The sequence below is a fragment of the Archocentrus centrarchus genome, chromosome 2 (genome assembly GCF_007364275.1).
Source record: "Archocentrus centrarchus isolate MPI-CPG fArcCen1 chromosome 2, fArcCen1, whole genome shotgun sequence".
NCBI lineage: Eukaryota > Metazoa > Chordata > Actinopteri > Cichliformes > Cichlidae > Archocentrus > Archocentrus centrarchus.
In genome coordinates, this window is record NC_044347.1 from 5,502,570 (window position 1) to 5,618,765 (window position 116,196).

The 116,196-nt window shown below is 43.4% G+C and overlaps 2 protein-coding genes across 2 annotated transcripts; one reads left to right on the forward strand and one right to left on the reverse strand.

Annotated features, from left to right (window-relative positions):
* Positions 1-5,622: 5,622 nt before the first annotated feature.
* Positions 5,623-96,985, reverse strand: LOC115798365 (NLR family CARD domain-containing protein 3-like). Its single transcript, XM_030755203.1, has 8 exons — positions 96,948-96,985; positions 95,734-96,012; positions 94,973-94,975; positions 92,475-94,245; positions 35,657-35,830; positions 7,726-7,899; positions 6,328-6,374; positions 5,623-6,152 (listed from the first exon to the last, which is right to left on the reverse strand). Exons 1-8 carry the CDS (start codon positions 96,979-96,981, stop codon positions 5,623-5,625), a joined length of 3,012 nt encoding a protein of 1,003 aa, XP_030611063.1. The 5' UTR covers positions 96,982-96,985.
* A 4,710-nt stretch (positions 96,986-101,695) lies between these two features.
* On the forward strand, positions 101,696-113,352 carry fbxo3 (F-box protein 3). Its single transcript, XM_030752987.1, has 12 exons — positions 101,696-101,828; positions 103,149-103,238; positions 103,355-103,518; positions 105,021-105,135; positions 105,221-105,425; positions 105,534-105,579; positions 108,067-108,151; positions 108,230-108,352; positions 108,426-108,541; positions 108,634-108,741; positions 108,822-108,904; positions 111,779-113,352. Exons 1-12 carry the CDS (start codon positions 101,734-101,736, stop codon positions 111,923-111,925), a joined length of 1,377 nt encoding a protein of 458 aa, XP_030608847.1. The 5' UTR covers positions 101,696-101,733; the 3' UTR covers positions 111,926-113,352.
* Positions 113,353-116,196: the final 2,844 nt, after the last annotated feature.

Sequence of the window (116,196 nt, forward strand, 5' to 3'; positions counted from 1 at the left end):
CCCGGCCAAGGCCAGGGGCGTGTCGTCCTCCCAGCCCCCCCTGAAGCTCCACCCCTGGCAACAACTGAAAAGAATAATAAAGTTCAAAATTTTATAAAATGTGGGATTTTTTTAGCCATTTTTCAGAGAATATTAATAACACAAACTTTTCTTTCATTAAAGGTTCGTGGTTGAGTGATGCCATTTATTATCAAACAATTGTGTTTGACCTTTTTAGGTTATTATGACAACAGGAAGTACCCAAATGAACCTGATCCACAGTTTACAAACCCTGGAGGTTTTGGGATGATAATGTCACACTTTAATGATCACACTGATGTGACCTGAGCTGCAGTGAGTTCAGCACAGAAACATCTGGTAGAAACGTCCTTCAAACAGCTGCTTTGAGAACATTTCAAAGTCTCTATGTTAGCACTTCAAAGGTGCGTCAGGATTGGTTCAATGTTTTTTTTTCTTTCAATAAAGTATTTGTACTTCTACTTAAGTGAAGTATGTGTACCTTTGCCACCTGTGGGTGCTTTTTGATGGCTGTCATGTTGGATTTTTTTTGCATACCAGCATACCAAGATCAGTGTTTCTGAATTTGCTCCCTGCTGTAAGTGCATCCACAGTAATAATGAGGCTGGGTTCAACTGCTGACCATCAACTAACTCTGAGCGCATGCGCGCGCACGCGCGCACACACACACACACACACACACACACAAAGTTCGAGCTGTGAGTTTAAAGTGAACAATGGAGCAGCTGATTTTAATCTATATCCTGATCATGTGATTTGTTTCAAAGAATGATCCAAAGTTTTTCCTGAAATCAGAGCTGAACATCCAAACCTCACAGAGCAGAAACAAACAGTAAAGTTCCTGAAGACAAACTGTTAAAGGAAACAAAGCAAACTTACAGTTTCTGCAAACAGAGCAGAAGAAGAAGAAGCTCCACACCACACCTGGCCACCAAACACTGACACGCAGGTGAGCTGATTCCTGGAAGGAGGCGGGACTCCACCTGAAGCAGCACAGGTGGGAGGGGCTCAGCAGGAGCAGCAGTCTAGCATCAGTGTTTGTATTGAGCTCATCATGACTGATTAAACCGGTTGAACCACACTGTAGAGGGGGGGTTGAGCAGTGATTTAAACATCACCTGCTGATCCACCTTGTTTGACCTACTACCCTCTAGATGGCATTTCAGGTCAATTAAATCACACATCAACACTTATCAGCAGTTTCTTTCCCTGGGCCATGCGGACTGTAAAGAAACAAAACCCTGCTAACGAAACCTGCTGATCTCCAGTGATAGTTTAAGGAGTTTGATTCTACTGCAGAGAAGCACATTTGCTCCATTGGGATTATTTTTCACCTGCTAAAATGGACCCAATGCAGACTTAAACTAAAACTGCTTTATATGGCTATTACTCAAAAATACAAAAACACAAAACAACTCAAAATCTCATCCTAGGCAAAACAAACAGGAAGCCTGGGAGAAAAGAGAAAAACAAAACTCTAAACTAGAAAACACACAGCAAAGAGGGGAAACACTGAGGGTAACAATGACGACACTGCAACAATGAACAGAGGAAAACTGAGGGCTTAAATACACACAAGGAAATCAGGGAGAGTGGAAACAATAGGTGAAACAAATGAACCTAACAACACAGGACATGCAAAACTAAACACAAAGCACAGGGAACATGAGACGGTCAAAATAACACAGTTCAATTCAATTCAATTCAGTTTTATTTATATAGCGCCAAATCAAAACAGTCGCCTCAAGGCGCTTTGTATCATGGGTAAAGACCCTACAATAATACAGAGAAAACCCAACAGTCAACAACAGTGGGAAGGAAAAACTCGTTTTTAACAGGAAGAAACTTCAGACCGGTTGGGCTAAGGGGAGAGAAAGACATGCTGTGGAAGAGAGCCAGAGATTAATAACAATTAATGATTAAATGTAGAGTGGAGTATAAACAAAGTAAATAAGGTGAATGAGAAGAAACAGTGCATTATGGGAACCCCCCAGCAGCCTAGGCCTATAGCAGCATAACTAAGGGAGGGTTAAGGGTCACTTGATCCAGCCCTAACTATAAGCTTGATCATAAAGGAAAGTTTCAAGCCTAATCTTAAACATAGAGAGGGTGTCTGTCTCCTGAATCCAAGCTGGAAGCTGGTTCCACAGAAGATGGGCCTGAAAGCTGAAGGCTCTGCCTCCCATTCTACTCTTAAGTATCCGAGGAACCACAAATAGAAGTCAAAGATTTTAAAGGCTGAGGTACAGATAGAGATAGCCAAAGTAATGCCATCCAGAGTAAGTATCTGGTTAGACACCATGTTTCTAAGATTTGTGGGGCCGAGTACAAGAATTTCAGTTTGATCTGAATTTAGAAGCAGGAAATTAGAGGTCATCCAGGCCTTAATATCTTTAAGACATTCCTGCAGTTTAACTAATTGATGTGTGTCATCTGGCTTCATTGATAGGTAAAGCTGAGTATCATCTGCATAACAATGAAAATTGATGCAGTGCTTTCTAATAATACTGCCTAAGGGAAGCATGTATAATGTAAATAAAATTGGTCCTAGCACAGAACTCTGTGGAACTCCATAATTAACCTTAGTGTGAAGAAGACTCCCCATTTACATGAACAAATTGGAGTCTATGAGATAAATATGATTCAAACCACTGCAGTGCAGTACCTTTAATACCTATAGCATGCTCTAATCAGAGGCTCTAAGAAGATCATTTGTAACCTTCACTAATGCTGTTTCTGTACTGTGATGAATTCTGAAACCTGACTGAAACTCTTCAAATAAACCGTTCCTCTGCAGATGATCAGTTAGCTGTTTTACAACTACTCTTTCAAGAATCTTTGAGAGAAAAGGAAGGTTGGAGATTGGCCTATAATTAGCTAAGACAGCTGGGTCAGTAATGGCTTTTTAAGTAGAGGTTTAATTACAGCCACCTTGAAGGTCTGTGGTACATAGCCAACTAATAAAGACTGATTGATCATTTTTAAGATTGAAGCATCAATAATTGGAAAGACTTCTTTGAACAGTCTAGTAGGAATGGGATCTAACAAACATGTTGCTGGTTTGGAGGAAGTAACTATTGAAGTTAACTCTGAAAGATCAACTGGAGCGAAAGAGTCTAAACAAATACCAGCAGTGCTGAAAGCAGCCGAACATGAAGAATAATCTTTGAGATGGTGACTAAAACAGGAAGTGACTCAAGGGAACAGACATGCAGACCTGACACTGAACACTGGGAAACACAAGAAACTAGAAAATCAAACATAACCAAACCCCAGATCAGACAAATAAAGACAAAACAAAAAACACACAGGGTCATATGAACCCCAGGCCATGACAATATTAACCCAATGCAGTAGTTTTGAAGTTCACCATGCTTGTCAAAATTCACTCAGCAGACTAGACCAGGATCTGCCTTCTAGAAGAACTTTTATATTTTGTGAATCAGGGGTCTCAAACTCGCGGCCCGCATCCGCCCCCACCCCCTACTTCTGGTCCAATTTGATGTCAAAAATAAAAGACAATTTGGGCCTTTAAGTTACTTTTTTGACATTTTGCTTTCCCCTCTAATTAAGAGGAGTTAGCAAAATGCCAGATGTGGCTCGGGGGCCGCGAGTTTGAGACCCCTGTTGTAAATGATACCCAAAGAAGGGTTTCAAGGGAAGGATGATGGGAAATTTTTTTACCCCAATGCTGATATTTACAGTTATTTTTTCTACTTCTGTTCATTTGCAACTAAACTGCTTTTTATACTTAAATAAAATGCATTCTGTGTGTCTAAAAGTGGTGGGAGAATTTGAGGTCTGCTGGAATTACTCTTATTCATTTTCAGGGCCCCAGAACCATCTGCCACCTCTAATGAAAATCTGTAGAGGCTGACAGGTGACCAAGCAAAAGCCCGAAACAATGGATGGAGGAAGAGTATAAATTCCACGCTTAGAAGAGAGTAGTTAGAGCGTGTGGTGTGGGTGCCATTGCTGTGCGTTTTTTCCCTTGCTCACTGCTGAGGCAAAAACTCCCGGGAGGCTTCGGCTTGCTTGCACTCCGTATGACTTTGTCTGTTAATAAACCCTGGTAACAAAACCTGCTGATCGCCAGTGATATTTTAAGAAGTTTGGTGCTACTGCTGAGAAGCACTTTTGCTCCATTGGGATTATTTTTCACCTGCTAAAAAGATAATGGGAGTGTCGAGCCACGAAAACAACAAACCGAACCAGAGTCAGACTGAAACGGACTAAAGAGCGCAGGTGTGAAAAGAGCCTTAAATGAGGAGAGTCTCACACAGGAGGATGAACTGCTGCTTGGCTCAGTGTGTGTTTGATTCCCGCTGGAAGAAAGATGTTTAACAGAGACACAGACACAGAGATAAACAGGCTCTGACTCAGTGACACATTCAGACAAACACTGAGAGAAGAAATGATGTGAATCATAACGAGTGGATATTAATACTAACAGTCATTTCTATAATATTGTGTAGCGGGGAATTCTTAGTGGAAACTGCTCCTCTCCTGAGTGCTGCTTGTGAATGCAGCATGAACCCTGAGTCCTCCTCTAGCTCTCTAATCAGAGCTGATTATAGGGCTCACCTGGAGTCCATGGTTCAGGCTCTCCTGGCTTTTTGCTCTGATCTTGGTTGCAGATGGCAGTGATGCTCACAGGTATGTGGGAAATGGATTCAGTGTGTTTAGATGAGCTGTTAGAGCACATTTAGTGCTTTCTTTTCTCTTCTAGTCTGATCCTGCTGTTTGTGGAGCGCATTCATTTCCTTTGGTGCTTGTTTGGCTGCCCAGTGCCTGATGGTGGTGAGCAGGATCACAGCATTAAGTGTGTAGTGTGGGATTATAGTAGGTTGGAGCTGGACTGTTCCAGAGAAACTATCAGGATCACTGCCCTCCAGTGGTCACTGTCAGTAACTACAACTCTGCACATCCAATAATCCTGACATTATGACACATTTCCTGCAGTGTTTCAACACTAATGTGCATCAGTGTGATAATGATAAAAAACAGAAGCTCTTCTCTCAGCTTTATAGAACAAAGCAGATATTTAATCATTTGGATCAATAAATGAATGATTTACAGTCTTTTGTCTTTTCATTGGAGTCTGAACCACAGAAAAATCAATGTTGTCAAATAATGAAATTTCTATCTAGTTTCTAAAGGATCATTTAATTGTCCAAATGCCACCACAGACAAGTTAAAGTCTAGTTGTGATTTCATCATTCTAACAGCAGTAAAATAAATGTCAGGATGAACTCTGGCTGCTCACCAAACTTGTGTTCATTGGACAATAATGTGTGAACGTCTCTGAGCAGTTTGTAAATTGATGTTTTGGGTCAGTGCAGCTCAGTGATTCCTCTCTGATATCACAGTTTGTCTCATCTGCAGCAAACGAACTGCAGCTGACATGAACTGAATCATCTGAGCTGAACTGAGCTTCAGAGAAACACAACATCCTGATATTCACTGTGAAGCTTTGAGTGGAAAAAGACAGAAAAACAACATGTGGATCCTGGAATAATGGCAGCTTCCATCTTTAAAGGACTGAAGAGGAAGAAACACTTTTTTGATGGTTCATCTAACAGGAGGAGACTTTGTCTACTAAACTCAGCACAGAGAAACAGAGGAAGCAGGGTTGGACCTTAACCTCAACCCAGGATAAAGAGGTTCAGTGAATGTGGTGTTGAAGGTGTGGAGGTGGATCAGAGTGTCAGAGGAGACTCTGTAGAAGGACAGAGTGTCAGCAGGACAGTCCACATACACTGCTACTCTGTTAGAGACAGAGGAGGAGGAAATGGACATTTGTCTGTTATTGTGCCAGACAGAGAAACCATTGATATAAGAACACCTCAGACTCCAGGACTGATCATTTGAGCCAAACCCACATTCTGTTACATGGCCTTTCCTGCTGATCCTTCTGTAACTCACTGATATTTCAATGTCTCCGCTCCACTCGACCTCCCAGTAACAGCGACCAGTCAGACCATCTCTACACAGCAGCTGAGGACACTGATCAAATCTGTCTGGATGATCAGGATATGACTGATCCTTCATCACATGTGTCACCTTCCTGTTGTTGTCAGACAGTTTGAGGTTTGTGTTCACTGTGTTTGTGTTGATTGTGAGTTGACAGGAATCTGATGGAGAGAACAAACACAATCCAGCTGCAGTTATTGATCCATCATCTGTTCATTGATTGACACTTTGATGATGACTCCTGACATCAGAGATGTGAATGAGTGATGTGACAGTTTGAAGATGGTTGAATGTGTGCTGCTTTGTTTTCATCAATCACATTAAAAACACACTTACACTTCCTCAGACCTGGGATCAGCCATCGGACTCCAGCAGGCTCCGCCCTGAAAGGAGGAGGGGGGTCAGAGCAGCACAGTCTCTATCAGCATGCACACATGGATGTTACATTATATTTCTTTTCAATAACAAAATTCACATGTAGGAGATGTTTGATCTCTATTTGTAAGTGAAGAATAGTCACAACAAATATCCATAATATTTATTTTCTTTACTGCTTATTGAATTTATGCCTGTCAGAGAGTGAGAGGGTGTGACATACTCTGGTCAGATCACCAATCATGCACAGGACTAATGCAGAGAGTCAAAAAAAAAAAAAAAAACCCCACACAATCACATCCACACCTACAGCCAATTTAGAAAGGCTGACAGCATTCCTTCCTCCTTTAGACTCTCTCTGTTTCTGCAGCAGGCCTCTCCATACCTGAGAGTTTCCAGTCTAAGGTGCCTCAGCAGCTTCATCTCTGCCCCTCCTGGATGGTTATAACTCAGGTCCAGCTCTCTCAGATAAGAGGTATTGGATCTCAGAGCTGAGGCCAGAGAAGTACAGCCTTCCTCTGTGATCAGACAACCTGACAGTCTGTAGATGCACAAAACAACACATCACAGACACTGTTAGGGTACTAATCTTCATGCTGTTTCCACATTCTCATTGTTAACTGATTGTGTCATGTTTTTGCCATCATGTCTTCATCAACATGTTTTTATCTGTATTGTGTACATATGTAATGTAAAAGATGCAACACATTCCACTTAAGAGTTCACAATAATGTGACAAAAACATCCTACATTGCATCCAATGTCATTTGGGATCCATGTAAGCCTACTTCCTGGAAGTACTGTCTATAGCTAAAATACAAGACATGCTTTATTTTTGTCTGAATGTGGCTTGTAGCATAAATATGTAACTATACAAATGTAGTCCATTTAAAACCATAAAGAGACATAATAGTGCAAAACTTACACATTTAAATTTCATATCAATACCATTACAGCATGGATAGAACTGATTATTGTATACATGTATTGTTATTGTGCATAGGTCATTTTATCCTAATTCCTTTTGCTGCAACCTTGGTTATGTTAAGCTATTTGAAGGCAACGATATAGCAGTCATAAAAATAAAATTCAAATCAGTAGGTAGGCTGCCTTGCAATTTTTTAATCAGCTCAGCAAGTACAAGGCTTGAGTGTTCTTTTTTTTGGGGTTAATAGCATTGAAAGGTTTCTGGTTGCAGTGGCAAAAAAAGTAAAACATGCATCACTTTGAAGCTTACGGTAATTAGTACTGGCATACTGGGCTCTTCCATGGTGCAACAGTACTATTGTTAGAGGATGACTAAAAGTTTATTTAAGTAAAAAAAAGATGGATAATTTAAACAAGCTCATGAGTTCTTACCTTAGAGTGTTGAGTTTACAGTGTTGACTCTTCAGTCCAGAAGACAGGAGCTTCACACCTGAATCCTGCAGGTCATTGTTACTCAGGTCCAGCTCCCTCAGATTAGAGGACCGGGAGCTGAGAACTGACGACAGGACTTCGCAGCTTCTCTTTGAGAGGTTACAGACACTCAGTCTGAAGAGAAAGCAATCACAAGCTCTTAAATGGTTTGCAACATACTTATCTGACAGACACTTCATTCAGTCTGCTTGCAGATACTATCAAATCATTTCCTAGGAGACTTGGTATTATTTTTGACCTGCATCTGAATTTTTAATCTTACATTCAAAAGCTCATACAGTCTTCTTTCAATAATTTAAGAAACACTGCAAAAATCAAATCTTTACTGACAATCGATGTGAAACTTTTAGTACACACTTCAATTTTCTCCCATCTCAAGTATTCTAATTCACTTTTCATGTGTATTTCTCAGTCCCCCTTAGCCTTGTCTTCAGTTAGCCCAGAACACAGCAGCTATGCTGTTTACAAAACCTAGCCAGTGCTCACACATCACTCTTATTCTTGTTTTCCTTCAATGACTAACAATACAATATTAACAATACTAGGGCCCATATACGGGCCCAAAAAAAATTGCCAAAAAAATCCAGGATTGTTTAAAGGAATAAATCATATTAAATTACATATAAAGCCCTACATGACCAGGTTCCTGCCTATATAGCAGACCTGCTTGGACCTTATATCAGCAGTCGTCTTGTCCAATCATCTGACCAGGTCTTCTAACTGTTGCACATTTTTATTTTAAAACCAGAGACAATCATGCTTTAGCGGATGTAGCTCTGAAACTTTGTCACTGCCTTCCTCAGCCCAGTCTGTGGTTTGTTTTAAACAACTGCAGAAAACTCATTTTTAGTGTGTCCTTAATATTTTCCCCATTATTCTTGGCTGTTGGACTTCTTATGCATCTATGAAGAGTGTGTACAGGAATGAATGTTAGGTGGTATATTTGTGTGTTGGAACATCTTTAATGTGTGGTTTTATACAAACTGTGAAACCTTTTGTGTGTTTTAAAAATGCTATGCAAATAAAGCTAAGTGTGAACATAATCATTTAAATATAAAGACAAAAGATGGCAGTGAATTTAAACAGTAACTCACAGAGCTTTGTTGGAGGCTTTGACCACTGGCAGCAGCCTCAGCAGAGACTCCTCTGAAGCAGAGTATTTCTGCAGGTCAAACACATCCAGATCTTTTTCTGATGACAGTAAGATGAAGACCAGAGCTGACCACTGAGCAGGAGACAGTTTATCTGTGGAGAGACTTCCTGATCTCAAGGACTTTTGGATCTCCTTCACTAGAGAACGATCATTCAGTTCATTCAGACAGTAAAACAGATTGAAGCTTCTCTCAGATCGAGGATTCTCCTCAATCTTCCTTTTGATGTACTGGACTGTTTCCTGATTGGTCCGTGAGCTACATTTTCTGTGTGTCACTAGGCCTCGTAGGAGAGTCTGATTGGTCTGCAGTGAAAGACCCAGGAGGAAGCGGAGGAACAAGTCCAGGTGTCCATTTGGACTCTGTAAGGCCTTGTTCACAGCAGACTTGTAGAAGTGTGTCCTTGTTTGTTGTTCTTCCAGCAGATTGACTCCAGAGTTGATGAGGGTCAGATGGACATGAAGAGCAGCCAGAAACTCCTGAACACTCAGATGGATGAAGCAGAACACCTTGTCCTGGTACAGCCCTCTCTCCTCTTTAAAGATCTGTGTGAACACTCCTGAGTACACTGAGGCTGCTCTGATATCGATGCCACACTCTGTCAGGTCTGATTCATAGAAGATCAGGTTTCCTTTCTGCAGCTGATCCAAAGCCAGTTTTCCCAGACACTCAATCATCTTCCTGCTCTCTGGACTCCAGTGTGAATCTGTCTCAGCTCCTCCATCATACTTGACCATCTTCACTTTGGACTGAACCACCAGGAAGTGGATGTACATCTCAGTCAGGGTCTTGGGCAGCTCTTTCATCTTTCTTGTTTTAAGCATATCATCCAGAACTGTAGCAGTGATCCAGCAGAAGACTGGGATGTGGCACATGATGTGGAGGCTTCGTGATGTCTTGATGTGGGAGATGATCTTGGTGGCCTTTTTCTTATCCTTGAATCTCTTCCTGAAGTACTCCTCCTTCTGTGAGTTAGTGAATCCTCTGACCTCTGTCACCATGTCAGCAAACTCAGGAGGAATCTGATTGGCTGCTGCAGGTCGTGTGGTTATCCAGAGGCGAGCAGAGGGAAGCAGTTTTCCTCTGATAAGATTTGCCAGCAGCAAATCCAATGAGGTGGACTTTCTAGGGTCATTTAGGATTTTAGTGTTGTGGAAGTCCAGAGGAAGTCGACACTCATCCAGACCATCAAAGATGAACACAACCTGGAAGTCTTCAAAGCTGCAGATTCCTGCTTCTTTGGTTTCAGTAAAGAAGTGATGAACAAGTTCCACCAAGCTGAACTTTTGCTCTTTCAGCACATTCAGCTCTCTGAAAGTGAATGGAAACATGAACTGGATGTCCTGGTTGGCTTTGTCTTCAGCCCAGTCCAGAGTGAATTTCTGTGTTAAGACTGTTTTCCCAATGCCAGCCACTCCCATTGTCAGCATTGTTCTGATTGGTTCATCTCTTCCAGGTGAGCCTTTAAAGATGTCTTCTGGTCTGATTGTTGTTTCTGGTCTGTGTCTTTTCCTGGATGCTGTTTCAATCTGTCTGACCTCATGTTCATCATTGACCTCTGCAGCCCCTCCCTCTGTGATGTAGAGCTCTGTGTAGATCTGATTCAGAAGGGTTGGGTTTCCTGCTTTAGCGATCCCCTCAAAAGCATAGTGGTACTTCCTTTTCAGCTTAGATTTGAATTTGGGCTGACACTTGTCAAGTGTTGCTAACAGAAAAAAAAAAAAGTACAGGTTTTTCTGCATGTTGTGGCTGGTTTATTCAGTGTCAGGTAAGTATTTTTGTTGTCAGTCCATCCAATCCAATCCAATCCATCCATTTATGCCATTTATCTGAGTTCAGATCATGGGAGAAATCCAAGCAAAGACATCCCATCCCCACCGCCCCCAGCTCTTACAGGAGGACAGAGGTTTTCCCAAGCAGCCAATAAATGTAATCTCTCCAATGTGATTTATAATCCCGCATGAATCTATGTGTATTGTCTGGCAAATGTGACAAGTGGTTTACCGTTAAAATGTATCAACCATATAGATTTAACACAGAGGCATAAATCCCACTTTAGGCCAGGACGCTGTACTTATATCCAAAATCTTATTCTTTTAGTCACTATCCAAATCTCATAATCTAGAGCACAATGAGCTGGTTAAGTGTTCCACAACCACAACAAAAACTTCATTGGTCCTCTTAAATCCAAGGTACAACTATTTGATGGACTCCCCTTTCCAGTATTCTGGCATACCCGGCCAGGTTGAGGAGTGTGATTCCCTGAAGTTAGAGCACACCCACCAATCCACCAACTTAAAAAGAGAAATCACCACCCCAGTCCGTCAATCCAAAGGCACTCTCCCAACTGCTCCCTGCTCTCCCAATGCTGCTTGGATTAACAAGGTCTGCATCAGGTGTTGAGGAACCAGGGCAAAAAGATAAGTGGGCTACTGGAACTAGATGGATGGGCAACTGGGCAATTGAGATGAGAATTGGGAACTTTTGGAATGCTACTACACATGTAATCCCTTTCACTGGCAACTGCTATCGCAACTAGAGATTGACAAGGTACAACACAAATGCTACAACAAGAGGAAACCAGGACAGCAGGTCGGGGAGGGGGGGGGGGATACCATCGTCCCCACGCTCCACACACCCCAATAATAATAGTATGCTGAATACCATAGCAGCTGACCTGAAAGATGGAAACCTGGACCCTTCAAAGCTGACTACCAAGACTATGTGAAGTACCCTTTGAAAGTCCACTACTCACAATCCCCACTTTGACCATCACTGAAACAAATCAGATGATCTATACCACGGCCGTAGTGATCCTTGAGATGCTTGCCCATAAGATGAGTAGACACAAGGAGCAGCACCCTCCTAAGGGAAGATAGCCAGATATCAGACTTGCCCAAGAAGTACAACAGTTTGTCCATACCTGAGGCCTTAGAGACTGCCAAGCAAAGGCTCACAGCCTTGGCTAACTGCCTGAGGAGGTACACCAGAGGGATAGAAGCCAGAACAATAAGCCAGATGTTCTCCACTGAACCATCCATGGTGCACTCTCAGAGGCCAGGGAACAATATAGGAACAAGCTATGATTCACTTATGATATAATTCATACTTACTGGACGAAGAAGCTATCTGCACTCATTGAGCGCCTGGCAGCACAAATGAACGAGATGTTAGAGGCTAAGATGCACCCAGAATGGCTGACTGAAGGCTGGACAGTCCTGATCCCCAAGGACCCCCAAAATGGACTGGTCCATCCAACTACCGGCCCATAACCTGCCTCAGTACAACATGGAAACTCCTGTCAGGCATCATAGCAGCTAAGATGAGCAGGCACATGGCACAATACATGAGCAAGGCCCAGAAAGGAATTAGCAGAGATACCAGAAGAGCAAAATGCCAGCTACTGGTAGGTAGAGCAGTCACTCAAGATTGTAAGGCCAGACTGACCAACCTGTGCACTCCCTTAATTAATTACAAGAAAGTCAATGACCCGATGCGGCACACACAGCTCCTGGAATGCTCAGAATTATACAAAATCAACAGAGCCCTAAGAGCCTTCATCAGGAACTCAATGGGGATGTAGAGAACAATGCTGGAGGCCAACTTTAAGCCAACTGGACAAATAATTGCAGGATTTACAAAGATGCTCTGTCTATGGAGCTAAATTGGGGCCATAAAGTTTGTTTGAAAAAATAAAATTTTGAAACTGAAATTATTTTAAACCGGAAAAAAAAAATGTAAACAGGAAAAAAACAGTTTTGCAACAGGAAAAAAAAAAAAAAACGATTTGAAATTTTTTTTTTTGTTTCACAACTGCTTTTCAGATTCAAGGTTGTTTTTTGCACTTTCAGATTTTTTTTTCGCAGTTTCAAAGTTTTTTTTCCGAGTTCAAACTTTTGGCCCTCTTATGGCGTGGGGGGCGGAGCCTCAGATAACGGGGGTGTGGAATCATGACTGACAGCTCCACACAGCAGCTGAACAACATATTCCCAGCTGTTGCATTAAGGGACCGTGGGAACTGGAAATGTCTCTAACGCATCATCGATATTCTATATGTATGTGATTGGTTTTGAAAGATAACATGCTTCACCGATACAAGCAGCTTATATGAATACATGACTCAAATCTCAGAGGAAAAAATATGATCTTGACAGATTTGCACAGCATTTTAAGCCCGCGCTGGAGATTTCCCATGTTCTCAAAGTAAAGCAGAAGCCTCATCTTCATAGACATATTCTCGTCCTCATCTGAGCTGTCAGTCATGATTCCACACCCCCGTTATCTGAGGCTCCGCCCCCACGCCAAAACAGGGCCAAAAGTTTGAACTCGGAAAAAAACTTTGAAACTGCGAAAAAAAAATCTGAAAGTGCAAATAAAAAAAAAAAAAACCTTGAGTCTGAAACAGGGTTATTATAGTTAACGAAAACGAACGAAATAACGAAAACTGAAATTGAAAAAACATTGTCGTTAACTGAAATAAATAAAAACTATAATTAAAAGGAAAAAAACGATAACTAATTAAAACTGAATTGTGAGTTTACAAAACTAACTAAAACTAACTGAAATAATCGATAAACTTACTTTCATTTACTTGTTTTTTTGGGGGGTTTTTTAAGCCTTGTGGATTGATATGAAATCATTGTTTCCGCTCTCCGAGTTTAAGCTGGGAGCGCCACAGGACAACTGTGTGAGTGCGCATGTGCGTGCGCTCACCGCGCTGGTCCGCAAAGTAATGGCTGCGGTCTGCCGAGTCCCGTATGGAGGTTCTTTGAGTACAAACACCTGCACACGTCCACAAGGTAATTAACACACACAATCCAGCTACACAAGCATAAATGCGGACATGAGGTCGGCAACTTCTGTAGGTTGTGTACAGAGGCCGCAAAGACCCTGCAGGTTTAATTAGCGAGCATCTAACCAAGCTAGCTCCAAAACAGAAGCAGCTTCAGGTGGTGAGAACATCAGGATGCAGATGGATTTGACCTTTGACTCCTTCAAAGAGTTTGTTTTTGTTTAACACCACATGTAGGCGTTATTAATCTGCTGCACTGATGCTGAAGTTTATTGTGGAGTTTATTGTAGAATTTATTGAGTTTGGGAGTTCATGTTTTTCTTTGTTTCTCCCTGGTTATGCTCATGTGTGTCCTTAATATTACACAAATTTAGCATGTCTTGTGAACAGTTGGTTGTTGACTATATTTCTTTAAACTGTATCTTTTGTCAAGTTTTCATTACACAATAGTCACTTTTGCGCCTTGAATCTTGCACCTGATTAGGTATGAAAATACTAAAACTAATACTGAAACTAACTGAAACTAACTAAAACTAAGCATGAAACCAAAAATAAAAACTAATAAAAACGAGCAAAACCACTCTGAAAACTAATTAAAACTAACTGAATTAGAGAAAAAAAAGTAAAAACTAACTAAAACTAAACTATAATGTAAAATCCAAAACTATTATAACCCTGGTCTGAAATGTAGTTTTGAAATATTTTTTTTTAGTTTCACATTTTTTTTTTTCAGTTGCAAAACTTTTTTTTTTCCTGTTCAGATTTTTTTTTCGGGTTCAAAATAATTTTTCAGTTTCAAAATAATTTTTCAGTTTCAATTTTTTTTTTTTTTTCGAACAAACTTTATGGCCCCAATTTAGCTCCATATCTGTCCCCACTGCTGTTCTGCATTAGGCCTGAATCCCCCTCAGCCACATCATCAACAAGCCACCTCCTGGGCATGGATGACCTCAAGCTGTATGCCAGAAGTGAACAAGATATTGATTCACTGATCCACACCACTAGGATCTGCAGCAATGTCACTGAAATGCCAATTGGACTGGAGAAGTGTAGTTGGATGGTAACAAAGAGATGGGACTGCACTAACAGCAGTATTCTCTCACAGCTCAAACAAACTGTGCAATGATATCATAATTAAAGAAATATTAGTTCTCACCTAGCTGAGCAGATGGCCCAGAGGACAAACCAAGCTCACAGGAAAGTGTAGGATCTATGGTACCAAGATGACTGATCATTATCCTGCAGGCTTCCTCTCCTTTTTTCTTCACCGTGTCAATGATGCAGCGTGCCTTATTTGCTCTGGTTTGGTTCTTCTCCAGTATCCATTCTTTCTCCAGTTCATTCAAGACATTCTCAGTTTCAAGGGCCTCAAGGAGCTGTACAAGATTTTCTGCTGTCACCCTCTTCACAAACTCTAGCCTGATTTTGGCAACCCACTTTTCTGAGGAAATAATAAAAAAAAAATTCAAATGAAGAGTTCAACGTTTTCTAAAAATAAACATATAAAAAGAGAAAAACTAGCACAACTAGTTATCAGTCACTGTCAAATATAATGTGATTCGCTGGGTGTTGGAAAATTATCTTTTAGTAATACTTAATCAAACATTCCAGAAAAACGTATGAGATCCAATAACAGTGACTGGGTGTATGAAATCACCTGCTGAATGAGTTGCTTTGATTGGTGAATCCATCAGCCGTTGATTTACAGCCTTCTCCAGCTTTGACCTAAAAAAAAAAAAAGAAATTGTTAATATCTTATCTGTGTATCTTATTAATTTAAATACAGAATATACGAAGGCCCTCCAAGAGGCAGGACGGCAGTTGGGCCTACTGGGATGGATTAAATAGTAATGAACGGAAGAGACAAGGACCATAAGAAATTCCTCTGAACATCAACTCCTCTCCATGTTCACAACCAGCAAACCTGCCCAAGAAGCTGGAAAGCTGCAGTAAGATCATGTAACCAAAGGCAAGGGACCAGCAGAAACAGCCCACACTTAAAGAACACCTGAACATACTCCAGGAGCATTCCCTGTGAGGGTCAGTTGAGTGCAGACTACACACAATCAGTAACATCATCTACGAGGAGTGTAGAGAGTGATAGAGAAAGGATGATGGGAGGAACACATCAAGGAACTCCTGCACAACAGATGCCAGTTGCACCATAGGTGGAGAAAAGCAGCCCCAGAGGAAAAAGCAGAGCTAAACCTACTGTGGGACAAGCTAAAACAGAGGCTAAATAGTGCCAGGTTGACCAGATAAGGAGACAGAATAAAAAAGGATGGAGAAGAGGAGAGACTTTTTCAAGGATCTCTTCATGTATGCCCACCAGCTACTGGAGGAGAAGCAAAGTGGAAGGCTGATTATCTCCATAGATGATTTGGAGCAGCATATTAATTCCCAGTATGTAGACGCAACCAAAGAGAGATCACTGGAGTCACCTGGGTACGTGATGTGGCCGGAACCACCAAGCATCCCCTTTGACACCACCCCACCAAAGTCATCAGAAAGGCCAGATAATCCTCAGCACCAGGACCAAATGGACTTCCCTAAAAGCTGTAAAAGAACTAACAAAAATCATTTGGAACCTCATAAGAGTTGCATGGAAAAAACTAATCCGTCCCACCCATATGGCAAAAGGTACTCAGAGTTTTTTATCCTTAAAGAGGAGAATGCCACACCAGCAACCAGTTCAGAAGCATTACCCTGTTAAATGTGACGGAGAAGATGTTTTTTTTGCAGTTCTGGCAAGGATCACAATCTTTCTGAAAAGCAGCAATTCTATTGATACAAGTTGCCAGAAACCCATCTCCCAGGCTTCCCAGGATGCATTGAATGTTCATCCATGATCTGGGAGTAAATACAGCATGTAATAAAGGGAGAAGGGAAACCTACACGTGGTGTGGCTTGACTTGGCGAATGCGTATAGCTCAGTACCACACAAGCTGATTGATTTTGCATTGGAATTCTTTCGCATACACACTTGCATCATCAGCATCATAGCCAAGTATTTCAGCAACTTCTAAATGTACCCAAATGTACAACAGGATGGCAACAACATTGGCATAGGTTGCTCAACAGCACCGATCTTCTCTGTGGCCACCTTCAATATCATCCTCATTGGCACCAAGCTAATGGCCAGAGGTGTAAGATTGCCATCTGGAGTAAGACTCCCAGCCCTGAGAGGTTATATAGATTATGTCACGAGAATCCTTCAGACACCCCCATACAAAGCTCATGAAGCCCTCAAAGTCCTGAAGCCTGTCAACCAGGATGGGGATGACCGCTGCTGGCAGAGCCACATATTCAAACTCTCAGGAGACAGTCCACATCAGAGCTAACAGATGGAGAGGGTGGTACAGAAACACCTGATTGATGGACTGGCGAAGATTGGTAAGAGCCAGCTTCCAGGGAAATTGAAAGTGTGGTGCTACCTGTTCACGCTGCACCAGCAGTTACTGTGGCCACTGAAAGTCAACAAAGTTCACTCAAAGATCACTGCAACACTTACTTTTCCTGCATTGCCAATGACACATTGATCAAAAACACCAGTCAGCACTTTTTACAGTGACATTTCAGCTAGCCTGGCCCCCAAAAATGGCCAAACAGAAAGTGGACTTTGGAAACAGGTGGGAGGCAAAGGACCTGTTTACTGACATCAGAGGGAAATCCCTGCGTCTCCTTTCCCTGCCTGGGATGTTTGGGGAAAGAACAGATTGGTGAGACAGATGCAGGAGAAGATGCAGAGGGAGACCTGCGCAGGTGAGCTAACAGTGCATCACTGCATCACACACCAGGAAACGCTGCACAGCAGAGTCCTGAAGACAGAACGTGTCATAAGCACCGTAACACAGACAGTGAACTTTATGAGAGGCAGTTTCAGTCTTTTCTGGATGAAACACCTTCTGAATGTGATGATGTGCTGTATCACAAACAGTTGTGATGAGCTGACTGAGGAAATTTGTCAGTTCATGGAAAGTAAGAAAGAAATGGAATATGAGAGAAAACTAAATAGCCCGGCACTGACGCTGCCCCCCCTCAGCAGACAATAGCAAAGTAGATGGCACTCGTTATCACAGGCTGGTAGTCTCTTACCTGTCTGAAAAGGTAGTTTTACCCTTTAAAATACTGTAGAGATATACCGGAGGTGTGTGGTAATATGTATATGTTTTTAATCCAAAGGTGCACACATTTTTTTAAATTTTTTTTTTGCGGTGCACATTTTATATTTAAAAGAAAAACACAAAGTGGTGAGTGGTATTTTACTGCATTTTAAAAATATGCAGTCCATAAATTACTTGTAAAACAGTTGATAGGACATCTATGTAACCCTTAATAAATCATGTTATTAATGTGCTTATTTATTTATGGTCAGTCTTAAGAAAGCCAGGAAAAGCGTCACCAGGTTCCTGCATTTTAATACACTCTCACACACTGTAGCAGACAGAAGGTGTTTATTTGTTCATATTTAATGTCATTTTCTTTGTAAATAATGAGTATGTAATTTACCCTGTGTTGTATTACTGACATCTGTTGGTGGAATTGTGTATTGCATCGAGACGTGACGCGACCGCATGACTGACTGACTGACTGACCCACGCTACCGGAGGCTGCAGACGACAGATAAGTTAGTTTGGATTTAAGCTTGAAGGAGACAATGACACGGACAAAAACATCTGCATGTTTGGGCAAACACGGCATGTTTATGTATTTCTAAATGTTAATAAATGCTTATATTGTGCAAAAATAAGACTGAACACTAATGCAGTGTTCCTTCTCTACCTGCCAGCATATGCAGTATGCTGCAGTATTCTGCTGGTGACTTTTATTGCGGAACATGTTGTATTTGATGGCTTTCACGGTGGAGCGGAGCATTCCAACAGAGGAGATAACAGGACATCTCAGTGCATCGAGTAATGCTCAAAGTAAGCAGCGTCGTTCCCGCTGTGACTGATCGTTTATTTGGAAAGTCGGTGTATCAGCAGCACGGGATTATTCCGGTAGATTAATCTTTGGGTCCCTCCGGTAAAGTAGCTTTTCACTGAGTCTTCACCCTAAATGTTTAGAACAGAGCTCCACATGTTTCTGCCATAGTCCTTTAGAGCAGAGTACACACGCACTCACAGTACTGTTACCTGCTCTCTCTCTAACTGCACCGCTCACTGACAGAACCCAGCAACAACAATTCATGTTTACATTTCTTTGTTTGTACATTTTGTGTTTATAAACATTTGCAGTGGGTCAAATAATCGCTTTATGCTTTCATGTTCATTAGTCTGCAATAACCACCGAGGGAAAGCAGCTTGTTTGGTGTGCGCATCCTCTACTTTACTGGCTGCAAGCAAATATTTACAATATTTAAATATTTACTGTGCAGTGTTTTACAGAAAGCGGCAACATTTTGATTCTGTTATAGAACCTCTGAGCAAATTTAAAATGTATGAATATAAACAGCGTAACAGGCTGTAAATTGAATGTGTTTCCATTATCACTGCTCCTCCTGGCGGATACACAAGACATTACCACCAGTTTTGATGAACGCTGCTTAGTGGCGTTACCACTCACGGTTGCATTGCCCACGTCACAAGCGGTGGATCACATAATGGTCAGGGATCCAGGAATCCGCCAGTGGCGGCTCCAGAAATATTTTTCTGCAGGTGTTGAGCTATAGGCCTAGGCTGCTGGGGGGTTCTCATGATGCACTGAGTGTTTCTTTTTCACTCATCTGTTTTTACTCTGTTTGTACTTCACTCTGTAATTAATCAATTATTATTAATCTCTGGCTCTCCTCCACAGCGTGTCTTTTGTCTGGTCTCTCTCCCCTCAGCCCCCTCACAGCAGATGACCCCCCCTCCCTGAGCCTGGTTCTGGTTTCTGCCTGTTAAAGGGAGTTTTTCCTTCCCACTGTCACCAGGTGCTGCTCATAGGGGGTCGTTTTGACTGTTGGGTTTCCTCTGTATTATTGTAGGGTCTTTACCTTACCATAGAAAGTGCCTTGAAGCAGCTTTATAAACAACATGTAAATGAATTAACACATATGTTCAGATTGAGTCACAGAGTCATCTGCTTACTTACTGTATTTACTGCTGCCCTAATTTATTATGACTCTCAGTCAACACGTCATCCTGGAACTGATCTCTGTGAGCCCCTTGTGTCAGCTACCCAGCATTTTTAAAAGATGATGATTAAACTCAAAAGCTGTCAGATTTGTTATGAAACCTTTCCGGTGGACCACTTTATTTGCTTACAGTGTGTCTGACCGAGAACTCAGACACACTGTAAGCAAATAAGGTGGTAAATATAGATGTACTCAAAGCATGAAAGCAAAAAGCTGCTCTTTAAACATATTTATGTTCATTTTTGTGCAAAGCTAACTGAACCACATGCTATGTTAATATAATAATAAGATAATAGTACATGGTAATACAAACTTAAAAAAAAAATAAATAAATTTACCTCTGCACCTAAACAGAAAGAAGAGCACAGGGGGTTAAAGTGTGATAAGGTGGGGAGGGGGGGGGGGGGGGGGGGGGGGGGCATGAGGAAAAGAATCACAACTCACAGTTTCCGTTCTTTGTTTACTTGCTTTGATCAGCTGCTGCTGCTGCTCTGTGGTTTATTGCCCACAGATTAATAAGATGTAACAAAACGTTTCACTTGCTATCTTGGCTGATTTCCATCCACTGCACTCACAGTGTACTGTTTATACTGTCTTTATACAGACAGTGTGCAGTTGGTATAAAGGCTGAATTCAGTGAATGAATGTGAGCATCTTCATCTTGATGTAGCCTGTATCTCTGACCATGAACACCACAGCTGCTGTGCACCAGCACAGAGCTTCATTCTAAGTACATCCACAGTACAGCAAGCTTAACTGTTTATCCTGCTCTAAACTGCAGAGTATTTGAATGACACAAAGTTTGTCTTTATTTCACATTAACTTCACACCCAATCAGATGAAGTTAGAGTTTATCAGATGTCACTGATCAATCCTTACCTTTCAATCTAACCTCTCCTGCTTCCTCTTTCTTACATCTCTCTCCCTCTCATACAGCAGCTGGACCTTTAGCTAGCAGACATGCTGCGTGACAAACTGCAGACAAACAGTGTGTGTCTGTTTGCTGACATTTGTTAGACGAGTTGCATTTGAAATTATCTGCCATCTAAGAAATGTTACTGCCTTTATGCTGTATTCTATAGTGCTAGCTAGATGCTGAAGTACCACGACCAGAACTTATGGACATCTGCACCAGAAATGCCATTCTGGTACCCTGGCCCACTTTAATCACTGAGTATAGCAGTGTAAATGAAGCATAAATTACATGTTTTTTCTTTTTTTTTTCTTCCTCTCTTTGTATGTTATAAACTCCAGTGACTGATACACTAATAGAATTGTGGTGATGGCCTGTGACCCCCCCTCCCTGAGCCTGGTTCTGCTGGAGGTTTCTTCCTGTTAAAGGGTGTTTTCCTTCTCACTCTCACCAAGTACTTCCTCATAAGGCATCATTTGATTATTGGGGTTGTATTGTTGTGGGGTCATTACCTTGCATTATAAGGTGCTTGAATTGAGTTTTGTGATTTGGTGCTATAGCAATAAAAAATTGAATTGAATTTAAACAGTCTCTTCTGTGTTATTGTTGCCTCCATTTTGGCTCAAATTGGTTTGATGTTTGAAGGTGTGCAGTCAGGTGAAATAACTTCCCTCAAATGCCTAAAACCTAAAAGCAAATATAAGCAGTAGAAAGTACAGACATTAAAAAAAACATGTACTGAGTAAAAGTAAGAGCTTATCAGGAAAATAAATACTCAAGTAATGAGCAGATACCTGAGTACTTTATTCTGCAATGTATTCATCACATACTGGGACAGTGGACTGAGCGCAGAACATCGACACATTTCATTTTTGCAATTTTTGTGTAGGGTCATGCTTTAAAATGTTCTCTATACACAAAATTTGTGGGACACCTACACATTACAATGAACTGCTCAGCCTCCACGGTTATTGTCCTGATGTTAAAGCCAGAGGAGGTTTGGAAGGCTGCAAATTACAGAATCAGCAGAACATTGGCAACTTTTATGCACTATGCACCTCAGCACTCTGCAACTTTACTCTGTCATTGTAAGTGGTCTGGCTCAGTTGCTGTCGTTCCTGAAACTGTCACTTTGCAATAATACCACTCACAGCTGATGGTGGAATATTTAGGAGGAAAGAAATTTAATGGACTGACTTGTTGCAGACTCCATGGAGAGGTGCTTCAAATACACACCTGAGGCAATGTGACTGAAAACATTTGGATTCAAAAATTAAGGAGGTGTGGCGCCCATTAATGTAGCTGCAAAAGCTAATGAATGACCTATTTGTAGTGCCAGAGACATGAGGGGTACACCCCCTAAAGTCTGAGCCTAAAGTCTCCTCCTCAGGTATGATGTTACAGGATTACTGCAAAAGCACTAAACTGCTGTTTACATTTACACTTCCATTTATATTTACAGTACTGTTTATATTAGCATCAGCCTTAATACACTGCACGTCACTGTACTGCATATCATTATCAGGGTGTCCTACGTCGCTTTACTCAGATGTCAATATAAGGACCTCTATACTTATACTTTCTAAATTGTAAAAAATATAGCAGTATAAATATATATAGTATCATATTTTTCTTATTTACTATGCTAATGTTTAGTGAAAGGTTTACTGTTTGTTATTGTTGCACCGTGGGTCTGAGAGAAACAGAATTTCAATCCTGTGAATGTCCTCTACATATTGCAGATTTGACAATAAATCTGACATTGACTTAACTGAATAATTTACTTGAGCTGCAATAACTTATTGGCAGTGTGTGTTTGGGTGTGTTTCATAACTTAAACACAGCTGTAGAAGTGTATCAGTAGAATCCAGCTGAGGGGGCACAGTGACCTCTTTGGACGGACCCTCACAGCCATAATGCTGATGCTGCTCCCAGCAAAAACCTTTTGACACTGAATAACTGTCAGCTGACAGTCTTTTCCCAAACAGGTGGATTTTGCGGTTGCGGTGCAGCTAGCTAACAATGAAGAACCACTCACTGCTTGAGTGGACAGTTTGTTTTTTAACATTAAAGTCAATGCTGCAGCCAGGGTCAACACAAAAGTGACCCGCCCCCTTTTCCACTGAGTTATCAGTTCTGTTACTAGTTAGCCAACATAAACTAATGTGTATTAGAGTATTAGCACCAACCAACCAACCTAGTGACGTCATGTACAAAATCAACCATCCCAGTGATGCACTGGCACAAGCTGACGCTACACATGCTCTAAAACCTTTAACTTTAAAAACGTATTTCTTCAATTTAATTCAGTTTTATTTATACATGCCAAAACAAAACAAACTGTCACCTCAGCTTCCCAGACTGACCGTTTATTAGAGCAGGGTAAATTATACATGTAGTGTTTCACTTCCACTTTAAGAATGTTAGAGCATCGCTGTGAAAAGACAAACCATAATAGATGTCATTGGTTAAAACAACAGCAACAAAGAAGTAAACTAAAGCAAATACAAATGCACTGAATTCCTTCTTTGCAGTAATTTTGTCTGTAAGTCTCACTTTGGAAGAGATGGTATGATGCATCTTGGCATCACCAAGTAGTGTGCCAGGACCTGGCAGGTACACGATGTAGAAAGACATTTACAAGAAGATAAAGGGCTTCGGTTAAAGGGTGTGTGTATACATGTAACACGCCTTTCTAAATGAATCAGTTTATTTGCACAAGAAAGGAAAGAACAGAGAAACCACATTAATAACCGATAACGGTTGCCCGTCTTCAGGGCGCGCCCACTCTCTGATCTGTCTTTCATTATTACCTCTGCCATGGAGGTTATGTTTTTGGTCGTGTTTGCATGTCGTTCTATCCGTAAACACAACAGCTCAAAAGGTTTTGAATGAATTCTGATAAAAGTTTGTAGTGGTGCAGTGTGGGGTCATGTTAACAGTCCATTAGAATTTGGCATACATCCACCGAGGTCTTCAAGGTCAACTTTATGATTTATTGGTCAAAACAGGCAAAAAGACTTCACTGTAAACCCGGATAAGTTGAATCTACTTAAAATAAAATAAATTTAAAAACAAAAAAAAAAAAAACAAGGTAACTCGTTGCCTTAAATTTTTTAAGTAATGAAACAGTTGAATAAGTGCAGTGGACTATGTTCAGTGTACTCGAGGCTCTTTTGGAATGGAAGATCTAAGCTGAATGTACTAATAGAGTTTCAATAACTGAAGATACTTAGTTTAAGCAATCATTCACCACCCATTTATTTAACTCAGCTTGTTAAGTAAGCACTGCTCCATTACCAATTGAACTAAATTGTATGTTCTAACTGACCAAACTTATCTTTTATAGTTAACCTAACCCCAGTAACTGCATGTCTTCGGATTGTGGGAGGAAACCCACACAGACACGGGGAGAACTCCACACAGCAAGAGGCCCGGGCCAAGGCGGAATCAAACCCAGATTGCAGTGCTAACCACCACACCACCGTGCTGCTCAGGAACAAAAATATTTCTTACAGTATTGAACTGTGTGGGTTTAAATTTGGTAAATAAACATGATAAAACTCAGCCCTGCTGATCACTGGTACATTAGCATTTACAAATAACATTTGTCCATGGAACAATAAAAAAAAAATAAAAAACCTGTACAAGTAGAGAACCAGAGGGTGAACAGAAAACAAACAAAAATACCAAGTATGTACCCTTTCAAACTCCACACAGCGAGAGGCGTGGGCCAAGGTGGAAATGAACCCAGACCTTCTACATGTCATTCTAGCTGTGGGCAGCAGTGCTAACCACTACACCACCGTGCTGCTGCATATTAATCCAGCCTGTTAAAACCGGTATAAACCAGATTTTTAGCAGGTGCAAAACTTGATGTTATTGTTTGAACTCAAACACATAATTACAATAAGAGACCATCAAAAAGTACAGTGTACTCAGCATTAACAAGTAATGTTCACATTCTAGGTCATTTTAAGTAATATGTATTTTTAAGTGGAATCAAAATCTGGGTTTACAGTGTTAGAAATTATGAGCATGGTGTTCTGACAACATATAGAAAGTTCCATATAAAGTATGACCTCTGACCTCTTCTTCAAGACCAATAAAATGATCTGGAGGTCAAAGTGATAATAATGCCATTTAATTTTAGCTTTATATACATTACAGTAACAGAATATAATGTATAAATACATAACAATATAAATACTTGTGCAATGTTCCTGAATAAGGTTTTTGTTTGTTTTTGGAAAACAAAATTAACTTCTGATGAAAAAAACTTTTTACTTAATATTTATGACTAAACATTTAAATCAGTTTTACTAACCAATGAAATGAATGCTACGCATGTGCTATATCTGCATGAATAAAAAATAATATATGCAAAATTATGTTGAAATATGTTGAAATGTTTGACGATCCACTACAGAAAGGTTCTGGTACCTAACCCCGACCATCAACGGGCACCAACTTCCCAGATTTGAACCACGTGTTGAAGAGAAATCCACCAATGAAAATCAGCCTGACGTGTAATCTGCCAATCAGAATGATCCACACATTTGAATTCACCAACTGAAAATAAGTGCCCAGCTGTTAAATTTGCTCTAATGCACCTGTCAAAAAAGTGCTTCTGAATCCAAGATTGTAGCTCCTATTAAAATACTTTTGGAACCATTAGGGTCACAAGAACATGTTCTACACAACAGTGTGATTTTTTTATAGTCAAAAATGTGGCCACAGGAGCGATTTAAAAAAGGGCTCAGTCCCACTTTTGACACGAACTCCTCTCTAAAAAAATATGTGACTCTGTGCTTTAGTTAGAAAAGACTCCCTCTGTTTGGATCCACACAGATCCAAAAAAAAATAAAATTTCAGATGAATATTTGATTTCTCTCATTCTCTCAGTTGATGGTCTCATTCTAACGGCCAAGATTCAATCCGGTACACACCCATAATAAACTGAAGTGGGTGAAAAAAAGTGTGAAACTTAAATTAAAACTATAAAAATATTGAAAAATGATGAATATTAAAAAGATAAACTCCCCATTGAAATGTACAATAATATAGATCTAACTTTAAATGTAATGCACTCACATTCATACACAGCTTCTCTAGTTTAACAGTGTTTTAGACTAAAAGAGAAGTGATCCAAACTTAACAGCTAAAAACTGAACATCTACAAACATTACTGGATTTTCTATTAAAGTAATTTTGTGCCTTTGTTTTATTAAATGCATTAAATAATTAAAGTTAAAAAAAAGAAGGTAAACTTACAGTTTATTCAAACCCTGAAGCAGAAGACTGCACTCCACATGGCAAAATGAAAGACTGAAGCATATGTGAGCTGCTCCTGTGAATGAGAGGCTCCTCCTCTGGAGACAGGACAGGGGGATTTTCACAATATGACGACATCTTGCAGGATGCCCCCCCCCCAATTAATTTAATGTCAGACTGGTGGTTTCCAAAAGTCTAACATTGTGCTGTGGTCAGATTTCAAGCATTTGTTACTAAACCACCATATGTGACTTGAGATTTAGGCAAGTCCTGGATTTGCTCCCCCAACTTTTTGGATAGATTCCACCAGATTATTTTTTTTTTTAATAAAAATGTTTTATTTTTTGTATTCTGGACGATGTGGACCTTTAGATTTCCCAGGAAGAGACATGCCATATCTGCTGGGGGAATTTGTGATTTCTGAAACACACATGTACTGTAGCTGCAGTAACCTTTTGTAAAATAAAATGTTTACAGGGGCCAGCTTGTTATATACTTAAAAGGAATCGTTATAGTTCAAAAGAACCATGCACGGCAAATACTGAGTTTGAATTTAAGGAAGAAAACAGAAATCTTTGGGGGGGGGGGGGCTGCCATAAAGATGTTCCAGCAGCTATGAGTGCTCATGTTCAGGTGCGACTTGTGATTTATGTATAAAACTGACTTTGAGATGTGGAATTGTACAGACTGATTTAACTTCATGTTATGACCGATCCTTTACCCGTGTTGGGAATAATGAACTCTCAGTTGTTGCGACACATCTGAAAATGGGCCCAACTTTCTCACATTTGAGAGGAAAGACTCCAATGAACAGCTAGAATCAACAAACAGCTTCAGCTCCTGTAAATCATTTTTGTCAAACCTGCATTAAATTCTCATTAATAACCTCTAACACACTACTCTGAATTTGCAAAGTAGAAGATGTACAAGGAAGTGGTCCTCCCAGCTGTCCTCTGTGGCTGTGTCATGTACTGCAGGCACATCAGGAAGCTGGAAAATGTTCATGTGTGCGCTCTTCACTCTCAAACTACGAATCCAGTGGTAGGATCATCACCCTTGGGGGCCTGAACCATGCCGAGTCAACTCGCATGAAACTGCTGCACATCAGAGCCCATCCTCAGTGAGTGGGACATGCCATTAATGGAGTATCATGGCATTCCAAGATGCCTCCTTTACCAAGAGCTCATGCTTGGCAAAAGACACCAGCGCCGACTAAAGAACTGCTACAAAGGTGTGGTGCCTCTTGTTTTAGTGTGTTGGTCATTTTTTAATTGCATCATATTTATTGTATTTCTTTGTTTTTATGTTCTATGTTTTATTGTATTTTAACGACTTATGCTTATTTTTGTAGTTTAATCTTGTAAAGCACTTTGGTCAACAATCTGGTTTTAAATGTGCTATAGAAATAAAACTGACATTGACTCAATCAAGGCCAAACACCAACAGCGCAAGGCCCATCCAGAGCAGCTGGAGAAGGCTTCCTGGACCAGTGCCGAAGACTCACCATTTTCTTCCACTTATCCTTTTCATAGCTTGGAAAAAAAAATGTCACAGTGCAGCAGCACCATATCCATCAACTTCCAGTAGTCCTTATGACTGGGGGGTGGAGAGTCGCCTCAGAGCGCACAGATGAACCATCTTTATCAGACCAGAAACCACATCATACATCCAAAAAATAAAAGCCCAAACATAAGCAAACCGAAAATATGATCACAACATGACTAAATTAGCAGGCGCAGAGTTTCAGCACATGCATTATTTTTAGATGTGCAGATTTCAAAACTGATCTGGCAAAGAGGGCAGCAGAAATTTCAACAAATCTAACCCAGCAGATGTAAAAAGATATTTTAACTGGCCAAAAAGGACTGGAATTATTATAATGTAGAATATTTTTCATGTTTACATCGCTACAACAAAGATTTGCCATTCTGAAATTAATGTGACATTCAACTGAGGTGACACCACATCTGGGCACACATCTGGGCAGCTACAATAATGGAGAATCATAAGGATACTTGCAAAAGACGTGATTTATTTATTTTAGATAAAAACCTTTGGTTGAGTTGTTGCTGCATGAAGAACAGATTTATATAAACCCTATAAATCAAATTATGAGCTATATTAAGAAATCAAAGTGTGTTTAAGGTATATAATTAGTGGGCATTGGTGATGGTTTGCTGGATTGCAGCCTTCAGGATGATCAATAAATATTTTTTTTAACTTCCGGTCAGCTGCAGTCACAGAAATCCAAGAGGGGCGGAGGAAAGGAGCGCCACTGTGAAATATAAGAAAATAAGATGGATTTCATTGCTAAGCGACAGATTTAATAAGTAGGGCAAATTACTGTGATGGCGCAGTCGCAGGGTGGTCTACGAACAGTTTGCTATAATTTAGTTATAAAGATGCAGCTCACTTCAGTAATAAGCAGCATTCTGCGAGAGCAGCAAAAATTAATGGCTCAAAAAGCAGACCCGAGGAGGAAGCGTGAGGAAGAGAGTGATGCAGACTGTTCACCACCATAATCCAGTGTGAGCTCCGGTTTTACGCACGTGTTTCTCTCTGAAAACAGCGAGGCAGCTCAGACCAACGAACTGCGTTACAGAGTCAGTAGAGAGGTCGCTCGTTCTGCTACGATAAAGACGGCGGAGCTCAGTTCTTCTGCTTCAAATTCAGCATTACTGAGGCGCATTAATGGGGACTTGCCACTAAACACTCAGCATGAGGGCTGAGTGAAGAGTTTTAGGACAGGTGCTCACAGCTTTGAGGCATCCGAGCATGATGACATTTGATGACATTTCCCCTGCCAAAAATAAACACTCCCAGTAGCAACTTTCACAACAGGCACAGGATATATTTTTGTATTAAATTTCGTGCAAATGGCAGTAGATTGGGTGCAGCAGACTTTGCAAATCACATTTGCGTGACTTATTTAAATATTCTCCTCCTGAAACGGAAACGCAAATGTATCTGTCACGTGGCCAGCCCACAACCTTCAATCACTGTTCCTCTTTAGTGAATCCAGGTGCTTTTTAATGACAGAAGAAGGCTTTGCGCTGCTGCAGCTGCGTTAGTAAGATTGTTCCTTTTTAAGAATTCCAACCTTTGTAATGAAGAGAGATTTTCACAGGTTCTATTTTAAGAGCTGCATAAAACAACGGGGTTACAGCAAGTTGTGGTTAATTATACGGATTTTGTAGCCCATACTGAACACACTAATAAGGTCAAGTATGTAATTTTACTGAAGCAAACAGCGTGAGTTGTCATTGAAAGGTGTGAGCAGTGGCGGTCCTAGCCTGTTTGGCGCCCTAGACGAGCATCCCTGCCGGCGCCCTCCCACCCCTACCCCAACCCCCCATAGCAATCGCGCAGCAGCGCCTACCGCACTTGGGGGGTAATGAGCACCTGCTGTGCGGTGCATGTAGCTTTCTGCCATGGTCTGACAGACAGCTTTTAACAGAAGGTCTCCCCACCATCACAGGCACACTCAGAATTTCTTTTAAATTTTATTTGAAAAAACATGGAAGAAACTGAAATATTACACAGCTTCTGCTTACCTTCATCTTTGCTTATTTCTCCTGTTGTTCTTTTCTCTTTTTCCTAAACTGCACACCTGATGGCTTTGACCTTTTCCTTTCCATCTGCCGTAATTTGCACTGAAGCTGAATAGGTTATAACCACCGCCCATCCACAGGGTTGTAAGATCTGACTGACAGTTGCCAGCCCAACACAACAAAACCTCCATTGAAACTCATGTTAATAGCACCAGGTGTGATATATATTTAACTAGAAGCACTCAGAGAGCGCAAACCTCCGCCAAGGCCATAGGGTCACTGACGCTGTAATACGTGTATCTAAATACTTTGAAATAATCTTTCATCTTTCCCAGACAACAATAACCCCCTATCCCGCAATAGTGTGTTACCTCGACCAGATCGCGGCTCCTAACCGTAGTAGGGAGACCTCTGGTCTCTACTTCGCTTGGCTCGTGGCTGGTAACTAACTTGCTCATCCATGTGGGTCACCTTTAGCAAGGCGGAGAAATGCAGCAAGTCGAAGGATTTTAGCAACAGAACTTTTATTCCTTTTTCCACCGCCACCGAACACACTTTTTCCCTCGCGCTCGTCTCCCACGCTAGCCCGCATACACACACACGGGGCAGAGAAAAGTGGGTGGTGTCTCTTAAAGGGGAAGGCTCTGCCTGTATCCCGCAATACTGAAGAATCCTTAAAAAAATTCCTGGATCCAGATCGTGATTTGGATCGCCGCCAAAATTTAATCACTGCTTCCTCTTGTCATTTCCAACCGCTCCACAAAATTTCAGTGACATCCGTTCATAACTTTTGGAGTAATTCTGCTGAAAAACAGCCAGACAAACAGACAACGCGACCGAAAACATAACCTCCTTGGCGGAGGTAAATATACAGAGCTTTGGGTGAGTTGCCTTTATTTATAATTCAGCAGTTACTGTTGGCTGTAACCAGGCCAAAACTGTACAGGCATGAATGAATGAACCCGGCTGACTGTCTCACTCTCACGCCATCACTGCTTCACTTGACTCGCAGGAGAAGGGGGCGGGGCAGCGCTGTGTGTGTGTGACGATCGAGTGAAGCAGTGACAGCGAGACAGAGAATCCCCGCCTGCCCCTTTCCTTCTGTTACAACCTGTCTGACCATTGCAGAAAGCTACATGCAATACACAGCAGGCAGAGGGCGCCCATTACCCCACAAGTGGAGTAGTGCGGTAGGCGCTGCTGCGGCGATCGCAATGCATTGGGGGAAGGGGGGCGTCATGCCGCCCTAGATGAAATGCCGCCCTGGGCGGCTGCCCATGTCGCCCATATCAGAAACCGCCACTGGGTGTGAGCGGTTACCGAGGCTGTTGGATTAAAGGAGAAATCTGTCCTCAGTTCATTTCTTCAGTTTGCTCCGCGCTTCTTTAGATTACAGATATCGATTACACACATTCTTAGTTACTTACTGTCACCGTCTGAGCGTCTGTTTCTCCACACAACGGCGGCAGCAGGAAAGCTCCGCCCTGCGTAAAGTTACCAAAGTCACCTTAAGACCCGAGCGGCAATTCACTGAGCTCCCGAGAGCGACCCATCCTTTCACAAAAGTTTGTGAGGCAGTCTGCGTGGGTAGATGCTTGGTGTGATACACCTGTAGCCGTGGAAGTGATTACGACACCTGAATTCAATCATTTGGATGGGAGCGTGAATCATTTTGGCAACACAGTGTTCAGTGCCTGAATAGAGCATGTCCGAATATGCTAAATATTCACCCGTCTCAAAAGGCCAGTTTGCCTAACAGAGTCAAATATCCAGCAAAGGCATTACTGTGAAGTTACTGCTCGATGATTTTGTTAATCTGCTCGTAATTAGACAAAGTGTTACCTTCATATGGTGCACAGATACAAACGTCCAGCGGTGGCTTTCACTCACAAGTTTAGCTGATAATGAAATTTGACCATGATGTTTGGCATTATTTGAAGAAAAAAATATTATCATGATTTCATAAATGACGAAAATCGTTTTAAGATTTTTAAAAAATACTTTTATCTATTTTTGACTTGTTGTGCAGTGTGGCAGGCAGAGTTTGGACCCAAATGCAGGACTGAGACGGAAGATAGCTCAAGGGCAGATTTATTAAAGGCCTTCTACATCAAAATAGCTCCAGCTGAACTGGAGCTAAAAATCAAAGTCACAAGAAAATATGAACCAGGGAGACACACGATGGACAATGTGGCAAAGAACAGAGGAGCACAACGACAACAAATACAAACAGGATAATGAGGGGAAACACACTAACCACAGAGTACGAGACCAGGGAAGTAAAACACAGAGAAAGAGGAAGTAAATATGTAAATGTAACAAGAGCAGAACTCGGATAACTAAACTAAGAAGGCCTGCGGTCAAATAAAGAAACCAACCAGGAAGTACTATAAAAGGCTCAAAACTGCAGTAAATTAAGAATCAAACAGAGACATAAAATAATAGACAGCCTAAAACAGAAAACGCTGAAACATACACCCACAGGACGATGTCAATTTTTTGCCATTGGCAGGAGGTGCTGTGGTGTCTGATTTTGGCGACAGGGGGCGCTGCACCACTGCTTCCCACAGCACTGTTGGTGCACCCTGCAGCCACTGCGGTTTCATGTCTGTTTTTACATGACTGCAATTGTTGGAAATTAACAAATTTAATCACATTTGAATTTATACATACAGTACCAGACTGTTATAGGTGACAGCCTCAACTCTAACCCTAAACCTGGGCAATCAGAATAACTGATTAAAAAAAAAAAAAAGATCTTCCAAATCTTTGCCATCAGGGAACAAAGAAAATAATCTTCCTAAATCACACACATCAAAAACTATTTACAGTTTCTCAAAAAGAAAATGGGTTCAGTGTTCAGGTTACCACCCATGGTGCCTTATACAGCAGAGCGTTAAAGAGGCACGACTAAACACAAAAGCACTATACAAGTTCTGATGTCATTCCTCAGAGACAAAGTAGTAAACAGCAAACTAACTGCAGCTGACATGAACTGAATCCTCTGAGCTGAACTGAGCTTCAGAGAAACACAACATCCTGATATTGACTGTGAAGCTTTGAGTGGAAAAAGACAGAAAAACAACATGTGGATCCTGGAATAATGGCAGCTTCCATCTTTAAAGGACTGAAGAGGAAGAAACACTTTTTTGATGGTTCATCTAACAGGAGGAGACTTTGTCTACTAAACTCAGCACAGAGAAACAGAGGAAGCAGGGTTGGACCTTAACCTCAATCCAGGATAAAGAGTTTCAGTGAATGTGGTGTTGAAGGTGTGGAGGTGGATCAGAGTGTCAGAGGAGACTCTGTAGAAGGACAGAGTGCCAGCAGGACAGTCCACATACACTGCTACTCTGTTAGAGACAGAGGAGGAGGAGGAGGAGGAGGAGGAGGAGGAGGAGGAGATGGACGTTCGTCTCTTATTGTGCCAGACAGAGAATCCATTAATATAAGAACACCTCAGACTCCAGGACTGATCATTTGAGCCAAACCCACATTCTGTTACATGGCCTTTCCTGCTGATTCTTCTGTAACTCACTGATATTTCAATGTCTCCGCTCCACTCGACCTCCCAGTAACAGCGACCAGTCAGACCATCTCTACACAGCAGCTGAGGACACTGATCAAATCTGTCTGGATGATCATGATATGACTGATCCTTCATCATATGTGTCACCTTCCTGTTGTTGTCAGACAGTTTGAGGTTTGTGTTCACTGTGTTTGTGTCGATTGTGAGTTGACAGGAATCTGATGGAGAGAACAAACACAATCCAGCTGCAGTTATTGATCCATCATCTGTTCATTGATTGACACTTTGATGATGACTCCTGACATCAGAGATGTGAATGAGTGATGTGACAGTTTGAAGATGGTTGAATGTGTGCTGCTTTGTTTTCATCAATCACATTAAAAACACACTTACACTTCCTCAGACCTGGGATCAGCCATCGGACTCCAGCAGGCTCCGCCCTGAAAGGAGGAGGGGGGTCAGAGCAGCACAGTCTCTATCAGCATGCACACATGGATGTTACATTATATTTCTTTTTAATAACAAAATTCACATGTAGGAGATGTTTGTTCTCCTAAGTGAAGAATAGCAACAACAAATATCCGTAATATTTATTTTCTTTACTGCTTATTGAATTTAGGGCTGTCAGAGAGTGAGAGGGTGTGACATACTCTGGTCAGATCACCAATCATGCACAGGACTAATGCAGAGAGTCAAAAAAAAAAAAAAAACCCCACACAATCACATCCACACCTACAGCCAATTTAGAAAGACTGACAGCATTCCTTCCTCCTTTAGACTCTCTCTGTTTCTGCAGCAGGCCTCTCCATACCTGAGAGTTTCCAGTCTAAGGTGCCTCAGCAGCTTCATCCCTGCCCCTCCTGGATGGTTATAACTCAGGTCCAGCTCTCTCAGATGAGAGGTATTGGATCTCAGAGCTGAGGCCAGAGAAGTACAGCCTTCCTCTGTGATCAGACAACCTGACAGTCTGTAGATGCACAAAACAACACATCACAGACACTGTTAGGGTACTAATCTAACATTAGTGTTGGGGATTTTTTCAGATTCAGATTCAGATTCAGATTCACCTTTATTTTCATTGTGCAAAGTAAAAATACAGAGCCAACGAAATGCAGTAGCATCTAACCAGAAATGCAAGATAGGGATTATATACATCTGATGCTCAATTAAAGTGCAGGAGTAACCAGACAGGTAGAATAAAAGACATATAAAAATTGAGACTATTAAACGGGTAACATTAATTGTACAGTGAATACACTAACCTATAGTTATAGAGAGAAAAGTTGAATAAATAAATAAAAATGGCTACATGAATAAATAATGAATGAGAGTAAACAAAATTAAGTATATGGCAAATATATACAGTATATACATTATTGTTGGGCTGGTGTAGATAGTGCAATAATACCATGTGCAAATTTACAGATTATACTAGTCCTGATAAAACATTTATAATCACCTTTATATTGATATTTACTGTCACTATTTTATATTATGTATTAAAAACATATTAGTCTCGTACACTGAATTAATGAACACTGAGTATGTTAAGGTTACTGGGGTAAAGGTAAGGCCTGTTATATCTGTCACTCATACACAGGAACGTCTTTGGTTCACATGACTTTCATAAACTTGTATTTTAGGAAGTCTTATGACAGGTAGGCTCCAAAAGTGGAGTTCTGCAGACCCACCTGTGTTTTTGTAACATAGATTAGCAGAGGATTTAATAGAAAGAAGATCCTTCATTATCACACCTGCCAGAGCCTCAACAGGTGAATATTTGGGGTTTAAGTTTCAGGGAGGGAGACTTTATGTAAATTAGGAGGGGTCAAAGGCAAGTGGGCAGTTACCATCTTTAAGATATAAATGATGGCCTTTTGTCTCAGGCTCTTACTTTTATACTCTTCCCTTTCCTGTCCTCTTCCTGTTTCTGCATCTTTGTCACTTTGTTCCTCTCTGTCTGTGTATTCTAATTATTTTACTGTCTGTGTTTTGGTTTTTGTTTGTATTTTGTGTAACTAAGATGTCTAATAAACAGCCTGCACTGGAACCTGCTCATCCCAGTGATTTTTTTTGGGAAACTTCGGGTTTAAATGGGGTTGAATTTTTGGTAAAAAGGAACATGAGGACCCAAAAAAACAAATTACCAAAATTAGTGCTGTCTCCAGATTCTGGTTAACTGATTGTGTCATGTTTGCCATCATGTCTTCATTGTGGGTCACGTTTTTGTCTATTGTGTGTGCATGAAATATTTCCCCGGGAGGATGCAGAACATAATTGTGTTAAAAATTCTACACTAGCTCACAATGATGTGACCAAAAACAAAACAAACAAACAAAAAAACCTTACAATGTGGCTGACTTCCAATTTTTTATAAGGTTATCTAATACAAGGCTCCATTGCTGAAGCTAACTAACTTTGGAGCTTGCAATGTGTCTTGGGTAGATGAAAATGGAAAACTAGAAACTCACCCTTGAAGGATGAAAAAGGCTTTGTGTAAGTAAAACTAAACATATAATTTAAACAAGCTAATGAATTCTTACCGTAGAGTACTGAGTTTACATTGCAGACTCTTCAATCCAGAAGACAGAAGCTTCACTCCTGAATCCTGCAGGTCATTGTTACTCAGGTCCAGCTCTCTCAGACTAGAGGATCGGGAGCTGAGAACTGAGGACAGAGCTTTACAGCTTCTCTCTGAGAGGTTACAGACACTCAATCTGAAGACAGAATGATAGGACCGTTAATGCTTTGCATTATATTTATCTTTTTTTAAGATTTAAAAAACATTGCAAAAACATATAAAGCTCTATGGCTACGTTCACACTGCAGCCTGATGTGACCCAATTCTGATTTTTTGTGAAATCCAATTTTTTTTTTTGTTTTGCATGGTCATTCACATGCAACTTGGATGTGATCTGTGTGTGAACAGCAGACGAACCTGAAAGTGTCCCACATGCGTAGTAGAGGACGCGGTAACATCATACGTAGCGAGCGCGCTCAGAGTTTACGGAAGTACGTTAGTTTTCCTTCCCGCTTCCGCGTAACAGGATTCAGAATAGTGACATTTGTGGAGTGTCAAGGTCTGAATGAATATTACCTCACTGTACAGACACAGGTCACATTTGAAATGATCAGATACATATCAGATTTAGGACCACATATCCAAGTGGCCTGGGTTGCATTTGAAAACAATCTGATCTGTGTTGTTCAGACTGTCATGAAAAGATTGGATACAGGTCGCATGAGGGCAAAAAAAACAGATTTGGGTCACTTCAGGCTGCAGTGTAAATGTAGCCTAAGTGAAAAGGCTCCATCTTATACCGTATTCTAGAAGTCATTCTTTCCGATCATCTGATCAGGGTCTTCTAACTGCTCCATAATCTTATTTTAAAATCATTGGCAATCATACTTTTGTGAATGTATCTCCTAAACTTTGTCACGCCTTTCTCAGCCTATCAGGTCACCTGTATGTGGAGACTCAATCATCTTCCTGCTCTCTGGACTCCAGTGTGGATCTGTCTCAGCTCCTCCATCATACTTGACCTTCTTCACTTTGGCCTGAACCACCAGGAAGTGGATGTACATCTCAGTCAGGGTCTTGGGCAGCTGTCCTCTCTTTCTGGTTTTCAGCACATCCTCCAGAACTGTAGCAGTGATCCAGCAGAAGACTGGGATGTGGCACATGATGTGGAGGCTTCGTGATGTCTTGATGTAGGAGATTGTCATGGTGGCTCTTTTCTTATCTCTGAATCTCTTCCTGAAGTACTCCTCCTTCTGTGGGTCAGTGAAACCTCTGATCTCTGTCACCATGTCAATACAGTTAGAAGGGATTTGATTGGCTGCTGCAGGTCGTGTGGTTATCCAGAGGTGAGCAGAGGGAAGCAGGTTCCCCCTGATGAGGTTTGTCAGCAGCACATCCACTGAGGTGGACTCTGTAACATCAGCCAGGATCTCAGTGTTGTGGAAGTCCAGAGGAAGTCGACACTCATCCAGACCATCAAAGATGAACACAACCTGGAAGTCTTCAAAGCTGCAGATTCCTGCTTCTTTGGTTTCAGTAAAGAAGTGATGAACAAGTTCCACCAAGCTGAACTTTTTCTCTTTCAGCACATTCAGCTCTCTGAAAGTGAATGGAAACATGAACTGGATGTCCTGGTTGGCTTTGTCTTCAGTCCAGTCCAGAGTGAACTTCTGTGTTAAGACTGTTTTCCCAATGCCAGCCACTCCCATTGTCAGCACTGTTCTGATTGGTTCATCTCTTCCAGGTGAGCCTTTAAAGATGTCTTCTTGTCTGATTGTAGTTCCTGGTTTCCTGGATGCTGTTTCAATCTGTCTGACCTCATGTTCATCATTGACCTCTGCAGTCCCTCCCTCTGTGATGTAGAGCTCTGTGTAGATCTGATTCAGAAGGGTTGGGTTTCCTGCTTTAGCGATCCCCTCAAACACACACTGGAACTTCTTCTTCAGAGCAGATTTGAGTTTGTGTTGCCATTTTTTAAATGCTGCTAAGAAAAAGAAAACACACAGGATTTTCTGACTGTTGTGGTTAGTTTATTCATTGTCAGATTTTCAGATTTTTCTCAATCCATCCATCTTTTTTCTGCCACTTACGGCTTTGGTCATGGGGGAAGTCTACGCAAACACATCTTTGGGACATCTTGGGACACAAAGATGTTCCCAAGCTGGCTGAGATATCTAATCTCTCCAGCACACCCCATGATAAATCATGTTTTATATTTATATCTTTAAACCTCCATGACAGCCTATTTAAGTGACAAGTGGTTTGCAGTTATAATGTCCTGACAATATAGATTTAACACAGAAGCATAAATCCCACATTAGGCCAAGCTGAGGAGGGAGGAATCTACATTTGTATTGAAGTCTTTTTATTTTAATCACTATCCAAATCTTATGATCAAGACTCAGTAGTTCCTCCTAAATCCAAGGTATAGCTGTCTGATGGACTCCTCCAGTACCCTGGCATAGAGCACACCCTTTAAAATAAGTAATCACCCCCCCGCCACCCCCAGTCTGCCCCCCAGCTTCCACAATACAGTCATAATGGTAACATAATTTTAGAAATATCTCATGTTCTAGTCAGATGCCCAAACCACCTCAACGAGCTTCTTTCAGTGTGGAGGAGTAGTCGCTGTACTTTGGTGCAACCTTTTTGTCAACTAGGAAAAACCCCAGCATGCCTCTCACAGGACAACTCAATAGCGGACCAAAAACAAGAAACATATTACACTTACAATAGAAAAAATGTGTTAAGCTCTGTCAGCTCAAGTGAACTGTGCAATGATGTCATCATTAAAGAAATATTTCTTCTCACCTAGCTGAGCAGATGGCCCAGAGGACAAACCAAGCTCACAGGAAAGTGTAGGATCTATGGTACCAAGATGACTGATCATTATCCTGCAGGCTTCCTCTCCTTTTTTCTTCACAGAGTCAATGACGCAGCGGGCCTTATCTGCTCTGGTTTGGTTCTTCTCCAGTATCTCTTCTTTCTCCAGTTCATTCAAGACATTCTCAGTTACAAGGGCTTCAAGCAGCTGCACAAGATTTCCTGCTGTCACCCTCTTCACAAACTCTGTCCGCATTTTGGCAACCAGCATTTCTGAGGAAAGAAGTAAAAAGAAATTCAAGATGCCATGTTTTTCTAAAAAAAAAAAGAAATTTGTTGACTTCTTGAAATAATAAGTTTAATAATGTATCGATCTCATTACTGTAGTTCAGAAGGCTGAGTAGCTTCCATAGTAGTGCCCCATAGAAAGAAGGGGGAAGATTATCCACCTCCCACAGAGCCATCAAAACTCTGGTTTGGGATCACCAGTGATCGGTGTTACAGGAGTTTATCAAAGTCAGGCTTGCAGCAGGTCAGACCCTAGGTCTAACCTTGGTAGAACCAATTTTTAATTAACATAGTTCTAGCTAAACCATGGGTTTATATTGCATGGGTGTTCTACATTTCTCTGAGCACAGAAAATTAGCACATAATTTAAAAAATGAGCATGTAAAGAATAATTTGGCAGCCTTCACTTTCTTAATTAGCAGTGAAACAGTGACCTGTGGTGGAGTATGTAGTTCTTGTTATGCTTTTCCATCTTTTTTTTGTGACTGCAGACGAAAATGAGTGTGTATGGCTAGATTTGGAGCATTTATACATAATGGGCCTAAGTGCTCGTGTTAATTTGCATTGTCCTCTTTAAGTAAAACATACATAAATATGACTTAACTGCCAATTGATTCATACAGAGTGGGCAGTAATAGCATTACTAACCTGTACACAAAGGTCTGATTTTACTAAATTTTCCTATCAAGAAAAAAAACAGCAGAACTAGTTATCAGTCACTGGATGATCTTTGATTAGCAAAGCTAATCAAACTTTCCTGAAAATCTTATTAGATACAATAACAGTGATAGGGTTATGAAATCACCTGCTGAATGAGCTGCTTCGATTGGTGAATCCATCAGCTGCTGACTTACAGCCTTCTCTGGATTTGCTCTAGAGAAGAAGAAAAAAAACACCAGAGGACATTTTCAGCTGGAACTCTTCAAAGCTGTAGATTTCATTTCATATATTATCTTTGCATCTTATTAAATACTTAATATACATATCAAAAACAATCAATTTCCAATCCAATTTCAAAGGGCTATTTTTTTGATTGTTTGTTCGTTTAAGTAATGAGCGTAGATGATTGTGGTAAATTTGCTGAATATAAAGTTTTTCATACCGCACAGCTGTCACAGACTCACACTTTTTGAAGATTTCTTTTCCACAGTCACCAAATATTGGATTTGAACACAGGATCTTTGTATGGTGAAATAACAGTGCAAACAACTGTGCTGCTCTCCTAATAAAAGAGGGAAATAAATAATAGATTTTCAAGTAAATTTAGCTTTTTAATTTTTCTAATGGGACCAACATTCAGTGATAAAGTAGCACATCACTGTTTGATTTTAACAACAAACTGCACAGGCCTGCAGGGGAATTCAACATTTATTTCCAGTTTTTCCACTTCATGTGACATTTTTTATTTATGATGGATCTATAAACTTGCACCATCTTCTTCAACTAGGCTACCACAAGCACAAAAAGATTCAGCCTGCTAAAGTAACATGAATGTAACAGTGATGTCAGTAAGCATGGAACACAAGGGGAAGCCCATTAACCACAGCTCCTCACAGGCTGACTGGACGGTTCACCTTATAAAACGCACACTCATCCAACAGTCATTTCCAGTGGATCAGCTTCTACATACACCACACACATATTACAATATGAGCACCATTTTTTTACTTTCATACTTGATTAACATAATTTAAGTTGTGATGACGAACGCTTCTATAGAGCACTTGTTAAGATGTATTAGAAAGTAATATTTTTTACCAGCAATGCAAATGTTTAATCTTCCCGGTGCAGTTGAGCAGCCACTGATTATTGATCAGCTTATCAAAATAAGTCAAAAACAAATTTGTGAAATAATAGTGCTTGAAGTTAAAATAAAACATACATTGTGGGAAGGTGCCCTTTTTGGCCTGGGAAGAGAGGTATACTCACACTAAATATATGACCTGTAAAATTTACATTTAATTTAATATACAGAAGTCAGTACTATGATTAATAAACATATACACCTTAACAAGATACACAACAAATATAAACAACCAACTTTAAATCACATCATAAACTGATACAACACATAAAGTAATTATAACTTACCTGGATACACTCATGGAGCAATGTAACCAGTTATAAAGTCATAAAAACAAAAAAAAGTGTTTGACTAAAGAGAGAAAGTAGGAGGCAAACAAGAGACATTTCCTCTTAGTGCAGAATCAATGAATCAGAGGTGGTAAAAGTAAAGGCTTTCTGTACTTAAGTATAAGTATAGTTAGTTGTGTTAAAACATACACTGAAGTACTGATTCAACTTCTTTACTCAAGTAAAGGTAAAAAAAGTACAGGCTCTGAAATGCAGAAACAAAAGTACCTCTTTGGAGGATGTTTCTACCAGCTATTTTTGTGCTAAGCTAACTGAACCTCTTACTATATTATTATTATAAGATCAAAGTAATATTAGTACATGGGAATACAAACTTTTTTCTGGCTTTGCCTCCACACCTTGATGTGACCTGTAACACTGACCATGAACACCACAGCTGCTGGGCACCAGTCCAGCACAAAGCTTTGCTGTAAATGCACCACAGTACAGCAAACTGTCCTGCACTAAACTGCAGTATGTTTATGCTTGTTAGTCTACCTCAGGTTGTTTTGCAGGTTGTTTCACAATATGATAAAATCATAACTTCACATCATACACAGATTCAAGATCTGATTTAAAAATGAAGACATTACTCCTAAGCTTCAAATGTCCAGGTTATCAGATGTCACTAAGCAGTTCTTACTTTTAAATCTAACCTCTCTCATTCCTCTCCTGTCCTCTTTCTCCCATCTTCTTCCATCTCTGAGTGAATGTTGCTCTCATTCTGGGAATTGCAGCAACTGTAACTTTAGCTAGTAGACATGCTGTGTGACAAACTGCATACAGTTTGTGTTTTCTGATATTTGTCCACCTGTAAGAAACACGTTTGAAATGATCTGCCACACCTCACGCCCTTTGTGCTCGCTCCTCCTCTGTAGTGCTACAAGATGCTGCAGTACCACGACCACAGCTTATGGACACTTGCACTCATTCTGGCCCATTGTAACTCATGAGTATAGTGCTATAGCACAATCATAATTGCACACTACAGCATATGCACTTCAACACACTCACAACTGGCTGTTGACTATATTACTGTTTTCATATCTTATATTTCTGTTTTAGTTAGATTCTTTTTAAATTTATTTGCACTGCTTCATCCCAGGCAAAACATTATTTTGTTGACAATAAATAATCTTGAATAAATGATGCATAAATTATATTTTAGCCTCTTTCATCTCCTTGTGTGTGATGAGCTCTGGTGATTGATACACAATAGGATTGCCTTTTGTTTGTTATTATTTCTCCATTTGAGTTTGATGTTTGATGAAATAAAAGCTTCCCCAAAGTCTCAAACCTAAAGTAATGAGCCTGTTTTTAAAATGTAAGGAGTAGAAAATCCAGATATTTGTGTGAACATGTAGGGAGTAAAAAGTTATTAGAAAATAAATACGCAAGTACAGATACCTGAAAATTCTGCTTAAGTACAGTAATGAAGTATTTGTACTTTGGTTCCTCTGTCCTCTCCATTGAATTCATACTAGGAAAGTGGTCTCTAAACGCAGAACATCTTCAACACATTTCCATTTGTTTAGCAATTTTCAAGTGAAGCCATGTTTTAAAACTGCACTATGTGGAAATACTGTGGCACCTACACTTTACACCCACAGGAAATCTCCCAGTGAACAGTTATAGTGCTGATGTTAATGTCAGAGGAAGTTTTGAATACTGCAAATTACCGAGTCAGCAGAATGTTTTACGCACTGTGCACCTCAGCACTCAGCAAACGGGCTCTGTAACTGTACGCGATCTCACTGCACTGCTGTGGTTCCTAAAGCTTCCATTTTGCAATAATACCCAATTTTATATGCCTGAGGCAATGGGACTGGAAACACCTGAATTCAAAATTTAAGACTTGGGGCCTCATACTTGTGCCCATTAATGTAGCTGCACAAGCTAATAAATGACCTCTTTTAATGCCAGAAACATGAGGGGTACTTCCCAAAGTCTGAGCTGGATAATCCGGCTCCAAACTCTTACATGATTACTGCAAAAGCACTAAACTACTGTTAACTGAAAAATTAACTTGAGCTTGAGCTGCAATAACTTCTTGGCAGTGTGTGTTTGGGTGTCTTTCACAACTTAATTACACACAGCTGTAGTAGTATATGAGTAGAATTCAGCTGAGGGGGCACAGGGACCTTTTTGGATGGACCTGGACCCCTACGGCCATAATGCCAATGCTGCTCCCAGCAAAACCTTTTGACGCTGAATAACTGTCAGCTCACAGAGTTTTCACAAAGTCTAGTTATGGATAAGAAATTATTCCAAAATGTCACAGATGTAATACTGACATTAGTTCAAGTTACATTTTCAAGGTCTCTAGACATCCTTGACAAGAATTAAATGCATTTAATTCCTTCTTTGCAGGAATTTTGATACATTACTTTTGATACATTACATTTGATACGTTGTAAACAGGGCCAGCTCTGGGCATAGGCAATATAGGTGACTGCTAGTGTTGTAGTCAAGACCACCTAACCCGAGACCGAGACAAGACCAAGACCAGAGGGTATCGAGACCGAGACAAGACCAAGACTTTTAGGGTCCGAGACCAGTCGAGACCAAGACCGAGGGGGGGGCCGAGACAAGACCAAGACCAGTGCCTGACACTACATGACACAATAAAATGGGAAACATGATCAAAATCACTTCTCAAATTGATCTGAAAGATCCGCATTCCCATAAAATTACCCTGATATTAAAAACTCACAGCTCAAATAAATATAACCATCTTTATTTAATACTCCTGGGTGACTTCCATCATTTATCACAGAATGTAAAACAATTATTCATAGTTCATCACAATAGTCTTAACTTTTCTCTGCCTTTCATAAACTATGCATAAAGTTGTGTTGTTTTTAAACCAGCAACCTTTGTAAAAATGGGTGCTTTTTCAAAACCACATAGCTAAATGTGTAAAACTGAAAAAATGGCAAACACTCATCAACAGTAAGAACTAAAGCCTTTAATCTTATACAGATTAAAGCTGCAGGATGTAACTTTTATAAAAAATCTGGTTTTTACATATTTGTTAAAACTGTCACCATGTCAGACAGTATGAGACCGATAATCTGCGAAAAAAATGGAGCTCCTCCACCTCCTCCCTGAACTGCTCCCAGTCAAAAACAACCAGTCAGAGCCAGGAGGAGGGTCTTAGCACTGTCAATCACTCCTGGTGTATGCTGCTCAATGTAGTTGTGTGCGACACTTCAAGATTTGGTATCGATCCTATGCCAAGTAAACACAGGGCCACTATCACCGATACTGATACCAATACTTTTTAATAATTATGAAGAATTTCCATGAAGTTTAACTGGTTTGAGATTTTTTTCCTTTGGATCATTAATTAGTTAAAACCCAGGATAGAATTGGGCAAAGTTTATATGTAAGTAGAAAATACTTTATCAAAATAAAAGTTATTGTTCTGAAACAATAGAATAAAACAATTTTCCCCATACATTGATGTCTGGAATTTTTTTTTCATAAATTAAGTGTACAAAATCATCACTCAAGAACAAATGCAAACTTTTTTCCAGGTAGATTTTTCAGAAAGTATAATAAAAAAATTTAATAAAAAATGTCCCTTCATTCACTAATTTTCTACAAATTTAAATTTGATTTAAATGTTTCATAGCAAAATCCTTTTTTTTCCCAAATAAAATATGTTATGCATCACATGACAGTATAACAAAACACTGTGGGGAGGGGAGGAGCAAAGTGCTCTGTGCTGTGACAGGAGCGACACTTAGACAGTCAGCCTGCATCTTTGATGAAACCGCAGCACTGCATACAGGAGAGAAACTGAAGCCAAAGTATCGATCTCATTACACTGATATTGATCAATACCAATACCAACGTTGGCATCCATATTATCGATATCAGGATCAATCTGCCCACCACTAGCTCAATGTACTAATGGCGGAGAAACAACTTACTTACTTCTCTGCTGTTACCATTGGTGGTGGCCATGGTAACTTCCGGGTTCTAGCAAGAAATATTTCTCACCCCAGCACTAACGCTAATGCTAATTAGTAAGCTAATACTAACCACTAAATGCCGCTCCCACTTGTTAATTGAGTGATGGGGCCTAAGACATAACCAGAAAGCAGTAATCAGTTTTTTTGGACGTGTAGTTACATTTCTCGAGGTGCATGTCAGGTTTGCTTCAGAGAGGATTTTCAGTTATACACAAAGGATCAATGCAGAACTCTAAATCAGGCCTTATTAGATCGATAGAATGATCATTTTTGCATATAATCCAGAAAAGTTACATTTATACATCACGCATTTAATGTGTCCCAGAGTGCCGTTTCCTTCCATTGTGTTTGCAGAAATCACATAAAAAAATACACAACAAAAACATAATCCAGATTCCTCAGCTGCTAAAAGCATTTCCTACATTTGAATATCAGCCACCATATTGTGAGCATAAACTATCACGTTTTTAATGCAACAATAGGAAGTGACATCATCTTGCTGGGAACTGTAGTATTTTATTCTTGAAGGCCTCTCATAGCTCTACTGGTGCTGAAAACTAATGTTTGACTATGGCTTTCTGAATACAAGTAGGGCTGCAACTATCAATTATTTTAGTAATCAAGTATTCAATTGATTACTCCGTCAATTCATCAAGTAATTGGATAAGAAATGATTTTTCATTTTAACAATTCATCAGCATATTTTAACTTCCGTACTGCAGATGTTTCTCTGGGTGAAACAAACAGGGTGGATGGAGCAGCTACAAAGTTCTCTGTTCTTCATGTTGCTGATCAGGTGGTTGATAAAAAACATTTTGATGGAGCCCCTCTGTACCGAACGATTGCTAGTGCTAATGGCAGCCCCCCTTTCCCCAGTACACTGTGGTTATTGATCTGTTCTGGTGGCTACAGCTGACGTAAAGAAAAAAATAACAGCTGACATCCTCTGCACAACACGCGCGCACATTCAAACATGCGCACTCACAGCACAGAGAAGTAGGGGCATGAAAAAACATCTCAGCGATCCACTCGTGTTAAAGGGTCGTTTTTGTTTTTTTTGGAAATGCTCCGCTTACACGGAGACACCTGAGCTGCAGAGCTGAAACCAAACATCAATGCAACAAATTTGTGTCGAGGATTTTTAATAATCGAATTGCGTTATTCCAAGAATCGTTGCAGCCCTAAAACTTGCATTAAATTTTTAGTTTGTGTATCAAATACATGAAGGTTGGTATTTACCTTTTGTTCTGGCTTTTGTAAGTTATAAGTTACACCGTGTGCAGTTTTTGTAAAATTGCCCTAGAACTCCCTCCAGTGGTTGTTTTGTAGCATTGTTTGTGGTTACAAAAATACAGGACGTAGACAGATTCAAGATGGCGGAATGTAATGCCGAATGTTCGTGAATTAGGCTAATATCAATCGTGAAATGTTGTTGTTTTGGACAAGATTTGTTCTTTTAGGATGGTCGAAAGTGGACAATGGTCAGAGGCCATTCTTCAATAAAGCAGCAAAAAACGGAAAGAGAAGTTTCTTTATTGGAGCATCGTTATCTGGCTGTCTAGCTGGTGAAAAACAGGAAACTCAAAGGCGAGGACAGCACAGTAAAAGAACATCAGCGCAGCAGGCAACAACCACAAGGAGATATATAGCGCAGCAACCATGAGTCTGCAGTCAGGTAAATCAGATGACATGGAGAACAAGGACAATGCAAGCAACACAGACACACGCTGTAAGTCTGCACGCTCACATTCATCCAAACGTTCATCGACAAGTTCTGCAGCATTAAAAGCACGAGCAAAAGTGGAGGCTGCACGTGCACAACTGGCTTATTCGGAAAAGGAGGCAGCCATAATGAAGCAGAAAACTGAACTTGAGGCTAATTTGCATATTTTGAGTTCTCAGAAGGCTGTTGCGGCTGCAGAAGCAGAAGTTGCAGTTTATGAAGAGGAGGAGGGACTCTCAAAAATTGAACAGGACTATCCATTAGTGGGACCATCCACCAGCCCGGAACAGCGTACTGCAGAGTATGTACAAAAACACTCAGATATTTGTGTTGAAGGATTCACATTGCAAGTAGATCCTCTCGCCTGTCACAAGGCTGCACGTGAACAATGTGAAAAGGCCATGAATGCAGAAATAGATTATCACAGCTCACACAGTGCAGAAGAGAATAAGGTTAAAGTGGAGCACCTAGCACAACACAGAGAAAGACTGAGTCCACCCAAACTGTATCCATTTGGCACTCCTCAAGCAGCTATAGAGACACAGGGTGTACAGGAGATTGCGAAGTACCTCACACGGAGGGAAATGTTAAGTACAGGACTTTTGCAGTTTGACGACCAGCCAGAGAACTACTGGGCTTGGAAGGCATCATTTCAAAATGCTATTAAAGACTTGCATGTTACAGCCCAAGAAGAGCTAGATTTAATAGTCAAATGGCTTGGAGCTGAGTCTGGTCAGCAGGCACAGAGAATCCGCTCAGTCCACGTCTTTAATCCAACTGCAGCACTGGAGCTTGTGTGGCAAAGACTCGAGGAGTGTTATGGTTCTCCTGAAGTAGTGGAAAATGCACTGTTAAAAAAGACTGAACAGTTTCCCAAACTCAACAACAGAGATCACGCAAAGTTAAGAGAGCTGGGTGACATTCTGCAGGAAATTGAATGTGCAAAAGATGGAGGATACCTACCAGGCCTCTCATATTTGGACACGGCTCGTGGAGTCAATCCCATCGTGGAGAAGTTGCCCTATGGACTACAGGAAAAATGGATTGCAACAGGGGCAAAGTACAAAGAAGAACACAAAGTTACCTTTCCCCCTTTCAGTGTCTTTTCGGGGTTTGTAAGACAACAAGCCAAAATAAAAAATGACCCAAGTTTTGTCATCACACCTCCTGCCAACGCAAGCATCAAAAAAGAGAAGAGCTTCAAAGGCAACAACAGGCAAGTGATTAGTGTACACAAAACAGATACCAGTCCAGCTCAAACTAGTTACAGTAAACCTATAGAAAGCCCTGATAAGCTTTGTCCTATACATAAGAAACCTCATCCACTTAAGAAGTGCAAAAGTTTCAGAGCGAAACCCATAGATGAGCGCAAGTCTTTTTTAAAAGAGAACAGAATCTGTTTTAAATGCTGTGGCTCTACTCAGCATCTAGCAAGGGACTGCAGTGTGCAAATAAAGTGTATGGACTGTGGCAGCGACAGACATTTAGCAGCGCTACATCCAGGTCCACCTCTTGCACCAGCTGAAAGCTCTGAAGCTGAGAAAGAGAATGGCGGGGAGACGCAAACTAGTGAAAGCGTCTCAGTCGTTTCTAAATGCACAGAAGTGTGTGGCGATGTAGACATCCCATATTCATGTTCAAAAATAAGTCCTGTATTAGTCTATCCAGATGGGAAAAGAGAACAGGCAAGGAAGATGTACGCAGTGCTTGACGAACAAAGTAACAAGTCACTAGCTAAGTCTCAGTTTTTTGAGCTTTTTAAGATTAAGACACACTCAGACACTTACAAGCTCAGGACATGCTCAGGACTGTCAGATAACGTTGGCAGAACAGCATTAAACTTTATGATTGAGTCAATAGATGGTAGAGTAAAGCTCCCACTCCCAAACCTGATTGAGTGTGACATGATTCCGGATGACAGAAGAGAGATTCCATCTCCACAAGTTGCTATGAAGTTCCCACACTTACAGAAGATAGCTGAGAAGGTGCCACCTGTGGAAAAACGAGTACCTATTCTTTTGCTCTTGGGGAGAGACATTATACAAGTCCATAAAGTCAGAGCGAGAATCAATGGGCCATATGGTGCACCCTATGCACAGCGATTAGACTTAGGCTGGGTTATAGTTGGGGAAGCTTGCATGGGGAAGACGCATAAACCGCTTAATGTGAATGTGCTCAAAACACATGTTCTTCAGAATGGACGTGCTTCTTACCTGTGCCCATGCCCTAACATGTTTCAAATCAAAGAGTCAAGTGGTTGCAACTACCAGCTTAACACCATACCTGCCCCCCAAAAGGACAGTGAAAACATGAATAACATTCAGCTGGGAGAAACAGTGTTTAATAGGACAAAAGATGATGACAAACCAGCACTGTCAGCAGAGGATAAAAACTTTATTGACATTATGGAAAAGGAAGTGTATCAAAATGAGAGGAATAGCTGGGTGGCACCTTTGCCATTCCGCTCTCCTAGACCAGAGCTTCCAAGTAACAGAGAGCAAGCGCTCAAACGCCTCCAGTCCCTCAGAAAAACACTGGACAGGAACCCCAGGATGAAAAGACAATACACAGAGTTTATCCAAAACATGCTGGACAATGACCACGCAGAGGTCGCTCCACCTTTGGACTCAGACAAAGAACACTGGTACTTACCATCCTTTGGTGTGTACCACCCACAAAAACCTGACCAACTGAGAGTAGTTTTTGACTCAAGTGCAGAGTTCGAAGGACTGTCCCTTAACAAAGTCTTATTAAGTGGACCCGACCTAAACAACACTTTACTAGGTGTCCTTATGCGTTTTAGAAAAGAGCCTGTAGCATTTTCAGCTGATGTGCAACAAATGTTTTATTGTTTTGAAGTGAGAGAAGATCATAGGGATTATTTGAGATTCCTTTGGTATGAGAATAACGATACTAGCAAAGGCATTTGTGACTACAGAATGAAGGTTCATGTCTTTGGGAACAGTCCGTCCCCAGCTGTGGCTATTTACTGTATGAGGCGTGCTGCAGTCGAGGGAGAAGAAGAGTATGGACATGAGGCAAAGCAATTCATAATGAGACATTTTTATGTTGATGACGGCCTTGCATCCACAGCAACAGGAGAAGAAGCTGTTGAGATACTCACGAATGCACAAAACATGCTGGCTCAGTCAAATTTAAAGCTACACAAAATAGCTTGTAATGACCACAAGGTAGTGGAAGCATTCCCTGCTGTTGAAAGAGCCAAGGATCTAAAAGACCTGGATTTGAAGCTGGACAACATACCCCTGCAAAGGAGCTTGGGGGTGCTGTGGGATCTTAAAAGTGACTGTTTTACTTTTCATGTAACCACTGAGCAAAAGCCATTCACCAGGAGAGGTGTCTTGGCCATCGTTAACAGTTTATATGACCCACTAGGTTTTGTTTCACCCATCACAATGCAGGGAAAAGCTCTTCTTCGTGACCTATCCACAGAGCAGAAGGATTGGGATGAACCACTTCCCGCAGAAAGAGAAGATGGATGGAATAAATGGAGAAATTCACTGAAAGATCTTGAGCAGCTACAAATACCAAGGGCTTACCTACCGTTCTCTCAGGCCGCTGCTGTGAAGAAAGAATTGTGCATATTTTCAGATGCCTCAACCATGGCCATAGGAGCAGTAGCCTATCTAAGAGCTCTAGATAGCAAAGGTCAGTGGCACACGGGGTTCATCATGGGCAAGTCCAAAGTAGCCCCCCAACCAGCTCATACTGTTCCTAGATTGGAGTTATGTGCAGCAGTTTTAGCTGTGGAGATGTGCGAACTCATTAAAGATGAGATGGACATTGAAGTAAACACTATCAGATTTTTCACAGATAGCAAAATCGTTCTTGGTTACATACATAACAACACAAAGAGATTCTACACTTACGTGGCTAACCGAGTGATTAGAATCAGGAAGACCACACATCCAACACAGTGGTTTCACATATCCACTAGTGACAATCCGGCAGACATAGCCACTAGACCAATTGCAGCTTCCACATTAGCTTCCACAAACTGGTTTAGTGGTCCTTCTTTTTTGGCACATGACATAGAGCCATCACATTGTGATAGTTTTACTCTCATCAACCCTGACGCAGATGCAGAGATCAGACCTGATGTAAAAACCCTCGTTACCAAAACCTCAGTAGCACAGCTAGAGCCATGTCGTTTTGAAAGATTTTCTCATTGGATGAGATTGTGTTGCACTGTCGCATCACTAAAACGTGTGGCAGCATCATTCAAGAAAACAGACACAGAAAGTAAAGGCTGGATGTGTTTTCGTGATAGTAACACTGCAGAGGAAGTGTCCAAAGCAGCCAAGTTTATCATTCGCGCAGTACAGAGTGAAACATTCAAAGAGGAGTACAGGTGCATGAAAGCAAATCAGCCACTTCCAAAACAAAGTTGTCTCCAAAAGTTGAACCCTGTCATTGATGAAGATGAACTCCTCAGAATAGGAGGACGCTTGGCACCTGCTGACCTAACAAAAGAGGAGAAACACCCACTCATTATTCCAAAGGCTCATCATATAGCTGTCCTTCTTATTAGATACTATCATGAAAAAGTAGCGCATCAAGGGCGCCTCATAACAGAAGGAGCACTCAGAGGAGCTGGCTTTTGGATTATTGGCAGTAAACGGCTCATTTCTTCTGTCATTCACAAATGTATTCTTTGTCGAAAACTCAGAGGACAAATGCAGACTCAAAAGATGGCAGATTTACCCATTGATAGGCTGACACCCATGCCACCATTCACTAGTGTTGGACTGGACGTCTTTGGGCCCTGGACAGTCACCACACGTCGCACCAGAGGAGGGAGTGCAGACAGTAAACGCTGGGCTGTACTTTTCTCCTGCATGTCCACAAGAGCAGTGCACATTGAGCTCATTGAATCAATGTCGACGTCAAGTTTCATCAATGCTCTAAGAAGATTCTTTTGCATCCGTGGTCCTGCTCAAATGCTTCGCTCTGATAGAGGGACTAATTTTATTGGAGCATGTAATGAGCTGCAAATTGATCACAAGGACACAGAACTGAATGCTTACCTGCTGGAGAAAGTATGCACATGGCTGTTCAACTCCCCACACTCTTCACACATGGGAGGATCATGGGAGCGACTCATTGGAGTTGCGAGGCGCATCCTGGATGGGATTCTTTTGAAGGCCGCACATATCCAACTCACACATGAAGTGTTGAGTACATTCATGGCAGAAGTAATGGCAATAATGAACGCAAGACCACTTGTACCAATCTCAACAGATCCAGACAAACCAAACCTTCTCACACCGGCAATGCTTCTCACCCAGAAGACCAATGCATTATCTGCACCAACAGGAAGCTTTGCACCACCAGACCTCTACTCAAAGCAATGGAAACAAGTACAGTGTCTGGCAGACTGTTTTTGGAAACAATGGAAAAGTGAATACCTATCGACTCTACAGCAACGGAGAAAATGGACTGATGATAAACCGAACATTAAAGTTGGTGACATTGTGTTATTGAAAGATGCTCTCACACACAGAAACAACTGGTCCATGGGAAAGGTTGTAAGAACATTTGAGAGTAAGGATAATAAGGTTCGAAAAGCAGAAGTAAAAACTGTGAAAGATGGAAATGAAAAAGTGTTTTTAAGACCCATTGCTGACATAGTTTTGCTTTTGTCAGAGGAAAATTAAGAGTGCTATAACTGTAAACAGTGTAAAATGTTTATTAGAAAATGTTAATTGTAGTGGCACAATTGTATTGTACCAGGCGGGGAATGTTCTGGCTTTTGTAAGTTATAAGTTACACCGTGTGCAGGTTTTGTAAAATTGCCCTAGAACTCCCTCCAGTGGTTGTTTTGTAGCATTGTTTGTGGTTACAAAAATACAGGAAGTAGACAGATTCAAGATGGCGGAATGTAATGCCGAATGTTCGTGAATTAGGCTAATATCAATCGTGAAATGTTGTTGTTTTGGACAAGATTTGTTCTTTTAGGATGGTCGAAAGTGGACAATGGTCAGAGGCCATTCTTCAATAAAGCAGCAAAAAAACGGAAAGAGAAGTTTCTTTATTGGAGCATCGTTATCTGGCTGTCTAGCTGGTGAAAAACAGGAAACTCAAAGGCGAGGACAGCACACCTTTCATGCTGGGATTTTTTGGTTGAATCGGAAGCCTGAAATTTTCCTTTGATCTTCATTTTCCTTCTTACTTCTCTTCGTGTTCATGCGGTTATTTCGATTTATGCAGCACACGCGTGACCATAGTGAGATCAAACGTACACACTGTGAATGAAACTGTCCGTGCTCTGTGGTAGACTGCAAACTGCGGTGAAATGATACAGGCGTAAGCAGCGATAATAGCAGCGACCTAGCCGGGGCGGAGTCTGTGAGGTGCGCTCCTTTGAGAGGCAGAGGAGCACAATCTTTGTTGGATTTGAATCAGTACGTTTTGCATCCAATAAAAGCAAAGATGTTAACAAATAAATTGGACAGTATTCTGGCAATTTAGTGATATTTCCACAGCTGTGGTCTTGACTGGTCTTGAAATAAAATCCCGAGTCCGCAAGGTCCGAGTCCATGACAAGACCGAGACCATCAAAAAGCGGTCTCGAGACCGGTCTCGAGACCAAGACCGATCTCGAGTACTACAACACTAGTGACTGCCTAGGTGCCATCTGCTGGAGGGGATGCTGCTGCAGCAATAAAGAAAGGAGTCTGTCTGCTGCAGCTACATGTTTTGCTTACACTGTGCAGACAGTAGATCTCCTTTATTTGTCCTGTCCTAGATATTCAAAATATTTGCAGAGTCCTGTAGAAGCTGATGCGAAGAACCTTCACTCACATCTTCACCACTCGCTGAAGAATCTAAGCTTAGCAAATTACTTGGGTTTTCGATCCCTGCTGTCTTTGTTGCCATTATTATATTATATTGTTGTTACTGAATGTTACAGGTTCACTTTGTTACTAATTACAGTAAATGTAATTCAGTCAAAAATGACTTTTTCTTGTCTACTCTATATGAAGTAGGATGAGCCAACAGACTTAATGCAGTGGTTTAACAGTGAACGTGTACTGTATGTTTGAATACAACTACAACTCAGGCAAAGACAGCAGCACAGCAACTTTGGTACAGCTTAAAGCAGGTGAGTTCTGCAGGTGTGTTACATCATGTTTTTCAGCTCACCCGGGCCACTAAAATAGTTTCCACCAACACAAAGCGCTTCCGTTATCTCTGGGATGTGTATTTGCATGTGCAGTTCTTTTATTTGCATTTACACATTAACTGCTTTGCCCATCTTAATAGCCCAGCCTCTTTATATGATATCATTATTACCATCACGTGTTTATAAACATGATACCTGGAAAAGTTTTGAATAAATATTGATCAAACTTCGTAGAGTGTTGAGTGAAGTTGTGGTAACAGTCCATTACAATTTATCTGATATCCACCAATGTGTTCAAGGTCAAATTAATGGTCTTAAAAAAAAAAAGCCTGATAACTTAGGTACCATCATTCTCACAATTGTGGTGAACATCACTGACATATAGAAAGTGCAGTATAAACTAGGGATGGCACGATACCACTTTTTTATGTCCGATACCGATACCGATATTTTACATTTGGATATCGGCCGATACCGATATAAATCCGATACTTAAAATTGATCCAGGCATTTAAAAACATTACAATAAATTAAAAAAAGAAGTCAACAGTCTCTCACACAACAAAATCAAAGTCTTTTAGTTGTCCCACATACAAAACTAAGGAACAGGGCGGACAGAGCTTTTTTAGGCAGTGGCACCAAAGCTCTGGAACTGTTTACCACTCCAGCTCCATTTAGCTGACTCTGTGGCATCATTTAAAAAATAGTTGAAAACTTTTCTGTTTAACCAGGCTTTCTGGTTTCTGACTTTATTTTTATTCTTTTTCATTTTAATATGTAATGTTATTATGTTTTTAACATAGTGTTTTTCTGGGGGTGGGGGGGGGGGGGGGGGGTGATATTGTGTTTTAATTATTGTACAGCACTTTTCTGTCTGTGAAAAACGCTTTATAAATAAACTTTACTTACAACAATAACTATCACCTGAATCCTGTTGCTTCTGTGTGAGAAGGTGATCCTTATGGCATGTTGCAAATTTCATTAGGGCTGCAACTATCGATTATTTTAGCAATTGCATATTCTATTTATATTGATTACGCAAGTAACTGGATAAGAAATACTATTTTCATATTAACAGTTCATCTGCATATTTTAACTTCTGTACTGCAGTTTTTCCCTGTGTGAAACAAACAGGGTGGATGGAGCAGCTACAAAGTTCTCTTTTCTTCACTTACTGATCAGGTGGTTGATGAAGGATCTCCAGCTGTTTCCTGGTACAGGTTTAATGGAGGTTACAGGGACGAAAAGGCTTCTTTTGGACACTAGAAAAACATTTCCTTCTGCTCCATCTGAGCTCGCCGGCTCCGCCTCTTTGCTTGTGCAGACAGACTGCACGTAAATCAGCTGATTGCTGCTATTGCGTCATCAGTGTTTATGTTGAAAAACTGGGGGCTGCGTGAGCACAATCTTGTAATGCTTTATATTACAAGCATTCTCCTAAATACGTTTCTACTGCAGGTCTATATTTAGTCACTAATCAGGGATTAAAGTAGCAAAAATATTTTGACGGGGAAGGGGTCCTTCTGTACCAGACGGTCACCAGTGCTAATAGCTGCGCTCGCTAGCAGTATGTCCGGGAGCTGAAATAGAGAAAAAAATAACCGCTGATTCTCAGCACAGCGAGCACAACACACAAACAAGGCAGAGAGCGGTGGAGGCGGAAAAACATGTCAGCGATGATCGCTCAGTGTCAAAGGGAATCCGTTGCAGCGACAGAGCATCTGAGGGGGTTGTTTGCTGATCCACTCCATTCCAGTAGGTGGTGGTAATGTAGCTCTAACCTGGTTTGGTCAACCGCAAATCACCAAGAAGAAGAAGACGACGGAGCCCTGCAATACAGCTAATGTATCGGATTACATTTTTTTATTTCTTTCCGATATCCGATCCAGTAATTTAGGCCAGTATCGGACCGATACCGATACTGAATATCGGATCGGCGCATCCCTAGTATAAATATTTAAAATATGTCACATTTGACCTCTGACCTATTCAAGTTTGATTAATCTGAAGGTCAACGTGATAACAACACTCTGTGGAGCTGTTTCATTTTATTATGACTTTGTGTACCGAGTATTTTTTATTTTAGTTTTTTGTTAGAAAACAAAATAAGCTCAAAAAGTTTTAACTTGATATTTTTTACTAAACATTTAAATTAATTTTAATAAACAGTTAAATACATGTGCAACACATGTATTATATCAACATAAATTAAAATAAGTATGTCAAGTATGTGAAAAATTGGTTCTAAAGCAGTAAATAAATGCCTCCACTTTGCACTGTTTTTACTAGACTACAAACTTCTTAAAGTATATTAGAACAAAATACTGTACTATTCTCTTAAATACTGCCCAGAGACTGTTGGAAGTTTGTGCTCTTGCAAACAGAGAAAGCTCTCTTTTCCTACTCTTTTAAGGCTTAAAGCCAAAGAGACGGATAATGCCATCCCACCAAGCCCTGAAGCTAAACTGCCAGCCTGTTTGAGTTTAAGGAGTGGTTTCATTCCCTGACATAAAAACAGGAATTTTTATTTCTGAAGATTCCAGTCAAACAATAACACTGTTAGTTGTTGCTGTGTTATACTGTGTATAAAGTGTTATATCCTGATTTTTGTGCCTCAAAGACAGAGAAATGTTTTTCTTTTCAAACATTTCTTCAGACCTTTGTGCTTTTGTGTAATGTATGTGTGAGTAGATAATGCACTTCCTGAAGAAAATGCAGTTTGAATGCTGAAAGTAGAATAATTTGAGTTGAATTGTTAACTTTTGAAATTGTTTAAATATTTAGGAAATGTGTTGAAGCTGCTGAATTACACTGAATCATTCTCCTGCAAATAAGTACAGAAAGTTCACACACAAAGATGCAGAAGTCTGCTAATATTTAATCTGCATCCGATGATAAACTTAAACAGAGCATTGCTAAAGAGAAAAAGTTGCAGTGACAGGTGATTCCATGCAAGTACATCTTAAAAATTAAATGGTAGTGCAGAAAGTTGTAGGAAGAATGAATATAATACAGTGGATGATCCACTCCACACAGCTGCTGGCGCCTAACCCTCACCTTCATCAACTGACACCAGCTGCCCTGATATGAACCAACTGTCTGCTGAAGAGAGATCCACCAATGAAAATCCACCAGACGTGCAATCTTCCAATCAGAATAATCCCGCAAAATTTAAATGCTCCAATTGGAAACACCTGTCCAAATTTGAATGGTGTCTGTAAATGAATGTATGTGGAAGCAGAGCTGCAGGAGGGGGAGGCTGAATGAGGATTTGACCATTCTCTCCATTGAAATACACTGTATTTGATAAACGTTAGAAATGAGAAATGTTCAAGCAGACACGTCCAAAAGAAGGTGAATCTAATGGTGATTGAACAATTTTTCTGAATTGAACTGCTGTGCTGAAGAAATACATGAAATATAAATAAAGATTCAGATCTCTGTGCTGTGACTCGGCATTCACATTAATTACATTTACAAATGTCACTGTGCTGCTCACAAAAGCAAAATCTGAAAAGAAAAAATTATTTTTTTTCACAGAGGACCAAACAGTGTGTTGAATAGTATAATGTACAATAATTTAGATCTAACTTTAAATGTAATGCACTCACATTTATATGGAGCTTATCTAGTCTTACTCACAGTGCTTTTCACTAAGAAATGTGATCCAAGCTTTCCATTTAAATAAAAGCTGAACAGCTACAAACATTACTGACTTTTGTGTTTGCAGCATTGTTTTGTCTATGTTTTATTATAAAAGCATGAAATAATTAGAATAAGAAACAAAACTTACCGTTTATCCAAACAATGAAGAAGAAGAGGCCTCTGCCCTCTGCACTGGGAAATGAAAAACTGAAACGCGTGAGCTCCTCCTGTGAATGAAAGACTCCTCCTCTAGGGAGCAGGATTTTCACAATAAGATGTCTTGTTGTTAATGTCGACAATATCCGCCAACCTCCAGTACTCCAACTGTTCTATGTGGCTTATTAACCATACCAGTGAACCACTACATCATACATCAAAAAAAACTGAAGCCCAAACACAAGCTAATTAATATAATGATCACAATATGAATAAATTAGGGATTTCAAGGTGAATGTTAACAGTTTGGTGAGTCTTTGCAGTTACAGTTGGATCAATTAATACAGTTAATAAAGCAGGAGCAAAGTTTCAACACATGTTATTAGACGTGCAGATTTCAAGAGTGATCTGGCAAAGGAGGCAGAAACTGCAACAAATCTAACACAACAGTTACATGAAGATATTTTATTTTATTAAAATGCAGAATTTTTATTTCTGAAGATTCCAGTCAAACAATAACACTGTAAGTTGTTCCTGTGTTACAGTGTGTTTATAGTGTTATTAGTGTTATATCCTGATTCTTTATGCCTCAAAGACAAAGAAAACACGTTATTCTTTTCAGGCATTCCCTCAGACCTTTGTGCTTTTGTATACATATAACACATATACATATCCAGCTGCTGGATGTGAATAAAATACACTTCATTCTGGTGAGATCCATTAATAAGTAAACATTAATGCATCATTTCATGGTTAAATAATATCTCTCACACTGGCCATCACTAGTTGTTCTGTCCTCATCAGGTGCCCATTTACTTGACTAGACAGACAGCTAACGATGGAATGGATTTCTGAGGCCGAAGTAGGTTTTGAAAGTTTATTCCAATCTTCAGATACACGAAATCCTTCCTTGGGATTCGTAAAACTAAATAAACAAACAGAAATGTACATAAAAGTGTGTTTGCTTCATCCTTCTACATACATTCATTGTAGCATACAAATTACATGCGGAAATGAACATGCTAGTTAGCTTGCTAGCTCTACATGACTTGCAGAAAATCTTCAGACATATTATCTACCCACAAACAATATATTGCCATTAATTTCACTACAAATTAACTTAAGATGCATGAAAGCATACATTGGTCCTTAATACACAAAATTACAAACAATATTAACTTACAAGCAAAGCCTTTCCAAGGGCAAGAACGACCTACAATAATGAACGCCTCTTCACCTTAGCATGCTCTGACCCAACTGACGTAATGAACTTCTTAGTCTAGCTAGATATGACGTCACAGGAAGTTACATCAACTGAAGGTAAGTGTCAAAATAAAATGCAGGCTTAACAATGAATATTCCCCCACTAGAAAGGTGGCGCTAAACCCCCAAAAAGTTCCAATGCCATGACACTCCCCGCCTGGTATTGTGAGATACCACTACAATTGCAACTATATTACATAAACACACAATTAAGTTTCTATACACAGTCCTGTGACTCTCAGTTGTCGCGGGACATGAGAAGCACTGTTTCAGATACAGGCCTCTGGTAGGTCTTAGCTGCTCCATTCTTGAAGATCTTGACCTCGACTTTTCTGACTTTACCATCTTTGTCTGGAAAGGTGTTGTTGATAAGCCCCATTGGCCATTCGTTGCGATTCACTTGCTGGTTTTTCAGCAGCACCAAATCCCCTACTTGAAGGTTTGGACGGTCGGCTTGCCACTTTCCCCGGCTCTGAAGCGTCCCAAGATACTCCCGCCTCCATCTTTTCCAAAACACGTCTGCAAGGTGCTGCACCTGCCTCCATTGCTGCCTGTGCAGATCTTTTCCGTCGAAACCTCCTGGGGGAGGAGGAGGAGTGTAGACCTTTTGGGTAAGGAGCATCGCTGGCGTGAGCAGGAAAGGTGAGTCTGGGTCTGTCGTGATAGGGGACAGTGGTCTGGCATTGATTATGGCTGTTATCTCTGCCATGAGAGTAGAGAGCACTTCATGTGTCAATCGAACCTGGCTGGACTGGAGAAGTATCGCATCTAGGATGCGTCTGGATATCCCTATCATTCTCTCCCAGCTGCCTCCCATGTGGGAGGAATGAGGTGGGTTGAAAACCCACGTGCAACCTTCTTCTCCTAGGTACCTTCTGATGTTGGACAGGTTCGGGTCTGTCTGCAGGAACCCCAGCTCCCGACAAGCACCAACAAAATTGGTACCACAGTCTGACCGAATCTGCTTGGCAGGTCCACGCAAGCTGATGAACCTCCGGAAGGCATTAATGAAACTTGAGGAGTCCATTGACTCAATCAGCTCAATGTGGATGGCGCGTGTACTGAGACACGTGAAAAGGACAGCCCACCGCTTGCTGTTTGCCTGGCCTCCCCTGATGTGCCGTGTGACAACTGGCCAAGGACCAAATACGTCTAGGCCCACAAAGGTAAAGGGGGGTTCCATGCTCAAGCGATCGGGTGGTAGGTCTGCCATCCGCTGAGTGTTTGCTTTGCCTCTGAGTTTTCTGCAGGTGATGCAGTTGTGCAGGACATGATTGATCAATCTTCTTGCTCCAATGATCCAATATCCAGCAAATCGCACTGCTCCTTCTGTGAAAACTCGACCCTGGTGCATCACTCGCTGGTGATGGTGCTCTATGAGAAGTTTTGCCACGTGACCCCCTGGAAGAACAAGAGGATGTTTCTCTTTGTATTGCAGATCGCCATGTCTGAGCCGTCCTCCTATTCTCAGCATTCCTTCTTCATCACAGTAGGGACTGAGCTTGTGCAGAGGACTGTGTATGGGGATGTCTTTCCCACCGGCTATGCAGGTAAGTTCCTCCTTGAAGGTCTCCTTTTGTACACTTTTGATGATTACTTCTCCTGCTTTTGCCAGCTCTTCAACGCTGCGTGGCCGTTTACAGTAATGCCATGAACAGCATGTCTGATCCTTGGTTCTGTTCTTGACAGATTGGACAATGTGGACTAGCAAGCTCATGGCCCTGATCAGCTTCTTCCATGAAGAAAACCGTTCAAATCTCTGACATCCAAGCTGAGGCCACTTGATGAGCAGGTGAGTGGCAGTTACTCGTACCACTGCATCTGAATCAGGGTCAATGAGTTCATAGGCTTCTGTGTCCGGGTCTCTGCTAGCTTGTGACAAGAAGGCAGGCCCCTTGAGCCAGGTGCTGTCACTCAACATGGTTGCAGACACAACCCGAGTACCTATGTCAGCTGGGTTACAGTTTGTGGAGACATAGTGCCACTGCTTGGGTCCTGACGATCTTCTGATACGTTGCACCCTGTTGCCAACATATACATAGAACCTCCTGGTCTGGTTACTAATGTATCCAAGGACTACACGACTGTCTGTGTAGAATTCAACAGTATCCAGATCGATGTCCAATTCACTGGCGATGACCTCTGCAATTTCCACGGCTAGAACGGCAGCATTCAGTTCTAACCTGGGGATGGTGAGCGCAGACTGTGGAGCTAGTTTAGCTTTGCCCAGTACAAATCCGACATGGGGCTTCTCTTCTGCATCAATGACCTTGAGATAGGCGACAGCTGCAATAGCTTTCACTGAAGCGTCTGAGAAAACATGTAGCTCTTTCCTTGTAGCCATTGAAACTGAAGTAGCAACATAAGGTCTTCGAATCTGTAACTGCTGAAAATCACTGAGAGAATCTTTCCATGCGTTCCATTCAGCTTCCCTGTCTGCAGGAAGAGGAGAGTCCCAATCCAAAGCCTTGCTTGAGAGCTCTCTGAGCAGCATCTTTCCCTGAATTGTGACTGGCGCAGCAAACCCCAGTGGATCGAATAGTCCGTTGATGGTGGCTAGGACACCTCTCCGTGTGTAAGGTTTGACTGTCGGTCACTTGAAAGGTGAAAGTGTCATTAGTTAAGACCCACCTTAGGCCTAGGCTTCGCTGAATAGGTGTTGCATCAGCATCTAGGTTGAGTTCTCGTCTACAGGAAATGCTTCCATGACTTCCTTGCAGCTGGATGCCACTTTGTGGAGATGGATGTTGGCGCTGGTGAGGTCGGCAGCCGTCGTACCTGCTCCTACGCTTTGTTTGTATATATTAGGTTTAGCTCTAATTTTGGACTTTATAATTCCGCCTGCTCTGTGTCATATCACGTATGACAGACAGACTCTTTTTAATATCAGAATACAGCACTCTGGCTGTATTCTGACACCTTTTTCTCCCGACCCGACTTGGCCTCGGGAGATACTGCGTTTCCAGTGGGCCAGCTCAAACAAAGGACCCAGGTCACGGACAAGGCCCCGAGGGAAAAGAGCCGGCGTAAGAGAGAGGCTGAGGCGCAGAGTGCACCAAACGCCACTGCCGAGCATCCTGTTGGCTAATGTCCAGTCACTGGATAACAAGCTGGACGAACTCAGGGCCAGGATACAGTTTCAGAGGGACATAAGGGACTGCAACATCATCTGTCTCACGGAGACATGGCTGACCCCCCTCATACCGGACCACGCCGTACAGCCGTCGGAGTTCTTCAGTGTTCATCGCACGGACAGAACGAGTGAGTCTGGAAAATCAAGAGGAGGAGGTGTGTGCCTAATGATTAATAACAACTGGTGTGACAGTAGGAATGTTGTCCTTCTGAAACAATCATGTTCACCTAACCTGGAGCTCCTAACCCTGAAATGCCGTCCCCACTACCTGCCCCGCGAGTTTACTTCGGTCATCTTCAGTGCCGTCTATATTCCACCTCAGGCGGACACAAACACTGCACTATCCGAGCTACATGAGGCTATTTCCACCTATCAGGCTAACCAGCGTGATGCGGCTCTCATCGTAGCCGGGGACTTTAACAGTGCAAACTTGAAAAAGGTGATACCGGAATTGATTCAACACATCGACTGCCCCACCAGAGGAGAGAGGACCCTAGACCACTGCTACTCTACATTCAAAGATGGCTACAAAGCAAATCCTCTTCCGCCTTTTGGGAAGTCTGACCACACCTCTGTGCTTCTCATGCCGAAATACAAACAACGGCTCAGGCAGGAACCCCCTGCTGTGAGAGAAGTGACACGGTGGTCTGATCAAACAGAGGCCGCTCTGCAGGGTGCGTTGGATTCAACCGACTGGGACATGTTTCGCAGCAGCGCGGGCGGAGACATCGAGGAGTTTACGGAAACTGTTGTGGGATTTATTGGGAAAGTTGTTGAAGACACTTCACTTAGGAGGACCATCAGGACTTTTCCCAACCAGAAGCCGTGGGTGGATAAATCTGTCCGCGACGCCCTGAGGTCCCGCACCGTTGCCTACAACTCCGGCCTCGCCTCTGGGAACATGGAGGACTACAAGGTTGCATCATACAACGTCCGCAGAGCGGTGAAAGAGGCTAAACATCGCTACGGCCGCAGACTGGAACAGCAACTACAACAGTCTGACTCCAGGGGACTGTGGCAGGGACTACGCACCATCACGGACTACAAAGCACCACACACACACCCGGTGAGTGCCGACGTTTCTCTGGCTGATGAACTCAACATCTTCTTTGCGCGCTTTGAGTCGGGAAGCCGACAGCCCGCTGCGCTCCCGGCCGGAGGGGCGGAGACACTCACTGTGACGGAGCGCGACGTGAGGAGGGCGTTTAGACGTGTAAACACCAGGAAAGCGGCTGGATCAGACGGTATTAGTGGACGTGTCCTTAAGACCTGCGCTGACCAGCTGGCACCTGTGTTTACACTGATATTCAACCTCTCACTGAAACTGTGTGTGATTCCCACCTGCTTTAAAAAGTCCATCATAGTCCCTGTCCCAAAGAAACCACACCCCAGCAGCCCCAATGACTTCAGGCCCATAGCGCTCACCTCTGTGGTGATGAAGTGTTTTGAGAGACTCATCAAGACATTCATCACCTCCTCACTGCCCACCACCCTCGACCCACTACAGTTTGCATACCGGCCAGACAGATCCACAGATGACGCCATATCCTTCCTCCTCCACAAGACCCTTTCACACATAGACACTGGTAAGGGGAACTATGTGAGAGTGCTGTTTGTAGATTACAGCTCAGCATTCAACACCATAGTTCCCTCCAGGCTGGTCTCTAAGCTGCTGGACCTGGGCCTGGGCCCATCCCTGTGCAGGTGGGTTCACAGCTTCCTGACCAGCAGACCACAGGTGGTACGAGTGGGTCACCTCACCTCATCCTCCCTCACCCTCAACACTGGATCCCCCCAAGGCTGTGTGCTCAGCCCTCTGCTGTACTCACTGTACACCCATGACTGCGAGGCCACGTCAGAGTCCAACGTCATCATCAAGTTTGCTGACGACACTGCTGTTGTGGGACTAATCTCTCACAATGAGGAGACAGCCTACAGGAGAGAGGTCTCCCGCCTGGAGAACTGGTGCCAGGAGAACCACCTCCTGCTCAACGTCAGCAAAACAAAGGAACTGATCGTGGACTTCAGCAGGAAGCAGCAGAGGGACTACCATCCACTTGTCATAAGTGGTGCTGAGGTGGAAAGAGTGGACACTTTCAAATACCTGGGAGTGACCATCTCACAGGACCTGTCCTGGACTCATCACATAAACATCACTGTGAAAAAGGCCAGACAGCGTCTCTACCTCCTCAGGTGGCTGAGAGACTTCAAGCTCCCACTCAAGGTGCTCAGGAACTTTTACACCTGCACCATCGAGAGCATCATGCGTGGGAGCATCACCACCTGGATGGGAAACTGCACCAAGCAGGACTTCATGGCCCTAAAAAGGGTGGTTCGTTCAGCTGAACGGACCATCAGAACCACCCTCCCCAACCTGCAGGACATTTACACCAAGCAGTGCAGGCTGAGGGCCATGAAGATCCTAAAACAGCCCAGCCACCCCGGACACTCTCTCTTCTCCCTGCTCCCATCAGGCCGGCGTTACCGCTGCCTGAGGACTAAGACTGAAAGGTTGAAGAAGAGTTTTTACCCACAAGCCATCCGTCTGCTCAACTCTGAGCCCTAACTGGACCATTATTGCACAATGTAAATATTATAATTTAAAAAGTGTGTATAGTGTATAGTATATAGAGTATAGTGTATAGTGTGAATTACTTTTTTTTATTTTTATTCTTCTTATTTATATGTGTGTGTATATAAGGTTGCAGGTACAAAATACATTTCACTGTGCATTGTACTGTGTATAACTGTGCATGTGACAAATAAACACTATCTTATCTTATCTTATCTTATCTTATCTTATCTTATCTTATCTTATGGCAAGCATCTTCTGTGTCTGTTTCAATAGATTGATTGCCTCGCTGGCTGTGGGTCGTGACAGAAGCCCATCATCCACATAGAACTCCCTCTCGATGAAGCAGCGCACATCCGAGCCAAATTCCTCTTCGCCATGAGCTGCAGCACGCCGAAGTCCATACATGGCAACTGAAGGAGAAGGGCTGTTGCCAAATACATGAACCTTCATGCGATACTCACAGAGGTCATTGGCGGGATCATTGAGCTCGTGCCAGAAGAACCGCAGGAAATCTCGGTGGTCCTCCCTGACAACGAAACTGTGAAACATCTGTTCTATGTCCACAGTTACTGCAACGGCTTCACGTCTGAACCGCAACAAAACACCGACCAAGCTGTTGTTTAGGTCAGGTCCAGACAGCAGGACGTCATTGAGCGAAACGCCATGGCTCTTCGCGCTTGAGTCGAAGACCACCCTGATTTGGCCAGGTTTCTGCGGGTGATAAACCCCAAAGATGGGTAAATACCAGCACTCTTTCCCAGCTGGGAGAGGAGGAGCCCGCTCAGCGTGGTCACGATCAAAGATGTTCTGCATGAAGGTGACAAAGTGCTTCTTCATTTCAGGTCTTTTCTCCAGAGTGCGTTGGACAGAAGCCAGCCGCATGAGTGCCTGGTCGCGACTGTGAGGTAGGCGTTCACGAGGTGTTCTGAACGGAAGTGGGGCAACCCAGCTGTTTGCATTGTCCATGAACATCTCTTTATCCATAAGCTCTAGGAACAGTCTGTCTTCCACAAAAAAGTCCTATCTTGTTGTCATCTTTGGTTGTCTCAAAGACTGTTCTTCCTAGTGTACACTCGAAAGATCTGCGAATGTCTGGAATGGCTGTTTGTTCAGACAGGGACCCAAACTTCTCCTTGACATGAAACCTGTTAGGACAGGGGCTGAAGAAGGAAGGGCGTTTGTTCTCAAGGACGTTGGTGCAGTAAGTTTGAATAGCTACAGGCCTGTGAGTGCTCCCCAAGCAAACATCGCCTACAATGACCCATCCCAGGTCCACTCTCTGTGCATATGGAGCATTGTGTGGACCATTCCGCTGCTCTCTCACTTTGTGGACTCTCAGTAAGTCGCGACCCAGCAACAGGAGGATCTTGGCCTCAGGATCCAGTGGTGGGATGGAGTGAGCTATGGGTTTGAGGTGAGGGTGGTATGAAGCCGCTTCAGGAGTTGGGATCTCAGCACGGTCGCTTGGAATGTCGCTGCATTCAATCAGCGTGGGCAAGGTGAGCGTTGTAGTTCCATCTAGTGACTGCACAACGAACCCTGTGGCTCTTCTACCCGTCATCTCTGTTGTCCCAGCGCACGTACGCAGTGTGAAGGGTGAGTCTGATCCCTTGATGTTGTACATGTCAAAGAAGTCGGGTCTTGCAAGAGACCGGTTACTTTGATCATCTAGAACTGCATAAGCTCTTATCACTCTCTCAGGGTGTGCTTCAGGAAAGACTTTTACTAAGCAGATCCTGGAGCAGGACCGTGGCCTTTGACCTTCTCCACACACCTCTGTGCAGCTTGACTCGACAGTTGGTGGCGGTGTTTCTCCTGCGCTCTCCCCGCCATGCCCAGGTGATGACAGTGGCGGCCCAGGATGGAGAGCTGAGACGTGATTCTCACTATCACACTCCTTACACTTAATGACTACAGTGCACTCTTTGGCCATGTGACTTGTTGAGGAACAGCATCTAAAACAGACACCAATGTCCTTCAAAAAGGCTTTACGTTCCGCTAAGGGTTTGCTGCGGAACCCTCTGCAGCGCTTGAGAGGATGTGGCTTCTTGTGAAGGGGACATTGCTTCTCAACATCACCAGCCTTGTGGCCTGAAACCTCCCTCTTGTCTTTCTCTTGTGATATATCTGTCTTGTGGGCAGACACTAGACTCTTCTGCGGTTTCTTCGCGGTGGTGCCTTGCTTTAGGTACTCAGTGTTACCAGCTTGCAGCCTGAAACCTGGATCGTTGCGTGCTCGTGCCTCATCGCAAACGAACTCACAAAAGAAGGAAAACGGAGGGAAGGTTACACCATGAGCGGCCTTGTACCTGAAGCCCTGTGTAAGCCACCGCTCTTGGAGGTTGTATGGTAATTTCTCCACTATAGGAGCGACACCACGTGCAGTGTCCAAGTAGCTAAGGCCAGGGAGATAGCCTTCTAGCTTAGCGGCTTCTAACTCATGAAGGAGGTCGCTGAGCTCTCTCAGCTTCATTGGATCCTTGTTGGTGACCTTTGGGAAGTTCGTAAGCCTGTCGAAGAGTGACTTCTCTATAATCTCTGGAGAACCGAAGCATTCTTCCAAGCGTTCCCAAGCCTTGGTCAATCCGGTAGAGGGGTTACCTACATGCACAGCTCTTATTCTCCTAACTTGCTGTGCAGATTCTCGTCCTAACCACTTAATTAGGAGGTCCAGCTCTTCACTGGCACTCAGGTGTAATCCAACGATGGCGTTGATGAATGATGAGTTCCACGCCCAATAGTTCTCAGGAGCATCATCGAACTGCGAGAGGCCGGAGGTAATCAGATCTCTGCGTGCCAAGTATCTAGCTACATCGCTAATGTCTGGACTGTCATCTACTGGCTGTTGTGAAACACCTTTGAAAGGTGAGAACTGTCCCGCACCAGCTGTAGATTGCCATGGAGATGTGTGATGAGGTATAGTCTTGGTGGGTTGCGGTGCTGGTCTGGAAGGTTTGAACATTTTAGAAGAATGAGCTTCAACTGTGAACTCAGTAAGGCGCTGTCTTGGGGGAGACTCAGATTTCAGCACATGAGTTATTGGTGTTATGGGTTTTGCGTGTGGCTTAACATCTTCTGTTAACTGTAGCTGAACATACTGACGTGTTCTTTCTTCCACTTCTTGCAGGAGTGATTTATTATCGGCCTCTTCGGACTCCTCTGCTGCTTCAAGCGCACTAGCTTCTGCCAAGGCAGCTGCCAACTCCCTTTCATGTCTGAGTGCATTTAATCTAGCTTCAATTTGTGCTTTCTCAATCAGAATATCTGACTCCTTCTTAGCAAACTCAGCTCTTGCGCGGGCTGCCTCCACTTTAGCATGAGCTGCAGCTATGGCTCTGCTAGCTGATGATTTGTTTGACAAAGATTTACTGGTAGATGCACGAGCAACTGACCTGGTTCCCACAGTAGAGTGCTGCGCTGTCTCTTCAGCTGCTGGGTTGGGTTCTATAGTGGGGTGTTGAGATGACTCGTCAACTGCTGTTTTCCCCCCATCCATCATTCAAATATGAAGCGAGCAAGGTGTGAGCAGTGGTGACGATGATGAGAAGGAGGACGACAATCAAGGGTTACTCTCCTTGAATAGTTCTGCCCGCTGTGCTGGATGCTTTTTTACTGTTCTGTCCTCATCAGGTGCCCATTTACTTGACTAGACAGACAGCTAACGATGGAATGGATTTCTGAGGCCAAAGTAGGTTTTGAAAGTTTATTCCAATCTTCAGATACACGAAATCCTTCCTTGGGATTCGTAAAACTAAATAAACAAACAGAAATGTACATAAAAGTGTGTTTGCTTCATCCTTCTACATACATTCATTGTAGCATACAAATTACATGCGGAAATGAACATGCTAGTTAGCTTGCTAGCTCTACATGACTTGCAGAAAATCTTCAGACATATTATCTACCCACAAACAATATATTGCCATTAATTTCACTACAAATTAACTTAAGATGCATGAAAGCATACATTGGTCCTTAATACACAAAATTACAAACAATATTAACTTACAAGCAAAGCCTTTCCAAGGGCAAGAACGACCTACAATAATGAACGCCTCTTCACCTTAGCATGCTCTGACCCAACTGACGTAATGAACTTCTTAGTCTAGCTAGATATGACGTCACAGGAAGTTACATCAACTGAAGGTAAGTGTCAAAATAAAATGCAGGCTTAACAATGAATATTCCCCCACTAGAAAGGTGGCGCTAAACCCCCAAAAAGTTCCAATGCCATGACACTAGTTTCTATAATCATTCTTTAATCTGAAGAGAGCGCTGAAGAAACCAGCACAGTGCTGCTTCACTGACAGCCTTCAAGTATCAGATGTTACAAGAAAAATTAATCAACCAGAATATTTATGTATCTATTTCTGTCGTGTTGCAGCAGTGTGGCAGGCAGGGTTTGGACCCTGAAACAGAACTACTGTAGCCCAAGAGCAAATTTATTGTTTTTTATTTATTAATCAAAACATACAAACAGAGGCGTCAGCCAAACTGAAGCCAAAAATCAAACTGAGTCACAAGAAAGCATGAACCAGGGAGACACACTACCATGATGGAACAGAGGAGCACTACGAGCACTACGAGCACTACAACAATAGATACAAACATGGGATAACACAAACTAACCACAGAGTAAGAAACCTGGGAAGTACAAATAAATACCAGCACACAAGAAAGGAGACTAAGAAAATTAAACAGTAAGTGACTAAACAAGACACAGAACACACAGACTTGACACAGACACACAAGGTAACAGGAAATAAATAGAAATAAATGTAACCAAGAACAGAACTCAGAGAATTAAACTAAGAAGGCCCGAAGATAAATAAAGGCACAAACCAGTAAGTACTATAAAAGGCTCAAAACTGAAAAAACTACAATAAACTAAGAATCAAACAGAGATATCAAACAATAGAAAGTCCAAAACAGAAAATGCTGAACCATACACCTAGGACAATGTTTTCGTACAGAGGTGCTGCAGTGTCTGACTGTGGCGACAGGGGGCGCTGCACCACTGCTTTCCACAGCACTGCTGGTGCAGGGCAGGCTGCAGTCAGTGCTGTTTTGTGTCTGTAATTGTTGAAAATTAACAAATCAAATCCGAATTTGCCCATAAGTCACCATAAGTGCCAGCCTGAACTCAGAATGACTAATTTAATTTAAATATCTTATTAGATTGTTCTCCCAAATCTTGGCCATCAGAGAACAAAGAAAACAATCATTTTAAATCACACACATCAAAAATATGGGGTTAGGGTCAGTGTTAGGGTTACCACCTATGATGATTTAAACACCAGATCATTAATGAGGCATGACTAAACACAGAACACTAGTTAACATGAATGAACAGTTTCTTCAGCAACATGACTGAGCTCCAGAGAAACATACTAGTTTTGACTGGAAAAAGACCAAAAAATATTTGAATCCTGGAATTCCATCTTAGAAGGACTGAAGAGGAAGAAACATTTTTTTTTTTTTTTTTTTAATTCATGTAAGAGGAGGAGAGTTTGTCTGCTAAACTCAGCACAGAGAAACAGAAGAACCAGGGTTGGACCTTAACCTCAAACCAGGATAAAGAGGTTCAGTGAATGTGGTGTTGAAGGTGTGGAGGTGGATCAGAGTGTCAGAGGAGACTCTGTAGAAGGACAGAGTGCCAGCAGGACAGTCCACATACACTGCTACTCTGTTAGAGACAGAGGAGGAGGAGGAGGAGGAGGAGGAGATGGATGTTTGTCTGTTATTGTGCCAGACAGAGTAACCATTATCAGAACACCTCAGACTCCAGGACTGATCATTTGATCCAAATCCACACTCTGTTATGTGCCTCTTACTATTGATTTCTCTGTAACTCACTGATATATAAACTTCTCTTCTCCACTCGACCTCCCAGTAACAGCGACCAGTCAGACCATCTCTACACAGCAGCTGAGGACACTGATCAAATCTGTCTGGATGATCAGGATATGACTGAACCTTCTTCACATATGTCACCTTCCTGTTGTTGTCAGACAGTTTGAGGTTTGTGTTCACTGTGTTTGTGTCGATTGTTAGTTGACAGGAATCTGATGGAGAGAACAAACACAATCCAGCTGCAGTTATTGATCCATCATCTGTTCATTGATTGATACTTTGATGATGACTCCTGACATCAGAGATGTGAATGAGTGATGTGACAGTTTGAAGATGGTTGAATGTGTGCTGCTTTGTTTTCATCAATCACATTAAAAACACACTTACACTTCCTCAGACCTGGGATCAGCCATCGGACTCCAGCAGGCTCCACCCTGAAAGGAGGAGGGCGTTCAGAGCAGCACAGTCTCTTTCAGCATGCACAAAAAATCATGCACTCATAGGAGAATGAATTTCCATCTCTTTGATGTCTATTTATAAGTGAAGAAAAGCAATAAATGCTCTCTTGTCATGTTCAGAGTGCATACTGAGGGACAGATTTCTGAACATGTTGCGCCAGCGCAAAACTGGGTTTTGACATAAAAGAAAGCACTGCTAATATCTACAAATATTTACGACTGACCCTTTTGCATTTCTGGGAGTTCCTTTCTTAAGACACAAATTATAGGGAGGAGAATATTTGATTTACTGATATTTAAGTGCCTGCTAGAAGAGTGAGACATTTCTCCACTTGTGTCAATTTAGACAAAGACATAAAGTGATAAAACATGTAGATTGTGTAGTTTGAAGGTGTTGTTTGCATTCACATTAAACTTTAAAAACTGTTTTATTACACTCAAACAGTGAAACTATAAGACTTCTCCCATGAAATCTGCAAATCCATTTTTTTAACGAATCCAATCCAGCATAGAAAAATTGTGGTGGTACTGTTAACACCACCAGTCTCAGAGTTTACAAATAAGACGTAATCAATCGAGTATTTCCAGGTTGTTTTCTCCCTTGAAGCGATGTAGCTTGTCTTAATACAGAACACATTGTTGTACACGGAGCTACAATAGTGCCTGTCAATTACTGAAACCTGTTTCCATTATAAGGACTCTGCCAGGCTGCCCTCGTAGGCCTACATTTAGGTTTGTATGGCATATATTTAAAAGCTTTTCTAATTGCATTAGAGAGCAATTTGGGGTTAAGTATCTTGCCCAAGGATACATTGGCATGCAGTCTGGAGTAGCCAGGAATCAAACCACTGACCTTCCGATCAGTAGGTGACCTGCTCTACCTCCTGAGCTACAGCCACCCAGATACGGCCTCCTTGCTTGCAACCTGGCAATAAATTGTGCCAGAGGGTGTAGAACCCGCTTGACTGATCTCCACTCATGTGCATGACAAACACAGCCAGGAAGACACACACCATCACATCCACACCTACAGCATTTCTTCCTCGTTTAGACATCACCTGTGGCTGCAACAGGCCTCTCCATACCTGAGAGTTTCCAGTCTCAGCTGCTCCAGCAGCTTCACTCCTGCCTCTCCTGGATGGTTGTAGCTCAGGTCCAGCTCTCTCAGATGGGAGGGGTTGGAGCTCAAAGCTGAGACCAGAGACTTACAACCTTCTTCTGTGATCAGGCAGCCTGACAGCCTGCAGACACACAAAACAACAACTGACAGACACTCTTACAAGTATGAACTGTCATGGTACCTGGGTCTAGTTTCCAGAGTTTTTGTAATATCTTATTCTTGTAGTTCTTGGTTTGCTTCTTTATATTTATTTTCCTGGGGTTTTAGGTTTTTGTTTAGTTTTGTCCATGGGTGTTTCTGTTATAATTCCTGTGAGGAACAGCTGGAAGAGAGACACAGGAAGCAGAACTAAACCCAAGCGTCACTGCTGAGATCAGGCGTCACTGCTGAGATCACGCGAGAGCTGTGCGTAAGTAATATGGCGGTATAGTAAACAAACCGGTGCAACTCAGGTAAATCAAACCAATATATTTATATCAAAATAGAATTATTCCTAATACTAACCTCTGCCTATTAATTCTTTCAATATAACAAACTGGACGAGGAAACATTGTACAGCCTGGAGAGCTACGTCGACGAGTGCTTTGTCAACTTCGTGATGGGCAAACCACAAAAAAATCCTGCTACCACGGCCACACCAACTTCTAAACGCACTCGTTCCGAGTGCTCAACAAGCACATCCACATTATCCCCAGAGAAAAGCTTCACTGATGTCCTGGACTCCATCGACAAGAAGCTAACTAGCCTAGATGCCCGACTTGCCTTGGTGGAGGTTCTACACAAGGAATTCCAACAACTGAGGGTGTCGTTGGAGTTTAGCCAAGAGCAGGTGGCGTCGCTTGCTGTCGAGAACCAAACGCTGAGGGATACCGTGAAACAACTCACCGATGGGATGACACAGCTGACCGGGGAAAACAAGAAAATGAGGGAGACCATTCTGGACATCCAGGCTCGGAGCATGCGGGACAACCTCGTATTCTCCGGGATCCCAGAGCAAGCAGAGGAGGATGCCGAAGCCTCGGTTCACGAATTCCTCCAGCATCAGCTGAAACTCCCGAGTGAAGCGGTAAAAAATATAACTTTCCATCGTGTTCACCGGCTCGGAGGTAAGAAGCCCGATAACAAACGGCCTCGGCCAATTGTAGCTAAATTTGAACATTACAAGCAAAAAGAGCAGGTCAGGAGTCGGGGCAGAGAGCTGCGTGGAACACACTACAGTGTTAATGAACAATTTCCAAAAGAGATTCTCGATCGGAGGCGAGTATTATTTCCAATAAGGAAGAAATACATCACTGAGGGCGTCAGAGCTACGGTAGCTGTAGATAAGCTTTATGTTAACGGTCAGCTGTACAGGGACCGGGAGGTTACCCCATGGCTTTATTAGGAGCAACTTCATGTTAATTTAAAGCATGTAATTGATTAGATAAGAGGTAAACTTAAACCGCGGCCGGTCTACAGGTCTGTATATAACAATTAATGCACAGCTCTTTGTTTTGTTATCATGTTGTTTTTTTTTCTTTTTTTATGCTTGGCTCTTTGGTGTTTGCACTGTTTCATTTCTCTCTCACTTTACACTCCTTTTTCTTCTTCTTTTTTTGCACCCAACATGTTTGCCACACGGACATACAGCACACACGCGGCCATACAGGATACGCAGTCGTACAGGACATGTACACATGCGCACACAAGGTCATGGAGGACACATGTGAGGACGCGCGCACACATCTTTAGTAAACACACAACACTTCACCGGTTAATCTAAACATGAGCACACTCAAGTTTGTCTCATGGAATGTACGCGGAGTTGGGTCAAGGGAAAAGAGAGTGAAAATTATTAATCGGTTAAATGATTTACAGGCTGACGTTGTGTTTCTACAGGAGACACATGTGTCCAGAACATCTGCGCACACACTCTCCTCTCCACAGTTCCCTCACATGTACTCAGCCTGCTACAACTCCAAACAAAGAGGTGTAGCCAAATTGATTAACAAAAAGATAAACTGCATCATTAGAAATACTACATCAGACCCAGAAGGTAGATTTATAATACTCAATTTAACTATTCAAAATATAGATTTATGCATTGCTAGTATATATGGGCCAAATGTTGATGACCCCTCCTTCTTTCATACCTTCTTCACTTTACTGTCCGATCACTCTGACACCACACTTATAATAGGAGGAGACTTCAACCTGGTACTTAATGCAGATATTGACAGGCTCAGTACAGCAGTGAGTCAAAGGAACTGGCAGTCTGCAGACATTCTTAAACAGTACATGAAGGATTTTGGTCTTTGTGATGCTTGGCGTTCACATCACCCCACTCTGAAAGATTATAGTTTTTTCTCACCAGTACACAAGTCTCACTCCCGCTTAGATTACTTTTTAGTTAGCAGCTCCATGATGATGGATATCACAGACACCCAGATTCACCCTATCACTATCAGTGACCATGCACCGGTCTATGTCTATGTCTCTGACACAGAAAAGAGTCACACCACCAATCAGGAACTGGAGATTTAATACATCATTACTTAAAGAACAAGATTTCATTAATTATTTCAAAAAGGAGTGGTCAGCATATTTAGAAAATAATGATCTTCCTGGAATATCACCATGTGTTCTTTGGGAAGCAGGAAAAGCAGTAATGAGGGGCAAAATAATATCTTACTGCTCGCATAAGAAAAATAAAGAAAAAACACTTGTGTTAGAATTAGAACAGAAAATTAAATCTTTAGAAACTGCCTATGCTGCTTCACCACAAGAACATATAATTAACAACATGAGGAAACTAAAACTGGAGTTAAATGAAATAATTGATAAAAGGACACAATTCATGTTGCAGAGGTTGCATTTAGAAAACTTCGAACATGGAAATAAATCTGGAAAATTTTTGGCTAACCAGTTAAAACTAAATAAAGAAAAAACAGCCATTTATTCTATTAAAGACTCAACTGGTAATATTACCCATGACCCACAACAAATAAATAACTCTTTTAGAGACTTCTATGAAGCCTTATACTCATCGCAGATTAATCCATCTGATGCTGAAATTGAAGAATATCTTAATAACATTAATCTACCTAAACTAAATGATGAACAGGCCGCGACTCTTGATTCGCCTCTTTCATCATCTGAATTTTACGAAGCAATACAGCATCTCCCAAATAATAAAGCCCCAGGCCCAGATGGTTTTCCAGCAGAGTTTTATAAAGAATTTTGGTCTGTGCTAAGACCCTCTTTTCTCAGAATGGTGGCTCAGATTCAAAGCAATCATGCGGTCTCTCCAAACATGAACTCTGCTAACATTAGTCTACTTCTTAAACCAGGCAAAGACCCCACACTCCCATCCAGCTACAGGCCAATCTCTCTGATTAATGTAGACCTTAAAATAATTTGCAAAGTCCTTGCCAGAAGGTTAGAAAAAATCACTCCAACTATTATACATCCAGACCAAACAGGTTTTATCAAGGGTCGGCACTCTGCCAATAATACACGCAGACTGATAAATATAATAGATTACTGTTCTATTAATAAATTAGAAACCACAGTTGTCTCTTTAGATGCAGAGAAGGCATTTGATAGGGTAAATTGGAAATTTCTGTTAGCAGTTCTACACAAATTTGGATTTGGCTCATCCTTCAAAAACTGGATCAGAACATTATACAGCTCTCCAAATGCACGTGTTAGAACAAATGATCTTATTTCCCAAAGCTTCAGTCTGCAGAGAGGTACCAGACAGGGCTGCCCACTTTCTCCTTCACTCTTTGTCATTTTCATTGAACCACTAGCAGCAACAATCCGACAAAATGTAGATATTAAAGGAATTCAAACAGAAAACACAGACCATAAGATAAGCCTTTATGCTGATGATGTATTACTTTTCCTTGAGAACTCACAAACTTCTCTTCTAAAAACAATCACACTTATAGATAAGTTCTCATCTATATCAGACTACTCCATCAATTGGAGTAAATCAAACGTTTTACCTCTAAATTGTAATTTTCAGAACACCACGACCACCTCACTACAATCTGGCAATATTAAATATTTAGGTGTTAATTTTTCCCCCAGGCTGTCAGACCTGGTACGGTTGAATCATATTCCTCTATTAAAAACAGTAGAGGATGATCTCACACGTTGGAACTCTCTACCTATATCTATCATGGGGAGAGTTGCCACAGTAAAAATGATGATTTTGCCTAAAATCAATTATTTGTTTTCACTGATCCCTAATAAACCTTCTGTTGCCTGGTTTAAATCTCTGGACTCAAACATTTCAAAATATTTGTGGAAAAATAAAACCTCAAGAATAAGTTTAAAAACTTTACAAAAGCTAAAATGCAGTGGTGGTCTAGAACTCCCAAACTTTTATCACTATTTCTTAGCCAATAGATTACAGTATATTTCAAGATGGATCAAATCAAGCCTTTTAGACAGCCCATGGCTGGATTTAGAACAAACACTCTGTGGAAAAGTGAAAATCTCTGACTTACCTTTCATTAGCGTCAGCAATAAACATCATAGCAGTTTTAAAAGTCTTAACATAAATACCTCTCTGACAGCCTGGTGGGAATTCTTAAAGATAACAAAGTCTTCACTTATCCCATGTGAACTGACACCCATTTGGAACAATCCAGATATATGTCAGAAAAAGACAGTACTGAACTTCTCAACATGGCAAGAGAAAGGAATAAAGAATTTAGAACATGTTATTCACGATGGGACCTTTATTTCATTTGAAGAACTTATTTCCAAATATGAAATTAGCAATAGCAAATTTCTCGAATACCAGCAGTTGAGGTCTATCATACAGGCAAGGTTTAATTTAAATAATTTAAAATTAGAAACCCCTGTACTGGTAACAGAATTTCTAAATCTTTATACCCCTAAATTATTATCAAAAATATATAAGTTATTATTAATGATTCAATATCCCTCCCAACTACAAAATGGGAGCGAGATCTTTCCATTAACCCAGAGGAAAACTTCTGGACACAGATATGTTTAAACACTTTCAAAATGACTAAAAGTCCGAATTTACAACTTATACAATACAAAACTCTCCATAGAATACATTATACAGGACACAGGATGTTCCAAATGGGCCTCAGTGTCATGTCCTGGGCCGTTGGCCCAGCGTTTTGTGTTAGTTTATTTCCTGAGTGTGTCCTCCCAGTAGGTTGATGTCTTGTGTTTCCTAGTGTTGTGATATGTCTGCGTCTCTGTCCTGAGTCTGTGCCTGTTCCCCGTGTTTAGTCAGTATGTTCCTTGGTTTGTCACTTCCTGTTTATTTTGACAGTCTGGTTTTCCTGTGCTTTGTGTTCAGCTTTGCTTCCCCTGTGTAATTAGTTTCATTTGCCTCACCTGTTGTTCCCTGCTGTTTCCTCTTGCCCTGATTACCCAGTGTGTATTTAAGCCCTCAGTTTCCATGTGTTCCTTGTCGCGTCGTTGATGTTGTGTGCCCGTGTGTTCCCGTGCTCCCTGTGGTTCCCCTTCGTCTCCCTTCTGAACGGTTTTTGTATTGTTTTTCCCTACATTAATAAATGCCTTTGAGTTATGCCCATCTCCGGAGTCCTGCATGTTTGTCCTTCCTCGTCCGTTTCCTCCCCGGCCATGACAGAACGACGCGAACATACTAAAGACCCTGCAAGCTCCAGCCGCTACAACGGCACTCGCCTGGCGCTGGGGGGACCAGCTTTTTTGAACGGTTCCCGGCGACGCCGCTCACCGCCCCCGCCTAAACCGCAGGCCTGCCGCGTGGGCGGACTGTTTTTGGCGCCGGCCGCTCCCTCACCTGCCTCTCCGTTCGCTCGCCCCTCTTCCCTCTCACAGACGGAGCAGCAAGGGAGGGGGAGGGATTCCCGGCAGCTGCGGGAGGAGTTTTTTCCGGCGCCGCGTGGTATAACGCCGCGGCTATCCCAGCCGTCTGCACAGCCGAGTCTAAGGCCTGCTTCTGTGGCATGGAAGTTTAGCTCTCAGCAGCAGAAAGAGCAACTTCAGCCCGTCATGTTCTCTGCTGCTTCCTCCCTCTCAGAGGAGAGCAGGAAAATTCTGATTCGAAGAGTGGACCGATTATGCTTGGACTTGTTATCTGACCCGTGTAAGGAGGAACAGGAAGTCATCACCACCAGGCTTCAAGACCTGATTGCCAGTTTCCCTTGGCTGTTGGACTCCTTGCACGGGTTAGTGAAAGACTTTGTAATCACCACCCTTCACCTACAGCCAGCACCACAGACCACTGCTGCAGCCTCTCAGCCACTCCTGTCAGTTCCCTTAGCTTCTTCCCAGTATTCCCAGTCAGCTGTAGCTCCAGCTCCCCCTCAGTCGCAGTGTTCCCAGTCAGCTGTAGCTCCAGCTCCCCCTCAGTCGCAGTCCCAGACCCCTCAGTTAGCTCCAGCTCCCTCTGCTCACCCTGCTCCAGCTCCCTTAGCTCCAGCTTCCCCTGCACCCGTACCTGTTCCGCGGGTGGGGGCAGCCACGGACGGGCTGACCTCTGCACCCGTACCTGTTCCGCGGGTGGGGGCAGCCACGGACGGGCTGACCTCTGCACCCGTACCTGTTCCGCGGGTGGGGGCAGCCAGGTCCAAGCCTTCACAGCAGTTGTCAGTGTCGTCCACAGTGCCTCTTCAGCCTGTCTCTCAGTCAGCTGTAGCTCCAGCCACCTCCCAGTCTCAGTCAGCCTCTGTAGCTCTCCACGCTTCAACTCCCCCAGTGCCAGCTCTCCCCGCATCAGCTCCCTCAGCCTCAGCTCTCCCTAGCTCTCAGTCAGTTTCCACGCAGTCAGCTCTCCCTAGCTCTCAGTCAGTTTCCACGCAGTCAGCTCTCCCTAGCTCTCAGTCAGTTTCCACGCAGTCAGCTCTCCCTAGCTCTCAGTCAGTTTCCACGCAGTCAGCTCTCTCTAGCTCTCAGTCAGTCTCCACGCAGTCGGCTCTCCCTCAGTCTGCTTCCACGCAGCCAGTCGTCTCCCGGCCTGCTTCCACGCAGCCAGTTGTCTCCCGGCCTGCTTCCACGCAGCCAGTCGTCTCCCGGCCTGCTTCCACGCAGCCAGTCGTCTCCCGGCCTGCCTCCACGCAGCCAGTCGTCTCCCGGCCTGCTTCCACGCAGCCAGTCGTCTCCCGGCCTGCTTCCACGCAGCCAGTCGTCTCCCGGCCTGCTTCCAGGCAGCCAGTCGTCTCCCGGCCTGCTTCCACGCACTCAGCTTCCCCAGGGTCAGCTCCCACGCACTCAGCTTCCCCAGGGTCAGCTCCCACGCACTCAGCTTCCCCAGGGTCAGCTCCCACGCACTCAGCTTCTTTGTCTCAGCCCCGGTCTCTCCCGTCGACTGCTGTTGAGTCTCTGGCCTCTGAGTCAGAGTCCCAGTTAACTCCCATGTCGCCATCATCCTCACCATCAGACTCACCCGCACTATGCCTTGCAAAGCAGCCCCAGCCTGCGCATCCAGTGTTCGAGCATCCGGAGAGTCCTGCTCAGTCCGAGCCGCCAGGGGGTCCCGCTCAGTCCAAGCCTCCGGAGTCTTCGGAGTATTCCGCTCAGTCCGAGCCGCCGGAGTCTTCGGAGTGTTCCGCTCAGTCCGAGCCGCCAGGGGGTCCCGCTCAGTCCGAGCCGCCAGGGGGTCCCGCTCAGTCCGAGCCGCCGGAGTCTTCGGAGTGTTCCGCTCAGTCCGAGCCGCCAGGGGGTCCCGCTCGGTTCGGACCTTCCGAGTTTCCTGTGTCCTTGACCGCCCTGGGCTCAGGGGAGTCCGGGCATGTTGCGGCTCTGGTGTGTCTTCGTCGTCGCCGCCGCCGCCGCCGCCGCTGGGAGCGCGGTCGGCCTCCAGTGTCTTCTCCTCGTCTCCGCCGCCGCCGCTGGGAGCGCGGTCGGCCTCCGGTGCCTGCTCCCCGTCGCCGCCGCCGCTGGGAGCGCGGTCGGCCTCCGGTGACTCCTCCTCGTCGTCGCCGCCGCCGCTGGGAGCGCGGTCGGCCTCCGGTGACTCCCCCTCGTCGCTGCCGCCGCTGGGAGCGCGGTCGGCCTCCAGTGACTCCCCCTCGTCGTCGCCGCCGCCGCTGGGAGCGCGGTCGGCCTCCAGTGATTCCTCCTCGTCCTCGTCGCCGCCGCCGCTGGGAGCGCGGTCGGCCTCCAGTGATTCCTCCTCGTCCTCGTCGCCGCCGCCGCTGGGAGCGCGGTCGGCCTCCCTCGTTGGGACTTTGCTTTGTGGCCCCTTGGCCCCTGCGGCCTCCTGAACTGTGTGTTTTTTGTTTTGGATTTCCCACTGACTCCCCTGAACTGTGGACTGTTTTTTTCCCCTGCTGTTTTTGTTTTGTCATAGCTCCTGAACTGTTCCTTGTTTTGACCCCCTGTTTTGGACATTGGAGCTCTCCGGCCTTGTGCTGTCGCTTTTTATTTCGTCCGGTTGTTTTTTGTTTTCTCATCCCCATGTTTTGCTCTGGGTTTTGGACTGTTATTCAGCTTGTGCCATTGCTTTTCTTTGTTCTGTTCCTTTTGCTTATTGTTTTTTGCCCTCGTGCTCTACCCTTGCTCCAGTGCTTCCTTGTGTTTTTGGGTTTGTTCCTGACTTTGTTTGCTCCCTGTCTGTTTTTGTTTCGGGCCCTCCTTCCTGGTCCCCCGCCTCCCGCCCTGGTCTGGTTTTGTTTCTTGTTTTGGCCGTCGGGAGCCGGCCTTTGAGGGGGGGGTACTGTCATGTCCTGGGCCGTTGGCCCAGCGTTTTGTGTTAGTTTATTTCCTGAGTGTGTCCTCCCAGTAGGTTGATGTCTTGTGTTTCCTAGTGTTGTGATATGTCTGCGTCTCTGTCCTGAGTCTGTGCCTGTTCCCCGTGTTTAGTCAGTATGTTCCTTGGTTTGTCACTTCCTGTTTATTTTGACAGTCTGGTTTTCCTGTGCTTTGTGTTCAGCTTTGCTTCCCCTGTGTAATTAGTTTCATTTGCCTCACCTGTTGTTCCCTGCTGTTTCCTCTTGCCCTGATTACCCAGTGTGTATTTAAGCCCTCAGTTTCCATGTGTTCCTTGTCGCGTCGTTGATGTTGTGTGCCCGTGTGTTCCCGTGCTCCCTGTGGTTCCCCTTCGTCTCCCTTCTGAACGGTTTTTGTATTGTTTTTCCCTACATTAATAAATGCCTTTGAGTTATGCCCATCTCCGGAGTCCTGCATGTTTGTCCTTCCTCGTCCGTTTCCTCCCCGGCCATGACACTCAGAGACACAAATATATGCACCCACTGTTCAGGCAACCATACTGAAAACTATATGCATGCAGTTTGGTCTTGTACACCTGTTCAGAGGTTCTGGCAGAGGATATGTGAGGAATTATCCACATGTTTTAATTGCGATATTCCAACATCACCAAAACTGTGCATTCTAGGTGATTTAAGTGAATTAAACATGGAAACAAATATATCACACATAGTTCTTACTACCTTATGCATCGCTAAGAAAACTATCCTCATGAATTGGAAATCAAAAAATGATTTATGCATTACTCACTATAAGAATCTACTTTTAGACCACATTAGTTTGGAAAGAATGTCTGCCACCTCTAAAAATCAACTGGCAAAATTTGAATCTCTCTGGTCCCCACTGATCAGCTCCATCACATGATGGGGGTGACGAGCTGTGGTCTAGTTTCACGGCGCACCCGGTAGGTGGCTGGGGGTGGGCCGGGGGGGCCTGGGTGTCTGATGGCTCTGGCCTGGAGGCGGTGGCTACCGTTTTGTGGTTTCTGTGTCCGGGCCCTGGTTGTTGGTGGTGGGGACTTGGATGGTGCTCTTATGGTCGTGGGGTGTGGGGCTCGGGGTCCCGTGGTGGCGGTGCTGGCCCCGTCCGGGTGGCCGGCTTCCTCTGTGGTGGACGGGGTGCGGGGGTCGGGGCCCTGGTGCCCGGTGTTGCCCGTTTCCTGGCTGGGCCCCTCCCTGCGCTGGAGGGGTCTGTGCCCCCTTGGGCGCGCCGCCATGTGGGGTGAGTTGGCTGTGTCGGGGTGTCTGGCTGGCATTCCGGGATTCTGGGTGCCCTCCCCCATGGGGTGGTGGGGCGCTCAGGTGAGGGAGCAGCAGTTGCCCCACACGGGGCCGGTTGGTTCTAACTCAGGACCACTGTGTGCGTGTGTGTGTATGTGTGAGTATGTGTGTGTCTGTGTGTGTGTGTGCGTGTGTGTGCATGCGTGTGTATGTGTGCGTACGTGCGTGTGTGTGTGTGTGCGATATTTGTTGTCCTTTGTATGCATGTGGGGTGTGTGTTGTGTCCTGTTCGCAGTGGGGGCAGTGGGTGCCGGCCTGGAGTACGGTGGCGTCCTGGGGGTGCGGTCACTTCAGGCCCTGGACCTGCCTTCCCTGGGCTGCGGGGGGGTGTAGGGAACTGGGGTGCCTAGTGAGCCAGTAGCTAGCTGGCTCTCTTCCTCCGGGGGGTAGTCCTCTGCCTCCCGGTCATATTTATCCGGGCCCCTCCCCTCCTCCCACTCAGTTTAACATCACATTAAGCACACATAGGTTCTCGGGGGAGGGGGGCTCATGCTGCAGTGAGTAGGGCCATCACCTCGGCTCTGCTCGCTGTGCTGCGTGATGTCCCACTCCTCCTTTTTTTTAATTGCATTATACAGCTCACAACACATCATAGTACATATAGGGCCTTGGGGGGCAGGTGTGTCACACAGTGGTTAGTGGGTGGCACTGCTGAGGTGGCCCCACTTGTCTGTTCACTGCTGCCTGCACCTCAATTTTATTTACATTTTAGACATTGAGGGCCTTGGGGGGACGGTGTGGATGGGCGCTGTTACTCAGTGCTCATATTACATCTGTCCCTCCAATTTTAAAAGCACTGTAGTTTTCACACAGCCATACACATTCTTCTCAGTACATACACTCACATCACCCCCCCCAACACGCTGAGTGGGAGGAGGGGGCGGGCGGGCCTTCTCACACCCCAGTTCCATGCACCCCGCCTGGGATGGGGACTGGCTCATTGTTCGGGGCTGGGTTGGCTGCTTCCCTGGGTTGCCGCTGGCTTGGTGCTGGTACCCGCTCTCCCACATTAGGTGTCCATGTATGTTACATGTGCGTATGCATGAGTGTGTGACTGGTGCATGCGAATGTGCGTGCGTGTGTATGTGCGTGTGTGTACATGAGGGAACGACTGGTACGTGTGTGTGTGTGTATGTGGGTGTGAGTGTGAGTGTGTATACATGAGTGTGTGACTGGTGCATGCGAATGTGCGTGCGTGTGTATGTGCGTGTGTGTACATGAGGGAATGACTGGTACGTGTGTGTGTGTGTGTACGTGCGTGCTTGTGAGAGTGTTTGTGTGTGGACAGCTGGGCCTGGGTTGGTGGCTTGCCAAGCCTTGGCACCTGTGGGACACGGAGGGTGGGAGTTACCCCTCCCTACCGCTCCACGCTGCTCCCCACTGGTCGTCACTGCCGCCCCTGGGGTGTGGGTGCCCGTGGGTCCCGGGGTGTGTGGCCGGATGTCTCGGCATGGTCTTTGGCCTGCTCCCTTGGCGGCCGTGGCCTGGGGGTGGCTTGGGCCTCTTTGGCGCGTGGGGGGGCTCTGCCGGGTGTCGGGCTGCTCTCGGGCGCTTGGGGCCTCGGGGGCCGCATGCCTGGCTCGTGCTGGGGGTGCCGGCCTGCCGGGGGGGGTGGGCTGCCCGTCGCCTCTGGCTCTCTGGACTCTAGCCCCTGGATTGTGGGGGTTCCGTCTGTTAGCCTCCCTCCTTCCTCTTATGTGGAGTGTACGCGGTTGCCATTGGGATGTGTGGCCCCAAGTCTTCTGAGCTCCTGTGCTGTGGATGGCCTGGGTCCCCTGGGTCCTTCCCTATCTGCCTCTGGATCGCGGGGGGCATGGTTGCAGTTTCTCGCCCTCATTATCGAATACATTGCATGACAAAGGCGCATACACACACATTACTACAAACAATAAACTTGTGTGTGTGTATGTGTGTATATGTAGGTGCATATGGGTGTGTGTATGGATGTGTGTGTGTGTGTGTGTGTGTGTGTGTGAGTATATCAACCCCTTTTATTTATTTATTTTTTCTCTCTATCTCCTTTCTCCCCCCCCCCCCCCCCCCCCCCCCCCCCCCCCTTTTCTCCCCCCCACCTCTTGTTCTTGCCCCTTCCTTGTTGCCTGTCAGACTTGGCATGAATAACTAAATAAAAAGATAAATAAATAAAAATAAAATTGCAAACATTAACAAGAAGAGCCTATAGGAAACATATAGAGCTGTTCTTGTCAAAGCAAATATGTTTGGTACATCAGTGCATTCGGATCATCATTCCGATTGTGAAAGATGCCAGACATGACAGGCTAAAAAAAAAAAAAAAAAAAAAAAAAGTTGGCTGCTGTCTCTCCTTCTTTCTCAGGTTTCTATCATTTTTTTTTATGTATTTTTCTTTTGTAATGAATGCTCCTTCCCTTGCCAAGAGCCAGTCAGACTAGTAAGCTGATCACAGTTGCTGTCCAGGGGAGATACGTCTGAGTATCACTAGCTGCAGGCAAAGTCTGAGTCAGTGATGGATGGACTGTTGGAATGCTGGATGATGAAGGGGGTATTGCTTTGTTGTGTCTTTTGGAAAAGAATGATCTATCGTATTAACAGGAGCTTAGACCTGTGCAGAAAGGGGAGCGAATACATATGTATATATCCGTTTACTGCAACAGGAACAGGAAAATCTAGAAGGAGAAAGCCAGAAAATGAGGGAGGGACAGAAGGCAGGAGGACAAGGTGACGTCCTTCTTCTGGGAAGGCAGCACATTGGAGCATGTACCTTCTCTATCTCCCTTCTCTCCCCCTGTCCTCTGCTGTCTGTTGTTTTCCTCCCTGCTCCCATTTATTCCATGCCACACAGACCCCACCCAAACCCACATTTCTCCCCCATCTCCTCCCTTTCTTCCCTTGTTCAAGGCTCAAGTCACACACCCAGGTGAAACAATAGCCAGTGACTGTATTCCCATGCACCGCTCAGAGACTAGTGCCCTCAGGTATGGAATTCTATCACTCAACAATAAACAGGTGGATCAACCCAAATACACTTCGGAGGAGATTGACAAAGGCATGAGATTCTCTCTGAGATTAGAGCCCCCCAGCCCCAAGGGCAGAGAAAAGAAGGCAGCATGATGGGTTGGGGAAGGAGGAGACTGGGACTTAAAAAATATATAGCTGCAGTGTTTGAAGAGCACCAACCATAATGTGCCCCGGCTAGTGTTTGCCACTCTATTTCACTGATGTCCACTCCCCCAAGGAGGATGGAGGGCAATATGCTATCAGCCTAATAGAGTGGGGGAGGATACTTCATGAGGCTGACAAGCACTGCTTTTATTTCAGCCCTGCAGTTCAATTTCTATGAATATGATAACGGGCATGTCCCAAGCATGAACACACTCCTTTCTGTCCAGTTCTGGGCAGTCCTACCACAGATCAATCTCTTTAAGTGCTCTGGGGTCTCCTCTGGAATGTCATTTGTCATTGGGGAGCAGAAATGACACCTGTTTAAAACAGAACCCATCACCTCCCATTTAAAAAACTAGATATGGAGGTTTAGGGCAAGCCACCATTTATTTTTAAGGATTAAAACAAAATCTGAAATTCAAAAAAAAAAAAAAAAAAAAAAGAACTAAACCCAAGGCACAAGGACCAGAACATACCACAATAAAACAGGAAGCTGAAATACAGACCAGGACTAAAATTGACTCATAGAGGGTAAACATTAACCACAAAAAATAACCCAAAACCAAAACATAAGCCAGGAATCAAACTAGGAACCTTACCTTACCCGCTTATCCGGGGCCGGGTCGCGGGGGCAGAAGCCTAAGCAGAGAAGCCCAGGCTTCCCTCTCCCCAGCCACCTCCTCCAGCTCATCCGGAGGGACCCCAAGGCGTTCCCAGGCCAGCCGAGATACATAATCTCTCCAGCGTGTCCTGGGTCTACCACGGGGCCTCTTCCCAGTGGGACATGCCCGGAACACCTCACCCAGGAGGCGGCCAGGAGGCATCCTAATCAGATGCCCGAGCCACCTCAACTGGCTCCTTTCGATGTGGAGGAGCAGCGGCTCTACTCTGAGCCCCTCCCGGATAGCCGCACTCCTCACCTTATCTCTAAGGGAGAGGCCAGCCACCCTTCGAAGGAAACTCATTTCTGCCGCTTGTATTCGCGATCTTATTCTTTCGGTCACTACCCAAAGCTCGTGACCATAGGTGAGGGTAGGAACGTAGATCGACCGGTAAATCGAGAGCTTCGCTTTTACGCTAAGCTCCCTCTTCACCACGACGGACCGGTGCAGCGTCCGCATCACTGCAGAAGCAGCCCCGATCCGCCTGTCGATCTCCCGTTCCCTTTTCCCATCACTCGTGAACAAGACCCCGAGATACTTAAACTCCTCCACTTGAGGCAAGAACTCGTTCCTGAGCCGGAGATGGCACTCCACCCTTTTCCGGCTGAGGACCATGGCCTCAGACTTAGAGGTGCTGATTCTCATGCCAGCCGCTTCACACTCGGCTGCGAACCGTTCCACTGCGAGCTGGAGGCCCCCCCCTGATGAAGCCAACAGAACCGCATCATCTTCAAAAAGCAGAGATGAGACTCTGAGGCCACCAAGGAAGAAGCCTTCCGCCACCTGGCTACGCCTAGAAATTCTGTCCATAAGAATTATGAACAGAATCAGTGACAAAGGGCAGCCCTGACGGAGTCCAACACCCACAGGAAACAAATCCGACTTATTACCGGCTATACTGACCAAGCTCTCACTGTGGTTGTACAAGGACTGAATGGCCCGCAACAATGGGCCAGACACCCCATACTCCCGCAGAACCTCCCAAAGAACACCCCGAGGAACACGGTCGAATGCCTTCTCCAAGTCCACAAAGCACATGTAGACTGGTTGGGCAAACTCCCACGCACACTCGAATATCCTTGAGAGGATAAAGAGCTGGTCCAGCGTTCCACGACCAGGACGAAAACCGCATTGTTCCTCCTGAATCCGAGGTTTGACTAACGGACGCACCCTCCTTTCCAGCACCCTGGCATAGACCTTACCGGGGAGGCTGAGTAGTGTGATCCCCCGAAAGTTGGAGCACACCCTCCGGTCTCCCTTCTTAAAGATGGGGACCACCACCCCGGTCTGCCAATCCAATGGCACTGCCCCAGATCTCCACGCGATGTTGCAGAGGCGTGTCAACCAAGACAGCCCTACAACATCCATAGCCTTCAGGAACTCAGGGCGAATCTCGTCCACCCCAGGGGCTCTGCCACCAAGGAGTTGTTTAACTACCTCAGCGACCTCACCCCCGGTGATGGTCAAGTCATCCCCCTCATCCCCAGACTCTGCTTCCACTACAGAAGGCATGTCAGTGGGATTCAGAAGGTCCTCGAAGTATTCCTTCCACCGTCCGACTATAGCTCCAGTTGAAGTCAGCAGCACCCCCCCCCCCCCCCCCCCCCGCACTATAAACAGTGTGAGTGAAGCACTGCTTTCCCCTCCTGAGTCGCCTGATGGTTTGCCAGAATCGCTTCGATGCCGTCCGAAAGTCTTTTTCCATAGCCTCACCGAACTCCTCCCACACCCGAGTTTTTGCTTTGGCCACTACCCGAGCTGCATTCCGCTTGGCCTGTCGATACCTGTCAGCTGCCTCCGGAGTCCCACAGGCTAACCAAGCCTGATAGGACTCTTTCTTCAGCTTGATGGCTCCCTTCACCTCCGGTGACCACCATCTGGTTCGGGGGTTACCACCACGACAGGCACCAACCACCTTGCAGCCACAGCTCTGAGCAGCAGCCTCAACAATGGAGGTGCGGAACATGGTCCATTCGGACTCAATGTCCTCAGCCTCCCTTGGAATGCTGTCGAAGTTCTGCCGGAGGTGGGAGTTGAAGATCTCCCGGACTGGGGCTTCTGCCAGGCGTTCCCAGCGCACCCTCACAATACGTTTAGGTGTGCCAGGTCTGTCCAGCATCTTCCCCCGCCACCTGATCCAACTCACTACCAGGTGGTGATCAGTTGACAGCTCAGCTCCTCTCTTCACCCGAGTGTCCAGAACATACGGCCGCAGATCTGATGATACGATTACAAAATCGATCATCGACCTGCGACCTAGGGTGTCCTGGTGCCATGTGCACTTTTGGACATCCTTGTGTTCGAAGACGGTGTTTGTTATGGACAAACTGTGGTTTGCACAGAAGTCCAATAACAAAACACCATTCGGGTTCAGATCGGGCAGGCCGTTCCTCCCAATCACGCCCCTCCAGGTCTCACTGTCATTGCCCACGTGAGCGTTGAAGTCTCCCAGCAAGACTATGGAGTCACCAGATAGAGCACTCTCCAGCACCCCACCCAGGAACTCCAAAAAGGGTGGGTACCCTGAACTGTCATTCGGCGCATAAGCGCAAACAACAGTCAGGACCCGTTCCCCAGCTCGAAGGCGCAGGGAAACTACCCTCTCTTCCACCGGTGAAAACTCCGACGTACAGGCAGCAAGCCGGGGGGATACACCACAGCACCACACACACACCCGGTGAGTGCCGACGCTTCTCTGGCTGATGAACTCAACATCTTCTTTGCGCGCTTTGAGTCGGGAAGCCGACTAGCCCGCTGCGCTCCCGGCCGGAGGGGCGGAGACACTCACTGTGACGGAGCGCGACGTGAGGAGGGCGTTTAGATGTGTAAACACTAGGAAAGCGGCTGGACCAGACGGTATTAGTGGACGTGTCCTTAAGACCTGCGCTGACCAGCTGGCACCTGTGTTTACACTGATATTCAACCTCTCACTGAAACTGTGTGTGATTCCCACCTGCTTTAAAAAGTCCATCATAGTCCCTGTCCCAAAGAAACCACACCCCAGCAGCCCCAATGACTTCAGGCCCATAGCACTCACCTCTGTGGTGATGAAGTGTTTTGAGAGACTCATCAAGACATTCATCACCTCCTCACTGCCCACCACCCTCGACCCACTACAGTTTGCATACCGGCCAGACAGATCCACAGATGACGCCATATCCTTCCTCCTCCACAAGACCCTTTCACACATAGACACTGGTAAGGGGAACTATGTGAGAGTGCTGTTTGTAGATTACAGCTCAGCATTCAACACCATAGTTCCCTCCAGGCTGGTCTCTAAGCTGCTGGACCTGGGCCTGGGCCCATCCCTGTGCAGGTGGGTTCACAGCTTCCTGACCAGCAGACCACAGGTGGTACGAGTGGGTCACCTCACCTCATCCTCCCTCACCCTCAACACTGGATCCCCCCAAGGCTGTGTGCTCAGCCCTCTGCTGTACTCACTGTACACCCATGACTGCGAGGCCACGTCAGAGTCCAACGTCATCATCAAGTTTGCTGACGACACTGCTGTTGTGGGACTAATCTCTCACAATGAGGAGACAGCCTACAGGAGAGAGGTCTCCCGCCTGGAGAACTGGTGCCAGGAGAACCACCTCCTGCTCAACGTCAGCAAAACGAAGGAACTGATTGTGGACTTCAGCAGGAAGCAGCAGAGGGACTACCATCCACTTGTCATCAGTGGTACTGAGGTGGAAAGAGTGGACACTTTCAAATACCTGGGAGTGACCATCTCACAGGACCTGTCCTGGACTCATCACATAAACATCACTGTGAAGAAGGCCAGACAGCGTCTCTACCTCCTCAGGTGGCTGAGAGACTTCAAGCTCCCACTCAAGGTGCTCAGGAACTTTTACACCTGCACCATCGAGAGCATCATGCGTGGGAGCATCACCACCTGGATGGGAAACTGCACCAAGCAGGATTTCATGGCCCTAAAAAGGGTGGTTCGTTCAGCTGAACGGACCATCAGAACCACCCTCCCCAACCTGCAGGACATTTACACCAAGCAGTGCAGGCTGAGGGCCATGAAGATCCTAAAACAGCCCAGCCACCCCGGACACTCTCTCTTCTCCCTGCTCCCATCAGGCCGGCGTTACCGCTGCCTGAGGGCTAAGACTGAAAGGTTGAAGAAGAGTTTTTACCCACAAGCCATCCGTCTGCTCAACTCTGAGCCCTAACTGGACCATTATTGCACAATGTAAATATTATAATTTATAAAAGTGTGTATAGTGTATAGTATATAGAGTATAGTGTATAGTGTGAATTACTTTTTTTTAATTTTTATTCTTCTTATTTATATGTGTGTGTATATATGGTTGCAGGTACAAAATACATTTCACTGTGCATTGTACTGTGTATAACTGTGCATGTGACAAATAAACACTATCTTAATCTTAATCTTAATCTTACAAGAATACCCACCCCAGCTCGCCGCCTCTCACCGAGGGCAACTCCAGACTGGAACAGAGTCCAGCCCTTCTCCAGGAGACTGGTTCCAGAGCCCAGGCCATGCGTTGAGGTGAGCCCAACTATATCTAGCTGGTATCTCTCAACCTCACGCACTAGCTCAGGCTCCTTCCCCACCAGAGAGGTGACATTCCATGTCCCAATAGCCAGTTTCGATAGCCGGGGATCGGTCCGCCAGGGCCTCCGCCCTCGGCCACCGCCCGACACACACTGCACCCGACCCCTAAGACACCTCCTGCGGGTGGTGGGCCTGCAGGAGGGCGGGCCCATGTAACCTCTTCGGGCTGCGCCTGGCCAAGCACCACGGGCTAATGCCTGGCCACCAGACGCTCTCCCTCGAGCTCCCTCCCCAGGCCTGGCTCCAGGGTGGGGCCCCGGTAACCCTGTCCCGGGCAGGGTAAACTGTTCCCTTGTTTTTTCACTCATAAGGGTCTTCTGAACCGCTCTTTGTCTGGACCCTCACCCAGGACCAGTTTGCCATGGGAGACCCTACCAGGGGGACAAGCCCCCAGACAACATAGCTCCTGGGATCACTGGGACACACAAACCCCTCCACCACGATAAGGTGGCGATTCACGGAGGAGCATACATTTCCTAATCCATCAATTTCTATTTAAACTAATAAATAGGTACAATTTAAAAGCAAATGAAATAAAGAAAAATATTTTTGCATACAAAGTTCCTCATACTGCAGATCCAAAAGCACATGTGCAGGTTATGTCTGAGGTTATGTTCAGGAAGTTAATTTACACTGCTTGTTTTTGCAATGTCATTCTTTCAATCATTACTCAAAGCTCAGGACCACAGGTAGGGATGTAGATCAACCGGTAAATTGACAGCTTCACTTTAACACTCAGCTCCCTCTTTACCACGACAGATTGGTCTTATCCTTATGAAGGTTTTCTTAGTGAGTTTAAAAAGACCTTAGCCCATCCCGTGTCTAAGGGAAGTGCAGCTCGGAAACTGCTTAGGCTTAAAAAGGGGACAAAGAGTGTGACCGAGTTCGTAATTGAATTCCATACTATAGCTGCTGAAACCTGTTGGCCGGATAATGCATTACAGGGGGTTGTCTATCAGGCCTTAAATGAAAAAAATGAAGAATCAGCTTATAGTTCGGGATGAAACAAGATCATTTGAGGCTCTAGTATCTTTAGCGCTTAAAATAGATAATCAGCTTGGAGGGTGGAGTTTTTCAAAGGACTCAGTTTCCTGAAACCTCTAATTGAAGAGAACGTCTTCTGTAAAGCACCATTAGTCTCCTCAAGACTTTCCCCTGTGTTATTTGATACAATGCTGAGTTTGGAAGTTTGCTCACTTACGAAGAAAGAAACAGTCCAGAAAAACATGTTACGTATAAGTTATAAACTGATTTGCATATCACTGAGTGAAATAAATATGTGATCCTCTACAACCCACAGATTGTAATTGACTGATTGAAGACTGATTGATTGAGTGCAATCAACACTACAAAAGGCTGAAATGGGCTACAAGACCATCAGCAAGACCTTTGGTGAGAAGGCGCAAATGTTGGTGTAACTATTCAGATATGGAAGAAATATAAAATGACTATCAATCACACTCAATCTGAAGAAAGGTGGTGGATCTGCCCAAAACTACACAGGAAGAGCTTGTTGATGATCTGAAGGCAGCTGGGATTACAATCACATAAAACACAACTGGTAATACACTGCACTGTAAATAGATCAATGAACAAGTTTTAACAAGTTTAGCAGGGGATCAAATAATTATTCCCCCAACTGTAGATCAATTACCTCTGTCTATTAGGTCTGAAAAAATTGAAAGTTGAATGTGCAATCAAATAAGGAAGAAGGCAGCATTTTTAAAACCCACAGAAGTTACTAGTACAAATCATGGACAGTGCACCACTTGGAATAAGTAGAAACTTTCCCTGGTAAAACACAATTTTATTTTCAAAGAAAAACACAAAGTTCAGATGAGTAGAAATTGTTGAATAATTAAAAGTAAATACCTCTTATTTAAACAAGCTACCTAATTCTTACCTTAGAGTATTGAGACATTCCAGACACTTCTGTCCCAAAGACAGGAGCTTCACAGCTGAATCCCTCAGGTCATTGTTACTCAGGTCCAGCTCTTTTAAAAAAGAGGACTTGGAGCTAAGAACTGTGGAGAGATCATCACAGCTTCTCTCTGTGAGGTTACAACCACTCATTCTGAAAACACAGTAATGTCAAGTGTGAACATTTTAATCAATTTATAAAGATGGCGATATATTTAAAAGATAACTCACAGAGCTTTGTTGGAGGCTTTGACTACTGGCAGCAGCGACTGCAGAGCCTCCTCTGAAGCAGAGTATTTCTTCAGGTCAAACACATCCAGATCTTCTTCTGATGACAGTAAGATGAAGACCAGAGCTGACCACTGAGCAGGAGACAGTTTATCTGTGGAGAGACTTCCTGATCTCAGGGACTGTTGGATCTCCTCCACTAGAGAACGATCATGCAGTTCATTCAGACAGTGGAACAGGTTGATGCTTTTCTCTGCAGACAGATTCTCATTGAGCTTCTCCTTGATGTACTGGACTGTTTCCTGATTGGTCTGTGAGCTACTTCCTGTCTGTGTCAGAAGACCTCGTAGGAGACTCTGATTGGTCTGCAGTGAAAGACCCAGGAGGAAGCGGAGGAACAAGTCCAGGTGTCCATTTGGACTCTGTAAGGCCTTGTTCACAGCACTCTGGTAGAGGTGTTGCTCTGTCTGGGAGGATGTTTGTTGTTCTTCCAGCAGATTGACTCCAGAGTTGATGAAGGTCAGATGGACATGAAGAGCAGCCAGAAACTCCTGAACACTCAGATGGATGAAGCAGAACACCTTGTCCTGGTACAGCCCGCTCTCCTCTTTAAAGATCTGTGTCAACACTCCTGAGTACACTGAGGCTGCTCTGATATCGATGCCACACTCTGTCAGGTCTGATTCATAGAAGATCAGGTTTCCTTTCTGCAGCTCCTCAAAAGCCAGTTTTCCCAGAGACTCAATCATCTTCCTGCTCTCTGGACTCCAGTGTGGATCTGTCTCAGCTCCTCCATCATACTTGACCTTCTTCACTTTGGCCTGAACCACCAGGAAGTGGATGTACATTTCAGTCAGGGTCTTGGGCAGCTTTCTCACTTTTGTGGTTTTCAGCATGTTGTCAAGAACTGTAGCAGTGATCCAGCAGAAGACTGGGATGTGGCACATGATGTGGAGGCTTCGTGATGTCTTGATGTGGGAGATGATCCTACTGGCCTGCTTCTTATCCCTGAATCTCGTCCTGAAGTACTCCTCCTTCTGTGAGTCAGTGAACCCTCTGACCTCTGTCACCATGTCAACACAGTTAGGAGGGATCTGATTGGCTGCTGCAGGTCGTGTGGTTATCCAGAGGCGAGCAGAGGGAAGCAGCTTTCCCCTGATGAGGTTTGTCAGCAACACATCCACTGAGGTGGACTTTCTAGGGTCAGTCAGGATTGTAGTTTTGTGGAAGTCCAGAGGAAATCGACACTCATCCAGACCATCAAAGATGAACACAACCTGGAAGTCTTCAAAGCTGCAGATTCCTGCTTCTTTGGTTTCAGTAAAGAAGTGATGAACAAGTTCCACCAAGCTGAACTTTTCATCTTTCAGCACATTCAGCTCTCTGAAAGTGAATGGAAACATGAACTGGATGTCCTGGTTGGCTTTGTCTTCAGCCCAGTCCAGAGTGAACTTCTGTGTTAAGACTGTTTTTCCAAAGCCAGCCCCTCCCATTGTCAGCACTCTTCTGATTGGTTCATCTCTTCCAGACGACCCTTTAAAGATGTCTTCTTGTCTGATTGTTGTTTCTGGTCTGTGTCGTTTCCTGGATGCTGTTTCAATCTGTCTGACCTCATGTTCATCATTGACCTCTGCAGTCCCTCCCTCTGTGATGTAGAGCTCTGTGTAGATCTGATTCAGAAGGGTTGGGTTTCCTGCTTTAGCGATCCCCTCAAACACACACTGCAACTTCTTCTTCAGAGCAGATTTAAGTTCTTGTTGACACATATCACATGCTGATAACAGAAGAAAAAAATGGACACATAGAGATATAAGATTTCATGGCTATTCTGGTTGGTTTATTCAATGTCAGATTTGCCTTTTGTTGTCCATGTATCCATTTATTTTGTACCACTAATCTGGGTCCAAGTTATGGGGCCAGACTAATCAGAGATGTTCAGACATTCCACCACCACCTGTTCAAGCTGTTTTGAGGGACATCAAAGCATTCCCAGATGCAATTTCTCTATTATATCTCCATTGACACCACATGAGTTATACTTCTGTGTTGAATCTATGTAGAGGCTATTATATAGCATTTGTACAGGGTCCATACCATTGCCAGCATATATACTGTACTGTGCAAAAGTGCAAAAGTCACTCGAAAATAAATAGAAGTAAATGATAGTTATGGGCCAGTCACAGTAGTTGCTGGCTGCATCAACACAATGTGTAGTTACATTTCTAGGGAGGTGCACATAAGTTATGGCTTAAGTTACAACATAGGGTTTCAGAAAGGTTTGCAGTTGTTGTAATGTACCTAGAACATAGATTCAAGACAGACATAAATTTTACTTAAGACCAAGCCTTAGAGATGACCAAGTCTTCTTTTTCATTCCCTCAAGAAGGCATGTCAGTGGCACTGAGTAGCATCCATGAAGTATGCAAACTTCCACCCAACTATGTCCTCAGTTGAAGTCACCTCATCCCCACTTTAAACAGCATAAGCACAGCACTGCTAACCCCCTCCTTAGTTAAATGATGGTTTTTCAGCATTTCTTCAAGGCTGACCAAAAGTCTTGCTTCATGGCCTCACCCACATCAAAGCTTTTGCCTCAGCCACTTCCAGACCCAGACTCTTGGCCTGTCTGCATCTGTCCCGAACCAGAGTGTCTGGTCTGGGATGGTCGCTGTATGTTTAGGTACACCAGACCTGTCCAGCATCCATCCCTGCCACCTGATCAAATTCACCTCTATGAGGTGATCAGACATATAGTCACAGGTCTGCTGATGTAATTACAAAATCAACCTGCAATGTAGGGTGTTCTGGTGGTAAGTACACTTATGAACACCCCTCTGTCTCTTACAGATAAGATTACAGGCCTGTAAAGGCCTGTAATCTTATCTGTAAGACCTGTCCAATCTTTCCTTTCAGGCACACCCCATCAGGTCTCACTGTTAGAAGTCCTCTAACAGGACAATGAAGTCCCCAACTGGGGCACGATCCAGCACACCAGTAAAGGATTCCAAGAAGATCAGGTCCACTGTTGGTGTGTGAGTGCAAGCAACAGTCAGGATCCATTCCCCAACCCAAAGATGAAAGGAAACAACCTTTTTGTTCATCAGAGTAAACCTCAGTGTACACACACCTAAAAGTCAAAGAGGCCAACTCAAGAGTGGACCAGACAAAAGACAAGTCTTGCACTTACAATAATACAATTATCCTCTCGCAGCTCAAGGAAACTATGCAATGATGTCATCATTACAGAAATATTTGTTCTTACCTAACTGAGCAGATGGCCCGGAGGGCAAACCCAGCTGACAGAAAAGTGTAGGATCTATGGTTTGAAGACGACGCATCATTATCCTGGAGGCTTCATCTCCTTTTTTCTTCACAGTGTCAATGAAGCAGCGTGCTTTATCTGCTCTGGTTGGGTTGTCCTGCAGTATCCACTCTTTCTCCAATTCATTCAAAACTTTGTCTGGTACAAGGGCATCAAGGAGCTGTTTAAGGATTTCTTCATTCACCCTTTCCACAAACTCTGTCCGCATTTTGGCAACCTCTGTGGAAAGAAGTGAAATAAACTGAAATGAAGATTTCAGTTTTTTCTTTAAAATAAATAGTTGAGTGTTTCTGAAATAAGAAGTTTGGAAACAAATCAGACTAATTAGATCACTTCAGCCAACATAGATTTAATAGTTAATTCAATACAATTAGCCCATTCAAACCTCCAAAGTAGTACCCCATGCAGTCAGCAAAGGCTGTCCACTTTCAAAGCCAACAAGAAACTGCACTGTTGGATCTCCATTTTCAAAGGTTAGAACAAACTTTTATGCTGCTCATATTCATCACTATTTTTAACAGATGAACTACGTCAGTGTTACAGGAGTTTATCAAAGTAAACACTGCACCAGAACCAGTTTTTAACTGATGTAGTTTGTGGCTAAACAATAAATAACAACAGGAAGTGTTTCCCAGTTCTTTCTGAGAACAGAAAGTCGGCAGGTAAAAATCATTTAAATAATTTGGCAACCATATTATACATTTTGTGCTGAAAGAATTAACTGCAGTGAAATCATGCATATGTGAACATCTGGAACTGTGTGTGTATGTTTGTTTGTTTTTATAAATAAATGTGTTTATCTGTTTATACCAGGTTACAGGTATAAACAGATGGTTACAGGTTACACACTACCAGGTAATGTGCAGAAATTCGTGGTGCATTTTTTTTACTCAGTGACAATAAAAGAATCTTGAGTTTCCATTTTAGTGTTTGCTGTGTGTTGGAAAATGATCTGAGTAGAAAAATTATTTAAATTTTACCAAAAACATACTGGATATAATGACAGTAATAAGGTGTATGAAATAATCTACTGTTTGATATTTCTGTACAGTGAGTGCAGAGGGCTGTAATATTATATCTGGAAAAATCCTGTTTGTGCTTTAATGTTTATTTGTTTTACTAATATCTTGTCAAACATCCTGCTGATCTCCTACCTGCTGAAGGAGCTGCTTGGTTCGGTGAATCCATCAGCCCGGCTTTACAGCCTTCCCCAGCTTTACTGTAGCATAAAACACCAGAGAGGGATACCCAGGTGTCTTATTGATATTTTTTTTAAGTAGTGTTAATACTTCATTTTTCATTTAGAAACAACACATGCTGCTGGTACAGCACCACCAATTATTAGACCTAATACATTAAAAAAGAATGAAACAGAATAAAATGCATCTAACATCATGAAACATTAGCTAATGTGTCAGCACAAAGCAGACAGGCAGTAATTTGTAGGGCTGAAGCTTCTGCAGCCTGTATAACACAGCCACCCGTTCACTCTGGGAAATCATGTGGATGTCACAGCTTGTCTGTCACCACCATGGTGTGCCAGTCCAGAGGCACATCCCCAGATCTCCCAACCCAGTTTCATGCCAAAGCGTGTAATAGAGCCGCCTATCCATCATTTCCATTTCACACTTTTCTTTTCATAGGTGTGACGTGGACATGGAAATGGAAGTTGGTGTAACTTGCAGTACCACCAGGGTGTGATATTTAGTTTACAGCCAACAAGCTGGATGGCTCACATGTAAATCTGGCCTCTGTTCACCTTTGTGCCGCCTTTTCTTGTTGTTTCTACCACCTTTCAGCAGAAATGTGGTAGAAAGTAGTTGGCTGAAATTCACAGAAACAGCTGTTCTGACAGATTTAATGACCTGTTTTTAAGTCTTGATCCGGCTAATTCAGCAGCAGCTTTTGAACTTGCATATTTATGTAAGCTTTGCTTCTGAACTTTGTGCTTTTGTGTAATAAAGCTGTAATTAAGTCATCAAACATCGCTCATGGCCGCAAATGCAAAGTCTTTTATGAAAAGAAGTATTTTCTCTGCCTTTGAGACAAAAAGAATCAGGATATAAAACAAGCATTAAATAGCATGCACTAAATAATTAAAATAAGAAACAAAATGAAACTTACAGTTTAATTAAACCCCGAAGAAGAAGAAGAAGCCTCTGCACTCTGTGTGGGAAAATGAAAGACTGAAGCACGAGAGCTGCTCCTCTGAATGAAAGACTCCTCCTCTGGAGGCAGGACAGGTAAGGTCCAGGAAGCTGGAAAATTTTCATATGTGAGTGACCTCACAAAACAAAGAACGGAAACCACACATCCATAAAAAAACAAGTCCAAACACTACCTGAGTGATGATCACAACATGACTAAACTGAGGAAAATTAACAGTTCAGGGAATCTTTGCACTTGCAATTATAAAAGTTTTCTGTACTTAGAAAAAATAAGCATAAATTATTAAATGAAAGCGGGCAGCACGGTAAGAAGCAAGAAGGTCCTGGGTTTGAATCCACCATGTGGCCTCTCTGTGTGGAGTTTGCGTGTTCTCCTCGTGTCTGTGTGGGATTCCTCCCACAGTCCACATCAGTCCACCCTCAGAAGCCTTTATTACAGCACTGTGGGCAGTAGCGTGCACCTCAGTGACCAACAAGAAAACATCTCACCGCTGTGTTTGCCAGCAAGGTTTTCTCCACCAAGAGTCATGTTTTGCTTACTTCACTCAGTGACATACAAACTGTTATGCAAATATTTTCCTGTCACAGTGCGCTGTGCGGCTGGAGCAGGTAGACCCCAAAATGCAGGACACACAGGCAAAACTGAACTGAAAGGGTGTTTAGAGAGGATCGACCAAAGAACAGAGCTGTACTGGGAAGGACGGGTGCCAGGACTAAATACAACAAACCAGCAAAGTGACACACAATAACAGGATCATAGACGACAACACAACAACAAACAGAAGAAAACTGAGGGCTTAAATATACATCAGGTTATTAGGGCACAACAGATGGAACAAATGAGACTAATAGCACAGGGGAAGCAAAACTAAACACAAAGTACAGAGAACACAAGACTGTCAAAATAAAACAGGAAGTAACCTAACAAGGTACACGCAGACTTAACACGGAGCACCGGAACACAGAGGAAACTGAACCAGGACCAAGGCACGAGAAAACAGACACAAGAACACAGACGCAGGGGAGACAGGGCCAAAGGGAACTAGAAAACCACAACTGATAACAAAGCCAGAACTAAGATGAACAATGAAAACCAACACAAACTAGGAAATAACAAAACTCAGTGGAAACAGAACTAAACACAAAACGCTGGGCACACGGCCCAGGACCACGACACAAATAACTTTGATGTGCTTTTTTCTGGGTTTTTGGTTGATATTCGGTCTCACACCATTAACATGAAACTACCATAAAAATTAGAGACTCTCCTTCATTCCTGTATAAGAGAGCAGAGTCGCACCCTCAGCTGTGCACCTGTGACCAAGATCCCACAGCTGCTGTATGAATGAGGCTGCTGCTTGCAGTTACTAAAGACTGTATGTTTGCATTCCCGCACACACCCTGATCCTGGGGTCAGAGTGCATCCTGGCGCTCTACAGAACACTTCTGTCTTTCACAGTATTTTCAGTTTCCATTTGACTACAACTTCAGCAGAAAAGAAACTGAAACCATTACAGTGAGCTGTACGTGAGAAAGCCCTGAAGCCAACTTTGTTTGACTTTAAGCAACAGTTAATTCCTGGAAATAAAACCTGGAATTTTTGCAATTCCAATCCAACAGTAACACTACGGTATGTAACATGGATATTTTTTTCTTGTTCTGGTGTTTTGTTCTGCCTCAAAGACAGATTTTATATATATATATAGGCATGTGTTACTGAGACACCACATGTGACTCGAGCTTTAGGCAAGTCCTGGATTTGCTCCCCCAGCAAAGATGTCACCAGAGGGTCTTTTTTAGTATTCTGGATGATGTGCACCTTTAAAATTCCCAGGAGGAGACAGATTTTACTGGAAAATTTCTTATCCTAAATCTGCTGGGTCAAAATGTGATTTCGCAAACACTGAACATTTCTTTCTTTCTGTACAGTAAAATGTTTACGGGGCCACCCTGTTATATAGTCAGAAGACTCATTAGTTATAGTTCAAAAGAACCATGCACACAAAATACTGAGTTTGAATTTAATAAGCAAGAAAACAAATGTTTTTGTTTTTGTTTGTTTTGTTTTGAGTGCTCGTGTTCAGGTGTGACTCGTGATTAATGTGTAAAACTGTGAGTTTTGGAGATGTGGAACTGTTCAGACTGTGATTTAAGTTTATGTCCTGAACAATCCTGTACCTGTGTTGGGAATGATGAACTTACAGCTGGTGCAACACATCTGAAAATGGGCCCAATTCTGTCACACTGGAAAGGAAAGACTCCAATAAACAGCTGGAAGCAATAAACACAATTTCAGCTCCTGTAAATCATTTTTTTTCAGACCTGCATTAAATTCTTAATAATAACCTCTAACACACACCTCTGAATTTGCACATCTAGTAACACTAAACCGTGTTTTAACTGGACCTTTTTAACCATCCAGTTACAACAAAGTTTCCAGCCATCACTACATATGCCTGAACACAAAGTTGAAAGTGTACAAGGAAGTGGTGCTCACAGCTCTCAGCTTTGGATGTGAGTCACATGCCGCAGGCACACCAGGACACTGGAAAAAGTTCATGCATTAGTGACATGCAAACAAATAAACCAGGAACCACACCCCCTTCAATAAAAAACTGAAACCAAACACAAGCTAACTGAACAAAAATGACCACACCATGACTAAATTAAGGATTTTGAGGAGAATATTAACAATTTTGTGACTTTGCACTTGCAATCATAGAAGTATTCTGTACTTAGACAAATGACCTATAAATTATTCAATCAAACAAGACAGCATGGTGGTGCAGCAAGAAGGGCCTCAGTTCAAATCCACCTTGGCCCGGGTCTTTCTGTGTGGAGGTTGCATGCCCCCATGTCTGCGTGGGTTTTCTCTGGGTTCTTCAGCTTCCTCCTACAGTCCAAAGACATGCAGTTAGTGGTTGGTGATTCTGAAATTGCCCATAGGTGTGATTGTGAGTGTGAATGGTTGTCTGTCTCTCTGTGTTGGCCCTGTGACGGGCTGGTGACCTGTACACCCTGCCTCTCACAGGCCACTGGACTTCTTTACGTTTCTTGAAGTTGTTCCACCTCTCATTCTTCAGGTCTAAAACAAAATGACTCCCAGGTATTCAAAGTGGAGGTTGTTCCCTGGAGGTGTTCGCTGACCCACTATTGTTCATGTGCATAATCACAGGTGCCAAGGTGTGAAAAAAGGTGTGGGTCATCACAACCACAAAGATTATTGTGTACAAACATTACCTGACATTTATATAGCAGGTAAAACTGAACTCAAAAACATAGTTAGTAAGGCAGAAACTGAAGAAAATGTACCCCAAAAACAGGAGGAAGTCAGGAAATGATTAAAATTCGTGAAGTGTACACATGGTAAATTGTATAGTTTCTTATATAATGTATACTGGTTTTATATTTACAGTTCTATTGTCCATGTTAATTTTTCTATGTTGTTTTATTGTATTTATTAGATTTTAGTGGTGTTTTTGCTCCCTTTTATTGTGCAGGGGTACCCTCTTTTTTTTTAAACCGAGACAAATTTCTCCCAAGGGAGACATATAAAGAATCTTGATCTTGAAATCATAATAAATATTTTTGAGGACCCTATTCTAATACTTAAAAGTAACTTAAATGAGGGGATGTAATTATTTTAATATTTTATTTCATATTAAACATTGTGACCTACGCTGAGCACCAGATAGTGGCGGTAATGTACAAATGTACTGTTCACAAGGCGTCGATAAACGTCGAAGAAGAAGAAGCGCTAGTACCGCTAACAATGGCAGCCGCTTCCACGGAGTTACGGATGGATCAGCTCCCCACAGATCCGCTGCTTCACATTTTATCCTATTTGGACTTCAGGGACTTGATGCAGTACGTATGTCACACTGCAGACAGGAAAGAAAGACAGCAAACTGATTGTTTTGTCCTTAAACAAGCTGCAGGAAGACGTGCAGGCAAGCGGCTAACCGCTAATAACAACAGCAGCAGCTCGTCAGTCGAGCTGATTTTTTTTCTTCTAATTTTGAGTAAAGAGATGTGCGAAAAGCTGCTGTCAGTATTTTACTGCAACTGTTCATCAAAGTGTAACTTTAATGGCAGCTGTCACGTATCGCAGAGCGAACATAGTGACTTTAAAATGCTGCAAAAACAAGATCAGGACCTTGTTTACAGTTAGCCGCATGCTAACAGCTGCTAATTGTTTGTTTATGTCCGTTACTGCGCATGTCCGCTAACCTTAACCTTTGTTTACGTTCATCTAATAAAACTTATTAAAGTACTAAAAACTGCAGTAAATTCATGGAGTAAAAGTACACACGTATTATCTGCGTCTTGTAATTAAAGTACACAATTGTCTGATTCTTACAATAAAAGTACTGTAGCGATTCTCTTAGTTAGAGAGCGTGTTGATGTTGTGGGATTTCGGACTGTTCGGGAGGTTCGTGAAGGCAGCATGGAGAGAGAGAAAAAGACCGAGAGCTTGCCTGTGTGTGTGTGTTGCTGTTCCGTTGTTGTTGTTGTGGTTGGCGTGGCTGTGGCCTACAGCAGCCGTTTTTCTGCAAATAAAGACGACCTTTGTTGTGAACATCGCCGACTGTGGAAGTGTGTTTACAACGTTACAGTACACATATCAGCTCAGTGTAATAAGAGTACTCAAGTATCTGATTATTGCAGTAAAAGTCAGTGTTTCAGTAGGTATAAAAGCGGTCTAACCTGACAACAGTTAAATGTTGTCAGGTTAGGCAGCACGGAGGCGTGGTTAGCACTGCTGCCTCACAGCTAGAATGACATCTAGAAGGGCTGGGTTCGATTCCACCTTGTCCTGGACAGTTAGCCGGAGTTTGCGTGTTCTCCCCGTGTCTGCGTGGGTTTCCTCCGAGTGCTCCAGATTCCTCTGACAGTCCAGAGACATGCAGTTAGTTGGGTTAGGTTAAATGGTGATTCTAAATTGCCCATAGGTGTGAATGGTTGCCTGTCTCTCTGTGTTAGCCCAGCGACAGGCTGGCGACCTGTGCAGGTGTACCCTGCCTCTCGGATAGGCTCCAGAGAATGGATGGATGGTTGTCAGGTTGTGTTTTTTTGTCTGCTCTCACACAAACTACAGAGTGATGTGTGTGTGTGTGTGTGTGTGTGTGTGTGTGTAAAGCTCCTCCCTCTGTTGGTCTGACTCCTCCCCCTCCTCCTCTTCCTCAGCTGCAGCTTCGTCAGCAGGCGTCTAAATGAGCTCTTCAAACATAACCCTCTGTGGAAGTCTCAGTGCTACAAACACTGGCTGCTGACAGAGTGAGTTCACCCCAACATGTTTCACACCTCGCTGCAGCCTCACCACAATCTGACCTTTTACTCCTTCCTCCCTCTCTCTCTCTCGCTCTCTCATCCGTGTGTGCGTGCATGCTCAGTGCGGACCGGCTGCGGATCGGTGTGTCCTGGTTCTGCCTCTTCAAGCAGTACTACTCAGACCTGGGGCGCTACATCCAGTACTATGCGGTGCTAAAGAGGGCGTGGGAGCAGCTGAAGAGCTTCCTGCAGCAGAGGTGTCCACGCATGATAGCATCACTCAAAGGTGACCTCATCACCCCTGGATATTGAACAGTTGTGCTAATAGCCACTCCCACTTCCTAACTGTAATCAAATCCTATAATGAACTCGTGAAATTCTCAGCCCAGTACAGCGCCAGCTGATCAACCACTGGCTAGAACCCTGCAAATGACTCTGTTGGTGGGACACACAGAGGAAGGAGCATCATTTTTAACCCTCTGGAGTCCACGGACTCGCCGGCGCGTCAAAACGACATCGCCAATTTGAGATGACATAGCATCGGGACGCTGCTGCGCTGAGTCTCCATTTCAACATGAATCGAAGGAGCAGACTTCAAACTATGTACCAGTTTTTAAATTTCATTGATAGGCCAAGTAAAACCAATTGGAAGTAAAACCAGAGTTATGCCCAATGAATTACGCCATGCTTTTTCCTTTATAGTTTCCTCACCTTCGATGCGCGTTTTGTGCAGAAATAAACGGCGAAAACGGGAGTTTCACTAACAGGAAGTGCCTGCTAATAAAAACAAAACAAAATAACTCCCGACAACACCTTTCCTATTGGTGGAAAAATGCACCATTTCAACCAATCAGAAAATTATGCGGTACCATGGTGCATTTGGGTGCATTTGGCTCCTGAGGAACAAGATAAAAAAGTGGTAAAAGAGGCAATATTGATGGCAAGTTTTGCCTGTGATGCGCCCCTCAGTCTTGTGGAGGACAGAAACTGTTTTTTGAGGTGGCATAAATTTGTGTAGCATCTTAATATGAGTCCTGATTGCTCTGCAAATAGTTGTACAGAAAAACGCCTGAGGCCTTTCCTGCATTATAATGTGAATACCTGCATATAACTGATTGTTTACTATATTTTTACACAAGTTTTGAAAATTTACAACTTATATTTGCATTTTAAGTTTTAAAAATAATTCGTTAAGCATGTTTGTGATTTTTACAGTAAAAAAATCAAATTTTTTCTACTCGGATTTTATATTTTTATGTGATTTTAAGTCCAGTGTGTTAATACAGTATGTCAAAATGAAATAATAACTATACACTCACACACATGAGGTGGTGCTAAAAAGAATGATACCAAACAAGGCAAGGTAGACAGTTTCTAAGGTCAACTATAAAGGTAAAAACAAAAGTAGTCAAAAACGGCCAAATATACCCCGGACCCCAGAGGGTTAATTTATCAGAAGTCAGTAAAGAAAAAAATATATCAGCTTGATAATCCTGCAGTTTATTTCTCTGTTCTTTCAGAAGTTACAGGCTGCTGTTTCTTGTCTGTTTACAAAGAACAAAGTTCTCTTCGTCAGCCTAAAGTGGTGTTTGATGTTACCCGGTTTAGCTCTCTGCTAATGTTTCTCTGTAGCTGTTGGTGCCAGTCGTTCACAAAACCCTTCATCCTATACAACTTGATAATAACTAATTGAATCCGAACTGTGGCTTTTCCTGAAGATAAAATACAAAAAAATTTTGCACATTCGTCAGCTCGTTCTAAAGCTGATGTCACTGCTTCTGCCTTCAGAGGGCGCCACCGAGGTGGAGCTGAACGACATCGAGGCTCAGATCGGCTGCAAGCTCCCAGACGACTACCGCTGTTCCTACCGCATCCACAACGGTCAGAAGCTGGTGATTCCAGGGTGGGTATCAGCCTGACGGCCAGCCTGTGGCCACATCCATCCCTCCCTCCCTGTATAACCCCTCCACCTGTCTGTGTGTCCTCAGGCTGATGGGCAGCATGTCTCTGTCCAACCACTACCGCTCGGAGGTGCTGCTGGACGTGGAGACGGCGGCCGGAGGCTTCCAGCAGAGGAAGGGGATGAGGCGCTGCCTGCCGCTCACCTTCTGTTTCCACACCGGCCTCAGTCAGTACATGGCGCTGGAGCCCGCCGAGGGACGCAGGATGTTCGAGAGCTTCTACCCCTGCCCGGTCCGTACCCTTCCTGTCTACCTGTCCTTTCAAAATAAAAGCTGTAGAGTGCTTTAAAGCAAGCACATTTTGAGCAGTTTGTAAATCAGTTTTCTTCCTGTTTTTCAGGATCAGACGGCGCAGGATCCTTCAGCCATCGACATGTTCATCACAGGTCTGTTTGTGATGTTGGCGTCAGTCTTTTCCTGTAGCCATGTTACAAAGGTTTCAGTCAGGGTGTCTGCAGCCCAAAGAAGTCGTATTCATCAACGGTCTTTAACATTTGAAAGTACGAATGATTGCTTCCTGTTTGGAGGTTCTTCAGCACGGGGCCAACTGTTTCATTTTCCTGCCACTGATCAGGTCGATGTGACTTTTAGCATTTTTGTAGTTGTTTTGTGTCATTAGCATTCATGAAGACTACAGCACCTACTTCAAGTTGGAACAGTTTATTCCCAGATGAAGAATATTTGAACATAGATAATTTTTTCAATCTTAATATTAAAAGAAATCAAAGTGTTTAAGTCTTTAACTTTGACAGTTTTTGTTGATTCCTCCTTCAGAAGTAACTACAGCTTCAGTAAAACTCTGAAGCAGCTTCCAGTTCATACCAGCAAAGAGAAACGGCAGCAGTCGAGTTTGATGAGGAACGTGTTAAAATGTTTTTAGGATTAACAGCTCTATGCTGGAGCCGTTTTTATGAAAGAACAGCTAGTTTCATTAACTGTTCATCTTTTAAAAAGTGTTGACTAAACTTAAACCACCCTTAGAAATCTTTCTGTACATTCAGCTCATTTAAACGACTCTGTCAGTTAGCTGGATTTAATTGGATGCTAATGCACCTTAATGCAGTCTTTATTATCCCGGAGTTCTTCACATGAATCTAAATGAAGATAATTAAGAAGTTTAAAGCACCTTTCTCCATCGTGTCTTCTGTTCTCTCACTGTCACTGTAAACTTTAATCTGCAGACAAATGGAAAATCAAACAGTCTGTAACTTTTGAAAGTTCAGTCCAGTTCCTCGTATTTCAGTTTATAAGAAGTCAAAATTACTCGTTCTGTGTTTTTTACCCAGTTTGCTTCAGTTAAAGTCATTAAGCATAAACTTTGCTTCAGGTCTTCTGGTCACAGCAAACACTGCTGTGACCAGAAGACCTGAAGCAAAGTTTATGCCAAAAATGCCATGAAGTTCATATCACCATTCCATGAAACACAGGGCCTAAGGCCTTGATTACACTCTGTTGTGGACATGGACATCTGGAGACCCAACGGCCAAGCAGTGGTTCCTGTTATGCTTCTTTGAAGTCCTCCGCCTGAGGGCGGCTGCATAGTTTATATGTAAGTTCTCTGCGGATGAATCCAAGCACGCTGACAACCACATTGACCCGTGCACTCCCCGTCTGAAGATGAAATTTATACTACATTTCCATTATTATAAAATACTATATTCACACTATAGGGAGCTGCTTTGTGCACTGGTGTGCAGTCATGTTGGAACAGGAAGGGGCCATTCCCAAACTGTTCCCACAGAGTCAGAAGCATGAAACTTTCCAAAATGTCTTGGTATGCTTACACTTGGCACAGTGCAGTCAGAGGAGTACGTTCTCCTGGGAACCACCAAACCCAGACTTCTCCATCGGATTGCCAGACAGAGAAGCGTGATCTGTCCCTGCAGAGAAAACGTCTCCACTGCTCTAGAGTCCAGTGGTTTTACACCGCTGCATCCGACGCCTTGTGTTCTGCTTGGTGATGCGAAGCTTGGACGCAGCTGTGGCCACAGAAGTGATTGATCACCTGAATTAAATGATGAGTGATTACTTTTAGCAGTATAGACTCGTGGAAGTGGCATAAGGACATAATGTGAACAAAATGAGGGCAGGCGGTTGACTAGATTGACAAAGTGGGTTTCTTAGTGGATTGTGCTTCTCAGGCTGATTCCTTGATAGATCTGTTTCCAGACAGTTTGATTCCCCAAGCTGAGCAAACTGTCGAAAGGCTAATCTAGACATGGACTTACTTCCAAGGAGGAAAAGAACATCTGAGGCAGATGAGGATGATGATGGTGATTCAGAGGGTGTCTGACTGCTTCCTTGATGACATCTCCCACACTGAGTGGGAAGCCATAAAAACAATACGACAGGTTGTAAAGCAGTGAATCTGAATAGTCTCACTGGTTGATTGAGGGGGCTGGAGCCTATCACAGGCTTCTCACCGGGTGCTCTAAGAGGTCCCATGTAACCCCAGTTCTGGCTCCCCGTAAAGTTTAGGGCTCATCTTAAAATTTTAGTGATCACTTTCAGAGCCCTCCACGGTCAGATGCCTCCATATATCAGTAAGCTACTGATATATGGGGGGGGGGGGGGGGGGGGGGGGGGGGGGCTGGTTTGGGTGAGGGCAGAGAGACAGGACAAAAGACACACTGTGGAGGAGAGACAGCAATTAATAATAACTAATGATTAAATATAGAGCGAAGTATAAACAGAGTAAAAAGAGGTGAAAAACACTCAGTGCATCCTGGGAGCTTTCAGGACAGCCTGACAGATCATTCACTGTAAATAGTTTCTTTAATTTTATTAAGCTTAATACTGTGAAACCCGCAGAAACCCTGAACATGACGTGTGGACTTTTTATTGGGACAAACTGTGAATGTTTGTGTGCTCAGGCTCATGTTTCTTGGAGTGGTTCACAACCTACGTGCACAACGTTGTTACAGGAGAGTATCCAATCATCAGAGACCAGATCTTCAGGTAACTAAGACTCGTCATGTTTTACACACACAGTGTTTTTGAGCCACTCTGAAGCTTAAAGCTCATTCTGCTCTTCAGGTATGTGCATGATAAAAGTTGCGTGGCAACCACCGACGACATCACCGTCTCGGTTTCTACCTCCTTCCTGCCCGAGCTTTCGTCCGTCCATCCGCCGCACTTCTTCTTCACCTACCGCATCAGGTACCTTCCTGTTTCCTCGCCCCGTACAGCCCCGCCTCTCCGCGGCGTTCTAATGACGAGCGTTTGTTTTCAGAATAGAAATGTCCAGCAGCGCCTCGCCTGAAGCCGCCTGTCAGCTCGACAGCCGCTACTGGAAAATCACCACCTCCGACGGCAACGTGGAGGAAGTCCAGGGACCCGGCGTGGTCGGTACGCTGCCCGCATCACATGACCACCTGTGCTGCTTTGCTGTGATTGGCTGAGATAAGCTGCTGAATGTGAGTGTGTGTGTGTATCTGCAGGAGAGTTTCCGGTCATGACACCTGGAAAGATACACGAGTACGCCAGCTGCACCACCTTCTCCACGCCGTCAGAGTACATGGAGGGTCACTACACCTTCCACAGACTCGGTAACTCTCTCCACCTGTAATAGAGCTTCAGACACCTCACCTATGGTCTGCTGCTGTTCTCATGCTTGTTTCTCTTGTAGCCAATAAAGAGGAAGTTTTCCATGTGGCCATCCCTCGCTTCCACATGGTCTGCCCCCCCTTCAGGGAGCCCGTAGTCCGAACGGTAAGACACTTTCAGAGGGTTTCAGATTGAAGTCAAAACTGAAACTTTATTTTTTCTATTATACAGGATGCATTATGTGATCATCCATGGTGGGCAGGCGGGCACGTCCCCTCAATAATTCGAGAACTATTCGGCCTGCACTCGTCAGACTTCATGGGCAGCTAGCTTATAGGATTGAATATGATGTCACTGGGGTCAAGATCAAGGTCACTGTTACTGGGTGACAACAAACAGGGTTTATACAGTGTGACGGTGCATTTTGCTCCACTAAGTGGTGCTCTTGTTTTTGTTTTTCTTCTATGATTACGTCTGGTGTTATTGTGCATGAATGCTTAATTAAAGACCACAACAGCAAACAAACGAGACAGACAAGAAACATTGTGCAAAGAGACAAAATAACTTCCAGGTTTCGTGGTACGAAGAAAAAGTCAAACGTTCAGGTTTATGCAGCACAACATTCCTCGAGTGACCTCGACATCAAGCAGCAAACACAAGTAAATTTGTGGAAAAAGGGTGGTTCGTTCAGCTGAACGGACCATCAGAACCACCCTCCCCAACCTGCAGGACATTTACACCAAGCAGTGCAGGCTGAGGGCCATGAAGATCCTAAAACAGCCCAGCCACCCCGGACACTCTCTCTTCTCCCTGCTCCCATCAGGCCGGCGTTACCGCTGCCTGAGGGCTAAGACTGAAAGGTTGAAGAAGAGTTTTTACCCACAAGCCATCCGTCTGCTCAACTCTGAGCCCTAACTGGACCATTATTGCACAATGTAAATATTATAATTTAAAATCTATAATTCCACGTAAAAGTGTGCATAGTGTATAGTATATAGAGTATAGTGTGAATTACCGTATTTTCCGGAGTATAAGTCGCACTTTTTTTCATAGTTTGGCTGGGGGTGCGACCTATACTCCGGAGCGACGTATATGTGACATTTATAACACATGAACCAAAATACTCCAGCCAATTGACATCTCCGTGAACCGGAGCTTTAAGGCAGTCTTGCGTAACCTGTGGGCGCAGTGGATGGAGAGCACAGCTTAACGGCAACTGGGAGAATGCACCACCCAACTTTCCTGGAAGTCATTGGATGGATCAAGGAAACATAGGTTTCAGTGACAAACCATCCTGTTGGGATTCAGAAAGGCTGGAATAATTGGAACTGCAGCTGACGACAAGTCTGACTAACGCGACACAGAAGAGGAAGCGGCGCTTCGTCTACGGAGTGTACGGAATTGTTTAGAAGTGACACCGAGGATGAAGAATTCAATGGATTGATGGTTTGGTTAACTTGTTAGTATGTTCTTTATGCTATGGTTATCTGAATAACTTAATGTTACGTTAACATACCGAACACGTGTTCGTTGTGCGTCATGTAGCTGAATGTGCTACGTTAGCATAACGTAGGCGTAACCGTGTTCGTCCTGTTCTTTAATCCATTATTATTTTAAATTGCCGTTCAAGATGGAATTTCTGCTTTGAGTCTCGGATTCTATCAACACCCCCCCCCCCCCAAAAAGTGCGACTTATAGTCCAGTGCGACCTATATATGTTTTTTCTTCTTTATTATGCATTTTTTGGCTGGTGCGACCTATACTCCGGAGCGACATATAGTCCGAAAAATACGGTACTTTTTAAATTTTTATTCTTCTTATTTATATGTGTGTGTATATATGGTTGCAGGTACAAAATACATTTCACTGTGCATTGTACTGTGTATAACTGTGTATGTGACAAATAAACACTATCTTAATCTTAATCTTAAAATCTTAAATGAACACAACATCCAGATCATATGTAATAACAGGAGCAAGAAAACTGTTTCCTCATCAGATGGTTTCAGCTCCAGCTGTAGATTACTGCAGGAAGAAGGTGCAGCCTTTTCTTCTGAGAACAAACACGTAAAATATCAACAGGGACGCACTGATGGTGGTTTCTACACATGCATGTGCAGATAAGAAGGAATCAGCCCAAGCACAGCTGTGTATGTATATAACCAATTAATAGGAAGGTCAGCGGCACACAGGGAACAGTGATGCTCATCATTTCCTCAGTGGTACCTTTCTCTTTTTTTCACAAAGAGCCGATCAGCATATTCTAATAATGGTAAAAAAAATTAAAGTTGCAAAAATTAAGGCTTTTCTCACCTGGAGGGAGAAGTGAGATTTATTCCTAACAAAGAAATGAAGGTTGTTGATCTATAATGATGTTATAATATTAATTTCAGCTTCATCCCCAGAGCAGTTTTGACCTTTGGAGCATGAGGTGAAGTTAGTTAAAGGTCTCCTGTGACCTTTGCTGCATGTTGTAATCCTTCATTCTCTGCAGTCTGTCTTTGAGCTTAAAAATAGAAAACCTGCAGCTGCTGGTGTTCGAAGTTCTTACCCACTCTGAGTGAGTCTGACTGTAAACCCACTTCATTGGACCAGATTTTATTTTGTGTGTGATTTTTAGTGGCTGAGGACACCGCTGCTTCAGAGCCGGTGTGAAGCATCTTTTGCTGTGACGCAGATAATCCACACAGCTTCACCGGTGTCGGCTGGCTCGCCTTTTATCAGAGATTCAACTTAAATTTCTTCCACATCTTACTACATACACTTTGTTTACTACTTGTAGTCACCACCTTGCACAGCTCACTGAGCTCAGTATACTGTTCGCCACTGAGGAGCGCCCTCTGGTGGCTTTTTGTGAAATGAGCTACACAGCACGACTTCAGCGTAACATCTGTGTCAGTTTAATTTTTCTGTTAGGATTTCTAAATACCCGGCACACCATAATACTATACATATAATACGTTTGCATTCTCACAACTGTGTGCCAAAAATAATGACTGTTGTTGTCTCGCCTGTTTTGTTCCCGTCTGATCCGAGCAGCAGAAGACATCGGCTAGCTACACGCCTCGCTTCGACGACCACGACGATGACGGCGAGTACTGCGACGGAGATGGCGACGACTTCGGCGACCTGAGGGGAATCAACATGGCTGCCTTGGAGGGCGCGTGGTGCCCTCGGCACATCTGACCTCTGACCTCAGTTAATCGGGTCGACAACAATAAAAGCTCCTGAATGGCCTGATTGACACGCGGGGGGGATTATGGGACGGGTCGCTCCAACCAACCAGAGCCATACAGGGATGGAGTTGTATCAACTTTCAGCTGCCAGTGAAACAAGAAAACTAAATGTGAATGAGGTGCAGTTTTACAGAAAAGCTCTTTTCTGTCGGGTGTTTTTGTCAGGACACTGTTGGACAAGCGAGGACGAGACAGACCGGACAGACGCCGGCGCTCGGCATCGTGGTTATCTGTGGCAGACAAACACAGCAGGGAACAAACTGATGCCGGCTGCTTCAGCTTACAGTTTAGAATCAGAAAAAAGATGATTTGTGTTGACTATGAGATTTGAAACTTCTTGAGTGAGTGAAGCTTTTTGTGATGATGAAAAAATGTGGATTTGGTACTTTGTTGTAGAGTTAAGGTTTTAGTTCTCAGCGGGCCGGGAGTTCTTCTACAGAGCCATGTTTTTCCACTGCAGGATCTTAAACCTACTGACAGACTGACTTTTCAAGGCTTCAAATCCACAAAATTTGATTTAGCAAGATGTTATTCTGCCCCCTACTGGTGAGGCTTCATAGTACGCAAAGAAGGTATGAATAAAACACAGACTCTGAGCCCAGTATGACCACAACAAAAGGCTTGTTTGATCCAGAAATGTCTAAAAGCTGAAGTTCTTCAACATCTGTAGTAGAATCAGCAAATCTGAGCGTTTTTATTTTTCTTTAAAAATTCTCCTAGATGAATTATTATCAAACTAACTCTAATTTAGGTTACTTGTAAATCAGAGAGGTTGTTTCCTGTAGTATGAGCCAGTTGTAGTCTGCCCCCTAGTGTACAGATCTGGAAATGCGCCTGTTCTATGTGTGTTACTAACGCTCTATATTGGTAAAAAGTGTGACTTTCTCCAGTTTAATGGTGAGTGACCCGAGGCCTCCTCAGCCAAATCTTTTATTGTATTTCTTTTTTATTTTCTGAAAAATAATCAATGTTTTCAGCTCCTTAAATCTGATACTTTTCCCTGTCAGGAGACACAAAAAAGGAATAAATAAAAAGTAGCTGCAGCTTTAGATTGTGTTACCTTAGAGATGAGTTGGAGTCGACAGCATCTGTCACGCTGCTTTAAGTTGTTGCAGTGGAGAAAAAAAAAAAAAGCAGGGTTTATTGTGCTCTTTTTAAATGTATATGAATCATGTACACACTAAATGCAGGCAGTGGTCATCCAGAAGAGGATTTGGGTTTCTTTTTATCTGAGGGTTAAAGTGTTTTGTGCTTCACGCTTTTCTTAAACTTGAGTTAGTACCTTAAAGCAGGTTTCTTTCCTTTCTCTCCGGTGGAGGTGGGACGGTCCGCAGGTTCGTTTTTGTATGTTTGGATTAAATAAATCAGTTATATTCACTGCTGCTGACTCGCTCTTCACTGTCACGCCGTAAGAAGAACATCTCCAGAGTTCAGATGAGGCTTCACCAGCCTTTTAAATATGTAGATTTATTTTAGATTTTTGTGTCTTGTGTCATTTACAGCTCTTTATTATTGTATTAGCAGCTTTTACAGCCATCCTCAGCCTGATATGAGCTGTTTCAGCTTCCTTAAAACCCACTTTATTCAGACTGGCTAATTCCTGGAAGCCTGCAGAGGGGCAGCACCAAGCACTTGTGAGCTGTACTGTTGGAAAAAGAATATTCAGAGTAGCCTCGTGTAATTTGTGTCCATAAGCATACCTCAGTATATTTAGCCATGTGTAATATAAACATCTCACTGTAAACAGAAGAGCTCCTGTTTAATGTCTTTACTCTGCTTGCCTCCAGCTCCATATTTTTATTTTTTACCTCTTCTAGAGGTGCTTTGCATGCCTCACGGTTAGAAGTAATCCTCCTTTATCTTTTCGCTCCTCTCTTTAAAGCCACCTTTTTTCTAATTGGCTCCACCCTGCAAACAGGTCTAAATGGCATGTGGGCGGGGCTTCTGTGTGTAAATGTATCCAGATTCTAGAGTAGTTCACTGACCTCGTTATTGCCTATTACCTCATATCATCCACAGATAGGTGGAGAGAGTTTTTGGTCGCATTTATCTGTTAGCAGGAAAACTCTGAGCGGATTTCAATGGAATTTTCTGGAGTTGTTGGGAGTGCTAACTGGAACGGTTCTGTAGGGGCCCAGAAACATGAATTCATTTTCAAGCTCACAGTCACTGGCAAAATCTTTAAGTTCATAATCACTGATTTTTTTTTTCCATCTACCTTGATGAAATTTGGTGCTCAGATAAAAAAAATTACTATTTATCACTCGTCTCTTTCTGTTTTAAATTAAAAGTGAAGTACAAGCCCTACATGAAAATCTCACACACAATTTGTCTTTTTCCTTATTTGTTTATTTTACTTTGAGGATGCCACCAGAGTGGTAACTGCTCCTGATAAACACTGGATTTCCTGTTGCTACTTCACAATAAAATTTGACTTTTTCTCAACTAAATGCTTTTAATGTGAAGCTACAACAACAGGAAATATCCAGTTTTCACTTTCAGTCTATTTTGCCTTCGCCGGTGGACACGTCACCACGGAAAAACCGAGAAAGTGGCAGTCTAAATATTTTTAATGATTATGGTTATTATTTAATGAAATCTGATGTGTAGGACTTGGATTTTATTATACCCCAAAAAAGAGAAATTATATCAAAAAGCTACAAAATCATGAAAACTGTTTTAAGAAAGAAGCAGACGAAAACAAAATAAAACAATGACTGCAGCTTATCTAATGTAAACCAAACACAGTGCATTATTTAAACTGTGGTGTAGCATCGTATTAAGACAGAATAACCAAATGAATTAAACTGTACACTCTGTATTTGATTTAAATGAATGTAAATGAGTATTTCAGTTCTGTGGTTGTAAACACAACATCAGAGGCAGGAATGGATCAGGATTTGATCCAGAAGCCGATATCCAGTAGAGAACTTTGCACACCTGTGGTTTATTTGGCAATGAAAGTTTTTGAAACTCGTGAAATGCTGATGATCGTTGTCTGCTGTATCATAGAAACGTAAAAAATAGCTTAAAAGTGAAGCAGCAAAGTGTGTGAAAGCTCTTGGCCAAGACTGTAAATGGAGCTGAATGAGCTGATATGAGATCAGATGAGAAATCGAGTTCAGGGACGTGGATCATGTTTAAATGAAAATCTCTGAGGCTGCCACCTCCCCCTGAGAATGACTTTTAGTGTCATGGAGGCAGGAGGCGGCAGCTGATTTCCCTAAATTTAAACTATTAGTTTAAACCAGTCACACTTCATTAAAGGAGACAAATCATTAAAAAAAGGTGTTTATTCATGACTCAGTGAAGCTTGTTGTTTCTCATCAGGTTAAAAATGTTCAGCAGTGTCTGCAGCTCCTCCTCCTCCTTCTTTTCAGTCATCGTCCTCTTCATCATCCTCCTCCATCACCATCTCCGTTCTCCTGCGCTTCCTCTCCCCTCTCGTCTCCTTCCTCTCCTCTCCCTCCTCCTCGTCCTCGTTGTCCTCCTCCTCGCCTACCCCGCCCTCCCCGGCTTCTCCCTCCTCCTCCTCGCGGGCGTTGCAGCGGCTGCAGTGCCTCCTGAAGCCGCCCAGGAAGTGGGACCTGAAGCAGCAGAAGGGGCAGGCGTAGCGCCCGGGCCGGTGGGCGGCGCTGATGTGCTGCTGCAGCCGGCTCGGCAGGAAGAAGCTGCGCTTGCAGTCCTTGCAGCTGTACGGCCGCTCGACGTTGTGGCAACGCACCACGTGACTGATGGCGAAACCTGCGGCGACACACAGAGGGGTGAAAAAAAAAAATAACACAGGTAATATTTGTTTTTGATAACTGTAAGTCACAACTAATCAGATTAATTTTTGTCTTCGGTTTGTTTGAGGAAAACCAAAATATTAAATTTATGGGCAGATGTGACAAAACACTGTTTGTTTTTTGTTTGAAAAACAACAACAAAACAACCATTACTGAATATTCACTTATTAAAATTATGTTGACGTTGCAGCTCTATTATTACAACATAATTATTTGGCAGAAAAGAATTTTAAAAAAAAAGATGTGTATGATCTCTAATAAAGTGCCACAAAAATCAACTTAGAGTTATTAAAATGATAAAACTCAAAGATTAATTGTGTTAAGGACCATTCAACGTTTGTAAAACTTGCATCTTTTTTGTGTTCTGAGAATCTGTCTCTGATTTCTGGGACCTTCTCTCATATTTACAATAGAAAAACAACTCCCTGATGAG

Excerpts from the sequence above, each read along its gene's own strand:
- fbxo3 (XM_030752987.1), top strand. The coding sequence starts at position 101,734 with ATGGCAGCCGCTTCCACGGAGTTACGGATGGATCAGCTCCCCACAGAT. Across the intron at positions 105,426-105,533 it reads AGAGCTTCTACCCCTGCCCG|GATCAGACGGCGCAGGATCC; the intron begins GTCCGTACCCTT and ends CCTGTTTTTCAG. Across the intron at positions 108,353-108,425 it reads TTCTTCACCTACCGCATCAG|AATAGAAATGTCCAGCAGCG; the intron begins GTACCTTCCTGT and ends GTTTGTTTTCAG.
- LOC115798365 (XM_030755203.1), bottom strand. The coding sequence starts at position 96,981 with ATGGATTCACCGAACCAAGCAGCTCCTTCAGCAG. Across the intron at positions 35,831-92,474 it reads AAAGCCTCCAACAAAGCTCT|ATTGAGTGTCTGTAACCTCT; the intron begins GTGAGTTATCTT and ends TTCTGTCTTCAG. Across the intron at positions 7,900-35,656 it reads TGTAAACTCAGTACTCTACG|ACTGAGTGTCTGTAACCTCT; the intron begins GTAAGAATTCAT and ends CTTTCTCTTCAG.